The sequence below is a fragment of the Mesoplodon densirostris genome, chromosome 13, assembly GCF_025265405.1.
Source record: "Mesoplodon densirostris isolate mMesDen1 chromosome 13, mMesDen1 primary haplotype, whole genome shotgun sequence".
Lineage (NCBI taxonomy): Eukaryota > Metazoa > Chordata > Mammalia > Artiodactyla > Ziphiidae > Mesoplodon > Mesoplodon densirostris.
This window is the reverse complement of record NC_082673.1, coordinates 49,486,783-49,630,961: the sequence shown is the minus strand read 5'-3', so window position 1 is coordinate 49,630,961 and position 144,179 is coordinate 49,486,783. Positions and strand designations below refer to the sequence as shown.

Here is a 144,179-nt window from a genome sequence, read left to right as displayed (position 1 = left end):
CCTTTGTAGCTACATGCACCAAAGTAAATGGGGCTCAAGTTGTCTAGGAAAGGAATACAAAAACCATGAATTATGCCTCCCTGTTTATTCAGAAAAGCATCTAGAAGGGGACCGAGCTTGACCCCAACCCCTCACAGGTTCAGGAAGCAGTATTTTTCAGGGTTTAGGAGAATGAAGGACTTGGGATAGAGCCAGACAGCTCTGCCCTTTACTAGCTCTGGGGTCTTTGGCAAGTTAATTAATCTCTGTAAACCTCTGTTTCATGATCTCTACAGTGTAATAAGGATAATTCTTACATTAAAGGGTTATTTAGGAATTAAAAGAGATAATGTATATAAAGAGTTTGGGACAAAGGAACTGCTCAATAAATGACAATAACTGACAGCAGAGTTATAGCGTGTCCACCATTCCAGAGGTTGGGGAAGGAGGTAGTCCATGACCACTTCTCACATCTGCCTCTCTAATGGAACAGAGAAGTAAGTTCTGAGTGAGACCTTCATTACTTAACAATGCCTAACTTAAATTGAAGGCTGGCTCTGGGCAAAAGTGTTGCATTCATTATATCCAATTCACAAAAAAATTAATCAAAGAAGAAACATAGGAAACAGACCTGTAAGTCTATTTTATTTAGACTTTAAGAAACTTAAAGAACATGAAAAAGCAACAGTTTTAAATGCTCTTGAAAAGTTAGGCTCTCTCATGATAATCATAATTTAACAGCTTTGCCTAATCAGAGATATTTGGACTGAATGAGTTGAGATTCCTACGTCTCTTTAGTGCCAAACAGTGGAAAATGATGAAGAGTTTATTAAAAGGAGGGCAGTCTGTGGATGAAAGTCCTTCAATACTCACTCTTTTCTTCATGTGTCTTGAATATTCTAGTCTATTGAATTAATAACACAGTATTAGCTGCAAATCCAGGAAAGGAGAAAAAACGAAATTTTATTAATTGCCTTAAAATCCTCTCTTTAATGAAATAAAGTGCACATCAGCTCACAGAGAAACTGATCTCATAAAGGTAATGAGAGCTCTTTGGCCTTTGTGAGCTGTGGCTTCAGAATACTCTCTTGATGTTGATAACACTATGTAACATTCTGCTCACTTGTCAGTCATCCTCATGAGACTGTGAGACATTTAAGTGCAAGAACTAGGACAGAATTTTATTTGAATCTCTAGCTTTAGCACAGAGCCTCCTATGTTGTAGGTGTTTAACAAATATTTAATTGAATGAATTCATAAGCAAAGTGTAATGAGAAATAATAATAACTAGTATTTCAGTGAAAGCAAAGTGAGCATTTTCAAATTAAGACTTCTTATTGAATTCCTGATGTTACAATAGCTGAGTTTTATCAAGTTATGAAGCTCACTAAGGTGAGTGAGATGAGTGCAGTGTGCTCCATGGAGCTACTCACACTCAAGAGCTTCCCTTTCTTCTGCCCCATCAATTCTGCCAACCAATCAAAGTCCATGCATATCATGCCTTCTTCATGAAGTCTTTTCCTTTAACTCCAACAAATGCTGATTTTCTCTCTTGTTTTATGTGTGTGTGCTTATTAACTCATAGTCTCTATAGTCAGCCCAGAAATGTTTTAAACTGAACTTTCTTGTTTCCTAATTGCTTCATAAGTCTTGTCTCATTCATTAAGTAATGATTTTATGAGCTAGGTCGTGGTCTAGGTGCCTGGAATATATTGATGAAGAAATCAACCAAGAAGATTTCAAATGCAGAGTAAAGAACATTAATGTGCCTCTATAATATGCTATGCCTGAACGCCCAAGTATGCTGCAATCAATGTTGTTGGGCTGATTCTCATCATTAATTGAGACAGAATATTCCAAAGAACAGGCACAAGGACTCCCAAGAGTACTATTCTTTCTCACACCATTGCCCATTTTGAGGCCTATAGTTGGCACCACACTCTGAAAGTCAAAGCCTTGGGACTCACTCTTTATCTGAGAATCATTCACATGCATGGTTCAAATAACTGTGAATCGTTCTAGGTCTTTCAAAGGGGTGGGATTTATTCTAACTGGACTTTTGAGGAAGAAGTCCAAACCTAATGATAGTTATACAGCTGATGCTGGGAATGGAAAATCTAGATGTTTGAGGTTTTTCCCCTCCTTTTCTGACCAAAGGCATAGATGGCATTTATTTGTAGAGTGGTTTCAGGAGACTATGCAATTTAAATTTTCACACAACTTCCAGCAAACCAGGAAATCTGGAATTAACATAGTTAAAAACACATGCTTCATCACAGAGTTTAAGTATGCATACTAGATGCATACCGTCGAAATTGGGGTTTTCATCTTTCTTGTACCCAGTAATAAAATATATAACTACTATTGGGGGTGTTCCTAGCAAAAGACAGTATACCATCAGGTCTAGTTTATTGAGTTCATTTTTACATGGGATCTACATGAATATACTGATAAAGATGCTATGGGTAAAAAATGTGTTAATTGATAATTCCAACTAAAGTGAATTTTGTAAATTGAATCACAATTGACAAGTTTTAGGGAAATTTGTTGTACAAAGAAGTCTCTTAATGAATCTAATCATCACCCCCTTCACATTTTTTGTAATATTCTGTGTAGTGAGAAGTACACAAATAAATAAGTATCAGATGGCCATGTGAATGCAAATGTCCCTAATTTTGACTTTGCACTACTTTTTGTGACTGAGTGAGGGCCAATTTTGTTTCTGTATTTGAAAAAAGCCCAATATGGTTATGGTCACTATTAGAATACAACTTTCCCAAATTATTATCACATGATATAATGATTAAAGCCTTATTCCTGGATTCTCTACACTAAAATTAGGTGTATTTGTGACTAGGTTACCTAAAAATTAGTTATATGACTCTGACTAATGTTCATTTGTGTTAATCTGGTCTCATTAAGAACCAAAAATAAAAAAAAACACTTTTAACAGTTTTGTCACTGCAATTAAAAGTTAATCAATTCCTTATCTATCCTTCATAAGATAGAAACAGAATTAAACCTGTCTGATTAATAATTCCACTATGTAACTAATGTTAATAACTGAGAAGATTAACATTCTCAGCAGATGTAATATTCATTTCTCATGATTCTATATCTTACACTTTCAAAGTCATTAATGACCACAGGTGTCTTAATTTTCATATATCTTCCTTTATAAAATAGGGATACAGTCTTAGCTTAAATATTTAGGTAAATGGAACTACAATTAAAACAAATTCTAACTAACTTAAACTAAACTGTGATTATTATTCACTCTGAAATGTCTAACATTTTTCTCTGGTTTTGTTGAGAACAACTTTTGATTATAAGAAAAATGTGATTGCAATAATATAACTCATGAAGTTGATTTGATTTTTAGAAAAACTTCTCAGACTAGCATTCTCAAGAAAACAATGACTGAGAATTTTAGGGAGAATGGATATTCTGTATGAACAGAACATCATAGTAAGATCTTCACACCGACAACAAATAAGTTATTCCTCTGTTGTTAGGAAAACCATCTGGTTAAATGTGCATGGATTTTCCTTTTTAAAGAAAACATGCATGTAATATAATGACAGTACTATCAGAAAAATTATTCAAAACTTAGAAATAGGCAAATGAGATTACTGAGTGTTCTTTCATTGCAGTGCTTGGCTCGACTTTCTATTGGCTGGACAATTTTCAGCATTGAAAGGGCAGATATTAACTTGTATATTTTTTTCAGGAAAGATGGAAATAATATCTGTACAGTGAAATAAACTCAAATGTTTCAGCTTTCTCTCTGTTAGGTATTAATCTGTTTTATGTCTAATGCAACAATCTTATCCAAACATTTTTTCTTAAATTGCCATTATATACTAGTTTCTCAAAATAAAAAGTTTTTGGACTAGCTTTAACATCTTATTGGTTCCCTTATTAATTACTAAATTAACTAATATTTGACTTGTGTTCATTTTATATTTGCCTGAGTGTCATGATTTTGCCTTTTTGGAAATTATTCTTCTATAAGTAGCAAAGAAAATGAACAAGAATAGGGATGGGAAAGCTCTTATATTATTTTCTTTATTTCATTTCTGAGTTATTTCCTTTTATTTTCCAAGGTCCTATTATGTTTCTGAATCTTAACTTTTCTACACTCATTTTTAACTTGCATGCAATTAATAAAATAATTCAGGAAAAAAAATATGACAAGCAGCAAGAGAAAAACAACAAATAACATACAAGGGAATCCCCATAAGGTAAACAGCTGATCTTTCAGCAGAAACTCTGCAAGCCAGAATGGAATGGCAGGACATATTTAAAGTGATGAAAGGGAAAAAAATTACAGCCAAGATTACTCTACCCAGCAAGGATATCATTCAGATTTGACAGAGAAATTAAAACCTTTACAGACAAGCAAAAGCTAAGAGAATTCAGCACCAGCAAAACAGCTTCACAACAAATGCTAAAGGAACTTCTCTAGGCAGGAAACACAAGTGAAGGAAAAGACCTACAATAATAAACCCAAAACAATTAAGAACATGGTAATAGAAACATACATATTGATAACTACCTTAAATGTAAGTGGATTAAATGCTCCAACCAAAAGACATAGACTGGCTTAATGGATACAAAAACAATACCTGTATATATGCTGTCTACAAGACACCCATTTCAGACCTAGGGACACATAAGACTGAGAGTGAAGGAATGGAAAAAGATATTCCATGCAAATGGAAATCAAAAGAAAGCTTGAGGGCCTCCCTGGTGGCGCAAGTGGTTGAGAGTCCGCCTGCTGATGCAGGGGATACGGGTTCGTGCCCCGGTCTGGGAGGATCCCATATGCCGCGGAGCGGCTGGGCCCATGAGCCATGGCCGCTGAGCCTGCGCGTCCGGAGCCTGCGCGTCCGGAGCCTGTGCTCCGCAACGGGGGAGGCCACAACAGTGAGAGGCCCGCATACCGCAAAAAAAAAAAAAAAAAAAAAAGAAAGCTTGAGTAGCAATTCTCATATCAGACAAAATGGACTTTAAAATAAAGACTATTACAAGAGACAAAGAAGGACACTACATAATGATCAAGGGATCAATCCAAGAAGAAGATATAACAATGTAAATAATTATGTACCCAACATAGGAGCACCTCAATATATAAGGCAAATACTAACAGCTATAAAAGGAGAAATTGACAGTAACACAATCATAGTATGGGACTATAACACTCCACTCTCACCAATGGACAGATCATCCAAAATGAAAATAAATAAGGAAACACAAGCTTTAAATGACACACTAAACAAGATGGACTTAATTGATATTTATAGGACATTGTATCCAAAAACAACAGAATACAATTCTCAAGTGCTCATGGAACATTCTCCAGGATAGATCATATCTTGGGTCACAAATCAAGCCTTGGTAAATTTAAAAAATTGAAATCATATCAAGTATCTTTTCCAACCACAACACTATGAGACTAGATATCAATTCCAGGAAAAAAATATATAAAAACCACAATCACATGGAGGCTAAACAATACACTACTAAATAACCAAGAGATCACTGAAGAAATCAAAGAGGAAATCAAAAAATACCTAGAAACAAATGACAATGAAAACACTCTGAACCAAAACCTATGGGATGCAACAAAAGCAGTTCTAAGAGGGTAGTCTATAGCAATACAATCCTACCTCAAGAAACAAGAAAGATCTCAAATCAAACCTTACACCTAAAGCAATTAGAGAAAGAAGAACAAAACGCCCCACAAACTTAGCAGAGGGAAAGAAATCATAAAGATCAGATCAGAAATAAAGGAAAAAGAAATGAAGAAAACAATAGCAAAGATCAATGAAACTAAAAGCTGGTTCTTTGAGAAGATAAACAAAATTGATAAACCATTAGGCAGACCCATCAAGAAAAAAAGGGAGAAGATTCAAATTAATAGAATTAGAAATGAAACAGGAGAATTAACAGCTGACACTGCAGTAATATCAAGGATCATGAGAGATGACTACAAGCAACTCTATACCAATAAAAAGGACAACCTGGAAGAAATGGACAGATTCTTAGGAAAGCACAGCTTTCCAAGACTGAACCAGAAAGAAATAGAAAATATAAACAGAACATCACAAGCACTGAAATTGAGACTGTGATTAAAAATATTCCGACAAACAAAGGCCCGGACCAAATAGCTTCACAGGCGAATTCTATCAAACATTTAGAGAAGAGCTAACACCTATCCTTCTCAAAGTCTTCCAAAATATAGCAGAGGGAGGAAAACTCCCAAACTCATTCTACGAGCCCACCACCACCCTGATACCAAAACCAGACAAAGATGTCAGAAAGAAAGAAAACTACAGGCCAATATCACTGATGAACAGAGATGCAAAATTCCTCAACAAAATACTAGCAAACAGGATTGAACAGCACATTAAAGTGATCATATACGATGATTAGTGAGGTTTATCCTGGCATGCGAGGATTGTTCAATATATGCAAATCAATCAATGTGATAAATCATATTAACAAATTGAAGGAGTAAAAACATATGGTCATCTCAATAGATGGAGAAAAAGCTTGCAACAAAATTCAACATCGATTTATGATAAAAACTCTCCAGAAAGTAGGCATAGAGGGAACTTACCTCAACATAATAAAGGACATATATGACAAACCCACAGCAAACATCATTCTCAATGGTGAAAAACTGAAAGCATTTCCTCTAATATCAGGAAAAAGACAAGGTTGTCCACTCTCACCACAATTATTCCACATAGTTTTGGAAGTTTTAGCCACAGCAATCAGAGAAGAAAAAGAAAGAAAGCGAATCCATATCGAAACGGAAGAAGTAAATCTGTCACTGTTTGCAGATGACATGATATTATACATAGAGTATCCTAAGGATGCTACCAGAAAACTACTAGAGCTAATCAACAAATTTGGAAAAGTAGCAGAATAAAAAAATAATGCACAGAAATCTCCTACATTCCTATACATTAATGATGAAAAATATGAAAGAAAAATTAAGGAAACACTCCTATTTACCATTGCAACAAAAAGAATAAAATACCTAGGAATAAAGCTACCTAAGGAGACAAAAGACCTGTATGCAGAAAACTATAAGACACTGATGAAAGAAATTAAAGTTGATACAAACAGATGGAGAGATATACCATGTTCTTGGATTGGAGGAATCAACATTGTGAAAATCACTATACTACCCAAAGCAGTCTACAGATTCAGTGCAATCCCTATCAAACTACCACTGGCATTTTTCACAGAACTAGAACAAAAAATTTCACAATTTGTATGGAAACAGAAAAGACCCTGTATAGCCAAAGCAATCTTGAGAAAGAAAAACGGAGCTGGAGGAATTAGCCTCCCAGACTTCAGACCATACTACAGTAATCAAGACAGTATGGTACTGGCACAAAAACAGAAATATAGATTAATTGAACAGGACAGAAAGCCAAGAGTTAAACCCACACATATATGGTCACCTTATTTTTGATAAAGGAGACAAGAATATACAATGGAGAAAAGACAGCCTCTTTAATAAGTGGTGCTGGGAAACCTGGACAACTACCTATAAAAGAATGAAATTAGAACACTCCTTAACACCACACACAAAAATAAACTCAAAATGTATTAAAGACCTAAATGTAACACCAGACACTATCAAACTCTTAGAGGAAAACATAGGCAGAACACTCTATGACATAAATAACATCAAGATCCTTTTTGACCCACCTCCTAGGGAAATGGAAATAAAAATGAAAATTAAAAAAATGGGACCTAATGAAACTGAAAAGCTTTTGCACAGCCAAGGAAACCATAAATATGATGAAAAGACAACCCTCAGAATGGAAGAAAATATTTGCAAATGAAGCAACGGACAGAAGAATAATCGCCAAAATTTACAAGCAGCTAATGCAGCTCAATATAAAAAAAATCAAACAACCCAATCCAAAAATGGACAGAAGACCTAAACAGACATTTCTCTAAAGAAGATATACAGCTTGTCAACAAACACATGGAAGGATGTTCAACATTACTAATCATTAGAGAAATGCAAATCAAAACTACAATGAGGTATCACTTCACACCTGTCAGAATGGCCATCATCAAAGTATCTACAAACAATAAATGCTGGAGATGGTGTGGAGAAAAGGGAACCCTCTTGCACTGTTGGTGGGAATGTAAATTGATACAACCACTATGGAGAACAATATGGATGTTCCTTAAAAAACAAAAATAGGGCTTCCCTGGTGGCGCAGTGGTTGAGAGTCTGCCTGCCGATGCAGGGGACATGGGTTCGTGCCCCGGTCTGGGAAGATCCCACATGCTGTGGAGCGGCTGGGCCTGTGAGTCATGGCCGCTAAGCCTGCGTGTCCGGAGCCTGTGCTCCACAATGGGAGAGGCCACAACAGTGAGAGACCCGTGTACTGCAAAAAAAAAAAAAAAAAAGGACTTCCATATGACCCAGCAATCCCACTACTGGGCATATACCCTGAGTAAACCATAATTCGTAAAGAGTCATGTACCACAATGTTCAATGCAACTGTATTTAAAGCAGCCGGGACATGGAAGCAACCTGAGTGTCCATCAACAGATGAATGGATAAAGAAGATGTGGCACATATATGGAATATTATTCAGCCACAAAAAGAAACAAATTGAGTTATTTGTAGAGACGTGGATGGACCTAGAGTCTGTCATACAGACTGAGGTAAGTCAGAAAGAGAAAAACAAATACCATATGCTAACACATATATGTGGAATATAAAAAAAAATAGAAAAGAAAAGAAAAAAGCTTCTGAAGAACCTAGGGGAAGGACAGGAATAAAGACACAGACGTAGAGAATAGACTTGAGGACACAGGGAGGGGGAAGCATAAACTGGGACGAATTGAGAGAGTGGCATGGAGTTATATATACTATCAAGTGTAAAATAGATAGCTAGTGGGAAGAAGCTGCATAGCACAGGGAGATCAGCTCGGTGCTTTGTGTCCAGCTAGAGGGGTGGGATATGGAGGATGAGAAGGAGATGCAAGAGGGAGGAGATATGGGGATATATGTATATGGATAGCTGATTCACTTTGTTATAAAGAAGAAACTAACACACCATTATAAAGCAATTATTCTCCAATAAAGATGTTAAAAGGAAAAAAAGAATTCACTGTGAAAAATAATTTTAAAGATTTTATCTAAAAATATTTTTTTCCACTAAGAATGAAGATCAACCAAATAACATGTCCATTGAGAACTGCATGGTACTTGAGCATTAAGAACCATCAATATTGATGGTACGTCACTCTAAAACAGTCAGTGCATCTGTTTCTTGGAAAATGATGGAATTCTTTTTACTTTTAATTTATTACTAAGACTTTATTTTTTTTAGAGTAGTTTAAAATTCACAGCAATATTAAGGGGAAGGTGCAGAGATTTCCCATATGTCTTCTACCTCTCTCATACATAGTCTTCTCCTGTAGCAACACCCTGCACCAGAGTGGTACATTTGTTACAATCCATGAAGGTATATTGACACATCATAATCACCCAAATACCATAGTCTACATTGGAGTTCTCTCTTGATGTTGTAAATTCTATGAGCTTAGAAAAATATATAAGGACATGAATCTACCATTATGGTGACACACAGAGTATTTTCACTGCCCTAAAAACTTCTGTTCTCTGCCTATTTATACGTCCCACTTTTCCCAACCCTGGCAACCAATGATCTTCTAATTGTCTTAGTATTTCTTTCTCCAGACTTCCATACAGTTGGAGTCGTACAAAATGTAGCCTTCTCAGATTGGCTTCTTTTACTTAGTAACACACATGTCTTTTCATGGCTTGAAAGCTTATTTCCTTTTAGAGCTGGATATTATTCCATTGTCTTGATGTACCACAATTTATTTTTCCATTCACTTTCTGAAGGACATCTTGGTTGCTTCCAAGTTTTGGCAAGTATGAATAAAGCTGCTATAGCAACCGTGTGCAGGTTTTCATGTGGACATAAGTTTTCAAGTCCTTTGGGTAAATACCAAGGAACACAGTTGCTGGATAATATGATAAGTGTATGTTTAGTTTTGTGAGAAAACTCTAAACTGTCTTCCAAGGTGGTTATACCATTTTGCATTAAATGAGAGTTCCTTTTTGCTCTACATATTCACCAGCATTTGGTGTTGTCAGTATTCTGGATTTTGGTCATTCTAATAGGTGTGTAGTGGTATCTCCTTGTTTTAATTTTCATTTCCTTGAAAATGTATGTTATGGATTCCTGACTTATTTTTCATTTTAAACATTATTATAGCTCTAGCTGTAAAAGTAACTGTGTACTGAGTAGTTGCACTGAATCCGGAACATTTACATGAAAAAAAATGTATCTTAAGCTTGAAGAGAGCTATGTCATGGACCAAGAGGTCAAAGTAACAAAGAATGAAGCTAAAGTGAAGCTGCTGGATCATTCATGGAACAGAGACCTCTGCTAGCCCCTTGTTTTTCAGCTTAACAGTCGGAATCATTTAATTATTCATTCATAAAAATCTTTCCTATATAAGACTCCAGAACAAGTCGTACCTCTGGTCTGGAGCACAGACATAGGAGCTTTGGATAGGTAATCCAGTGATTCAAGAGTGAGTAGGGGGACTTCCCTGGTGGTCTAGTGGTTAAGACTCCATGCTTCCACTGAAGTGGGCATGGGTTTGATCCCTGGTCGAGGAACTAAGATCTCACATGCCACATGGTGTGGGCAAAAAAAAAAAAAAAAAAAAAAAGATTGAGCAGGATTGGCTGCTGCTCTTAATATGAACTTTATAACCTGTTCTCTGGAAATTAAGCCCTTGCTTTACCTTCCAATCCCTCTGTGACTGCCTTATGCTTTAAATCCTCCTATCCTATGCTCCAGCTCTGTGGCAGCAGGTTCCTACTCTATTTTCTGGTTCTTCAATGACTTGGTTCTTCCCTTATTCTTCTCTCTCCTTTTACTTGGTAGATAACCTGAAGGGTATCCAATATCTCTTTCTTTTAGTGCCTGAATCTTGTCTCTAAATTTCAGGCTTCATATCATTCTTTGACATCTGACACTGGCCATCTGCCTTCCTGTACTCCTTCTGGTTTGTAGACATCCATTGATTTTTTTGCACCAGCCTAGCCCTTTATATTCTGGGGTGTTTTGTTTTTGTTTTTTTTTGTTTTTGTATAAATTTATTTATTTATATTTTATTTTTGCCTGCCTTGGGTCTTCGTTGCTGCACATGGGCTTTTCTCTAGTTGCAGTGAACGAGGGCTACTCTTTGTGGTGGATTTTCTTGTTGTGGAGCACGGGTTCTAGGCACACGGGCTTCAGTAGTTGTGGCTCATGGGCTCTAGAGTGCAGGTTCAGTAGTTGTGGTGCATGGGCTTTTTTGCTCCACGGCATTTGGGATCTTCCTGGAGCAGGGCTCGAACCTGTGTCCGCAGCATTGGCAGGCAGATTCTTAACCACTCTGCTACCAGGGAAGTGCCTCTCTATTCTTTACCCAGTTGCATTTCCCACTAGGTTTGAGTCATTTTTGATGGTGTTATGCCTTCTTTTTCTCCTTTTACAGCCTACACTTGAACTCATATCCACGTGTAACTGCTCTATCCTAAAAGCTGAACTTTGTGCTTTCAGAGTTCTCATTTTGGAGAATGAGAACTCTGGCCTCTTCTCCATCATTCCTCAGTATCAGTTAAGACACTTGGCCAAGAAATAAGAAAAAAATACAACACTTGCTCCATGAATGGATATTGTTAGAAAAATTTCTCACTGTTATGTCATAATTTGTGGCCCAGAGAAATTCAGAAAACTTATTGGTAAACTCTTGTAGCATTAAGTTTGTAATACAGCAATGTCTATATTTTTAATTTTAACTTGTGCAATCATATTCTACTTGTAACATGCTTTATCAGAGGTTCATTAGATGTATTACTCTTTTCCAAAGTCCCCTTGAGAATCTCTTACAAAACCCAGAAATTTGGGATAGATATTTCATGTGGTCCATTGCTTTAATAAACTTATCCATATACATGCAAACATTGCAAACCATGGATATAAGGATATTTTATTTATATTATCAAATAAACCACTGGGACTACTCTTACATACATTGCAGCTAAATAAGAGTTTGTCAAAGCATTTCTGAATTTTATTCCTAAATCTTGTCCCTGAGCTCTTTGCCTAATCTATTTTTAGTAACTATAATGATAATGAACTAATATCTACCATTTAATGAGCCAGGAATTGAACTAGGAAATTTAGACTTTCCAAAGTGAACTAATCACCTTTTCCAGAAAATACATTTATTACATTGCACTTGAGAAATTCTAAGATTTAAATAACAACAGCAATACATACATAATGCTTACTATATAACAGACCTTCTTTTCAAGGCTTTTACAAATATTGAATCACATAGCCCTCATAACAACCTTGAGAGGTTGGTACTATATATATATTTTTATATGAGAAAACCAAAACAAAGATAGTAAGTAATGTGCTTAAAATCAGACTGCTATAAGAAGTTCAGCTTTCTCTCTTTCCTAAGTTTTATTAAAAATGAGAATGAGGGGCTTCCCTGGTGGTGCAGTGGTTGGGAGTCCACCTGCCGATGAGGGGGACACGGGTTCGTGCCCTGGTCCTGGAGGATCCCACATGCCGTGGAGCGGCTGGGCCCGTGGGCCATGGCCACTGAGCCTGCGCATCCGGAGCCTGTGCTCTGCAGCGGGAGAGGCCACAAGAGTGAGAGGCCCGCGTACTGCAAAAAAAAAAAAAAAAAAAGAGAATGAACAGTATTTCCATTCTGTGCTTTAGGAATATGCTACCTCTGGAGTAATATGGCAGCTCCTTGCCATATTACTGTGAACATAGTGACCATGTGAAATCTTTTTTATTTTGTTAATTTTTATTTTATTTTTATTTAAAAAAATTGGGATATATTTGATTTACAATGTTGTGTTAATTTCAGATGTACAGCAAAGTAAGTCTGTTATACATATACATATACATATACATATACATATACATATACATATATCCACTCTTTCTTAGATTCTTTTCCCATACAGGCCATTACAGAGTATTGAGCAGAGTTCCCAGTGCTATACAGTAAGTCCTTATTAGTTATCCATTTTATATATAGTAGTGTGTATGTGTCAATTGCAATCTTCCAATTTATTCCTCCCCCCACCCATTTTGTTAATTTTTAAAGTCATGTCTTTATGAGACCAAGAATGCTAACTTAGCTAACTGAATAGCTGGAAAGTGGTCTAATGCATGATTCAGTTTGTCTGAAAACAGAAGATACAAAACTAATCACTTCTCTGTCTGCATCTATCTCAGCAGCACTGACCTCCCTCCTCTTTCCTCATCTTGTTCATCATTTATTCCCATTTCCTGACTGTGTCCTCTCCACCCCCACCTTAAAGACCATCCCTGGTGTCTGGAAAGCCTTATGAATTATCTTCAACTGGACATATTTAGTACTTAGGTCCATTAATACTTTGAGTATTGGCTAATATGTTTTTCTGATCTTGCATTTGAATGCATTTCCCTAATATTGAATCCCCAAATTGTTTTAAATTCTCCATTAGGATCATTTGGGGTATTTAAAAATGTATGAAGGTTTGATGCCTCTTGATGTGAGCCTGTCAGTCACTGCCAATGACTGCAGTCAGAGGCTCTGGTGATGAGGATGTGAGTTACTGCTGGACTTAAGTAGAGAACTGTAGAGTCTTCAATGGCCTGAGTGATATCTTAACATGTCTCTAATATAATGCTTTCATCAGCTAATTCAGTTTTCTACCCAGACTGTATTGTTTTCTTTCAGATCAGTGAATTGATGGGATAAAATGGAGAAGCAAGTTAAGAAAAAAAAAATTTCTAAGTATAACCCTACCAGCTTCTGAAATGTACACTAGAAATGAACTTAAACCTTGACAAAAGGTATTTGAAAAAAAATTAAAAATAAATTATTTAGATAAAAATTTTAAAAAACTATTTTTCTTCAAAATAAATCCAGAATACAGTCTGCTTTTAGAAAACATCCAGAATAACTCAACAAGAAGAGAGGTGGCAGTGGTTCAGAAGAGTTCAGAAGTCTATTTTGAAACTCAAGTGATGAGCATTGCTGGGCAGCCAGCTACTTCACTCTTATTTTGACATATAACCATGGAGAACCAGACTGGACCAATTCAACAAATTGTGACATTTGTAAAATTTTCTTTAAATTTAAAGAAGAAAAAAATCTAGGTCTTTCTTTCCACTGCAGTTTGAGATCAAAATCTTTGAAGGCCCTTTACTTGTCCCAAAAGAAAACAATCCTGTTGGTAACAATTTGGTGCTCACGCTTGCTGAAATAAGTTTACCAATGCAAGGTGTTTGGATTATACTAAGGTTTGAGGTATTTGTTTGGGGATAAATGGTTTCAAGTGATGTCCTGAGTCAAAGACTTCAACATGTGTGGACCAACTGAATAACTCTGTTATAATCAAGTACATGTATGTCTAAATTAAATGTATCATATGCTAAAATATATCACTTATTTAGCATTTATATTCCAAGTAGGTATTATTTACACTAGCTTTGGGTGGCTGCAGTAGTTGCTATCTTTATGACACCTTTGGACATATTTCTGTGAGTTAATATCATTTTGAAACTTAGATTTCTCATGTGATCACAGTGATTCTATATTACTTTTAAACAAGATGGTAAGCTGGAATAATTAAGTCAGGGCATTAAAATAATGTGTATGCAGAACTTCTTTTTTGCATTATTAATTTTTTCACCCTCAAGGAATAATTCCTGAGATTGTCTTTTCCTGATGGGAAAACTAAGTTAGACTGTCAGAACTCAGAAGAATGCAGTGAGGTTAGACAAGAGAGGACTTCATGATTCCTCATCTTATGTTGGTGCTGACCAGTAATGGACACCCCCTCCCTATTTCTCTCATTTTGAAGAGAGATACTTCAGTGGGCACAATACAGCCCTCAGCTATAGGTTCAAGGTATTATACTCCACAGCAGGACTCCTTTTCATCCTGCAGGGAAATAGGTTTCCATTATAACCCTCAACTGTCAGCAAGAACACAGTTAAGGACTGAATTAAGCTATTGCTCACAATTGCCAAAAAATTGGATACAACATCTTTTCATTACTTTTGAAGATATAATGACAATACATAGGTTTTCTTGAAGTGGAACAAACGTACTCAGTAGGCTCATGGGAACATAATTCTGTCTGTGACAACTGTAATAGAGTTATGCAGGCTACTGCTTGTTAATCAAGAGTTTAAGTCTTAGGCTGAAAAATTAAATTCTGTCGATTTTTGTTTTTTGAAGATCAAATCAAACTAGTTTTCTCCCACAGATTTGACACTGCTCATTTCCTGTTTCTTTTTTTTATCTCTCTTCATGTTTGCTCATCTTTAATGTAAATGTAACTTATGGATTGTTGAACTTTCTAGAGACTCCTGCTGTGTTGATTAATTGTTAATGAATGCTAATGAAGGAGTGAGGTGAATTTACGCTATGATGTATTTAAGGGATGATTGATTAGATTTAGCACTGGTTGTCAGGAGAGTACTTACCACAACAACAAGTCCATAAATATGCACAGAGTAGTTGGCAGTCTCCCTCTGTGACTCTGACCATTCAAGTCAAGTTCCTGGGGTCATTGAATCAGAGTAAGGGACTAACCTTTTAGCTTCTGTAGCTGAAATTAATTTTCTTTTTAAAAACTATAGTGATTTCATTGATGGGTTTTAATGTAAAATTGATAATCTGTGGATATTTAATTATTAAACTATTTCACAGATTTTTTAAAAGGATAAAATTAATTCCTAGTAGAAATAGGCTCTACCAAATATGTTTGGAATTCACGTAGTTAAATAACAAATTAACTGACTTTGCAAACAGGACAGTGTACAGTTAGTGTTTAATAATTATTTGTATATTGGTTCATTTAGGAAAGGTACTGAAGTGTTAAAATCAGATTCTATGATTCCAATGAATTTGATTTTAAAAGTCAATTCCTATTCTTTTTCCACTCATGACACTTGTACTTGCAAACCTTTCTTAATCCACTTGGTGAAAAAATACCTCCTTGGGCCCCTCTCTCCTGCTGAAGCAGCCCTGAAACAATAATTTGGGGGGGGTGGAGAATGTTTGGATTTGGGAGAGGCAACTAAATTATAATACACTTCTTTCCTACCAGCTTTTTGAATCAGTTGAGAGATAAGACAAAGCATTTCATAAGACAAACCATTATTATTCATAAAGCTAATGTTGGAGAATGTGATTTAGGTTTGTGGCAACAGTAGGTGCAATAGTATAAATGATCAGATACAGTCTCTCAGGCTCAGGTAGCATTGAGAACTCATGGACTCCTCCAAGGGGGCCTATATTGTGTTTCTTACCGGATGGAGAATTAGAGGAGAAAACCTGCTCCCTGTAGTCAGGTATTGCCTAAATAAGTGAGCAGGAAGGGCTAAGACATCATACATGATTCATCTCTTGAACTCATCAAATAAGTCAGCTCTCTCACTCAAGAGAGATTAGAGGGAAGTACCAAAAGAAACAGGAGCGTGAAACCCCCTTCACGTAGAAGGGGATATTAGGGAGATATTTTGGGGAAGAGCATTGCCCCCAGTCAAGATAAAAGTTGATTTGATCCACCTCAAGTCAGTAAAAGCCCATTAATAAATAAAAAGAAAAAATGTTAAATATTACTATGAAAAGAGAACAGCTTATCATGAAGAGTGGTTCCATGGGCCATCAGTTTTTTTTTTTTTTTTTTTTTTTTTTGCGGTATGCGGGCCTCTCACTGTTGTGGCCTCCCCCGTTGCGGAGCACAGGCTCCGGACGCGCAGGCTCCGGACGCGCAGGCTCAGCGGCCATGGCTCACGGGCCCAGCCGCTCCGCGGCATATGGGATCCTCCCAGACCGGGGCACGAACCCGTATCCCCTGCATCGGCAGGCGGACTCTCAACCACTTGCGCCACCAGGGAGGCCCGGGCCATCAGTTTTAAGAAGCACAGTCTCAGGTTCATGCCAGAGTTCAGAAATATATACACTCAAAAATTATTCCTCAAGGAATGTGCCAGGGTAAATATTAAAAAAATGAAAGAGAGATGATGACACTAAAACTTATAGATAAGTGTTATCTACATGAGATCAAGATGCAGTATATACATTGTATTAAATACAATACTGTATGTATTGTAGTATATCTAATTGACTAGATATTAACATATGTATTGTAGTATATCTAATTGACTAGATATTAACATTTGGATTCAAACATATAGTTCATCGATTGCCTTTTTTTCATGTAGCTATTTTGGCCTTGTGTTTTGTTGTCTTATACTATCAAATACTATAAAAGGTGTTAACATTTCTTATTAAAACTTAAATAGAGATTATTCAATTTAGAGCCATATGCTATTTTGATGATCAGATTGAGTCAGATTTACAATCAAATGTTCCTAAACTTTTACCTAGGGAGGTTTTGTAATTTTTTTTTGTCATATAAGAGTAATTACATATTCTGTACTTAGTTGCTTAATCATGTTGCTTCAAAAGATGTAGAATATAAGTTTTAGCTAATTCACTTTACAACATCATTTGCTATAAAGTTTATACAGTTGGATAATAAAACTGAGCTATTATTTGATGTAAGGAAGATTTGTAAAATACTAATCATATTAAATTTAAGTTCACTTTAAAATCCATATTCTACATGCTCTATTTGTTATTTTCTTCTTCGAGAAGGTATTTCATATGGCATGCTTTATTTTTTATCTGTTATCTAACATTTTTATTCACAGATCATAGAATATGGCTATTCCTCTAAGGCACCACGGGGATGTGAAAATGTAATTGCCTTAATATTATCATTATGTGGTAGACAAGCTTTTGGATGATAACTGGATATTTCTTTGTGGATTATTAATTTAATTTTCTTTTTTGATATTTTAAAGATTAGATAGGCTGTGCCTTAAGTTAAGTCTTTATATTCTACATGTTTTCCTATCTTATTTAATTGATTAACTTCTTAAGTTATGCGTGTGTTTGTGTGTATGTGATATCTTTTGCCATCTGAGCATGTGTCTATATTTTAAGGTGATGATATATCACTTCACTCTTTTTCTGTAGCACTTCCAGAGTAGGAAAACACTAATCAATAGCTATTTGAATCTTTATACAACTCATATAGTATAGCCTCCTGATTCTGGATAGTTTCAAATAATATGTTCAAAAAGTTTGCACAAACATAATATATTTGCTTTTTATTCTTCTTTTTTTAGATACACATTTTGAAAAAGATTAGATACTATACAACTCTATAAATTGAGGACAGCCATATCTAAAAGAAAAATAAATAAGTAAAACTATGATTATCTTTTACTAATTTAATTATCTTTTCTTAACTAGATGTACATTAGTACATCATGGTAGTCTTTTTCTGTTATCTTGATGCAGTTTTTTTTTGCCAATATTCTATTGCAACCCAGTGAAAATCTTTTGTGGCCCTAAATTAATTCCTGGACATTGGAAAAGACCTTGTCTACTATAGAAACTATAGAAACTAGTGAAAATTGTTACATCCTTTGCCTCTCAACCTCAAGTAGCTTTAAATATTTTCTTTTGTCTTGACTTTAGAATCCCATTTGTAATTGCATGGTTCCACCTGTGCAATATTCCTAAATCCACCATGAAACATGAGTATGGGCAATACTTTAAAGGGACAAATAAAACTCTTTCGTGTGAGTTAAGCTCTTGTCATGTGTGATGATTTAAATTTAATTATCAGTGTAAGGCCATGCTGTATCTCGAATAACTTTTGAGTTAAATACATCTGCCAAGGTAAATATTAAATAACTGCATAGGGAGAGAGAGAACAATTAACAAGTGTAGGCAATAGAGAGCCTTTCTCTGTTGATAGCTGAAACACAGAGAGTTGGTGACGTGAAGAAACTCTCAATGATAGAAATTACTTAGAAAGTTCTATTAAGAACAGAAAGAGTATAATTAATTTTATATACCAGACCATGACAAGGTGGAATTTAGGGGAGTGTTTTATGAAAGGATTTATTGTAGTTAGAGACAGAGGAGAGAAAGAGGAAAGGAAACTACTAAATAGTAGTCTCTGTCTTTGGTTTTTAAATTTTTGATTGTAATGTGTCTCAGTGTGGATCTCTTTGAGTTCACCTTACGTATAGTTTGTTGAGTTTTTTTGATGTTTCTTTTTCTTATTTTAAAGAACCATATTTTTTAAGAAAATTGTAATTACAATAGCAATACATTTTTTTATTGTCAAAGCTTTAGAAAATACAGAAATCAAAAAAAGGAAAAAAAATTATCCATAATCTACCTTCTTCCAAAAAAAAAAAAAAAAAAAACCCAAATTTTGGAGACCGTCCCTCTACTTTTTTATGCATATGTAAATATATTTATATAAAAATAGGATCATACTTGACATTTCTTTTCAATTTCCTTCTCTTTAAAATTATGAACACATTTCTATATTAATATATCTACATCATCCTTTTTAATGTCATGTATTCAACAGTATGGATCGACTGTAAGTTGTTTACTCTAGTCCCAGTTGCAAACACTATAGTTTCAATATTATTGCTTTTATTAAAATGCTGCACAGAATATCCTTTTACACACATTGGATTCTATCATTAGGATAAACATCCAAAAGTGGAAGCACTGGGTCAAAGGGTGTTTAAAATTTCAAGGCTTTTGATGCATATGGTTACCTCCAAAGAGGTTTATAAGCAAAGTGTAAAATTGGTTGTTCCCCCACAGCCTTAAATACTGGGTAACATTGTTCTTTTTAATCTCCGCTAATCAACAAAGGAAAAACAATAAAACAAAACGATAGGCATTTCCATGGTAATTTATGTTTAATTGCTATGGAGATTGGCTCCTTAAAGATATGTATTCACCGTTGAATTTTTTCTTTATTGTATAGCTTCTTCATATCTTTTGGGCATATTCACCTATTTTTTATTTTTTATTTATTTAATTTATTTAATTATTTTTGGCTGAGTTGGGTCTTTGTTGCTGCATGTGGGTTTTCTCTAGTTGCAGCGAGTGTGGGCGAATCTTCATTATGGTGCACAGGCTTCTCAATGTGGTGGTTTCTCCTGTTGCAGAGCACAGGCCCTAGGGTATGTGAGTTTCAGTAGCTGTGACATGTAGACTCAGTAGTTTTGGCATGAGGGTTCTAGAGTGCAGGTTCAGTAGTCATGGCACATGGGCTTAGTTGCTCCATGGCATGTGGGTTCTTCCCGGACCAGGGCTCAAACCCATGTCCCCTGCACTGGGAGGCAGATTCTTAAACACTGTGCCAACAGGGAAGGCCCTCACCCATTTTTTTTTAAACATTTTTATTGTAGTATAATTGTTTTACAAGGTTGTGTTGGTTTCTGCTGTACAACAAAGTGGATCAGCTATATGTATACATTTATCCTTATATCCCCTCTCTCTTGCGTCTCCCTCCCACCCTCCCTATCCCATGCCTCTAGGTGGTCACAAAGCACTAAGCTGATCTCCCTGTGCTGTGTAACTACTTCCCACTAGCTATCTATTTTACATTTGGTAGTGTATACATATCCATGTCACTCTCTCACTTCGTCCCAGCTTACCTCTCCCTGTGTCCTCAAGTCCATTCTCTACATCTGGCCCCCATTCCTGTCTTGTCCTTGCCCCTAGGTTCTTCAGAAACTTTTTTTTTTTTTAGATTCCATATTTATGTGTTAGCATACAGTATTTGTTTTTCTCTTTTTGGCTTACTTCACTCTGTATGACAGACTCTAGGTCCATCCACCACACTACAAATAACTCAATTTCATTTCTTTTTATGGCTGAGTAACATTCCATTGTATATATGTATAACATTCCATTCATCTGTTGATGGACACTTAGGTTGATTCCATGTCCTGGCTGCTGTAAATAGAGCTGCAATGAACATTGTGGTACATGACTCTTTTTGAATTATGGTTTTCTTAGGGTATATTCCCAGTAGTGGGATTGCTGGGTCATATGGGAGTTCTATTTTTAATTTTTTAAGGAACCTACATACTGTTCTCCATAGTGGCTGTATCAACTTACATTCCCGCCAACAGTGCAAGAGGGTTCCCTTTTCCCCACACTCTCTCCAGCATTTATTGTTTGTAGATTTTTTGTTGATGGCCATTCTGACTGGTGTGATGTGATACCTCATTGTAGTTTTGATTTACATTTCTCTAATGATTAGTGATGTTGAGCATCCTTCCATATGTTTGTTGGCAAACTGTATATCTTCCTTGGAGAAATATCTATTTAGATCTTCTGCCCATTTTTGGATTTTTTTTTTTTGATATTGAGCTACATAAGCTGTCTGTATATTTTGGAGGTTAATCCTGTGTCCGTTGATTTGTTTGCAAATGTTTTCTCCCATTCTGAGGGTTATCTATTCATTTTGTTTATGGTTTCCTTTGCTGTGCAAAACCTTTTAAGTTTCATTAGATCCCATTTTTTTATTTTTGGTTTTATTTTCATTTCTCTACAAGATGGGTCAAAAAGGACCTTGCTGTGATTTCTGTCATAGGAGAATAAATTCATGAATTTATAAATACTACTTTAATTTTGTTTCATTCAAAATAATCCATTTTTTGTGAAATCTTTCTCTGTTTTTGTTTAATAATCTTGAATTAGTGTACTACTTCCACAAGTGAAAGATATTTTTCCAAAAAAGACATATGGATGGCCAACAGGCACAAGAAAAGATGCTCAACATCACAATCATCAGGGAAATGTAAATCAAAACCATAATGTGACACCACCTCACACCTTTCAGAATGGCTATTATCAAAAAGAGAAGATACAACAAGTGTTCATGAGGATGTGGATAAAATGGAACCTCTGTGTGCTGTTGGTGGGGATGTAAATTGGTGCAGTCACTATGGAAAACAGTATGCAGGTTCCTCAAAAAATTAAAAATAGAACTACCATACGACCCAGTAATTTCACTCCTGGGTATTTAACTGAAGAAAATGAAAATACTAATTTGAAAAGATATATGTGCCCCTATGTTCATTGCAGCATTATTCAAACAGCTAAGATATGGAAGCTGCCCATTGACAGATGAATGAATAAAGAAGATGTGGTATACACACACACACACACACACACACACAATGGAATATTACTCAGCCATAAAAAAGAATGAACTCTTGTCTTTTATGACACCATGGATGGACCTAGAAGTTATTGTGCTAAGTGAAATAAGTCAGACAGAGAAAGACAAATACCGTATGGTCTCACTTATATGTAGAATCCAAAAATTAGAACAAACAAATAAAACAAACCAGAAACAGACTCATAGACACAGAGAATGAACTGGTGGTTGCCAGAGCAGAGCAGTGTGAGGGGACAAATAACATAGGAAAGGGGAATTAAGAGGTACAAATTCCAGGTATAAAATAAATAAGGCACAGGGATATGATATATACATAGAGAATATAATCAATAATATAAAACTTTGTATCATGACAGATGGTAAGTGGTCTTATTGTGGTGATCATTTAATAATGTATACAAATATTGAATCACAATGTGGTACACGTAAAATTAATATAACATTGTATGTTGATTATAACTTAATTAAAATTTTTGTTGAATAAAAAACCCTTGCAGAGTATCTTAATTCCTCTATTCAAGTGACTGGGGGAGAGCTTAGACAATTCTTGTTTCAGGGTAATAGAAGATATATTTCCTTTCAATATGGACACAGACCTCCAGATATTTACATACATTTATACCAATGTAATCATGCATTGATTTTTCTGTATATACTTATCCATCATAAATAAGAACACAGGTATGTCTATCACATAAGGCAATTGTATGTATCTGATTTGGAATTCTCTTAAACACCCATGTTTACTATTGATCAGTACTAGTGTGGCACTATAAAATTATTTTTTATTCATCTCTCTAAAAATATACCTTTTTCTGCCCTATACTTATGTGTGTGTATTTCTGGAAATTCTTGGTTAGAACTTTACTTGATTTTAAGAGCAAAGAGCAGAAATGGGTTAGAACTCAGGAAAGTGAGAAACCATACCCCAGAGAAGGCTGGGATCATTGGAGTCAAAGCCAAAATCTGTAAATGGCTTCTATGCTTGAAACTCTTTCTTAAAAAATGGATACTGCCTTTGTCCTCCATGAATTTTCAGAAAGAATGACCATTGTGTTTGTGATAGAAAGCTTTGAATCCTTAGATAATTACATCAGCCACACTTCTTAGTCACGTTATCAAATGCATACTGATTTTAATACAGGCTTTTTCCCCCTTTAAGTATTTATAAAATGAAACATCTTCTCGTCCTCTAACTAGTGCATCTCATGTAAGAATTAGGACTACATCGCCACAGTTACCAGTTTACCTTTTTGAAAAATAAAAATGTTAAGAAAAACTGATGTGGAAAAACAGGGTACTAGGGAAGTTCAGACAGTATTACAATATGATATCAGCTTTTCCTAGTTCTTGAATATTACATTAGCTACTTGAAGCTTATTCCTTTGGTTCTAAAATTTTATTTTTAATAAACTTTAAATATAATTGACATTCAATCAAATGCACCCATTTAAAGTGTAGTTTAATGAGATTTGACAAATGCATGCACTTGAGTATCTGCTAGCACAAAGCATGGAAACATCACTCAACTACATTTTCTCACGCCTTTTTGCAGTTAGCCCCTTCTCTCCACCCTGGGTCTCTGGAAATCACTAATCTGTTTTCTGTCATTATAGATTAGATTTCCCTTTTATAAAATTTCATATAAATGTAATAAAGCAGAGTGCACTTTTTATGCCTGGTTTCTTTTCTTCAGTATAAATTTTTCCCCATTCTTATTACATATATCAATAGCCAATTTCTTCCAATAGCTAAGTAGTAATACATTTTATGAACATACCACAATTTGCCTGCACATTCATCTCTTGATGAACATTTACTTCCAGTTTTTGGCTAATATAAATGAAGCACCTATGAACATATTAATACAGCGTATAAATACACACTTTAGATCTTGTGCTACTTTTTAAAAAAAGATTCTAATCCACTTTAGATCCAGATTTTCAGAAGAAAATCTGAAATCCTTTGTATGGACATGTATTTTCATTTATTTTGGGTAAAGTCCTAGGAGTGAATTAGTTGGGTTGCATATAAATATATGTTTAATTTCATAAGATACTGTCAAATTGTTTCCCCAATTTGTTTTAATATTGTACATTATCATCAGCAATGCTTGAGAGTTCTAATTGCTCAACTTCTTCTACAAATCTTTGTACTGCCAATCTTTTAATTCTCACAATTTCAGTGGGTCAGTAGTGGTATCTCAAGTTTAATTTACTTTCCCTCATGACTGATGATGTTGAGTATCTTTTGATGTTCTTATTGGCCATTAATATATCATTTTTCATGAAATGTTTGTTCAAACACTTTGTTCACTTTATGTTATGCTGTCTTATTATTGAATTGTAAATGTTCCTTATTTTTTAAAAAGGGACATTTCTAAAGTCTTTGCATTTTCATATAAATTTTAAAATAAGTTTGTTAAATTTATACAAAATATCTGATTCAATATAAGTGATTGCAATCTCTATATCTATAGGGGGAGAAATTAAAATCTAAACAATATCTGAGTCATTTAATCCATGAACAAAATTTATCACTCCATTTTACATATTCTCTAATTTTTCACTTCAAAATTTTAGTCTTCAGTGTACACTTTACATATTTGTTAGCTTTTTCCTTAAATATTGCACATTTTTTACATTATTACAAATTTTATTTTAAACAATTTTAATGTCTGACTGTTTATTGTTAATATACAGAAACATAATTGATTTTTGTATGTTGAATATGTATTCCACAACCTTGTTAAATCACTTAACAGTTCTAGTAGAAGTTTTGGATATTCTTCAGGTTTTCTAAAATAGTCATGTCATCTGTGGGAAAAAAGACAGTTTCACTTCCTCCTTTCCAATTTGTAGTGATATCTCCTTCATTCCTAGATATTTGTTTCTCCTTTTGCTCTTTTTTTTCTTTATCATTATAACTAGAGGTTTATAAATTTTGTCAATTTTTTCAAAGAACCAGGTTTTAATTTCATTGATTTTTTTCTCTATTTACTTTTGCCAATTTAATAGATTTCTGCTATATCTTTATTGTTTTATCTTTCTGTTTGCTTTGGATTTAATACGCTCTTAGTTTTCTAGTTTCTTGGGTGGAAGCTCAAGTTATTGTTTTGAGACATTTTTTCTTATCAACTGCTGGAAGAGGTTTGTTAAATCTCTGAGTGTGTTTATGAAATTTTCTATTTCTCTCTTAAATTCTGCCAGCGTTTTCATCGTGTACTTTGAAGCTCCATTATAAAGTACATACAAATTTATAATTGTCATGTCTTCTAGATGTGTTATCCTTTTACCACTATAAATGTCTGCTTTGAATTTTGAAGTATTTTAAAGTAAGAAATTTTGACAAGATAACACATATTCTTCCACTTGTCCCTTTTAAGGGTAAGGATAGATATACTGAAGTGAATACTAGACTTCTAATTAGCAAAACAAAACAAAACAAGCTAGCCTAGACTTTGAAAAAAAATTTGTGGAGCATCAAACTCAGTTCAGGGGTCAACAGTGAGGACATCCTATCAGCTGTGGGTCTTTTAAAAGAAATAATTACATGATACCTACTTATTTATATGCAAACAAATCCTCAGCTTATGAATGGATCCATTAGCTCTTTACACTCTTCGTCTTCTATGTTAGTTCAGGTCTAACTGAAAAGCAGACTCTAAGATGGGATTATACATGAAAAAGAACACCTGAGTATGATAGAAGGAGAAGGAGTAGGAGAATACAGGGAGTCTTTAGACAATACTGCAGAACTGATGCCTACAAAAGAAGAGCTAGTGGAAGGAGGACTGGAGAAGAAAGTGTCTACAACAACAGCAGAGTTTTAGGAAGGAATCAGCCAGCAAAATATGTAATCTTCAAGCCAACATCACCTATTAGGAGAGTCTCCCATCTTGCAGGAAACTTTGTTTCTCTGCCACACGCAATCTTTGGCTGGAAGTAGCTCCTGGGAAGTGTGGTCTTGGTAAAACACAGTGGTAGATTCAATGTGCAGCAGCTGGAGCCATTAGAAAATTATATACTCACAGCCAGAGACCTGAGTGCTACATTCTCTTGACTGACACACCTTTTTTGAATGTATGTGAATTATGGAAATTATTAATTATGGGAATTATTCCTAAAACTAAACTCATTGCTTGAGTCAAGTATTTCTTATAAGGAAACCAATGATAACCTCTTTTACTTGATGTACTTTACTTAGTTATCCATGTCATATGAGTAAACATAATGTCATTGGTAGTTAAAATGTTAATTTTGGCTTAGAATTTTTCATTAGGAGAGGACTTAAGCTGACTGTTATAGGAACCTTGCTTCTAATAGTCCATTGAAAGGCTTGAGAGCTTTACAGTGAAGTAGAATGGATACTAAACTGGCTATCATATGTCTTGACCCTGCCCCTTGCTAATGATATGACTTCTGGCAGGCTACTTGACACCTCTGGTTCTCAATGTTCTGATAGGCAAAAGGGTTTTTTATTTCAACTGTAAAATTCTGTGATTTTCTAAACAAGGAGAAGTGTTAAGTTATCATAGAGATCCATATTAAGAAATAATGGGATAAAATAATAAGATGAACTTTTATGTTGTGTATAAGTGTCTGTGTGTTTGAGTTTAATAATAAACATGTTCATACCCTCTTACTTGTTAAAAGGGTAAGTAGATATAATCTTTCTTGAAACTCATTTGTCAATATGTATCTAGAACACCTAAAAAACAGCCATTTGACACACTCATTCAAGAGCTTCACAGAAATTCTAACAAAGGTTGATGTACAAGGATGCTTCCACAGCACTGTTTAAAATAGTGCAGAATTAAAAACAATTCACATGCTTACCCTGGTGGGATAGTTTTTAAAAAGCCTTGATTATATAGACTATTCCAGACCCACATCAAAGTATGTTTTTGAAGAAACAGTGACATGTAGTAATGTTATATGAGAAAAGAAAGATTAAAAACTATATACATTATTAGCAAATGTTAGAAAAAATATATGCAGACAGATATTGGAAGAAGCTTCAAATGCATGTTAATCATTCTTGCTAGGGATTATAGATGCATGTTTTTGTTTTTGTTTTTGTTTTTGTTTTTTTGTGGTACACGGGCCTCTCACTGTTGTGACCTCTCCCGTTGCGGAGCACAGGCTTTGGACACACAGGCTCAGCGGCCATGGCTCACGGGCCTAGCCGCTCCGCAGCATGTGGGATCTTCCCGGACTGGGGCATGAACCCGTGTCCCCTGCATCAGCAGGCGGACTCTCAACCACTGTGCCACCAGGGAAGCCCCTTATTTTCTTTTTATATCTGCTTTTATTTTCAATTTTTTGCAATATCCAGTGATTATTGCTTGAACAATTATTTTCAATAAGCAGTTTTTGGAATGAATGATTAATATGACCAAAAATATATTTTAAAGATGAAAGAGTTTGTTGAGAAAAGGAGCTGAAACAATCAAAAAGAGAATGAGATTCAACAAAGAGATGACAAATTTGAATTCTATCTTTAAAAATAAACCAAATACATTAGAAAAAAACATAATAAATATTAGGGAATGAATGCTATGAATCTCACATTGTTTTTGCTAGGCACAGTAACTTAAATATGTTTTCTTTGTCTGGAGTTGGCTCTGGAGATCGTTTGGGAACAGTACATCAAAGTCAAGCCTATTTTATTTCTTCATTGTTTTCATGCAGTTTTATTGAGATATAATTGACATACAGCACTGAATAGGTTAGAGGTGTACAGCATAATGATTTCACTTACATCATGGTATGATTATCACAATTAGTTTAGTGAACACCCATCATCTCATATGGATACAAAATTAAGTAGAAAAAATATTTGCCCTGTGATTAGAACTCTTAGGATTTATTCTCTTAACAACTTTCATATATAAAATACAACAGTTTTGGGCTTCCCTGGTGGCGCAGTGGTTGAGAGTCCACCTGCCGATGTAGGGGACACAGGTTCGTGCCCCGGTCCAGGAATATCCCACATGCCGCAGAGCAGCTAGGCCCGTGAGCCATGGTTGCTGAGCCTGTGCGTTCGGAGCCTGTGCTCCACAATGGGAGAGGCCAAAACAGTGAGAGGCCCGCGTACCACAAAAAAAAAGAAAAAAGAAAAAAAAACCAAATAGTTTTAATTATATTTATCATGTTGTACATTACATCCCTAGTACTTATTTGTCTAATGACTGAAAGTTTATACATTTTGACTGCTTTTATCTAATTCCTCTTACCCCCAACTTCCACTTCTGGTAACCACAAATCGTTATCTCTTTTCTATGAGTTTGTTTTTTATTGTTGAAGTATAATTGAACTACAATACTATGTTCTATTCAGATCTATGTTCATTTTTCAGTCAGATTGTTTTCTTGATGTTGAATTCATATGAGCTTTTTGTATATTTTGGATATTAACTCCTTATCGGATATATCATTTACAAGTATCTTCTCCCATTTATTAAGTTTTGTTGATAGTTTCCTTCACTTTTCAAAAGCTTTTTAGTTCAAAGTAGTCCCATTTGTTTATTTTGGCTTTTGTTTCCCTTGCCTGAGAAGACATACCTTATTTCTAATACTGATGTCAAGGAGTATCCTGCCTATGTTTTCATCCAGAAGTTTTGTGGTTTCAGTCTTACATTTAAGTCTTTAATCAATTTTTGAATTTATTTTTGTGCATGATGTGAAAGAATAGTCCAGTTATTTTGCATGTAGCTGTCCAGTTTTCTCAACACCATTTATTGAAGAGGTGGTCTTTTCCCCATTGTATATTCTTGCCTTCTTTGTCATAGATTAATTACCCACATAAGTGTCAGTTTATATCTGAGCTCTCTATTTCATTGGTCTATGTGTCTGTTTTTATGGCAGTACTATACTCTTTTTCTTTTGTGATGTGCTTATTATTATTATTAAAATTTTATAGAAAATGACCAATTTCACTCCTATATGTTACTCACAGCCAAGCCTTAGATACTACGGGGTGAGTAGCAAAAGAGTCAGTGATGCTGGCTGTTTCATTTCTGGTGACTGACTTCTGCTACTTCAGAAGGCTGCATCCTCATTCAGCACACCAGCTGAAATGGTAGGTGGCAGCATCATCTTTAAATTTCAAAAATACCCTTGCTATTCAAAGTAGCAATTTGATATTATTGTCCCCTTTTTCTTTTAGGTGGATTGGATATCTGCTGAAACAATTTAAAAGTAAATATTTTCATGCATATGTTTTCTTATTTTTAAGATTCAAAGAGAGTTCAAGATGGGAGAGAAAAGGTAAAATTCACCAATTTTCTTTCCTTTTACTTGGTTCAGAGAACCTCAGCATGGAGGTGGAAGTTGATTTACTCAGTTATTGTGCAAGAGAGTGGAAAGGAGAGACACCCCATGCCAAGCTGATGAGAAAGATGTGTCTATTTGTACAGCTCATGGAGGATGGAGAATTTTTGTGAAAAATCAGGAAACACATTCTATTCTGCTTTACTAAATCCCAAGACCAACTAATACCAAATGTGATTCAAGGAACAATTGTGGTTCTAATTAAAAACCAAACAACTGCTGGACATTGCCTTTGGGCCTTTCACCTAGAGCTAGTGTCTTTGAGGACTTGAGTAAATTAGGTCTGTAATTCCAGAACACTTGAGCATTGTACCCTTTTCTGCTCTTTCCTGGCCAGGTCTATTAAATATCTGCCCATGCAGTGGAGACTTCTGTCCTTGAAGGGATCAGGCAACTTGACATAAAATACTTGGAGGATTTTTAGAATTTTCCATTAGACCAATCCTGGTAAATATTCCCAGCACTGCTGTCTAAACTTGTCACTAGCAAAAGCCAAAAAGAAAAGAAAAAAAAAAAAAGACAAAAGTACATTTAAAGTGCTCTTTACTATGGCCTTAAAAGTGTATACTAGTGTTTTTCATTGTGCTCAAGTTGTATCCACCATCTCCCCAAAATGACCTTCCCTGGATCTGTATTTCCAGGAACTTATCAGCTAAAAAAGCATGACATGGATTCTATACACACGAAAGTCACTTTAAAATTATATGTGGTCATATTCATAACTTATAATTGTCTTTGTTTCTGTTGCCCACTTCATTTGTGAGTAACACTTTGCTGAAAATGCAGTAAATTCACTTTTTCTTTTTCTTATCCAATGTAATTAAAAACTTTTTCTTTTTGTGCTAATAGGCTCATGAGGAGCTGTTATGGTGGCATTATATTAAATGTGTTAGACAGTAAAGAGAGATAACAGTGATGCACCACAATTAATGCATCAGATCTTCAACCAGGACCTCTCTTTTCCACTCTGGAAAAGAACAAGAAATAGTGAAGGTGTGTTCTCATATCACTGAGTCCAAGCTTGTACTACTCACTATAGGACAGGTCCATAAATGGAGAGACAATGTGTTAGGGCAAGAAAATAACAACTTTATTCAGAAAGCCAGCAGAACAAGAAGATGGTGGACTAGTGTCTCAAAGAACCATCTTACCTGGCTTAGAATTCAGGCTTTTTTTTAATACTAAAAGAGGAGAGGGTGTGGCTTGTTGTTGCAAACTTCTTGGTGCTGTAATCTTTTGTTCTTGCAGCTGTCCACCTATATCTGGTCACAATAGTCCTATAAACCTCCAAAAAGACAATTGTTATTTTCTGTTCTGCAAATTTTTATCTCTGTATGAATGGAAAAGTGTATCTTAAAACGTCAGGCCTGGAGGCAGAGCATTGAGAAAGAGCTATTATGTATATTTCAGGCTATAAGCAACATTCTTTTACAAATGTACAGAGTCAGCATGACTAAGCATGGGAATCAGAGTATAAAGGTTAGCACTAAAGGAATAGGTCCAATATGGAGTCAGGTTTGTTCTTCTCTGTTACACTCACACTGGAAACACGGGAAAAAGTTACATTGATGGTAACTGGAGCACAGATGCTCTGGGTCTTCTTGGGTGGCTTTGTACACAGAATGTCATGAGATTGAAGGAATTTTGAGAGGTCTTTTAGCCAAGTCCTCTGTCTCTCATGTCAGTTTTTAAATAAATCATCTCAGAAAGATAGTCACACTCAATTTTGTTTGTTTTTAATCCAGCATCTGTTCTTGAGAATTGCATCTGTCTTTAATAAGTGAAATGTTCTACTAAAATTCACTTTTTTACTCCATAGTTATTTGACCTTTTAAAAATTATTATTTTTAATTGATGTATAGATGATTTACAATATTATATAAATTTCAGGTATACAACACAGTGATTTGAAATTTTTAAAGATTATAATTGTTATAAAATAGTTCATATAAAATATTGGCTACATTCCCTGCACAGTACAATATATCCTTGTAGCTTATTCCCTTTATACATAGTAGTTTGTATGTAACTACTACCCACTTCCTCCCCCTCTCCTCTTCCCTCTCCCCACTGATAACCACTCATTTGTTTTCTATATCTGTGAATCTGTTTCTTTTCTGTTATATTCATGTTAGTTTTATTTCTTAGATTCCACATATAAGTGATAATATAGAGTTTTTGTCTTTGTCTGAGTTGTTTCACTAAGCATAATACCCTCTAGGTCTATCCATGCTGTCTCAAATGGCAAGATTTCATTTTTTTTTTATGTCCGGGTAGTGTTACACACATACACACCAAATTTTCTTTATCCATTCATCTGTTGATGGACAGTTAAGTTGTTTCCATATCTTGGCTGTTGTAAATAATGCTGCTATGAACATTGGGGTACATGTATTTTTTTGAATTCGTATTTTTGTTTTCTTCAGATATATAACAAGGAGTGGAATTGCTGGGTCATGTGGTAGCTCTAGTTTTAGTTTTTTTAGGAAACTCCATACTGTTTTCCATAATGGCTGCACAAATTTACATTCCCACCAACAGTGTACAAGTGTTTGCTTTTTCCCATATTCTTGCCAACATTTGTTATTTGCTGTTTTTTTTAATAGTATTCATTCTGACAATTGTGAGGTGATCTCTCATTGTAGTTTTGATTTACATTTCCCTGATAATTAGAGATGTTGAACATTTTTTCATGTACCTGTCAGCCATCTGTATGTCTTCTTTGGAAATAATGTCTATTTGGGTTCTCCTGTCCATTATTAAATTGGCTTGTTTGTTTTTCTGATATCAAATTTATGATCTGTTTATATATTTTGGATATTTACCCCTTATTGGTCATATCATTTGCAAATATTTTCTCTCATTACATAGGATTTTGTTTGTTTGTTTTGTCAAAAGTTTCCTTTCCTGTGCAGAAGCTTTTAAGTTTAATTAGGTCCCACTTCTTTATTTTTTGCTTTTGATTCCTTTGCCTGAGGAGACAGAGCCAAATAAATATTGCTATGATTTATGTCAGGGTGTTCTGTCTATGTTTTCCTCTAGGCATTTTATGGTCTTTGGTCTTACGTTTAGGTCTTTAATATATTTTGAGCTTATTTTTGTAAATTGTGTGAGAAAATGTTCTAATTTTATTCTTTCACATGTGGTTGTCCAGTTTTCCCAGCACAATTACTGAAGGGACTTTTTCCCATTTATATTCTTGCCTCCTTTGTTGTAGATTAATCAACCATAAGTGTGTAGATTTATTTCTGGACTCCCTATGCTATTCCATTAATCTTTGGGTCTATTTTTGTGCCAGTAACATACTGTTTTGATTACTGTGTAGCTTTGTAGTATAGTCTAAAGAAAGTGTGAATGATACCTCCACTCTGTTCTTCCTCAATATTGTTTTGGCTATCTGCAGTCTTTTGTGTTACCATACAGATTTTAAAATTATTTGTTCTAGTGTTGTGGAAAATGCCATTGGTGTTTTGATAAGGATTACATTGATCTGGTAGATTTCCTTGGGTAGTGTTGTTATTTTAACAATATCAATTCTTCTGATTATGACCATGGTTTATCTGTCCATCTGTTTGTGTCATCTTCAGTTACTTTCATCACTGTCTGATAGATTTCCAAGTCCAGTTCTTTTACCTTCTTAGTTAGATTTATTCCAGGTATATTATTTTTTTGATGCAATAGAACTAGGATTGTTTTCTAAATTTCTCTTTCTGATCACTTGTTGTTAGTATATAGAAATGCAACGGATTTATGTATATTAACTTTGTATCCTGAAACTTTACCAAATTCATTGATGAGGTCTAGAAGTTTTTTGATGGCATCTTTAGCATTTTCTATGTATAGTAACATAACATCTGCAAACTGTGACAGTTATACTTCTTCCTTTCCAAATGGGATTCATTTTATTCCTTTTTCATCTCTAATTGTCTAGTAATTCCAATACTATGTTGAATAAAAGTAGAGAGAGTAGGGATCCTTATCTTTTTCCTGATCTTAGAGAAAATGCTTTCATCTTTTCACAGTTGCATATGATGTTAGCTGTGGGTTGTCATATACAGCCTTTATTATGTTAAGATATATTCTCTCTATACCTGCTTTGGGGAGAGTTTTTGTCATAAATAGATGTTGAATTTTATCAAAAGCTTTTTCCACATCTATTGAGATGATCATATGATTTGTGTTCTTCAATTTGTTATTGAGTTGTATATGGATTAATTTGTGGATATTAAATCATCCTTGAATCCCTGGGATATATCCACCTTGGTCATGGTGTATGATTCTTTTACTGTATTATTTTCTTCCATTTTTTCATAAAGTATTTATTAATTGCATGCTGATATTTAGTCACCAAAATAATCACTGTTATACTATACCTAAGTCATTCAAGTTTTCCCTTCTCAGTAGTTGCCCTAACAGTGGGAATATCCTGAATTGAATAAAGGTCAGGATTTTTTCTTTTCATCTCATAGGACACAAGAATGACAGATTTACAAGCACATACCACAACCCAGGGAAGTACTGACATTTTCACCTATTCTTTTGCCTTTCAGCTTTGCTTTTCAGATACAAAGAATTATCTGAATATAATCTTACTCTGAGTAAATTTATTGTAGCCACAGACACTTTAGGATAGTATTTGGCTTAAGAAAAAGAACACTGTTTCACAAACAAAAAAATATTGGTACAAACATAGGTTTGCAACTTACTGTTTGTGTGATCTAAACTCCCTGAACCTTATCTGTTGAGACAGGGCATCTATATAATATCAGCTATTTTAATTACAGGGATTGTGGTGAGCCTTATATAAACATATAATTATGAAAACTGGCAAGTTTCACCCATTGAAAGAGCGAGTCCCAAGGACCTGTATCACCATGGCAAGTGAATAAGTTAACCATTTTCTCAACCCTTCCCCAAAGGGACCTGACCTAAGACCATTTAGTCAATGAAGAAAATACCCAAACATTTCAAGGGTTTTGGACACAGGGTTTTGAGTTGACACTGAAACATCCTCATGTTCCCCCTGTTAGAGTACCAGAATATGGGGGTGAAGTAATAAATCCAGTCCTGTCAAAATCCTCTGCTAACAGTGGGTTCACAGAGCGCACCAGTGCCTATTTGTCCCCTCTCCTCTTTCTAAAGGCATAATTATTATGAACATATTTGGTAATTAGCAGAACCTCCATATTGGTTCCTTAGACTGTGGGATAAGACCTATGCAGCTTCAAACCACCTTCATCAAGATTATAGTTTTTTTAGGTATTATTATTCAAACAGAAAGTCACAAAAATTATAATCGTCCTAATCAGTTCACTCAGTCCCATGTAATTAATTTTTTTTTCATCTTGATCTTTTGTTAGCATTTTTATGTATTCATCAGTTTTCCATTAGAGTTCTGAAAATGCTTATTCATTCAGTTCAGCAGTATAGTCAGTTACCAGAAACCTGTACTTGTCAGAGTCTTTTCCATGAATTCCTTGAAGATGAAACACTTTTATAGGAACATATTTGCAAAAGCATCAGAGTACACCCAGAACTGTCTGTAATTGACAAAAGATTTAAAAATGACCACAGTTAAAGATTTGATGGAAGTTCATAATAATGCAATTGACAAGGAAATTTAGTTATTTCTGAGATATACATTTTAAAGTAATAACTAGAATTATGACTTCTAACATTATACTAGAACATATAAGATTTTTAGAAATTTCGTGTAATGTCTGACACATTTATATTAACATATTTCCATACAAATAACCCAAAGAAAGTTTAGTATTATTGGTTTTTTTGTTTGTTTGTTTGTTTTTTTATACAGCAGGTTCTTATTAGTCATCAATTTTATACACATCGGTGTATACATGTCAATCCCAATCACCCAATTCAGCACACCACCATCCCCACCCCACTGCAGTTTTCCCCCCTTGGTGTCCAAATGTTTGTTCTCTACAACTGTGCCTCATCTTCTGCCCTGCAAACCAGTTCATCTGTACCATTTTTCTAGGTTACACATACATGTGTTAGTATATGATATTTGTTTCTCTCTTTCTGACTTACTTCACTCTGTATGACAGTCTCTAGATCAATCCACATCTCAACAAATGACTCAGTTTTGTTCCTTTTTATGGCTGAGTAATATTCCATTGTATATACGTACCACAACTTCTTTATCCATTCGTCTGTTGATGGGCATTTAGGTTGCTTCCATGACCTGGCTATTGAAAATAGTGTTGCAATGAACATTGGAGTGCATGCGTCTTTTTGAGTTATGGTTTTCTCTGGGTATATGCCCGATAGTGGGATTGCTCGATGATATGGTAATTTTATTTTTAGTTTTTAAGAAAGCTCCATACTGTTCTCCATAGCGGCTCTATCAATGTACATTACTAACAACAGTGCAAGAGGGTTCCCTTTTCTCTGCACCCTCTCCAACATTTGTTGTTTGTTGATTTTCTGATGATGCCCATTCTAACTCGTGTGAGGTGATACCTCATTGAAGTTTTGATTTGCATTTCTCTAATAGTTATAGTGATGTTGAGCAGCTTTTCATGTGCTTCTTGGCCATATGTATGTCTTCTTTGGAGAAATGTCTATTTAGGGCTTCTGCCCATTATTGGATTGGGTTGTGTTTGTTTGTTTGTTTGTTTGTTTATTTATTTTTAAAATCTTTATTGGAGTATAACTGCTTTACAACGGTGTGTTAGTTTCTGCTTTATAATAAAGTGAATCAGTTATACATATACATATGTTCCCATATCTCTTCTGTCTTGCATCACCCTCCCTCCCACCCTCCCTATCCCACACCTCTAGGTGGTCACAAAGCACCGAGCTGATCTTCCTGTGCTATGTGGCTGCTTCCCACTAGCTATTTTACATGTGGTAGTGTATAGATGTCCATGCCACTCTCTCACTTTGTCACAGCTTACCCTTCCCCCTCCCCATATCCTCAAGTTCATTCTATAGTAGGTCTTTATCTTTGTTCCCATCTTACCCCTAGGTTCTTCATGACATTTTTTTTTTCTTAGATTCCATATATATGTGTCAGCATATGATATTTGTCTTTCTCTTTCTGATGTATTTCACTCTGTAAGACAGATTCTAGGTCCATCCACCTCACCACAAATAACTCAATTTTGTTTCTTTTTATGGCTGAGTAATATTTCTTTGTATATATGTGCCACATCTTCTTTATCCATTCATCTGATGATGGACACTTAGGTTGTTTCCATCTCCTGGCAATTGTAAATAGAGCTGCAATGAATCTTTTGGTTCATGACTCTTTTTGAATTAAGGTTTTCTCAGGGTATATGCCCAGTAGTGGGATTGCTGGGTCATATGGTAGTTCTATTTGTAGTTTTTAAGGAAACTCAATACTGTTCCCCATAGTGGCTGTACCAATTCACATTCCCACCAGCAGGGCAAGAGTGTTCCCTTTTCTCCACAACCTCTCCAGCGTTTATTGTTTCTAGATGTTTTGATGATGGCCATTCTGTCTGGTGTGAGATGATATCTCATTGTAGTCTTGATCTGCATTTCTCTAATGATTAATGATGCAGAGCATTCTTTCATGTGTTTGTTGGCTATCTGTATATCTTCTTTGGAGAAATGTGTATTTAGGTCTTCTGCCCATTTTTGGATTGGGTTGTTTGTTTTTTTGATATTGAGCTGCATGAGATGTTTGTAAATTTTGGAGATTAATCCTTTGTCAGTTTCTTCATTTTATGGTCTTGTTTATGGTTTCATTTGCTGTGCAAAAGCTTTTAAGTTTCATTAGGTCCCATTTGTTTATTTTTGTTTTTATTTCCATTTCTCTAGGAGGTGGGTCAAAAAGGATCTTGCTGTGATTTATGTCATAGTGTTCTGCCTATGTTTTCCTCTAAGAGTTTCATAGTTTCTGGTCTTACCCTAAGGTCTTTAATCCATTTTGAGCTTATTTTTGTGTATGGTTTCTGGAGTGTTCTAATGTCATACTTTTATATGTACCTGCCCAGTTTTCCCAGCACCACATATTGAAGAGGCTCTCGTTTCTCCACTGTACATTCCTACCTCCTTTATGAAAGATAAGGTGATATATGCATGGGTTTATCTCTGGGCTTTCTATCCTCTTCCACTGATATATATTTCTGTTTTGGTGCCAATACTATACTGTCTTGATTACTGAAGCTTTGTAGTATAATCTGAATTCTGGGAGCATGATTCCTCCAGCTCCGTTTTTCATTCTCAAGATTGATTTGGCTATTTGGGGTCTTTTGTGTTTCCATACAAATTGTGAAATTTTTTGTTCTAGTTCTTTGAAAAATGCCAGTGGTAGTTTGATAGGGATTGCATTGAATCTTAGATTGCTTTGGGTAGTAGAGTCATTTTCACAATATTGATTCTTCCAATCCAAGAACATGGTATATCTCTCCATCTATTTGTATCATATTTAATTTCTTTCATCAGTGTCTTTTAATTTTCTGCATACAGGTCTTTTGTCTCCTTAGGTAGGTTTATTCCTAGATATTTTATTCTATTTGTTACAATGGTAAACGGGAATTTTTTCTTAATTTCACTTTCAGATTTTTCATCCTTAGTATATAGGAATGCCAGAAATTTCTGTGCATTAATTTTGTATCCTTCTACTTTATGAAATTCGTTGATTAGATCTAGAAGTTTTCTGGTAGCATCATTAGGATCCTCTATGTATACTATCATGTCATCTGCGAACAGTGACAGCTTTACTTCTTTTTCTATTTGAATTCCTTTTATTTTCTTTTCTTCTCTGATTGCTGTGGCTATAACTTTCAAAACTCTGTTGAATAAGAGCGGTGAGAGTGGACAACCTTGTCTTGTTTCTGATCTTAGTGGAAATGGTTTCAGTTTTTCACCATTGAGGACGATGTTGGCTGTGAGTTTGTCATATATGGCCTTTATTATGTTGAGGAAAGTTCCCTCTATGCCTACTTTCTGCAGGGTTTTTATCATAAATGGGTGTTGAAGTTTGTCGAAAGCTTTCTCTGCATCTGTTGAGATGATCATATGGTTTTTCTCCTTCAGTTTGTTAATATGGTGTATCACATTGATTGATTTGTGTATATTGAAGAATCCTTGCATTCGTTGCATAAACCCCACTTGATCATGGTGTATGATCCTTTTAATGTGCTGTTGGATTCTGTTTGGTACTATTTTGTTGAGGATTTTTGCATCTATGTTCATCAATGATATTGACCTGTAATTTTCTTTCTTTGTGACATCTTTGTCTGGTTTTGGTATCAGGGTGATGGCAGCCTCGTAGAATGAGTTTGGGAGTGTTCCTCCTTCTGCTACATTTTGGAAGAGTTTTAGAAGGATAGGTGCTAGCTCTTCTCTAAATGTTTGATAGAATTCGCCTGTGATGCCATCTGGACCTGGGCTTTTGTTTGTTGGAAGATTTTTAATCACAGTTTCAATTTCAGTGCTTGTGATTGGTCTGTTCATATTTTTTATTTCTTTCTGATTCAGTCTTGGCAGGCTGTGCATTTGTAAGAATTTGTTCATTTCTTCCAGGTTGTCCATTGTATTGGCATAGAGCTGCTTGTAGTAATCTCTCATGATCTTTTGCATTTCTGCAGTGTCAGTTGTTACTTCTCCATTTTCATTTCTAATTCTATTGATTTGAGTCTTCTCCCTTTTTTACTTGATGAGTCTGGCTAATGGTTTATCAATTTTGTTTATGTTCTCAAAGAACCAGCTTTTAGTTTTATTGATCTTTGCTATCGTTTCCTTCATTTCTTTTTCATTTATTTCTGATCTGATCTTTATGATTTCTTTCCTTATGCTAATGTTGGATTGTTTTTTGTTCTTCTTTCTGTAATTGCTTTAGGTGCAAGGATAGGTTGTTTATTTGAGATGTTTCCTGTTTCTTAAGGTAGGAATATATTGCTATTAACTTTCTTCTTAGAAATGTTTTTGATACATCCTGTAGGTTTTGGTTGGTCGTGTCTCCATTGTCATTTGTTTCTAGATATTTTTTGATTTCCTCTTTGATTTCTTCAGTGATCACTTCATTATTAAGTAGTGTATTGTTTAGCCTCCATGTGTTTGTATTTTTTACAGACCTTTTCCTGCAATTCATATCAAGTCTCACAGCATTGTGGTCAGAAAAGATACTTGATACAATTTCAATTTTCTTAAGTTTACCAAGGCTTTATTTGTGACCCAAGATATGAGCTATCCTGGAGAATGTTCCGTGAGCCCTTGAGAAAAATGTGTATTCTGTTGTTTTTGGATGGAATGTCCTATTAAGATCAATTAAGTCCATCTTGTTTAATGTATCATTTAAAGCTTGTGTTTCCTTATTTATTTTCATTTTGGATGATCTGTCCATTGGTGAAAGTGGGGTGTTAAAGTCCCCTACTATGAATGTGTTAGTATCGATTTCCCCTTTTATGGCTGTTAGTAGTTGCCTTATGTATTGAGGGGCTCCTATGTTGGGTGCATAAATATCTATAATTGTTATATCTTCTTCTTGGATTGATCCCTTGATCATTATTTAGTGTCTTTCTTTGTCCCTTGTAATAGTTTTTATTTTAAAGTCCATTTTGTCTAATATGAGAATTGCTACTCCAGCTTTCTTTTGATTTCCATTTGCATGGAATATCTTTTTCCGTCCCCTTACTTTCAATCTGTATGTGTCTCTAGGTCTGAAGTGGGTCTCTTGTAGACAGCATATATATGGGTCTTGTTTTTGTATCCATTCAGACAATCTGTGTCTTTTGGTGGGAGCATTTAGTCCATTTACATTTAAGGTAATTATTGATATGTATGTTCCTATACCCATTTCCTTAATTGCTTTGGGTTCGTTATTGTAGGTATATTCCTTCTGTTGTGTTTCTTGCCTAGAGAAGTTCCTTTAGCATTTGTTGTAAAGCTGGTTTGGTGGTGCTGAACTCTCTCAGCTTTTGCTTGTCTGTAAACGTTTTAATTTCTCCATCAAATCTGAATGAGATCCTTGCTGGGTAGAGTAATCTTGGTTGCAGGTTTCTCTCCTTCATCACTTTAATTATGTCCTGCCACTCCCTTCTGGCTTGTAGAGTTTCTGCTGAGAGATCAGCTGTTAATCAGATGGGGATTCCCTTGTGTATTATTTGTTTTTTTCCCTTGCTGCTTTTAATATGATTTCTTTGTGTTTAATTTTTACAGTTTGATTAATATGTGTCTTGGCATATTTCTCCTTGGATTTATTCTGTATGGGACTCTCTGTGCCTCCTGGACTTGATTAACTATTTCCTTTCCCATATTAGGGTAGTTTTCAACTATAATCTCTTCAAATATTTTCTCAGTCCCTTTCTTTTTCTCTTCTTCTTCTGGAACCCCTATAATTCGAATGTTGGTGCATTTAATGTTGTCCCAGAGGTCTCTGAGACTGCCCTCTGTTCTTTTCCTTCTTTTTTCTTTTTTTGCTCTGCATCAGTTATTTCCTCTATTTTATCTTCCACCTCACTTATCCGTTCTTCTGCCTCAGTTATTCTGCTATTGATCCAATCTAGAGTATTTTTCATTTCATTTATTGTGTTTTTAATCGATGTTTGATTCATCTTTAGTTCTTCTAGGTCCTTGTTAACTGTTTCTTGCATTTTGTCTATTCTATTTCGAAGATTTTGGATCTTGGAAATAGAATCTCGGATCATCTTTACTATCATTATTCTGATTTCTTTTTCAGGTAGACTGCTTATTACCTCTTCATTTGTTAGGTCTGGTAGGTTTTTATCTTGCTCCTTCACCTGCTGAGTGTTTTTGTGTCTTCTCATTTTGCTTATGTTACTGTGTTTGGGGTCTCCTTTTTTCAGGCTGCAGATTCATAGTTCCTGTTGTTTTTGGTGTCTGTCCCCAGTGGCTAAGGTTGTTTCAGTAGGTTGTGTAGGCTTCCTTGTGGGGGGTACTAGTGCCTGTGTTCTGGTGGTTGAGGCTTGACCTTGTCTTTCTGGTGGACAGGTCTTCATCTGGTGGTGTGTTTTGGGGTTCCTGTGGCCTTATTATGTTTTTAGGCAGCCTCTCTGCTAATGGGTGGGGTTGTGTTCCTGTCTTGCTAGCTGCTTGGCATAGGGTGACCAGCACTGTAGTTTGCTGGTCGTTGACTGAAGCTGGGTGCTGGTGTTGAGATGGAGATCTCTGGGAGATTTTGGCTGCTTGATATTATGTGGAGCTGGGAGGTCTTTTGTGGACCCGTGCCCTGAATTTGGCTCTCCCATTTCAGAGGCACAGCACTGACTCCTGGCTGCAGCACCAAGAGCCTTTCATCTACGTGGGTCAGAATAAAAGGGAGAAAAAGTAGAAAGAAATAATTAGTGGAAGAAAGAAATAGAGAGAGAAAGAAAGGAAGAAGGAAAGAAAAGAAGGAAGGAAGGAAGAAAGAAAGGAGGGAGTGAGGGAGGAATGAAAGAAAAAGGAAGAGTGAATGGAGGAAGGTAGGGAGGATGGAAAGCAAGAAAGAAAGAAAGACAGGAGGGAGGGAGGGAGGAAGGAAAGAAAAAGAAAGATTGAAAGGAACAAGGGTGGGAGGGAGGGAGGAAGGAAAGAAAGAAAGAAAGGAGGGAGTGAGGGAAGAATGAAAGAAAAAGAAAGAGTGAATGGAAGAAGGGAGGGAGGGAGGGAGGGAGGAAGGAAAGAAAGAAAGAAAGAAAGAAACAAAGACAGGAGGGAGGGAGGGAGCAAGGAAAGAAAAAGAAAGAGTGAAAGGAAGAAGGGAGGGAGGGAGGGAGGAAGGAAAGAAAGAGAGAAAGAAGGAAAGGAGAGGCAGAAGGAGGGAGGGAGGAAGGGAAGGTAGGAGAAAAAGAAAGAGCAGGTAAAGTAAAATAGAATAAAGTATAAAATATAGTAGCATTATTAAAATTAAAAAGTAATCATTGAAAAAAAAAACGGACAGAGAGAACCCTGGGACATATGGTGGAAGCAAAGCTATACAGAGAAAATCTTACACAGAAGGATACACATACACATTTACAAAAAGGGAGCAGGGGGAAAAATCAAAAATCTTGCTCTCCACGTCCACCTCCTCAATTTCAGATAATTCGTTGTAAAAAGAGGAAAAGGGCGAGAAGTCTGAAATCTTGCTAAGTCCACCTCCTTAATTTGGGATAATTCGTTGTAAAAAGAGGAAAAGGGGGGAAAGTCTTAAATCTTGTCCTCAAAGTCCACTTCCTCAATTTGGGATGATTCGCTGTCCATTCATGCACTCCACAGATGCAGGGCACATCAAGTGGACCGTGGAGCTTTAATCCGCTGCCTCCGAGGCTGCACAGAGAGATTTCCCTGTCTCTTCTCTGCTCTCACAGCTCCCGGGTCTCAACCTTGGACCTGGCCCCGCCTCTGCGCGTAGGTCGCCGGAGGGCATCCATTCTTCGCTCAGACAGGACGGGTTTAAAGGAGCCGCTGATTCGGGGGCTCTGGCTCACTCAGGCAGAGAGGAGGGAGGGGCGCGCAGTGTGGGGCGGGCCTGCGGCGGCAGAGGCTGGCGTGAAGTTGCACCAGACCGAGGCGCTCTGTGCGCTTTCCCGGGAAAGCCGTCCCTGGGTCCCGGGACCCCAGCAGTGGCGGGGTGCATATGCTCCCCGGAAGGTGGGGTGGATAGTGACCTGCACTCGCACACAGGCCTTGTGGCGGTGGCGGCAGCAGCCCCAGCATCCCACGCCCGTCTCTGTGGTCCGCGCCTTTAGCCGCACCTCACGCCCGTCTCTGGTGCTTCTTTAAGCAGCTCTCTTAATGCCCTCTCCTCGCGCACCAGGAAACAAAAGGGAAGAAAAAGTCTCTTGCGTCTTCGGCAGCTCCAGACTTTTTCCCCGGAGTCCCTCCGGGCTAGCCGTGGTGCACTAACCCCTTCAGGCTCTCTTCCTGCCGCCAGCCCCAGTCCTCTCCCTGCGCTCCGACTGAAACCCGATACCCGAGCCTCAGCTCTCAGCCCCGCCTGCCCTGGCAGCCGAGTAGACAAGCCTCCCGGGCTGGTGTGTGCCTGAGGGCACAGATCCTCTGTGCCGGAATCTCTCTGCTTTGCCCTCCGCACCCCTGTTGCTGTGCTCTCCTCCGCTACTCCGAAGCTTTCCCCCTCTGCCACCTGCAGTCTCTGCCCGCGAAGGGGCTTGTAGTGTGTGGAAACCTTTCCTCCTTCACGGCTCCCTCCCACTGGTGCAGGTCCCGTCCCTATCCTTTTGTCACTGTTTATCCTTTTTTCTTTTGCCCTACCCAGATATGTGGGGAGTTTCTTGCCTTTTGGGGGGTCTGAGGTCTTCTGTCAGCGTTCATAAGGTGTTCTGTAGGAGTTGTTCCACGTGTAGATGAATTTCTGATGTATCTGTGGGGAGGAAGGTGATCTCCGCGTGTTACTCTTCCGCCATCTTCCTCCGGGGTCTTACATCTTCTTGATCTTTGCCTCCGTTCTTTTTCCGAGGTCCTGGATCATTTTCACTATCATTATTCTGAAGTCTTTTTTCTGGAAAGCTGCATATCTCCACTTCCTTTGGTTGTTTTCTAGGTTTTTATCTTGTTACTTCATCTGGGACATAGTCCTTTGCCTTTTCATTTTGTCTCTCTTTCTGTGATTTTGGGTTTCTTTCCATAGGCTGCAGGATTGTAGTTCTTCTTGCTTCTTCTGTCTACTCTCTGGTGGATGAGGCTAAGTGGCTTGTGCAAGCTTCCTGATGGTAGGGCCTAATGGTGGGTAGAGTTGAGTGTTGCTTTGGTGAGCAGAACTCAGTAAAACTTTAATCTGCTTGTCTGCTGATGCCTGGGACTGATGTCCCTCCCTGTTGGTTGTTTGGCCTGTGGAGACCCAGCACTGGAGCCTACAGGCTCTTTGGTGAAGCTAATGGCAGACTCTGGGAGGGCTCACGCCAATGAGTACTTCCCAGAACTTCTGCTGCCAGTGTCCTTGACCCTGCAGTGAGCCACAGCCACCCCTGCTTCTGTAGGCCACCCTCCGACATTAGCAGGTAGGTCTGGTTCAGTCTCCTATGGAGTCACTGCTGCTTCCCCCGGGGCCTGATGCACACTCTACTTTGTATGTGCCCCCAAGATTGGAGTCTCTGTTTCCCTCAGTCCTGTCAAAGTCCTGCAATCAAATTCCACTATGACTCAAAGCCTGATTCTCTGGGAATTCGTCCTCCCTTTGCCAGACTGCCAGGTTGGGAATCCTGACATGTGGCTCAGAACCTTCACTTCAGTGAGTGGACTTCTGTGGTATAATTGTTCTCCAGTTTGTGAGTCTCCCACAGAGCGGTTATGGGATTTGACTTTATTGTGATTGCATCCCTCCTACTGTCTTATTGTGTCTTGTCCTTTGTCTTTGGATATGGGATATCATTTTTGGTGAGTTCCAGTGTCTTCCTGTTGATGACTGTTCAGCAGTTAGTTGTGGTTCTGGTGCTCTTGCACGTGGGAGTGAGCACACGTCCTTCTACTCCACCATCTTGAATCAATCTCCTATGTTGATTTCTTTTAGGTTGTCCATTTTATTGGCATATAATTGTTTGTAATAATCCCTTATGATCCTTTGTATTTCTGTTTTCAGTTGTAACGTTTCCTTTTTCATTTAAGAATTTATTGATTCTGGCCCTCTCACTTTTGTGCTTGATTAGTTTGGCTAAATGTTGACCCATTTTCTTTATCTTTTCAGAGAACCAACTCTTAGTTTCATTAATCTTTTCAATTGCTTTTTTTTCTCTACTTCATTTATTTCTTCTCTCCTCTTTATGATTACCTTCCTTCTACTAACTTTGGTTTTTGTTTGTTCTTTTTTTCTATTTCTTTTAGGTGTAAGGTTAGGTTGTTTATTTGAGATTTTTCTTATTTACAGAGATAGGCTTTTATAGCTATAACCTTCCCTCTTAGAACTGCTTTTGCTGCATCCCATATATTTTGGATATTGTGTTTTCATTTTCATTTACCTCAAGGTATTTTTTTGATTTCCTCTTGGATTTTTTCAGTGACCTATTTGTTTAGTAGCATACTGTTTAGCTTCCACATGTTTATGTTTTCTGCATTTTTTTTTCTTGTAGGTAATTTCTAGTCTCAACACTGTGGTTGAAAAAAATGCTTGGTATGATCTCAGCCTTCTTAAATTACTGAGACTCATATTGTTGCCTAGCATGTGGTCTATCCTGGAGAATGTTCCATGTGCACTTGAAAAGAATGTTAATTCTGCTGTTTTTTGATTGAGTGTTCCATATATATCTATTAACTTCATCATTCTTATTGTGTTGTTTAAGGCCAGAATTTCCTTATTGAATTTTTGGCTGGATGATTTGTCCATTGTTGTGAAGGGGTGTTGAAGTCCCCTACTCTTGTTGTGCTACTGCTAAAATTGCCTGTTATGTCTTTTAATGTTTGCCCACATATTTAGGTTCTTTTATGTTGAGTACATATGTTTTTTACAATTGTTATATCTTCTTCTTGAATTGATCCCTTGATCATTATATAATGTCCTTCTTTGTCTCTTGTTACAGTCTTTGTTTCAAAATCTATTTTATCTGTTTTAAGTACTGTTACTCATGCTTTCTTTTCGTTTTCATTTGCTTTGAATACCTTTGTCCTTCTCCTCACTTTCATTCTGTGTGTGTCTTTAGATATGAAATTATTCTTTTGTAGGGAGCATATATATATATATATATATATGGGTCTTATTTTTGTATTCATTCAGCCACTCAATGTCTTTTACATTTTTTTTTTTTTGTGGTACATGGGGCTTTCACTGTCGTGGCCTCTCCCGTTGGGGAGCACAGGCTCCACAGACGCAGGCTTAGTGGCCATAGCTCACAGGCCCAGCTGCTCCATGACATGTGGGATCTTCCCAGACCGGGGCACGAACCCGTGTCCCCTGCATCAGCAGGCAGACTCTCAATCACTGTGCCAGCAGGGAAGCCCCCCCTCAATGTCTTTTGATTTGAGCATTTAGTCCATTTACATTTAAAGTAAATATTGATAGGTATGTACATATTGCCATTTTCTTAATTGTTTGGGGGTTGTTTTGTAATCCATTTTTTGGTTCCTTTTCTCTTCTTTTGTTCACTTCCCTTGTGATTTGATGGCTATCTTTAATATTACTTTTGGATTCCTTTCTCTTTTTTATGTGTGTATCTAATATAGATTTTTGGTTTGTGGTTATCATGAGGTTTACATATAGCAATCTGTATTTACATGTAATTATTCTGAGTAGCTGATCTCTTAAGTTGAATGCATTTTAACAACCTTGCATTTTTAGTCTCTCTCCCACATGTTTACTGTTTTTGACATCATATTTTACATTTGTGTGTGTGTGTGTGTGTGTTTATCTCTTAACTACTTTTTGTGAATATGGAGGATTTTACTCCTTTTTTTTTTTTTAACCTTCCTACTAACCTTATATGTGTTGATTTACTACTTTTATTCTCTATTTACCTTTACCAGTGAGATTTTTTCTTTTGTAATTTTCATACTTCTAGTCGTGGTCTTTTTTTTTAGCTTAGAGAAGTTCCTTTAACATTTCTTGTGAAGATGATTTGGTGATACTGAACTCTTTTGCATTTTGCTTGTCTGTAAAAATTTGATATTTCCATCAAATCTGAATGAAAGCCTTGCCAGATTGGGTATTCTTGGTTGCTTTTTTTCCCTCTCATTATTTTCAATATTGCATGACACTTATTTCTGATCTGCAGGGTTTCTACTGAAAAGTCAACTTATAACCTTATGCACTTTTCCTTATATATAACTTGTTGCTTTTCCCTTGTTGCTTTTAATATCTTCTCTTTGACTTTAATTTTTGCCATTTTAATTATAATATGTATCAGTGTGGTCCTCTTTGGGTTGATCCTGTTTTGGAGTCTCTGTGCTTCCTGAACCTGGAAGTCTGTTTCCTTCCTCTGGTTAGGAAAGTTTTCATCTATCATTTCTTCAAATACTATCTCTGCCCCTATCTCTCTTCTTCTGGGTCCTATATAATGCAATGTTAGTACACTTATTGTTGTCTCAGAGGTCTCTTAAGTTGTCCTAATTTCTTTATATTCTCTTCTTTTTTTCTGTTCAGCTTCAGTGATTTCCTCTACTCTGCCTTTAAGCTCACTGATCCATTCCTTGGTATTATCTAATCTACTGCTGATTCCTTTTAGTGTATTATTTATTTCAGTCATTGTATTTTTCATCTCCTTTTGGTTCCTCTTTTTAGTTTCTAATTCTTATTTTAAAGCTTCTAACTTGTCACTCTGTTCATCAAACCTTCTCCCAAGTTCTTTGAACATCTTTATTATCATTGAACTTGTACTCTTCATTGGGTAGATTGCTTACCTCCAATTTGCTTGGTTCTTCCTCTCAGATTTTATCTTATTCCTGCATTTGGAACATATTTCTCTGTCATCTCATTTAGCTTAATTTGCTGTTGTTATTTCTATATGTTTAGTACTATTTGTTGTGCTTCCTGACCTTGGAGAAATGGGCTTTTGTAGGAGACATCCTATATGTCCCAGCAGCACACTTCCCTCTGGCAAGTAGAGCTATATGTTCCATGGGTGCCCCCTTTGTGTCCTGCATTGGTCTTTCTGTTTTGCTGCACTGACTACTATGTGTGGTCTGGTGGGTGTGGTTGGCCCCTCATCTAGCTGATTTCCAGGTCCTGCTTTGTTCAGTGGCTGCTGGTCAATGGTGGACAGGGCCCAGGTCACAATGAAGGTGGCTGTAGAGCCCTGAGGGGTCCCAGTGCTAATGCTGGCTCACTGGTGGGCAGAATCAGGCTCCAGGGTGAGTGTTATAGGGTTGGGGGGTCTCAGATCTAGTGTCAACCTGCTGGTGGGTGGGGTAAGTTTATGTCATGGCTTGCTGTGAGACCAGGCTGTCCCAAAGCAGTTATTTTCCTACTGGTGAGTGGCACTGGATGTTGGGACATCTGACTGATGGCCCCAATGTGTCTCAGAGCTGGTGTCACCCTCCTGGTGGGCAAAGTCCTTGTACAAGATCTCGGCCTGCAAAGTCCTGATGGTCCTGGGTCTGGTGTTGGCCTGTTGGTGGGCAGAACCAATTCCTGACACAGCTGGCAATGGAGTCCAAGGTGTCCTGAAACTTGTGTGTGTGGCCTGCTGACAGGTGTCAGCCTGTAGTATGTGGTCTGGCTCCTGACACGACTGATTGTGGTGTTTTGGTGGTCTTGGGCTTGGTGTCCAACCACTCATGGGTGAGACAATTTCCTGGGGCTAATGCCAGACCACTGGTGTGTGAAGCCAGGTCCTGGCATCTGTAGCTGTAGGTCCCTGGAGATACCAGGGTTGGTATGTTGGCCTGCTGGTTGGTGGAGCTGGAGCCCAGGGAATCCTGGGGTGGCTCTGGGATTAGGAGGTCATAATGCAGCAGGTCTGCTGGTGGGTGAGGCTGTGTCCTCACCTGGCTAGCTACTTGACCTGAGCCATCTCAATACTGGTGCTGACAGGCTGGTGGTGGGGTCAGGTTCCAATGCTCATAAGCTAGAGGGAGGATCCAGAATGGTGATCGTCAGCAGCAGTGTACTCATGGTAGATCAAGTACCCCAAAATGGCTGCTGCCAGTGTCTATTTCCCCAGGATGAGATCCTCTTGCCTCTCTGGGAAGCTCTTCAAGGTGAGCAGGTGGGTCTGACCTAGGCTCATTTCAAATTATTGCTTTTTCCCTGGGTCCCAGAGCATGTGAGGGCTCATGCACACACTTTAAGAGTAGGGTCTCTATTTCCCACAGCCCTCTGGCCCCCTTGAAAGTAAAACCTGCTGGCCTTCAAGGCCAAATATTCTTGGGGCTTATCTTCCTGGTTCTGGACCCCTGGCCTGGGGAACTTATGTGGGGCTTGGACCCTTCACTCCTTGTGGAGAGCCTCTGCAGTTGTAATTATCTTCCCTTTTGTGAGTCACCCACCCAGAGTTACGGGTCTTGACTATACAATTTTCTACCCCTCTTGCCAGTTTCATTGTGGTTCATTCTTTATATCTTTAGTTTTAGAAGACATTTTATGCTAGTTTTCCAGTGTTTCTCATCAATAATTGCTCTGTAAATAGTTGTAATTTTGGTGTGCCTGTGGGAGGAGGTGCATTCAGTGTCTTTGTACTCCCCCATGTTGACCAAGAAGTCACCTTGTTCATGTTTTTTAAATTCCATCTACCAGTGCTGATCCTTCCTTTCTGATTAAGCCAATTACTACTGTGCTTAAGGGGTATCATTTCATATACAGAGACCAGACACCAAATCCTTCAAATTTTATTTCTGAATCCTTAATGTCCTAGTCTTCATTAATTTCTCAGCATTCTATCTCATGTATTTCCTTCTCCTGCCATCAAGGATCCTGACTGTGCAAAAAAATATATTCTTAAATATTAAAAGATCAGGGTTTTGTTATGATAAGTGATAGAGTTTTAGAAAATGAGGCACAAAAGCTTTTGGCCTGTGACATCAGGCTCCATTTTGGTTGGGTTCACAGATGATGGTCTGGCTGTGGAAGTAGGTGATAAGAATTTTCCTGACCTTCAGTTTTTCTTAATGCTGTACTCTGTGGCAGCACCATGAAACTATCACTCCCAATGATTTCTCTGCAACACAAGGACCCAGGAATAATCAATGTGATCAAAATCTTGACCTGTAGCCTACCTTCTATGTGTGTTCCGGATTGGACACAGGAAAAAATGTTATGAGCCAAATAACAACTAAATGCTAAATGTCTCTAAATCAAAAAGTGAAAAATTTCTCTAGCTTAACCCCTTCCCATCTAGCTTCTATGGATGTAAAACTAAAGTGCCCAAGATTTTTCTTGTGTCAGTAAAGACTACTAAATAATCAATGGTGACTTGTTTGCATATGAAGGTCAATCATTGTTTTCTAAGTATGCTTTCAGAGATTCAAGCATTTTTTTTTCTTTTTCTTTTTTTTTTTTTTTGGCATTTAACTGATCTAACTCAAGAGGAAGAATGAGGAAGCTAACATCTATTTAATATCCACCAAAACTTTGTTATGAGCTTTACATATGCTGTCTCATTTACATCTCTAAAGATCCCTATGTGATAATTATTGTTTTGACTTTTAACAATAAGGCTTAGGTACGTTACTTAACTTGGTTATAGCCACATACATAATTAGTAACAAATTTGAGGTTTGAACCCATGGTTGTCTGGCTGCAAACCCACACCACTTTCAATGCTGACTTCTTTTGTTAATGGCCTTGAATAAAATTACAGAATTTGAAATTTCTATTTTATGGAGTCATTTGCACCATAGGAGCAAGTGTTCTCTTCTTTTGATTGGGAAACAATAACAAATGTAAAAGGTGGTAAAGGGTAAGGAGCAAAGTTTTCTGCATCTTGTTCCTGCTACTTAACTATTTTTTAATGATGTATCTTAACTCATTCAACTTTTCTCTGTCTTGGTTTCTTATCTGTAAAATAAACATATTACCAAAAATTGCTTCACTTAGCTACTTAAATTGACTATGATAATATGAATACTTTGTAAACTATAAAGCACTACATAAATATTTATGTCCTCATTGTTTTAGCTTATGATAAGTATATTAGTTTCCTATGGCTGCCATAACAAAGTACCAAAAACTGTGAGGCTTAAAACAATGAAAATGTATTCACAGTTCTGGAAGTTGGAAATCTGAAATCAAGGTATCCACAGGGTCATACTCTCTCTGACATCTCTAGAGGAGAATCTTTCCTTGACACCTCTATTCTGGTATTCGTTGGCAATCCTTGACATTCCTTAGCTTGCAAGTACAGTCATTCCTTGGTATCCAAGGGGGATTGGTTCCAGGAACCCCTGTGTATACCAAAATCCAATAAATCCTCAAGTCCCATAGTCGGCCCTATGTATCTGTAGTTCTGCATCTGCAGATTCAACCAACCACTGAATGTGTAGCACTGCATGCACTTATTGAAAAATATCCTCATATAAGTGGGCCTGCCCAGTTCAAAACTGTTGTTCAAGGGTCAGCTGTACATCATTTTTCAATCACATGGCCATCTTCTCCCTGTGTTTCTTCATATTGTCTTCTCTCTCTCTATCTCTCTGTTTATCTCTGTGTCCAAATGTTCCCTTTTTATAAGGACTAATGCCTAACATGATGACCTCACATTAACTTGATTATTTCTGTAAAGATCCTATTTTCAAATATGGTCACATTCTGCCTTGATGGAAGTTAGGTCTTCAACATATCTTTTGGGAAGAGCACAATTCAATCCATAAAAATTGAGTCATTCTAAAAGAAATGGTTAATAAAGAGAATGAAAAAGAAGTAAAAAGGCAGTTAAGACCAGGTGATATCTACCCATATTTTTTATCAGAATAATAAAGGAAAATCCCTGTATGAGAAACCTCATTGATGATCAGGATTCCTTCTTCCAGAATATCTGTTATGTTCCTGGAAGCTGGCAGGATCATCAGGCTGAGTGACCAAATGATAAGAAGTTTGAGGCCTCTGAAGATCCCATAGTTCTTCTAGATGCATCACAAAATTACTTAGATATGTGATTTTACCTTTGGACCCCTAACCAGTATCTCCTTGGTAAATGAGGCAGATTATTCAACTGGAGCTTGGCCTGCAATAACTTATCACCATAATTTAAGTTAGTGGTTCTCAAGGTATTTTTCACAAAGCATTAGCATCAGAATCACCTGGGAAATTAGAAATGCATATTCTCATGTCTCACAACCCAATCCTCTTAATCAGAAAAATCTGAGTCTAGGGTTCATAAATCTAAGTTTAATTATCCAGGTACTTCTGATGAATCACAGAATTAAGTGATTTTTAATCAATTATGAACAACTGGTGAATCTGTAAAGATTTATAAAATATAAATTTGTCCTTGTCTCTGCCCCAGAGTTTCTGCATTAGAAGGTCTGAGATGGGACATGAGAATTGGTTTAAAAAGCTCCACATGTAATAAACACTTCTGGTTTAGAACTATTCAAAGTCTGTAGAAATGTACCAGAGACAAGCCCGACTCAGTAATTTTGAATGGCTTAGAATGAAAAGCCAAAGCAGTTCCTTGGAAGCCAGTGTTCACTGGTTCACTTGGTGCTGTCCTTGGTGCTGATCTAGCTCCATCTGATGCATCCTGCTCAAAAGTCTCCCTATTTATGCATTCTGTTAAGTGCTGGAACTATTTGTTGAGATTTACCATGACAGATCTTCCTGACCATGAGATTTAACTTGAAACATTTTTGTTGGCCCATCCTTGACTGAGTGAAGTCTGTATGATATTTATCACAAAAGAGAATTTAAACTAATTTAAATATACTGTAATGGCAAGACATTAAGGTTAATATGTTGTTAAAAATCTCAGTTGCTGTATACAGAACCTCAGTATAAACAAATGAATAGTGGGGCACATAAGAATCACTGTGAGTAAGTAAGAGACACCTGAGCCACAACCTGGGGGCTGGAACTAAGGGTGATGTAGCTTCAGAAGTCAAATGGATAATTTTGATGTGCACCGCCAGTTAAGAAGTACTGTCTTAATAGTTACTGACTGGTGAGTATAAGTCAAACTTTCCTGGAATATGGTATTTGTCTATTCAGTTGCAGAATCCATTTTCTAGGTTCACCTCAGAGTTTTTCAACAAAGAGATGCATACACACTGTTCCTTTTCTTCTTTTTCTGGTGTTTGTTTTTGATGAACAATTTGACTGATAAATAGATTTGGTTCATGCTGTTGGGTTGTTAGAAATAAGGAGGACTGAAAACAGCTGAAAAATGTCTACTAATTCAGAGAAGGACAATCACCTCTAAACAACTCTCAGCTTCCCTTCACTCTCAGACAAGGATTCACCTGTCATGCTATTTTTGGAAGCAAAATGTCAACAGTGTTCATAAAATTAAATATTATATCATCGTATGTTAAACCACACAACTTTGGCACTAATGAGTATAACAAACATCAGTGCATTGTAAATCCAGTGCTTAAATTTCAAATCCCAATGTTCTTTTTGTTAGTTGCAGAGTGGAACTGGGATGTGTCTCGGCTGCAATGGAGAAAAGAAATGGCGAGAACATTTTAAATCTTATTCACTGGAATCACTGTTAAAGTGATTAAAAATTTGCAGACATAGTAGGAGCTTAACTTCTTTCAAAATAGTTCAGATTATCACCATACAACCTATTTTCAGTTTTATGAAGAGCTACAGCTGCAGCTACATTGAATTTAACAAGGTGTCTCTTTCCACGAACATCAGTCCCAGTAACTTGTGAAAGCAGAAGAGAGGAAGTGCTACTAACAATGTAGCTCTGAATGCCTGAAAAGTCAGGCTTTGAAAGATACCAGAGCTATATACAGTGTCCAGATTCTGAAATTCCATTACTACTCAGTTTCAGGAATACAGGAATATGGTATTACCCCTGCTTTTGAAAAACCACCTAAAAATAATCTTCTTACATTCCAAACACAATGAGCTGTAACTATGGTATTACCTAAAGGCATTTGAAGGTAGAGGAATTGAATCTTGGCAGTTGTTATAAATTCTTCCAAGCTGTTAGAGCAGATGTTTTTGCCTTACCACCTTTTACCTCCTTCACTCTTAACTGAGCTTTTTTTTTTTAAATTTTTAATTTTTGTCTTTCCTTTTATTATTAATTTTTATTGGAGCATGGTTGTTTACAATGTTGTGTTAGCCTCCACTGCACAACAAAATGAATCAGCCATATGCATACAGATATCCCTTCCCTTTTGGAATTGCCTCACATTTAGGTTACTACAGTGCATTAGGTAGAGTTCCCTGTGCTATACAGTATATTCCCAAAAGTTGTCTATTTTATACATAGTATCAATAATGTATTTGTGTCAATCCCAGTCTCCCAATACCTCCCACCCCACCCCTTTAACCTTGGTATCCATACATTTGTTCTTTAGTCTGTGTCTCTATTGCTGCTTTGCAATTAAGATCATTTATACCATTTTTATAGATTCCACATATATCCATTATTGTATGATATTTGCTTTTCTCTTACTTACTACACTCTGTATGACACACTCTAGGTCCATCCACATCTCTACAAATTACCAAATTTCATTCCTTTTTATGGCTAATATCTCATTATATAGATATATACCACTTCTTCTTTATCCATTCATCTGTCGATGGATATTTAGGTTGCTTCCATGCCCTGGCTATTGTAAATAGTGCTGCTATGAACATTGAGGTGCATGTCTTTTTTTGAATTATGGTTTTCTCTGGGTATATGCCCAGTATTGGGATTGTTGGGTCATATGGTAGTTCTATTTCTAGTTTTTTCAATAACTTCCATATTGTTTTCCATAGTGGCTGTATCAATTTATATTCCCAGCAACAGTGTATGAGGGTTCCCTATTCTTGATGTCCTCTCAAGCATTTATTGTTTGTAGATTTTTTTGATGATGGCCATTCTGATTGGTGTGAGGTGATACCTCATTGTAGTTTTGATTTGCATTTCTCTAACAATTAGAGATGTTGAGCATATTTTCATATGTTTGTTGGCCATCTGTATATCTTCTTTGGAGAAATGTCTATTTAGGCCTTCTGCCCATTTCTTGATTGGGTTGTTTATTTGATATTGAGCTGTATGAGCAGCATGTATATTTTGGAGATTAATCTTTTGTCAGTTGCCTCATTTGAAAATATTTTCTCCCATTCTAAGGACTGTCTTTTCATCTTGTTTATGGTTTCCTTTGCTGTGCGAAAGCTTTTATTAGGTCCCATTTGTTTATTGTTGTTTCAATTTCCATTACTTTAGGAGATGGGTTAAAAAAGATCTTGCTGTGGTTTATGTCAAAGAGTGTTCTACCTATGTTTTCCTCTAAGAGTTTTATAGTGTCTAGTCTTACATTTAGGTCTCAAATCCATTTTGAGTTTATTTTTGTGTATGGTGTTAGGGAGTGTTTTAATTTCATTCTTTTACATGTAGCTGTCCAGTTTTCCCAGCACCACTTATTGAAGAGGCTGTCCTTTCTCCATTGTATTTTTGCCTACTTTGTCATAGATTAGGTGACCAGAGGTACGTGGATTTATCTCTGGGCTTTCTATCCTGTTACATTGATCTATACTTGTGTTTTTTGTGCCGGTATCACACTGTCTTGATTACTGTAGCTTTGTAGTATAGTCTGAAGTCAGGGAGCCTGCTTCTTCCAGCTCCATATTTTTTCTCAATATTGCTTTAGTTATTCAGGGTGTTTTGTGTTTCCATACAAATTATAAAGTATTTTGTTCTAGTTCTGTGAAAAATGCCATTGGTAATTTGATAGGGATTGCATTGAACTTGTAGATTGCTTTGGGTAATATTGTCATTTTCACAATATTGATTCTTCCAATCTAAGAACATGGTATATCTCTCCATCTGTTTATTTCATCTTTGATTTCATTCTTCAGTGTTTTATAGTTTTCTGAGTACAGGGGTTTTGCCTCCTTATGTAGGTTTGTTCCTAGGTATTTTATTCTTTTTGTTATAATGGTAAATGGGATTGTTTCCTTAATTTCTCTTTCTGATCTTTTGTTGTTACTGTATAGGAATGAAAGAGAGATTTGTGTATTAATTTTGTATCTTGCAACATTACCAAGTTCATTAATTAGTTCCAGGAGTTTTCTGCTGCCATCTTTAGGATTTTCTATGTATAGGATCATGTCATTTTCAAACAGTGACAGTTTTACTTCTTCTTTTCCAATTTGGATTCCTTTTCTTTTTCTCCTATGATTGCTGTGGCTATAACTTCCAAAACTATGTTGAATAATAGTGGAGAGAGTGGACACCCTTGTCTTGTTCCTAACCATAGAGGAAATGCTTTCATTTTTTCACCATTGAGAATGATGTTGGCTGTGGGTTGGTCATATATGGTCTTTATTATGTTGAGGTAGGTTCTCTCTTTGCCCAATTTCTGGAGAGTTTTTATCGTAAATGGTGTTGAATGTTGCTGAAAAGTTTTTCTCCATCTATTAAGCTGATTATATGATTGTTATTCTTTAATTTGTTAATATGGTGTATCACAGTGATTGACTTGCATATATTGAAGATACTTGCATCCCTGGGGTAAATCCCACTTGATCATGGTTATGATCATTTTAATGTATTGTTGGATTCTGTTTGCTGGTATTTTGTTGAGGATTTTTGCATCTATGTTCATCAGTGATATTGGCCTGTAGTTTTATTTCTTTGTGGTATCTTTGTCTGGTTTTGGTATCAGGGTGATGGTGACCTTGTGGAATGAGTTTGGGAATGTTCCTTCCTCTGCAATTTTTTGGAAGGGTTTGAGAAAGATGGGTGTTAGCTCTTCTCTAAATGTTTGATACAATTCACCTGTGAAGTCTGGTCCTGGACTTTTGTTTATTTAAAGATTTTTAAATAAACACAGTTTCAATTTCATCACTTGTGAATTGTCTGTTCATATTTTCTATTTCTTCCATGGACGAGTGTATTTTTCTAAGAATTTGTCCATTTTATTATTGTATAGTTGCTTGTAGTACTGTCTTATGATCATTTGTATTTCTGTGGTGTCAGTTGTAACTTCTCTTTTTTCATTCCTAATTTTATTGATTTAAGTCTTCTCCCTTTTTTTCTTGATGAGCCTACTTAAGGTTTATCATTTTTTTTAATCTTCTCAAAGAACCAGCTTTTAGATTTATTGATCTTTGCTGTTGATTTCTTCATTTCTGTTTCATTTATTTCTGTTCTGATCATTACGATTTCTTTCCTTCTACTAACTTTCAGTTTTGATTGTTCTTCTTTCTCTAGTTTCTTTAGGTGTAAGGTTAAGTTTTTTATTTGAGATTTTTCTTATTTCTTGAGGTAGGATTGTATTGCTATAAACTTCCTGCTTACAACTGCTTTTGCTGCATTCCATAGGTTTTGGCTGGTTGGGTTTTCATTGTCATTTGTTTCTATGTATTTTTTAATTTCCTCTTTATTTTTTTCAGTGATGTCTTGGTTATTTAGTAGCATGTTGTTTAACATCCATGTGTTTGTATGTTTTTCAGTTTTATTCCTATAATTGGTTTCTACTCTCATAGCACTGTGGTCAGAAAATATGCTTGATATGATTTAAATTTTCTTAAATTTACTGAGGCAAGATGTGATCTATCCTGGAGAATGTTCCATGAGCACTTGAGAAGAAAGTGTATTCTGCCACTTTCGGGTGGAATATCCTCTAAATATCAATTAGGTACATCTTGTCTAATGTGTTATTTAAAGCTTGTGTTTCCTTATTTATTTTCTGTTTGGATGATCTATCCATTGGTGTAAGTGGGGTGTTAAAGTTCCCCACGATTTTTGTATTACTGTTGATTTCGCATTTTATGGCTGTTAGCACTTGCTTTATGTATTGAGGTGTGCCTATGTTGGGTGCATAGATATTTAAAATTGTTATATCTTCTTCTTGGATTGATCCTTTGATCATATGTGTGTCCTTCCTTGTCTCTTGTAATAGTCTTTATTTTAAAGTCTATCTTGTGTGATATGAGTATTGCTACTCCAGTTTCTTTTGATTCCCAATTGCATGGTATATCTTTTTCCATCCCCTCACTTTCAGTCTGTATGTGTCCCTAGGTCTGAAGTGGGTCTCTTATTGACTGCATATATATGCGTCATATTATTTTATCCATTCAGCCAGCCTTTGTCTTTTGGTTGGAGCATTTAATTCATTTACATTTAAGGTAATTATACATATGTATGCTCCTATTATCATTTTCTTGATTCTTTTAGGTTTGTTCTTGTAGGTCTTTTTTAAATTTTTATTTTTGAATATTATTTTATTTAATTTTTTATACAGAAGGTTCTTATTAGTTATCCATTTTATACATATTAGTTTATATATGTCAATCCCAATTCATCACACACACACACACACATGCACACACACACACACATACACACACATTGTAGGTCTTTTTCTTTTCTTGTGTTTCCTACCTAGAGAAGTTCCTTTAGCATTTGTTGTAATGCTGGTTTGGTGGTGCTGAATTCTCTTAGTTTTAGCTTGTCTGTAAAGCTTTTGATTTCTCCATTGGTTCTGAATGAGATTCTCACTGTGTAGAGTAATCTTGGTTTAGGATTTTCCCTTTTTACACTTTAAATATGTCCTGCCATTCCCTTCTGGCTTGCAAAGTTTCTGCTGAAAAATCAGCTGATAACCTTATGGGGATTCCCTTGTAGGTTATATGTTGCTTTTCACTTGCTGCTTTTAGTATTTTTTCTTTGTATTTAATTTTTGTTAGTTTGATTAATATGTATCTTGGTGTGTTCCTCGTGTTTGTCCTGTATGGAACTCTCTGCACTTCCTGGACTTATTTGAATATTTCTTTTTCCATGTTAGGGAAGTTTTCAGCTATAATCTTTCAAATATTTTCTCAGGCTTGATGTTGATATGGATACCTTCAGGAATGCACATGCTGATTAATATTCCCTGGGTCTGGGAATTCTTTATGTTTCAGCCTCCTGAAGTCTATGTTTCCATCCTGGGGGCTCAGACCAAATCCCAGTTGGGGCACCAAGAGCCCTCAAGCTGCACAGTGTGGCCCAATAGAAATATAGAAAATAAAATAGAAAAGAAAAACAAAACAAAACAAAAAACAAGAAAACAAAACCAAAAAACAGACAAACAAAACTCAGGGCAAATAACAAGAATGGAAGCAAACAAATAGCAGCAACAGCAACACAACACACACACACACACACACACATACACACACACACAGAGAAAAGTAACCAAAAACAAGGGAACAGACAACCAAACAAGAGGATTCTCATATGGGAACAGTTGATAAGGATTATACTAATGTAAACAAAGAATGAAAAATAAAACAGAAATGGGAGCAAGCAAACAACATCAACAACAACAACAGGTAAATAAAACAGAATATACACCTAAAAACAATTTTAAAAAAGAAAAAGGGAAAAATATATAAAATGAAGAACAAAGACAAGACTAAAGCCACAGAGCAAAAATAAAGGAAGAATATAAATATAAAAATTTTATGTATATTAAGAAAATAACATAAGATAAAAAATTAAAAAATAAAAGTAAAAAATAAAAAGTAAAAGTAAAAAATAATAAAAGCAGCAACACCAAGAACTGAAACAAAAAAACAAAGTATAGTAGTAATAAGAATATTTTCCTTTGGCCACCTCCCAGGAGGCATTCCAACACCTCTAGGTAGGTCTCTGGACCTGCTGTGACCTCTGTGGGACCAGCTCAGATTCTGATCTGGCTCAATTCCCGTGTGTATTTGCCCACAAAGTCCAATGCTGTGAAGGCTAGACTGGTCTCAGATGTTGAAACACTTACTGTCTATTCAGGTATTCCACAAACGCAGGATTTACCTAGCCAATCTTGGGGATTTAATTCACAGCTTGTGCTGCTGCATAAAAAGATTTGTGTTTCTCTTCCTTAGTTGCACTGCCCCTTGGGCTCAAGTTTGGTTTTAACCCCTCCTCTGAGTGTGTGCCACCCTCAGTTGTCTGATCCTTGCCCAGGTAAGTGGGAGCAAAAGCAGTGGCTGCTTGGAGCACACATGGGTACTCCCAGTACCTGCAGCAGCAGGAGTTACTGTATGGGAGTGCTATGAGCCCCACTCCCCATGCACCTCTCAACAATGGCACCTCACTTCCCAGGCAGACCCCACTTCCACTAGGGGCATTCCTGGCCATGCTTCCCCTCACTCCCATCCCTTCTACTGTATCTGCACAGCCAACTGTGTTTCTCTCCCTGGGTCTGTTTTACCAACCCCACACTTTAGCCCTCTGACCCTTCCAGCTTTGGCAGACTCTTGTCCAAGTTAGGGAAGCCTTGGGCTGATTCCCAAGGAGGTTTGGGATTGAGCAGCACTCAAGTCCCTGGAGCCTACACAGGTGGAGGCAACCCTGGCCGGAGGGGTGGGTGGGCCCCCTCAGGTGGGAACCCCTCTCAATGCCCACAGAGGCTGAAGAAACTGACGGTTGGGGACGGAGCTTATAATGGTGGCTCCTCCCCTTGCACATCACTGGCCAATGACACCTTGCTATTGTGTCTCAGACTTTTTCCACAGACTTTCCCAGTTGTGTCATCCCTTGCTCCTGTCCATTCACGCTGTCTTTTCACAGCCAAGAGCTGTCCTCTCCCTGGGTCTGTACTCCAAACCCCTCTTTTCAGCACCCAGTTCCCCTTCATAACAGGCAACACACGATTCAGTCTGGAAAATGCAGAGCTGTGTTGTAGATCATGCATGCAGTTCTTACTTTGTTCTGCCTTCCACAGACCATCTGCTGTATTCTCCTTTGATCCGCCAAAGTTCCTCTTCTGTCCCAGCTGATTTCCCCTCCATGAAGGAATCTTTCTTAATGTAGGGATCTCTCCTCACCTTCAGCTTCCTGCCAGGTTTGTTGGTCTCTTTTTTGATTCCTCTTTTCTTTTTTTCTTTTTTCTTCTTTTTTTTCATTCTTTTAGGTGTCCAAAGTCTACCTCTACTGTTCAGCAGGAGCTCTGTGGGAATTGTTCCATTTGTAGATGTGTTTTTGATGAACTTGTGAGGAGGTACAAATTCCACATCCTCCTATTCCAACATCTTGACTCCTCCACCTTTACCTGAGTTTTAAACTTGTTCAAACACACTTTAAACTGTTAACACTGTTCACTTGTTGGCATTTCTAACCATTCACTGCATAAAGGGTGACAAATTGAGGCTTTAGGAAAAGCCTGTTACTTGATGCAATACTTTCAGATGGATTCAATATGTAATAAATAAATGAGAACTACTTAGGTGTAAAATTGGTATTTTGGCATAATCTTATCAAATTACTTATTTTGTATGCTTTTTCTATATGGAGCATGATTTCAGAATGATTGGATAAGAGAAGTGTAGCTTTATCATTCAGTAGGGTCTTATAAATCTGTCATATATTATTGGACCAAAAACCTGTAATTCAATAGCTAAAGCAACCTAAGTAATATTTTTCCTATCCCCTTTCCTCCAGAAAAAGAAAAGGAAAAGAAATAAAAGGACATGGTGAAATGCATTCCTTTCTCCTCTCTCTTACCTGAATCTGGTAAGGTGCTCAAAACTTTTCTATTTAGTTATTTTTGAAATCCATTTCTTTTAATCCAAACCATCTGTTTTCTATGAAGAGTAGGCTGGAAAAAAATATTGTTTGAATAATACTTTCCCAAGCCTGTACATTCTTGGGGTTAGGGCTAGCTAAACCCATGAATGATTTACATTCCTGTTTATTCCAAGAGCTTTATAGTTTCCCATTAGTCTCATCCCCAGATCACAAACGGTTTCCCAAGCAGCAGCACATTCACTAAGCACACAGCTAATTTAATCACATTTGGACTAATGGACGTTTGGGAGATAGGAAAGTTTTTGTTAGAATCTTCTCAGTTTTAGATAAAATTGGGCAGAGAAACCTGAAGTAGAGCTTATTTTTCTATTACATATATTTCTTATTTTTCTATTACATTTAAATGTTTTAATTGCTTCTCTAGAGTGAATCTAATCTCATAATTATAAATAACTAATGTTTCCCTAGAATAACATTAAATCAAGCCATCATTTGGGGATACAAATACACAATAGCACCCAATAAAACATACACCTTAATATTATTACTAAAACAAAATGAAAGTGAAATCTCCAGAGGACTCAGGCCTCAGGAAGATATATGATATGAGTAACTAAAAGAAGGAAGGATAGATGGAATTTTTTGCTGTATGGATGTCTACATGAGACTCACTAATGTAAATTTCTCCAATTATGCAGCAAAATCAATATCTATAGGACACTCACAATTTTTATTTAAATAGGCAGCATATCCCATATGACTTCTGTAACTTATGGTAATTTTGCATATAGAAAGTTTCAATATATTTAATATTCAACTTTTAGATAAGTTTCCCAGGGCAAGCTATCTAAAATTAATCCCAAAGCACATATTCTTGCCTGACAGAGGTCCTTCCTCAATATCTAGTGTCTAACCTGCACTTTTCATCCTGAAGTACTGATTCATGTACCGAAAGAACAGCAAAGTCATGACCGTAACTTCTACATCTCGAAAATATGTACGCAGTGAAGAGCAAATTACTGGCATGTTTTCTGGTTAAATAAAACCCTAGACAGCTAGAGTTATAAAAAGGGTAATAAAGTTTTTATAACAAGCAATAAATACAAATCTCTGTTAAGACTGATTGAAGAAGATAGTTCTTCATCACCTAATATGGTTCATTTCTGGTCCTCCTATCTCCTCACTGCAATTTTTATACATGCAGGAGATGCTTTGATTTTTACTCAGAATGGTTGAGGGAAATTATGTCAGAGGCTCACTGCTAGGTGAGAAGTCATTGGCTGCAGCTTTATATTGTACAGTGTGTTGGAGGGAGATTGTAAAGTTTTGTGGGTAGTTTTTAAACCTCTTGTTTATTTAATAAACCACAGTAAGTAGGTAACTACAGATGAAAGATGCTTTTCAAGAACTTAAGTCTTCATTCAGTCATCTATCTATTCAGCCATCTGTTTCATCCATTCATTCATCCATTCCTATTGTGTGTGAAGCATACTAGGCATTAGGAAAATTCTACTAAAAGGTGATAGGAATTGAGTAAAATAGGAAATTTTTTCTGATGACTTCTGAATGTGGGTGCTTTCTAACTTTATTTCTCACTACTGGCAGCAGCAAATGGCCCATCTGCATGTCTGCTTTCCCTCTTTGTTCCTATCTTAAGAGATAGTACCACGGAAAGCCTGGACATAGATCTGCATAGATTGCGACCTAAGGCAAAGCAGGGTATACTAAAGATAGGTGTCTTTCTGTTCTAGAATAACAAGCTCTATTTAGGTCCAGAGATTCAGTGACTTTTCTCACTCAGGGCAGAGCATATTTTTTTTGTTTTGCTTTTCTAATAATGATTCTCACAGTCTTTATTTTTAACTTTTAATTTTATATTGGAGTAGAGCTGATTAACAATGTTGTGATAGTTTCAGGTGCAGAGCAAAGTGACTCAGTCATACATAAACATGTATCCATTCTCCCCCAGACTCCCATCTCATCCAGGCTGCCACATAACATTGAGCAGACTTTGCTGTGTTATACAGTAGGTCCTTGTTGGTTATCCTTTGTAAATATAGCAGTGTGTACATGTCAGTCCCAAACTCCTTAACTATCCCTTCCCTCCACCCCAGTAACCATAAGTTCATTCTCTAAGTCTGTTTCTGTTTTGTAAATACGTTCATTTTTATCATTTATTTTTAGATTCTACATATAACTGATATCATATGATATTTCTCTTTCTCTGTCTGACTTACTTTACTCAGTACGGCAGTCTCTAGGTCGATCCATGTGGCTGCAAATGGCATTATTTCAATATTTTTATGTGGCTGAGTAATATTCCATTCTATATATGTACCACATCTTTACCCATTCCTCTGTCAATGGACATTTAGGTTGTTTCCATGTCTTGGCTATTGTAAACAGTGCTGCAATGAACATTGGGGTTCATGTATCCTTTTGGGCCAGGCTCTTCTCTGGATATATGCCCAGGAGTGGGATTGCAGGGTCATATGGTAGCTCTATTTTTAGTTTTTTTAAGAAACCTCTGAACTGTTCTCCACAGTGGCTGTGCCAATCTACATTCCCACCAACAGTGTAGGAGGGTTTCCTTCTCTCCACATCCTCTCCAGCATTTACTGTTTGTGGATTTTTTGTTGATAGCCATTTTGACTGGTGTGAGGCAATACCTCACTGTAGTTTTGATTTGCATTTCTCTAATCATTAGCTATATTGAGCATCTTTTCTTGTGCCTCTTGGCCATCTATATGTCTTCCTTGGAAAAATGTCTGTTTAGGTCTTCCACCCATTTTTGATTGGGTTGCTTGTTTTGATGATATTAAGCCACATGAGCTGTTTGTAAATTTTGGAGACTAATATCTTGTCAGTCACATCATTTCAAATATTTTCTTCCAATCTCTGGGTTGTCTTCTCATTTTGTTTATGGTTTCCTTTACTCTGCAAAAGCTTTTGAGTTTAATTAAGTCCCATTTGTTTATTTTTGTTTTTATTTCCATTACTTTGGAAGTCGGATTAGAAATGATATTGCTGCGAGTTATTTCAGAGTGTTCTGCCTATGTTTTCCTCTAGGAGTTTTATAGTGTCTGGTCTCACTTTTAGGTCTTTAATCCATTTTAAACTTATTTTTGTTCATACTATTAAAGAATGATCTAATATCATTTTTTTACATGTAGCTGTCCAGTTTTCCCAGCACATTTTTTAAAAAGACTGTCTTTCCACCATTGTATAGTCTTGCCTCCTTTGTTGTAGATTAATTGACCATAGGTGAATGGGTTTATTTCTGGGCTTTCTATCTTGTTCCCTTGATCTATAGCTCTATTTTTGTGCCAGTACCATACTGTTTTGATGACTATAGCTTTGTAGTATAGTCTGAAGTCAGTCAGGGAGCCTGATTCCTCCAGCTCCACTTTTCTTTCTCAAGATTGTTTTGGCTATTCAGGGTCTTTTGTGTCTCCATACAAATTTTAAGATTTTTGTCCTATTTCTGTGAAAAATGCCATTGGTAATTTGATAGAGTTACATTGAATCTGTAGATTGCCTTGGGTAGTATAGCCATTTTGAGAAGATTTATTCTTCCAGCCCAAGAATATGGTATATCTTTCCATCTGTATGTATCTTCTTTGATTTCTTTCCTCAGCATCTTATAGTTTTCGGAATACAGGTTTTTGTCTCATTAGGTAGGTTTATTCCTAGGTATTTTATTCTTTTTGGTGCAATGGTAAATGGGATTGTTTATTGAATTTCTCTTTCTGATCTTTCATTGTTAGTGTATAGAAATACAACAGATTTCTGTGTATTAATTATATAGCTTGCAAATTTACCAAATTCATTGATTAGCTACAGTAGTTTTCTGCTGGCATCTTTAGGATTTTCTATGCATAGTATCATGTCACCTGCAAACAGTGACAGTTTTACTTCTTCTTTTCCAATTTGGATTCCTTTTGTTTCTTTTTCTTCTTTGATTGCCGTAGCTAGGACTTCCAAAACTATGTTGAATAATAGTGGTGAGAGTGGACATCCTTGTCTTGTTCCTGATCTTAGAGGTAATGCTTTCAGGTTTTCACCATTGAGAATGATGTTTGCTGTGGGGTGTCGTATATGGCCTTTATTATATTGAGGTAGGTTCCTCCTATGCCCACTTTCTGGAGAGTTTTTATCATAAATGACTGTTGAATCTTGTCAAAAGCTTTTCTTGCAGCTATTGAGATGATCATATGGTTTTTATTCTTCAATTTGTTGATATGGTGTATCACACTGATTTGCATATATTGAAAAATCCTTGCAACCCTGGGATAAATCCCACTTGATCATGGTGTATGGTCCTTTTAATGTGTTGTTGGATTCAAATTCCTAGTATTCTGTTGAGGATTTTTTTTTTTTTTTTTTTTTTTTTTTTGCGGTATGCAGCCCTCTCATTGTTGTGGCCTCTTCCGTTGCGGAGCACAGGCTCCAGACACGCAGGCTCAGCGGTCATGGCTCATGGGCCTAGCCGCTCCACGGCATGTGGGATCTTCCTGGACTGGGGCATGAACCCATGTCTCCTGTATCGGCAGGCGGACTCTCAACCACTGCGCCACCAGGGAAGCCCTCTGTTGAGGATTTTTGCATCTATGTTCATCAGTGATATTGGCCTATAATTTTCCTTTTTAGCTGTATCTTTGTCTTGTTTTGGTATCAGGGTGATGGCATCAAAGAATGAGTTTGGGAATTTTCCTTCCTCTGCAATTTTTGGAACAGTTTCAGAACTATAGGTGTTAGCTCTTCTCTAAATGTTTGATAGAATTTGCTTGTGAAGACATTTGGTCCTGTAATATTGTTTGTTGGGAGTTTTTTAATATCAGTTTCAATTTCAGTGCTTGTGATTAGTCTGTTCATGTTTTCTAATTCTTCCTGGTTCAGTCTTGGGAGACTACATTTCTAAGAATTTGTCCATTTCTTCCAGGTTGTCCATTTTATTGGCATACAGTTGCATATAGTAGTCTCTTATGATCCTTTGTATTTCTGTGGTGTCAGTTTTAACTTCTCCTTTTTCATTTATTATTTTATTGATTTGAATTGTCTCCCCTCTTTTTTCTTGATGAGTCTGGATAAAAGTTTACCAATATTGTTTATCTTTTCAAAGAACCAGCTTTTAGTTTCATTGATCTTTTTCATTGTCTTATTTGTCTCGGTTTCATTTATTTCTGCTCTGATTTTTATGATCTCTTTCCTTCTACTAACTTTGAGTTTTGTTTCTTTTTCTTTCTCTAGTTGCTTTAGGTGTAAGGTTAGGTTGTTTACTTGAGATTTTTCTTGTTTCCTGTATTGGGACCTGTATTCCTATGAAATTCTTTCCTTTTTTCTTAGAAATGCTTTTGCTGTATCCCATAGGTTTTGGATCATTGTGTTTTCATTTTCATTTGTCTCTAGGTACATTTTTTATTTCCTTTTTGGTTTCTTCAGTGATCCATTGGTTATTTAGTAATATATTGTTTAGCCTTCACGTGTTTGTATTTTTTATTTTTTTATTTTTTGCACTACACGGACCTCTCACTGTCGTGGCCTCTCCCGTTGCAGAGCACAGGCTCCAGATGTGCAGGCTCAGAGGCCATGGCTCACGGGCCCAGCCGCTCAGTGGCATGTGGGATCTTCCCAGACTGGGGCATGAACCCGTGTCCCCCACATCAGCAGGCAGACTCTCAACCACTGTGCCACCAGGGAAGCCTGTGTTTGTATTTTTTATAGTTTTTTTCTTGTAGTTTATTTCTAATCTCAGCATTGTGGTTGAAAAACATACTTTATATGATTTCAATTTTCTTAAATTTATGGAAGCTCACTTTGTGGCCCAGGATGTGGTCAATCCTGGATAATGTTCCATGTGCACTTGAGAAGAATGTATATTCTTCTACTTTGGGATAGAGTGCTGTATAAATATTGATTAAGTCCATCTGGTCTAAAGTTTCATTTAAGGCCTGTGTTTCCTTATTGATTTTCTGTTCAGATGATCTGTCCATTGATGAAAGTGGGATGTTAAAGTTCCCCACTATTATTGTGTTACTGTTGATTTCTCCCTTTATGGCTAATTAATATTTGCCTTATATATTTAGGTGCTACTATATTTGGCGCATATATGTTTACAATTGTTATGTCTTCTTCTTGGATTGATCCCTTGGTTGTTATGTAGTGTCCTTCTTTGTCTCTTATAACAGTCTTTATTTTTAAGTCTATTTTGTCTGATATGAGTATTGCTACTCCAGCTTTGTTTTGATTTCTATTTGCATGGAATACCTTCTTCCATCCCCTCACTTTCAGTCTGTATGTGTCCCTAGATCTGAGGTGGGTCTCTTGTAGACAGCATATATATGGGTCTTATATTTGTATTCATTCAGCCAGTCTATGTCTTTTGGTTGGTGCATTTAATCCATTTACATTTAAGTAATTATCAATATGTGTGTTCCTATTGCCATTTTCTTAATTATTTTGAGTTTGTTTTTGTAGGTCTTTTTTTCTTTCCTTCCTCTTTTGTTCCCTTCTCTTGTGGTTTGATGCCATCTTTAGTGTTGTGTTTGGGTTGCTTTTTCTTTTGTGTGTGTGTATGTATTGTAGTTTGGGGTTTGCTGTTCCCATGAGGTTTTGATGCAACAGTCTATATATGTACAAGGTTGTTTTAAGTTGCTAGTCTCTTTCCCACCTAGAGGATTTCCTTTAGCATTTGTTGCAAAGATGGTCTGGTGGTGCTGAATTCTCTTAGCTTTTGCTTGTCTGTAAAACTTTTGATTTCTCCATCAAATCTGAATGAGAGCCTTGCAGGGTAGAGTATTCTTGGTTGTAGACTTTTCCCTTTCATCACTTTAAATATGTCCTGTCACTCCCTTTTGGCTGGTAGAGTTTCTGCTGAAAATCAGCTGATTACCTTATAAGGATTACCTTGTATATTATTTGTTGCTTTTCCCTTGATACTCTTAATAATATTTTTTGTCTTTAATTTTTGTCATTTTGATTACTATGTATCTTGGCATGTTTCTCCTGGGTTTATCATGCCTGGCATTCTCTGTGCTTCCTGGACTTGGGTGGCTATTTCCTTTCCTGTGTTAGGGAAGTTTTTTACTCTAACCTCTTCAAATATTTTCTCAGGTCCTTTCTCTCTCTCTTCTCCTTCTGGGACCCCTATAATGTGAATGTTGTTGCATTTAATGTTGTCCCAGAGGTCTCTTAGGCTGTCTTCATTTCTGTTCATTCTTTTTTCTTTATTCTGTTCCACAGCAGTGATTTCCACCATTCTGTCTTCCAGGTCACTTATCCGTTCTTCTGTCTAAGTTATTCTGCTATTGATTCCTTCTAATGTATTTTTCATTTCAGTTATTGTATTATTCATCTCTGTTTGTTTGTTCTTTAATTCTTCTACATCTTTGTTAAACATTTTTTGCATCTTCTTGATCCTTGCCTCCATTCTTTTTCCGAGGTCCTGGATCATCTTCACTCTTATTATTTTGAATTATTTTTCTGGAATGTCACCTATCTCCACTTCATTTAGTTGTTTTTCTGGGGTTTTATCTTGTTCTTTTATCTGGGAACTTAATCCTCTGCCTTTTCATTTTATCTATCTTTCTATGATTGTGGGTTTTGTTCCACAGGCTGCAGGATTGTAGTTCTTCTTGCTTCTGCTGTCTGCCCTTTGGTGGATGAGGCTATCTAAGAGGCTTGTACAAGCTTCTTGATGGTGGGTAGAGGAACTTGTGGTGGGTAGATCTGGGTGTTGCTCTGGTGGGCAGAGCTCAGTATAACTTTAATCCACTTGTCTGCTGATGCATGGGACTGTGTTCCCTTGCTGTTGGCTGTTTGGCCTGAGATGACCCAGTACTGGAGCCAACTGGCTCTTTGGTGAGTCTAATGGCAGACTCTTTGATGGCTCACAAAAATGAGTACTTCCCAGAACTTCTGCTGTCAGTGTCCTTGTCCCGTGATGAGCCACAGCTGCCCCCTACCTCCACAGTAGACACTCCAACATTAGCAGGTAGGTCTGGTTCCATCTCCTATGTGGTCACTGATCCTTCCCCCTGGGTCCTGGTGCACAGAAGATTTTGTGTGTACCCTCCAAGAGTGGAGTCTCTGTTTCCCCCAGTCTTGTCAAAGTCCTGCAATCAAATCCTGCTGGCCTTAATAGTCCAGTTCTCTGGGGATTCCTCCTCTCCTTTCTGGACCCCCAGGTTGGGAAGCCTGATGTGTGGCTCAGAACCTTCACTCAAATGAGTGGATTTCTCTGGTATAATTGTTCTCCAGTTTGTGATTCACCCATCCAGTGGTTATGAGATTTGATTTTATCATGATTGTGCCCCTCCTATCATCTAATTGTGGCTTCTCCTTCGCCTTTGAATGTGGGGTATATTTTCTGGTGAGTTCCAGTGTCTTCTTGTCAATGATTGTTCAGCAGTTAATTGTAATTCAGGTGCTCTCACAAGAAGGAGTGAGCAAACATCCTTCTATTCCTCCAATTTGAACAAGTCTTGGGCAACCATGTGTTGATGCTAGGCCAAAACTCTAGAAATTGCTTGCAGAAGACTCTGCCATAGCTCTATAAAATGACATGAAAATATAAAATATCAATTTAAAAAACTTTGAGATACTCTTTCTTGTAGTAAATAAAACTAAGAATTACATTTAAAATTCATAAATGTTAGGCCTAAAGATAGAAGGGCAAGGTTGCATGGTTTTAATATATTGTTATGTTCAGTTTCAGAATAGTTTCTTGCCAAGGGATACCCAATTTTCTTACCCAATTATGTCTTTTTTTTTTTTGATACAGGAAACATGCATGTTTTGGTTAGGAATTACTTGACTTCAAAGATAAATCCACTGAAACAATGTTGAGAAGGAATGAAAGTATGTTGCAAAGATACAAGAGGCAGACACTTGACCCAGCATATAGAAAGTAATCAGCAACTAAGCTAGTTACTCTTTCTGTTATTTTCTCTCCTGGTGTCCCATGATCCCTTGTCTCCTTCTGGATGTCTGCATCCACATTCTCTCTTTAGACTGACTTTCTCTCCTTTGCAATATACTTGGAACACAAAGGACAACCCTGTCTCTTTACTTGTCTTCCCAGCTTTAGCACTTTGGGTCAACTGAAGAGTGTCTTTGTATACCAGTTTCAAATTCCTATTCAAGAGACTATGATTGACTTAGTTTAGCAAATCAATTTGACTCTCTTGAATCAGATACTACCCTTTCTCTAATATTTAGAATCTGGGAAATTTTCCTAGGGCAGTATAATCCACAGAATTATTTCCACAAAAACACTTCAAAGGAAAATAACCATGGAGTTCCATTTCTTTCTTTGAACTTATTTTCTTTATATACAGTAACTTTTAGTTTATGTAAAGTTTTTCCTCCCTGCATTTATGCAAAGTAATATGTTCTAAGTGAAAAAGAAGATTAAGTTTTTAAAATAACTAAAGTCTGCTGAGTCAATGATAACACATTACCGTGAGCAAGTTTTTCTTCCCTGCTAAAATGAAGCATTTTGTTATTATCTACCACCTCATCATTTATCCTGTGAACATCTTTAATGATGAATTATAACTACACATATTTCAATTTAATGTATTTTTTATCTAGAGACTTTCCCTTTCAACAGTTTCCATTAGCTTTATTTAATTGGATTTTATTAATTAATTTTAAACCTTTGATCAAATAATTTTAAGCTCTTATATGATATCTGGCTCATTGAAATCAGTCAAGCGGTCAAGGAGGAATTTGAAAAAAATAATTATTCCATTGCATACAGGTTAGTTTCATAAATTATCTGATATCTATCTTCTTATCTTATTATTGGATTTAGTAATTTTCTCTTTACCTAGTCTTATTCAACTCCAATTTAGCCTCAACGCTTCAGCCAGTGTTATTTTAAAGCAATATATCTGCTTATGACATTCTTTCTCTCTCTCAAAAAAAAAAATATCAGCTCTTTTGCTTATATGATAAAGCTCAATAACCTTCTTAGCCTGGCACCAAGACCCTTTAAAGACTATTCCCAAACTAATGTAACCTTATCTCCTATTGTTACTATTCCTTGAGTTTGTAATTCAGCCAGTCTGTTATTTCCCAAATAGTTCATGTTATTTAATACTGCACATGAAATAGTCCTCCTTCTAACCTAATTAATCTGGTGAACACCCTCCCCACCCACCTCTATGCCTTTGCACCACCTTCCTTACTTTCAGAGCCTAGCTTAAATGTCATTTCTTTGAGCAACGTTTCCTGAATCCCTCAGGAGGAATTATTCACCACCCAATTAAAGCGACAGTATCTTTGTATCATAATTAATTAGTTATATGACTGGGACTCCCACTCCCCCCAAATTGTTCTTTGCCTTGAGGGCTGTGACCTGGCTGGAAGCATTTCATCTCCAGAATCTAGCACATGGTTCACATGTGCTCAGTAAATGTTAACCCAAATGTGCTTATAAATTGATAAATGAATAGAATAAATGAATGAATGAATCTACTACAAATTACTTAGTGTGCTTTGTCAAGTTATCTGTAGTTTTTGGAGGGTTTTGATTTCTAATGAGTAAAGAGGTTATTTTTCTGTTTTTATTGCTATTTCTGCAATATGGCCTTGCTTATCAATATTTTCTAGTATAGTTACTAGGATAAGCTTTTCAAATTCTTTGTTAGTTTCCCAGTTAATTATTTGGTTTGTCATTTTGCCTTCTTTGCCATAGTTGAAAGGACACTGAGTTACTTTAGCCCAAATATTTTCCATAAAATAGTGTTTGTATTCTGATGCTTAAAAATTCAGAAATAGTCTCCTTTTTTTTTTTTTTTTTTGTGGTACATGGGCCTCTCACCACTGTGGCCTCTCCCACCATGGAACACAGGTTCCAGACACGCAGGCTCAGGGGCCATGGCTCACGGGCCCAGCCTCTCCACAGCATGTGGGATCCTCCTGGACCAGGGCATGAACCCGTGTCCCCTGCATCAGCAGGTGGACTCTCAACCACTGCACCACCAAGGAAGCCCCAGAAGTAGTTCACTTTTAAAATTTTGCTTATTTTAAAAATTTATAGTCCTCAGACTTATTTTAATGTTTAACCCTAGGTTGATTTCTTGATTATTTAAATAATAAACAGTACTACTCACCACATTCTCAAAATCATCAAGAAAATGTGTCCATGAAAATTTATCTTATATGTTTTCATTTTAGTCTATTCTCAAACATCTTGGGGGTGTTGTAAGCTCGTGGCTTTTCAATGCTTCAAGTCACATTATAGTTCAGTATTAATGTCAATCACACAGCAAACTGGATAATTTTGCAATGTGTACAGGTCATCATGATAACCCAGTGACCTAATTAGTTCATTCATTCATTCAGTAGGTGACCATTGTTTTGTATGGTGATATTTCAAAATATTATCTCAAAGTCATCCACAATATCTCTGATTAGAATCAAGAATAAATATGGAACATTTCTAATCCAAAATATATTTCGTCAGTTTACAGCTCCTTCTTATTCAGCTTCTAATTTTCATAGGGGTCTGCTAATCTTGACTAATTGAAATTTTAATATTTTAATATTAAATATTCATTCAATATCAAGGAGTTATTCATATCATCTCTTCCTGCACTGACTAAAATTCTGTGCCAGAATTTTAATGACAAAAATTATGCACCATCCCCCATTCTGGAGAGGATAAGCAAAGATTGTTGGTTATATGGGGTTAATCCTGACATCAGACACTTTACAAGTTAGTTGGGAAAATTGAATGCCACCAAATAACCGTGATATCCTTTTAAGGGAGAATAAAACAATGGTACATGAAACCATGGAGAAAGAAAAGAGTTCTTCTAGTTCTGAAAAATAGTCTTCTTGGCATAGGTAGCAAGCAGGAAGTACATTTAATGAACACCTGATCTGTGCCCGCCATGAAAAGAACACTCTACATAAATAAATGTATTCATTCTTCACAATAATTCTGTGAGGTAAGGATTATTCAGAGACGTTAAGCAATTCATTCTAGATCACACAATCTAGAAGTTAGAACTGTATTTGGACACACATCCATAGGATTCCCAACTTCCAAAGCCATGGAGGACAAAGAAGGGACAGGATTTCAACTAGCAGAGATAGCAGTGGTGGAGAAAAGATGCTTACATGTTCACATCTGTTCCTAATTACTTGGAGGCTTTACTCTCCCTTGACTTTCTTGAAAGCAGAATGGCATAGAAATTAAGAGCATAAAGCTTGAAGTCATATCAGCTGAGCTCAAGCCTTGGTCATGCTATAGAATAATATTTGAATTCGAGGAAAGTTACTTAAGTGTTCTGAGCCTCAAGTTCCACATGGGTTAAATGGAAGTAGTGTTGTGATGAAGATCAAATAAAATATTAGCACAGTGCTTGAGTAGTAGTATTTGCTCAGTAAGAGGTTATTATTTGTATTATTATTAATCTCTAGGCACAGGCTTAAAATTTTTAAGTATAGTGATCAGAGTTGCACGACAATGGTTGAACCTTGATTTCTTCTAAACTATTTTTTTTATCAATGAGCTATATACTCAGAGCACACCAACTCACTGAAATCTAGTCACTTATATTTATCATTAACTTACAAGAAACAGTTGCCTCAGTGGGATTTTCTTCTCTCCTGAATGTAGAAAATAGAAAATCAAATGACAGAAGCCTAGAAAATCTGTTTAATACCATTTGTCACTTGAGTTCTCTGGCTACACGTCAGCTGATCACAGGTTAACACAAAACAGAGGAAATGACCATAGAATATTTTTTCCAACTTATTGAGAAATAATTGGCAAGTATAATTGTATATACTTTAAAGTGTATGATAGGGTGATATATTAATATACACATACATTTGTGGAATGATTACCAAGGTCAAAATAAATAACACATCACATAGTTAACTTTGTGCATATATGTGTGTTGAAAACGCTTAAGGTCTACTCTCAGCAACTTTCAAACTTTATTAATTATAGTCACCATGCTGTATATTAGATCCTCAGAACTTATTATTCTTATAACTGACATTTTACAATCTTTGACCTATATCTCTCTATTTTCCTTTTCTCCCAGGCCCTGGAAACCACCATTCTATTCTCTGCTTCTATAATTAGCTTTTTTTTTTCTTTTTTTAATATTACACATATAAATGATATCATATCATACAGCATTTGTCTTTCTCTGTCTGGCTTAGCTTAATGCCCTCCAAGTTCATCCATGCCCTCCAAGCTCATCCATGCCCTCCAAGCTTAATACCCTCCAAGTTCATCCATGTTGTCACAAATGTCAGGACTTCATTTTTTATGGCCGAATAATATTCTATTGTGTGTGTATATATGTATGTATGTGTGTGTGTGTATATATATATATATATATATATATATATATATATATATATATCCATTTTTTGTGTGTGTATGTGTGTGTGTGTGTATCCATTCTTTATACATTCATCTGTTGACAGACCTTTAAGATGTTTCCATATTTTGGCTACTGTGAATAATGCAGTGAACACAGTTCAATACTCTGCTCAATACTCTGTAATAATTTAAATTGGAAAAGAACTTTAAAAATAATAGATACATGTATGTGTATAACTGAATCACTTTTCTGTACACCTGAAACTAATACAACACTGTTAACCAACTATACTCCAATATAAAATAAACATTAAGAAAAAATGTTGCAATGAACACAGTATGTTTTTGAAGAGCATTAAGCACACAGGCTCTTGTGTCATAAAGCAAGAAAAAAAGGCAAAACTCTACACTTGACAGACTGCATCTATATCCCTGTGTTTATATGCAGAGATGCATAAGATTAAAAAGTCAAAATGTGGCCAAAGAGTTTTTCATAGAGGATTCATTTAAAGTGAATCAGTATATATATATCTTTGGTTTTTGCACATTAAGGTCAACTTAATTTTTAGTGCAGTTAAATTGCCAAATTATTTTTACTGTATAATTTGCAATTTTTTCCTTCCCTTTTTTTGCCTGTAAAACTTTGAGAAAGAAGCATGTAACCCAATGTCATAGCTTAAACCCTCATAATATCCTGAGTTAATGCCAGTAGCATAAAGAGGTCAATGCATGCTCAGACATTTAACTCTCTAAATGTGTGTTTGTGTGTGTGTATACATATTCAGGATATTCTCAAATTGACTTTTTGGACAGTGCGAGCTTCTAATCAAGATTGTGAAACAACTTTAAATGAGGCTGCCCTTCCAGGAATTTTGCCTTAACTACTCACTCCCTATATAAAACAAGTCTTCTGCCTGTCATTTTTTCTAGGCCCTGCTATGAATCCAAACCAGGTGACTATGTGGATATGTTGGAGAGCAAAGTGACATAACACACCTGAGCTTCCATTTTGCTCAGGGCAGTGATTATTAATATAAGAAATCCGGAGTGATGTGAAATGGCCAGACTTTCAACAGAATTTATTGTTTACAGCTTTGGGGTCCCCTGGCCTTTACCAGCTGTTCCACACCTGGACATGGGGAACAGAAACATCCCTCTTCAATTTATCTTTCCTGGACTTGTTGCATATGGGATTCAGATGCCAGGTGACAGGGCTGGGAAGCAGCAGTGAGAGTCTCCACCTGCCCAGCTCTGAATTCCCCCAGAGAACCCTTGTACTGACTCTGGTGCAGACACCAGCTTTTAACAGTGTGTAAGCTTTAAGTCTGGGGGGAAAGAAAACTTATACAAAACTCTTTTTTTTCGTTTTAGTGTGTGATCTTTAGTCTAACCTGGGACAGATTGATTAAGTGAGCAGGAGACTGAAGTCTCCTGAAAGGTTCAAGGGCTTTGTCTTCCATGGGACATGAGTGCAACAAGCAGTTCCTTTTTGAAGGTCTTTTGTTGGATTTCTGTAACTCCAGAGAAGTTTCCTATGCCCTGAAATTCTGTTAGCTACATGAAGGTAAAAATCATTATATTCCCCAAATCATATACTGACTGGCACACAGTAGGCACTAAGAAAATGTTGTCTATCAAATGAATGAAAAAAATAAATGAACACAATATCACCCTTCTGAGTTCTAAGAGGCACCCTATGTACTTTGGTGGTTAAGAACACAATCCTTGGAGGGAAAGGGCCCAGCTTCTAATCATAGTTCTGCCAATTTTAAGGATGGGGCCTCAGGTAAATCCCTCAAACTCTCCAAGTTTCAGTCTCTTCTTCTGTAAAATGAGGATCATAATAATAACTGTCTCATATAACTGTTTTGAGGATTAGATGAGACAATGTATGTATAGCAAGGTAGGTTTCATTTCCCTTCCTACCTGATACCTGACATTTACCTATGCTAAAACAAATCAGAGTAGCTAAAGAGACCCCTTATTCATAATAGGATACAGGAGATATGCTATTTGAAAGTTAATCTTGGCAGCATTAAATGTCTCATTTTCTTTTACAAAATAAACTGGTGACCAGCCTATGTTGAGGGTCTGCATCCTCTTTGCTTCCGCTCTCAGGATCTGGAAACTCATGCAGAAGGAAAGTCCACAGAAATGAATGACAAAAGTATTTAGGTCCCCAAGACAATCCCTTTTAGGAGTCCTTCAAGCAATAACTATATGGTTAAGATTCTTCATTTGGTTACAAGACTGTATTCTAATTTTTAAACAAAATACGTTAAAACAACTTTAAAGGACAACCATGTAGTTTATAATGCAGAAATAATGCAATGCCAGAAATAAATAAGACAACTTTTTGAAATGCCATTATAAAGAATTGGAAGACTGCCCTGATGCTTGGCTACTCTTGCAAAAAATGTGGACACTGCTCAGGTAGACTTACAAAGGAAAAAGCCCATGGCAGATGAGGTAACAAAACACACATTTCGGTCTTTGTTCTTGCTCTTATACTTGCTGGTACCTGCTGGAAGAATTTTGTACCTCCTTTTCCTGGAGGAGTTGGATACAGCCCCTCCCAGAGACACACAGGGATGGGATAATGTGCACTTAACTCCTCCAGTATCAATGGTTCTCCTGAAAATCTTCACTCTTCCTTGAGGTATGAATCTTCTCCTTCTCTACTTTCCAAATCTAAGGAAGGTGGTAGATAGCATTCAGGCTAGCATTTGTTTTACTCTTTTTTTATGGGTTGTATTCTCTAAGAAAAAACACATATGCTTAGAATATATCCAGTTCTCAAGCCTACCATCAGAACTAGGAAGTCAATTTTCAACGAGCATATTACAGTGACTGATAACTTGTACAGGAAGCTGAATTTAAGAAGACATGATGCATATATATCTATAAATGAATCACTTTGCTATACACCTGAAACTAACACAACATTGTTAATCAACTATACTCCAATGTAAAATAAAAAGTAAAATAAAAGATGATACGGGAAACTCAGCATATATTAGAAAGTGACCCACTCTCGCTCCTGCCCAACTGACAGGAAACTAGCTTCTTCATGGTTCCCATGTCACTTACTCACTCTGTATGTCACCAACTAACAGGGGTATCCTACTGATAGTTGATCCACGCCCTGTGCTGGCCTCAGTATCTATATCACCTTTGGGACTTCTCTAATGGCACCAATCTCATACATTCCCAACTTCTGAAGCTGTTTGGAATTCAGTTTATATGAGAGGTACCACTTCCTCTCCACTTATTGGCAATGGAAGCTTAATTACATTCGTTTCTCAAACGAAGCAGAAATTTTAAATGACAGCTCTAACTATGAGAGAATCTATGGAAGAGAACTTTAACATGTGAATATCTCCCTTCTTTGGGGACATTAAGATACAAACAGTAGTGAACAAAACTCTCATTCTCCTTCTTGATATCTCATTCTGGATATGATCCAGCATTTCAGAAATATTCACACTAATGAGTTTTTGTGATACAGTGACAAATAGAAAATAACTGGAATGCCGAGATAGCCAAGCCAGGGTGTCCAACAAGTCAGTATATTGTGTTATAATTGTAACGGACACACACAAACACACATTGTTTTTGTTGAATAAATCTCTTACTTTATAGTCAAAAAAAAAAAAGAAGAAGAAGAAGACATGATTCCCATTGGCAGGTGGAGGGAGAAAGGAGAGAAGAATGTAGTAAAGCAGATCAATAGGCCTGAATGAGAAGAAAGAGGTGGTCTAAGGCAAGGGCTCCACACTGACAAAGAGAATGTGTCAGGAGACCGTCCTGGACTTTTTATGCTACTGTGTATTCTATATCATTGTAATATTCTACTCAAACTCCTGAAAAGCTGACATTTTGTATAATATTTCTTCCTTTCTTCTTCCTCTGTGTTCTCTTTTTCTTCTTCTCTGTCTCCCTCTCTCTAAACATATGTACACACACACACACAGACACCAAACACAACCATATACAAAAATAATGACTATTTTCACAGGAAACTTTGAACCCTCAAACAGTGCACTTTGCTAGGACTAACTTGCTTCCTGGCTAAGCAAGGGGATGCTTGATGCAAGCTAAGTTCATTAATGAACAACTTTTCTGGACATCTCAGCCAGCTGGAAAGATTTTGTCCTCATAATTGTTTTTAAACAATATTGCTTCTTATTGGCAACGAAATTACTCCCTGTTGAAACATGTGGGAAAAAAAATCATTACATCAAGTCAGTTGTATTCAGGGCACCGCTTCTCCTTACCTCAACTGTCAATACATAGCCTATAGAGGTATCACAGAGAGAGGTTGTGGGAGGTGACCTGGAGCCTTCTCGATATAGTCAGTTGTCAATTTTTTTTTAATCTAGTGAAAGGATGATTTAGTCAGGTTATCAATAATACATTTTCTTCTGTGGCATTGGAACAGCACATTTTGTGCTGCTTTACTACGGAGATGTACATACTCGACTAAAATTTACCTCCTCTTCTAGATAAAGCATGAAGTTATCTATCTCTCTTCCACTAATGAAATCAATATTTAAAACGCAGTATGTTTTTTTTTTCACTTTTTTGCATTACCACATTTCCATTTTAACAGGAACTCCCTGGTGATACAATGATTTTTTTCTGAAGCAAGATGAAAATCTGTAAGAATACAGACAGGTCATTTGGATATCTCAAATTGTAGAGGAAATGCTGTGAGTTCACCCTCAGTGCTTAGGTTTAACTTTATCATCCTCTTCTTTTCCTTCCCTTTAGGTAACGGTGAGGCTAGTGACAGATAATTAACCAACCACATCTGAAAACATTTTCTAATTCAAATTAAAACAAGGGCAAAATTATCTCTATATTTTATTAATTCATTGAATTAGTAATGAAATAAGCTTGATTTAGACTATGCAAACTGCTTTCCCAAGGAATACCTCTTTCAGAGCTCTGTAAGCTTCTTAGTTATTAAAAGCTTGGTTTAAGAAAAGGTACCTCTTCTGGGGAGAGGGGCTGCAGTCCCTGGACTGAGAATTGGACCCTGAGCATGTCAAAGCTCAATCTCAGTGTGGTTTAGTAAGATCATTCAAAAAGACGAACTGAGTGATAGAACCCATTATCCTAACAAAATGAACCTTGGATTAAAAGATGTTTTCTCCCTTGTCTCCACTTTAAAAATAACTTTCAGATTGAAAATTTGTCCTCACCCAAAGTAAAACCAAATGTGCTATATATTCCTTTATGAAATGAAAAGTTCAAGATGGAGTCATGGTAATGAAAGGCATCACAAATGCTTATAAGCAGAGAGGTTATCATGTTTCCTGAGAAAACATTTGACTAGGAGCAAGAAGACCAGATTCTGCATACCCCCTTTATGATTAGACATTTTTCTGGTACAACAATAGAAATCCCTTCTCTACTAACTACATGGGGTGAGAAGTCCCATGAAGTCTGGGTTCATGTCTATATTTTCTCACCTTGTTATTTCCTCCTTCAGTACTGTGCCTATACAGATTAGATGCTCAATGGATGTTTACTGAATGAATAAATAAATCAAAGTAGATACCTGCCTAAAGATCAAGCTTCCTTTCCCCCATCTTTGCTTCTGAGATGTCAGTCTGGAATAGTCTTTTCCTGCCTAAAGTTATACTCAGTTTCAGTTCTCTATGGCTTTGCTCCAGCTATTTTTCTTGTAAAAATATACTTTCTTCCTCTCTGTGAAGCAAAATACTAGTTATCCCCCATAATCTGAGTCAAGTTTCAATTCTTCCGTGAAGGTTCACCCTTCCAACTCTATTAGTCAACTATGATCTCTTTTCTTATATATTTACTGCAGTTTTAATTAAAGGAACATGTGATTTACATTTATTTTAATTTTTTCTAACCCAAATAGGTTGGAAATTTCTAGTGGCCATATCCTGTTTTTCATTTGTTTATTTTGCTTTTGTTAATTCTCATCACCATATATAATACCTTGAAGATGATAGAACTTTTTATATGAACCAGATGTTTGCTCATTTTTATTTCTGAATAATAGTCCATGTTATAGTTGTACTACAATTTTTTAACTATTCATCAGTTGCCAGATATTTTGATTGTTTCATTTTCAGCAATTATGAATAAAGCAACTATAAACATTTGTATATAGGTTTTTATATGAATATAACTTTTCACTTCATATGGGTAAATAGTGATCTGATAAAAGGCTTGTACCCAGAATAGATAAAGAACTATGAAAACTCAATAACAGGGGGAAAAATGTAACCCAATGTTTTAAAAGGCAAAGTATTCAAACAGACACTTCACCAAACAATGAACACAGATACCAAATAAGCCATGAAAAGAAACCCAACATCATAAGTTGTTAGAGAAATATAAATCAAAACCAAAATTATGTATCACTATGTACCTATTCAAATATTAAAACGCTTAAAAACTGACAATACCAAGTGTTGATGAGCCTGCAGACCCACTATGAAACATTGCTGATGGAAATGCAAAATGGTACAGTCATTTTGGAAAACAGTTTAGCAGTTTCTTATAAAGTTAAACATAAAACCTACCATAAGATCCAGTAATCCTGTGCTCAGGTATTTACCCAAGTGTTATTTTTTTCTTTTTTTTAATTGAAGTATATTTGATTCACAAAATTTCAGGTGTACAGAAAAGTGATTCAGATATATATATATATATATATATATATATATACACACACACACACACACACACACACACACATATATATATGTATATACATATATATACTCTTTCAGATTATTTTCTATTATAGATTATTATGAGATTTAAAAAATAATTTCCTGTGCTATACAGTAGGTCCTTGTTGTTTATTTTATATATACTAGTGTATATCTGTTAATTCAAAATTCCTAATTCATCTCTCACCTCCCTTTCCCTTTTGGTAACCATATTTGTTTTCTATGGCTGTGAGTCTATTTCCGTTTTGAAAATAAGTTCATTAGATTCCACATATAAGTGATATCATATGATATTTATCTTTACCTGTCTGACTTATGTCACTTAGTATGATAATCTCTATGTCCATCCATGTTGCTGCAAATGACATTATTTCATTCTTTTTTATGGTTGAGTAATATTCCATTATGTGGAAACATCTGATATATATATATATATATATATATATATATATATCACCTTTATTTATTCATCTGTCTGATGGACATTGGTTGTTTCTATATCTTGACTATTATAAATAGTGCTGCAATGAACATTGGGGTGCATGTATCTTTTCAAATTATGGTTTTCCCCAGATATATGCCTGGCAGTGGGATTGCAGGATTATATAGTAGCTCTATTTTCAGTTTTTTAAGGAACCTCCATACTGTTTTCCATAGTAGCTGTATCAATCTACATTCCTACCAACAGTATAGGAGGATTCCATTTTCTCCACACACTCTTCAGCATTTATTATTTCTAGACTTTTTGATGATGGTCATTCTGACCGATGTGAAGTAACACCTCATTGTAATTTTGATTTACATTTCTTTAATAATTAGTGATGTTAAGCATCCTTTCATATGCCCATTTGACATCTGTATGACTTCTTTGGGAGAAATGTTTATTCAGGTTTTCTGTCCTTTTTTTGATTGGGATATTTATTTTTTTGATATTGAGCTGTATAAGATGTTTGTATATTTTGGAAATTAAGCCACTGTCAGTTGCATCACTTGCAACTACTTTCTCCTATTCCATAGATTGTCTTTTCATTTTGTTTATGCTTTTCTTTGCTGTGTAAAAGCTTTTCAGTTTAATTAGGTCCCATTTGTTTATTTTTACTTTTGTTTCCATTATTCTAAGAGATGGATCCAAAAATTATTGCTGTGATTTATGTCAAACAATGTTATGCTTATGTTTTCTTCTAGGAGTTTTATAGTATCTGGTCTTACATTTAATCCTTTTTTTTTTTTTTTTGTGGCATGTGGGCCTCTCACTGTGTGGCCTCTCCATTGCGGAGCACAGGCTCCGGACGTGCAGGCTCAGTGGCCATGCCTCACGGGCCCAGCCACTCCACGGCATGTGGGATCTTCCCAGATTGGGGCACGAACCCGTGTCTCCTGCATCGGCAGGCGGACTCTCAACCACTGCGCCACCAGGGAAGCCCTACATTTAATCCATTTTAAGTTTATTTTTGTATATGGTGTTAGAGAATGCTCTATTTCATTATTTTACATGTAGCTGCCCAGTTTTCCCAGCATCACTTATTGAAGAGACTATATTTTCTCCATTGTATATTCTTGTCTTCTTTGTTGTATGTTAATTGGCCATAAGTGTTTGGGTTTATTTCTGGGCTTTCTATCCTGTTCCATTGAGTTATATGTCTGTTTTTGTGACAGAACCATAGTGTTTTGATACTGTAGTTCTGTGGTATAGTCTGAAGTCAAGGAATGTGATTCCTCCAGATATAACACATTTTAAGTGCTTGAATAATAAGCTTTTGTTGATTAGTCCTTGATATGTTTTACATTTAGAAAACTTTGTTTATTCATTAATACATTCATCTGTTTATTCTTCTAAAATACAAACACAATAAAAGTTGTGACTTTGTCTTATTGTATCTTTAGGATCTGGAAAAATATTTGATACATTAGTAGGTGCTCAATTACTGAATACGGACCAAATTAATTATTGAGAATTTCAACATGGTCCCAATTCCTAAGAGTTTACTGTGCAGTGGGAGATACAGACAAGTAAGTATGCACTTAACATATAATATGTTGAGTGCTACCACAAAGGAAGTGGTGGAACTATGGGGGAATATTTTAATGAACCCTAAATAAGGGAAGGCAGGCATCAGGGAAGGCTGAAAGTAGAGACACAATTACTGTCCTGAGATCTGAATAAACACAGAGAATTATACAAAGGGGAAAGGCCATAAAAAAAAATCATCTGAGCAGAAAAGACAGAACATGAAAGGCAAGAGATCATGGTGCATTTGAGGAACTAAAAGTAACTCATCATGACTGAAATATAGACTAAGTTGAAGGAGAGTGATAGAAGCAATGAGAAATGAAGATGGTGGGTACAAAGGGGCCAAATTATGAAGGGGCTTGTGAGATTTATTGGTAAATTCAAACTTCGTCCTGAGGGCAATGGAGAGGCACTGAGTGGTTCTAAACATCTGAAACATAAGGCTGCCATTTCACTTTCCAGAAATACAGATATTGTAATTCTCTTGTTATTCCATGTAAATATATTGTTATTCTGACATTTTGTATAACTGAAATTCCAGATTGAAATTTAAACTCGTTCTGTTTTCTGTGCAGATTTCCTTTATATCACTTTAAATAGGTCCTATTAAATGCTACAACTCACTTATTGAGGACTGTTTTGTTATTGAAGAGTTTCTTGATTTCTTGTAAGTTTTCCTATACAAGATACCCTGCTGTATTTTGGTCTCAAGTTGGACAAATAAGCAGGTTGTGTGAAAAGCATCTAATTTCTTTGTATTTCTCTCACTCCTAGTCTTCCTTTCCATCAGATTCTTCCCACTAAAGTCTAATCTTTCTATGAAGTTTATTTTTTAAATCTTTCCAACCTCTGTCTTCCACTTAGCTCTCAAGTGCTATCTTCTTGTGAATTCTTATGGATTCTCAGCAAGTTCCTCCCTATGAGTAACAACTAAAACAAGAAGGCTGTCCACCATGAATGATTCCTTTATTGTCTTTACTAAATTAAGAAAGAGACGGGTCAACACCTTCTTAAAATAACTCAAGAAGCTGAAAACAGATAAAACATTTATCAAAATTAACCTCACCTTAGGAGGTTTATTTTACCTTTAAAAATATGCCTAGCCAATTTACAATAGAATGTGTGATAATGAGGTTTTCTGATCTTATATGTTAGTCCGTTCTAACATTCTCACCTTCTCGAATCTTCATACCTCTTTTTCAATGCTCTCAGGTGGTTCAGGTTGCTCCATCTTCCTAACAATTAGTCAACATTTAGTCTAAGCTTCAAAGAGCCAACTCAGTGGTGTAACAGGATCATTGCTAGGAATTCTTGGCAGGATGTCAGGACACTGGACTCCAACCAATGGATTAGTGCTCGCATGTCAATAAATTATTCCTTATCTAGCTTTATATTATACACCTCAATCCAACATCCTCCAGCTGCACTCCCATGTGCATTCTCCAGGTTTCCACTAATACATTTTAATAGGGAGTACAATTTCTTCAGTGTGTAAGTTATTTACTCCTGTAATCAGTACATTTTTTTTTCATTTGTGGATTCCCTGATTATCAGCCTGGAGGTAATGATGAGTAGTGAGGGTGGATTGTGAGAAGGATAAGCATCATTATGTGAGGCATCTGCATCTGGTGAGGTCTTTGCAGGTTCTCCTCTAGCAAGGGGAAGAAGACTGTTTCTTTTGGTCTATGGAAATCTAGGGTTTTAAGATTTTAAGGCTCATTGGCCTAAATGTCCTTATCTTAGGTCTCAAGGTCCCACTCTTCCCCTGTCATGACACTGGCTTTACCATAGGAGACCTGTTTTTGTTGTGCACTCAATCCCCTTTAAAGCTCATAATTAGATTCTGGAATGACCTTTCAACAAAATTATTTCTACAGCTGCAAAAGATAAGTGTTTTCTTAAATGCTGTCATAGAATCTCTCTGGCTTTCACAGTGTCTTGAATTTAGAGTTAGTTGACGTGAGAATATCATTTTCTTTTTCAAGTCTTCAAAAGCAGGTAAAAAGGCACCCAAGCCCAAAACCTTTTTAATTACCACAGCTACCATATGTTCAAGTGACCTACCTATTGAATAACCTGACACTGACCTGCAACTCAACTCAATCCACCTCTGTGAGATTCTTAGTACTTGAGGCACTAAGTGTTCCACTTCCACCCTGCCACTTATCACTGGGAAGATGTTCATTACTTCTACCTGATGGTGAGTGATCCAGCCCCTAAATCCCATTCTGAGAGACTGCTTTTTTAGGATTACTTCTGGTACCAATAGTCTTAGCCTAGGTTCCCACTAAAATTACTGAAATAAAGGATTTTTTATGTTATGGACTTTTGAGTACCTTATGAAGAGCTACATATATTTCTGTTGAATTGGAGAAAAGATTTGCCAATAGCAGCTATATATTTGTGCATGATATTTCTGCTAGGAAGGCAACATTCTACACATTGCCACTTAATCTGTATCTGATAAGAAATCATGTGATACTGCTCTACCAAATAGATTTATATAGTAGGAGTCAAATTAGAGAGCCTTCAGTCAGAATATGATCAAGTGACAGATTTTTAAGATGCTATATACCCCATGGTAGAACATAAGTTTACCTGTTAGAATTGACACTGAGGACTGATTCTGGTATATGATCACTTGTGATATGAACATAGAAGTGAAGTAGCAGATTTTTTTTCAGTGTTATAACCTCACAGAAAAATGTTGAATTTTTTAGATAATTTACCATTTTCTGATACAGTATTGGTGATGCTTTCTCATATTACATGACTGATAATAAACTCACAACAACAAAACAATAAAGCATGAGGTGAAGACTCTCTTTTACAGGAGCTATTTAGTGTCTGGTCTTATGCTGTGTGTGTGTGTATATATATATATATATATATATATATATATATATATATGGCTTCCTTTAATTTATTCAGTGGGTATGATACTAGCTGGATGAGCAAAAGCCCATGGCTCATTCCATTAATTTGTCTTTCAAAAAGAGCAATATTCTACATCTCACCAAATATCAGATCCATTTGTTTCATTTCCTGGACATTCCATCTATTGTTATATTCTGCCATGAAAAACAAAATTGGTTTTACAATCCAATATTCTACATGGGAAAACTGGAGATTCCATTGCTATCTTTAAAAAAAGTTATCATTTTATAAAAAAATTCCAGATAAGTAGTATTAAAAGTGTTAACATTTCTAGGCTTCCCTGGTGGAGCAGTGGTTGAGAGTCCGCCTGCCAATGTAGGGGACACGGGTTCGTGCCCTGGTCTGGGAAGATCCCACATGCCATGGAGTGGCTAGGCCCGTGAGCCATAGCCGCTGAGCCTGCACGTCCAGAGCCTGAGCTCTGCAACGGGAGAGGTCACAACAGCGAGAGGCCTGCGTACCGCAAAAAAAAAAAAAAAAAAAAAAAAAAAGTGTTAATATTTCTATTAACAAGGAATGATTTTAAGTTTAGTCATATGAACTTAATATATATGGCTTATTTCTTAATTCTTAGGACTTGCATTACAGATCTTTGCATGAAAGTAGGGTTGATAAAGATGGTCTCTTCACGTATCACCTAATAAAATCAAATAAGTGAAAAGGGAATTATATTTAACTCTATGCTTTTTACTTGCATCTTAATGATTTGAAACTACTTTTGGAAAAACTAAATGCATGTGCCATAATAAGCTTTTTTTTTTTTTTTTTTCTGGGCGGATAACATAGCTTACTTGTCATGAACTAGGAGCAGCCTAAATATGGTCCTACTATTTAATTATTACCAGAATGAATTACATAAGCTAAAGAAGTACAAGACCCAAATCATTATTTTTGGCAGATGCACTCCTACATTTGATTGGCTTATGTCAAACAATTCCAGTTGTGAGCCAAGTTTGTTAGTTAAGGGTTCATTTTACAGCTAATTTATTCCAGAGGATTCACCAGGAAGTTACATTGCTTAAAATAACTTCTTTGGCTGGAATGTGCAGGTGATGATAACTGGTTTACACATTTTCTAAGTAAAATTATCACAGATATACTCCAAAAGATAAAAATGTAGGGCCTCAGTGGCCCATTCTTTTTCAGGTTTTGGAGGAAACCCAGAAATATTCTCTAAAGAAAGCCTTGCCATTTTTTGCAGATAATACTTTGGTGCATCTTGGTCTGGTATTTATTTAGACATGAATACTGATTTGATTCCTGAATCAAATAATTGATTACTGAGACATATGAATCTGTTAGTAGGAAAGTAAACAATCTTTATTTCAGGTGTTTGTCAGGAAATATAATCTCAAACTTTCTGATACTCTTCTTTCATGAAAAAATAAATTCAAAAAATAAGTTAAAGGAATAACTCTGAATGTTATAATGTTGACTGTAGTTATCCTTAGATTCTAGAATTACAAATTGTAGTGTTTATTTGCAAGTTTCTTTTTGGGCTGGGCTTTTTTCCTACTTGAGGTATGTCCCTTACGAAATACCACCCATACTTACTAATAAAGGGGTCTTGATTTTCTCTCTTCTTGCTCCTTGGTAACAATATGCTTAGTATGTGACGTGGAATCTACACAATTGAAGTGGGAACTAAATATAGAACAAGAGAACCAATGTCTATGGAACGGTTGGGATTCATCCTATAACTCACAGTACCGGAGTCTGTACTGTCTGCTGTAATGCATTAGCATCACCTTAAGCTTCTCAGAAGTGCAGGCTCTGGTCTCACACTAGTCCTACTGAATTAGAACCTGGAGTAGAGCAAGATCCCCAGATGATTTGGATGAACATTAAAATTTGAGAATCCCTTCCTCATTAGTGTCCTGCAGTGAGACAGCAGCATCTGGCCAGGCTATTTCAGCTACAGGTATTATTGTGTTTCCTTCTTCCCTGCTCTCTGGATTAGCCCTTGTTCCTGCTCATTTTCAACCTGGTCACGTTGATTCTGTGAGTTCTTTATATTCTTCCAATAATGTTTCTTTTTGCTTGAGATAGAGTCAGTTTCTATTACTTGCAATTCGGAAAAAAAAAAATCCTAACTGATGCACAGGTTATTTTAAGTAGTTTAATTGTCTCCAGCGTTTCTAAATTTTCTGTGATGTCCATATACTACTTTTATAATTAGTTAAACAAACAAAAAATTTAAAATGTATGCTGGTGTGAAACCAGAGAGCTGTGAATTTGGACCACATTGCTTTTGTCCTTAATATTTATATCATATTTTTTTAAAACTACATTGTGTTTTGTTGTTATGCCCTCTGCCTACAATGAGGGGTAAATCAGAAGCATCTGTGTGATATTTACTATTGTTTTTGAAAGGATGTTTTTGAGGATATTATTCATAAATTTTATAGTATCCCTTTTCTGAGTGTCCACTTTCTGAGGATCCACTGGTACTGTGTAATCTTAACTTATGGTCAAAGTTTTACAAGCACTCTTTTGGCTTAAGTTGTAGTCCACCCAATTTTCTTACAATATGCATTCTAAGATTAAGTTTGTCCCTGTGCTTCATTTTACTATCCTGACACTTTTCCTTTTGTTTTAATTATATATATATATATATATATATATATATATATATATATATATATATATATATATATATATATATAGTTCCTGTTTCATCATAGGATGTAGTTAAATAATGTAGTTAAACATTCTATCACATACACTAGATCATCAGGGGATGAAAGCAACCACTTTTCCCAAGAAATTTCTCTCCCTGACAACTCTCTACCATCCAGTATTAATTGTTAAGGACTGAGGCCAACTGGCAAGAGACAGAGGCAGAAGCCTTAACCACAAAGCTGTGATTTAGGTAACCAGGACAGGGTCTGGGGGTTGTGGAATGTGAGAGGGGAAAGCAAGGGGAGAGATGGGGAATGGAGAGCATCCTTTTGCTGAAATGTGCGGCTGTTCCTCCCTGTGGGGAATACTGATGTTTGATACTGCCACCTGATGTCTCCCAGGATGCCCTGTAATATACATATTCAGGCCAAGGGCATATTCAAAAGGCTTAAAGAACTTCTATTTCCATTGCCAACCTATAAATGCTCATTGGATTTTTATGATTGCAAACCCCTGCTGTGACCAGAACTCATTATGGTGATAATGGCTACCCTCCCAAGGTACAATTTATCCCTTGCCTGCATTCTATCAACAAGCCTCTACCCTCCACTGATTAAAGATACTTTCAGAATTCACATTACTCAGCTACAACTTCTCTAAACCTGCCCCTGGGTCATGACCCAATTCTAGAAGGCAGTAGTTAAGCCAATCACCTCTGGTTCTACCTATCTGCTCTTTTGCTTTCAAACCAATAGCCATATGGAATGAATCAATAAAACATAATCATTAACATTTACTGAATACTTTTCCTATGGCAAGCATTTAGCATGTATTAACTCATTTGATCCTCACAAAACTATAAGATAGGTAGGTGCTATGATGTTGCCTCTTCTTTTCAAACAAGGAACTGAGAAAGAGAAGCTAAGCAAATTACCCAAGTTTGCACGATAATGGTTAAATTGCTGGGACTAGAGCCCCAGAGTCTGCATGCTTCATCACTTTCCTGTGATCATGTCACTGCTGCACATTGTACAGATGACAGCATGGGTTTACTCACCATCTGGGCTTTGCTTATTGTTTACTATACTCCTTCCACTGGAATTCATCCTTGTATTAGAACTATGGCTTTTACTCATAGTGCTTGCTCAGACCTCTTCATCTCCCCCAAGCAGAAGGCCAGCAAGGTCCTGCAAGAGCCACTGGCTATTCAAGGAGTTCTTAAAAACTCCCCTTAGCATACCAAAGAGCAATATAAAGCATACAGCAACAGGCACCAGGTCTCAGGAGAGAAAATCTGACAGTGAGATACCATCTGTTTCTACTCCTATCTTATATGGACCATCTGCTCTTGCTCAAAATACTGCACAAATGCAACTTAGGGTCATTTAAGGTCAGAGGAATCATCAACCTTTCAACTGTGTCTATCCACACACCAACCTTGTCTTCTACTGCCCATCATGCCTGGCTTATCAAAGCCCCACAATTCCCTGCCCAGGTCTGCATCCAGCCTTAACAACTAGATGGGAAATCTAATTGGAAAATATGGTACAGGGATTACTGGATTCCCATTAGTGTGAAGGCTGACTCCAGCAGCAGGTACAATTGAAAGCATGGAGCTGAAATTTTAGGCAAGGAAACATTCCTTCCACAGCATGAATATGGGGTCAAAACTTGGAATGCCTGGCTTTATCTTGCATAGGGAAGAGGAGCTAAAAGGAGGGATTATGCCTATTCCACTCTTTGTTATATAAACTTCTCTCCCACTCATCATACTTTCACTGACCCAAAAAAATTAGTCTCAAAATTTAACTAAAATTCAAAGCAATTACCAGGACTTCTTTTTCCCACAAGTCCCCTTCTCTTCACCTGCTTGTTCCCAGCCTCTTTTCACTCACTACTTTCCTGCTGTATGATGGCAGATCTGCACTCCAATACAAGCACTGCTTCTGGCCCTGACAAAATGTGGTACTGTCTCAGGTGGGCTCTTCAGAAGCACATCCTGTGATAGAATTTATTAGGGGTCGACATCTGGGAAAAGAAAGAGAAGAAACAAGATTAGGCTGAAAGAGGCCCAAAAAAAAGCCTTTGCCAGCTCAGAACACTGAAGTGACTATTACCCATCAGAGTTGTCTCTTAATGGACCAAAATGACAGATTTTGGGTCCTGTCCCACCCAGTCTGTAAATATGGGTTGCCCCAGGAAGGCTGTGACTTTGGATGAGGCAGCTCTCCATAACTGAGGTTAAAGGAGCTGATAACTGGAAGAAGTATGCTGACTGCCCTCTGTACATCTGGGCAGTAGATCCTTTCTAGAAAGGGGATCTGGGCAGTGTATCTTTGTGTCTGCCACAGTTATCCTTCCTGACACTCCTCTTCAGAATGGGACCATCAAGTCCCTGGTGGGGGATTCTTACTCAGCTTGTTACTCCAACTCCATATCACACTATGCCTAGAGAAATCTCCACGCTGTTGTTCTGGCCTAGAGAATCCCATATCTGGGTAGGGCAGAGGTTCAAATCTGAGTATGATGAACTCTTGCATAGTAAGTTCTATTCTGCCTTCAGAGATTCATTGCTATGAGCTATTAGAAGGGACTCTAGGGATTGGTTATAGTTTCCTATGCTTTTCATTTCTCTCATCTTCACTTAGGGATTTCTTCATACTTACTTTCTTAAAAAGTTTCTGGGTTTTTCCCTTTTCTAAAGCCTTCCTTTAGTTCTATATCCTTAGATGGATCACTTTTTTAGTTCTGAGATGACTCTTTTATTTAAAACTGATTCAATGTATCTCAAACATTTTCATCAAAGAATTCCTGACTTTAGAAAAGGATACTGTGCACTCCTGGTGGTCCCAAAAGGATAGCTTACAGCTGCTTTCTCTAGGCATAGGCTTTCTTTGAAGTCTCTGTATTTTATCTTAACAATTCATGTGAACTTTGTATTCTACTCTATAAACTATATATGCTAGTTTTAATATTAAAATAATGTTTTAAATTACTAGTGAATAAATTTATTCAGGAAGATGTACCAATTTTTACATTATTCCTTGTACCTTCTGAAAGAATCTTGCATATATCAGCTTTAAATTCATAAAACTAGGAGGTCATACTTCTGTAGCTTGGTATAAATTTCTTATAGAATGTTAAGAATGAGAATTTAGAATATATATTTAAGAGCAGCTTACATGTACTGAATTGAGTTTTCACAATACTCTATATTTTTATGTGCCTTCAAAGTGAAATTATGAATGAAAAATATCAACATATTTCTTCTAAGTGAATGGAGACAATTTGTCATCAAATCAGGAATTAGATGTTCAGTTCAATTAAATATGAATAAATAATCTTGCCAGATTATACTATGTAATCTGGAAACATAATTTAAACACAATTCATTAAAAACATTTCTATGAGAACATAAGCACAGTACACTTTAGGGTTGGAGTCTTTGGTGGCTTAGTTTAAGAATATAATTTGTAGATCCAGAATCTCCAGAAATATCTAAATATCAAGACTTCAGGCTCTGGAGAAACAAAAGGAAATCATTTAGGCTATTTGCATTATATTTTCCCCCAGAATTTTTTTTTTTTTGCAAGAATCAAGCAACATTCATTCAACAGCTATTGAGTACCTGTTATGTTTCAGGCTCTCTGCTAAGTTCTGTGAAAGAGTGATGAATAAGGCAAACATTCATTCTTCTAAGCAGAATATTTTGAAGAAGAGACAGGGAGATATAACTGAGAGTTTAAAGCGGTAATCTTTGTCAATAATTTAGAGTTCAGGTATTCTGAGATATTGATAAAATGCAGACCCATGTACTTTGACAATTACCCAGGTAGGAGAAAGGCTTAAAACCCTCTTGTAAACACTGAGAAGCTTTAATTGAGATATATGCTTAAATGGATGACCCTTCCAGCCCTGCATATAGATGATTCAAGGACATATCTAAAGGCAGGTCCAAAACTGTTTTCCAAAAACTATACTGTGTATTTCATTTAAGTAAATATTTAGTGTAAACTTATTGTGCAAGCACTCGGGAGGATAGAAGGGGTAAAATAATATTATGGATTTGATACCATTATTTGTATACTTCACTACCCATCCCTATTTGTATAGTGAAGTATACTAATAATGATATGAAAAGACTCTTCCTTAATAAGTGGTGAAATCGTGCTCAGATTTTAAAGCCTGAACAATCTCTACCATTTTATGTGGTATTTCATTCATCCAATAATTTATTCAGCAAATGATTTCTGAGGACCTGCTCTGTGTCATGCTCTGTCTTAAGTTCTGTGTATATAGCTAAAAGCAAAATAAAACTCTGTCTCTTCCTTCTTTGAAGTTTACTATTTATAGAAAATTTAAAAAAATAGATGATAGATAGATATAGATAGATGATGATAGATAGATAGATAGATAGATAGATATAGAGAGATAATACATAGATAGAAAATGAAAATAGCTATAAAAAAGTAGTATATTTGTATAGAGAACAATAGGATTGACCTCTTTGGATAGTATGTCCAGGGAAGGTCTTTCCAAGATGGGCATATTTAATCCGAGATCTAAAAGGAAAGGGAACTAGCCCTGTAAAAAACCAGGGAAAAAGCATTTAAGGCACAGGAAACAGCATGTGCATGTTTAAATGTTTAAAATGTTTGAAGAACAGAAGGAAAGGTCAGTGTGGCTGGCCACCATGAGTGAGAGAAGGAGTGCACATGATGGGGTGAAGATGACCAAACAAAATTAAATTATGAATTCATTTTAAGTGTAATAGGATGCTATTTAAGAGTCTAAGGGAAATGATATGATATATGACATATATAAACTATCAATATGGTATCTCTGTAAAGAATAGATTTAGGAGAACAAAATAAGGCACAGGGAGTCCCATTTCAGACGTTATTGAACTAGTTCCAGGAGAGGTTTGATTGTGACTTGGACAGGATAGAAAAAATAAGAATATTTTGGGGATATATTTTAGCATTATTGGCCCAACTTTAGATGAATAGGGGAGAGAAAGACTGGCTCTAACAATACTTTTTACCTGGGAGTTCTTTAGGTGGAACCAAACACTATGATAGGAAAATTTGATTGAAGGGGACACCTCAAATTATTTTCAACCTGTTAAGTTTGCAATACTTGGGAAACTACCAAATAGAAATATCAGATTGAGAATTATACATGCAAAACTAGAGAAAATGTGACTTGAGGTTTAAATTTGGGAGTCAGAAACATAAAGTTGGTATTTAAAGCAGTGGGAATAGATGAGATCACTGAAGGGGTGTCAAAAGAGTGAGAAAGTGTCCTGAGAAATAGCAATGTTTAAGTGTTGAATAGAGCAGGAGAAAACAGTAAATGATGCTTCTAAGTCTGAGCTGCCTCCATAGCACCCACAGTGGTTCCACTTCCATCATTACTGCAATCCTGACTTCAGTGGATCTATGCTGGTGACCTGGTGAAAACAACACCTGAAAGACCTAGGAGCAATTGCCAGCATACACATGGTTATGGTGGGGCCAAGAGCAGTGACAACAACAGTGTAATCTGAGAGCTCATACAATGGGTGAAAGGTGACACAACAGAGCACACCCACAAATGAACATCTCCAGAGGAGGAATACTCAGTGGCTTCTCTCCTAGTAGAAGTGCTCCAATCCAGCCTACCTCAACACAGGTCAGAAACACAGCTAAGAAACAGAAATTGGGGTGTCTACTCCAACAACTGGGAAGCATAACTCACCCCAGACAGGGCAGTGATAACTACAGAGCAAATGGGAGGCCCTGCTAAATGCCCAGTGCAAGCTAAGATCACCACAACATTAGTCACATCTCCTATCAAGGGAATAATGACCAGCATACACTGAGGAAAGAGATGGCAGACATCTACACTAACAACAGCCCTCACACCAAAAAATATTAAACCCATGCAGGCTACACAGGGATGTTCCCACATAATGATAGCCCTCCAAGAGAGTTTGAGGGTCTGGCTTAGGGAGGAAGAACCCCAAGAGACTTTAGCCTTGAAGGTCAGCGGGGCTTGAGTGCAGGAGCTCCACAGGGCTGGGGGAAACAGAGACTCCACTCTTGGAGGGCGCACACAAGTTCTCAGGACTCATGCACTAGGACTCAGCACTAAGCAGTACCTCCATAGGAGCCAGGGTTAGACTTAGCTAGTGTTCTTGGAGGGTATCCAGGGGAGGCGAGGGTCAGCAGTAGCTCACTGTGGTGGCAAGGACACCAGTAGCAGAGGCCCCAGGGAATATTGATTGGCATGAGCTCTCCTGGAGCTCACCATTTTGGCACCAAGACCCAGCTCCACCCAACAACCTGCAGGCTCTGGTGCTGGAAATCCTCAGGCCAAGCAACCAACAAGATAGGAACACAGCCCCACCCATCAGAAGACAGGCTGCCTAAAGTCGTATTGAGCTCACAGCCACCTCAAAACATGTCCCTTGACATGGCCCTACCCACCAGAGGGACAAGACCCAGCTCCACCCACCAGAAGGCAGGCACCTGTCCCTCCCACCAGGAAGACTACACAAACCCCTGATCCAAACTCTCCCACCAGGGGGCATACACAAGAAGCAAGAGTAACTATGATCCTGCAGCCTGCAGAACGGAGACCACAAACACAGAAAATAAGACAAAATGAGACAAGAGAGAAATATGTTGCAAAAGAAGGAACAAGATAAAAAACCACAGCACAACCAAATGAAGAAGAGATAGGCAAACTACCTGAAAAATAATTCAGAGTAATTATCATAAAGATGATTCAAAATCTTGGAAAAAGAATGGAGACACAGACCAAGAAGATACAAGAAATTATTAACAAAGAGATAGAAGATTTAAAGAACAAACAAACAGAGATGAACAAGACAATAACTAAAATGAAAAAATACACTAGAAGGAATCAATAGCAGACTAACTGAGGCAGAAGAATGAATAAGTGAGCTAGAAGACAGAGTGGTGGAAATCACTGCCATAGAGCAGAATAAAGAAAAAAGAATAAAAAGAAATGAAGACAGTCTCAGAGATCTGTGGGACAACATTAAATGCACCAACATTTGCATTATAGGGGTCTCAGAAGAAGAAGAGAAAGGGAAAGAGCTTGAGAAAATATTTGAAGAGATTATAGTTGAAAACTTCCCTAACATGGGAAAGAAAATGGTCACTCAATTCCAGGAAGTGCAGAGTCCCTTATAGGATAAACCCAAAGAGGAACACACTGAGACATATATTAATCAACCTGACAAAAATTAAATGCAAAGAAAAATATTAAAAGCAATGAGGGAAAAGTAACAAATAACATACAAGGGAATCCCCATAAGTTTATCAGCTGATTTTTCAACAGGAACTCTGCAGGCCAGAAGAGAGTGGCATGATATATTTAAAGTGATGAAAGGGAAAAGCCTACAACCAAGAATACTCTACACAGCAAGGTTCTCATTCAGATTCAATGGAGAAATCAAAACCTTTACTGACAGGCAAAAGCTAAGAGAATTCATCACCAGCAAACTAGACTTTCAACAGATGCTCAAGGAAATTCTTGGGGGGGGGGATTGGGAAAAGGCCACAACTGGAAACAAGAAATTCACAAATGCATAAGCTCACCAGTAAAGGCAAACATAAAGTAATAGAAAGAAATCATCCACACACAAATATATCAAAACCAGCAACTATGAGGAGAGTACAAATGAAAGAAATGGGGATTGCATTTGAAATTAAGAAATGAGCAACTGAAAACAACTTGTACATATATAGACTGCTATATCAAAATATCATGGAAACTGCAAACCCAAAAACTACAAAAGATACACACACAAAAAAGAAAAAGCAACCCAAACACAACACTAAAGATAGTCATCAAACCCAAAGAGAAGAGAACAAAAGAAGAAAGCAGACCAAGAAATATAAATAAAAATAATTAAGAAAATGACAATAGAAACATACATACCAATAATTACCTTAAATGTAAATGGACTAACTGCTCCAAATAAAAGACATAGACTGGCTGAATGGGTACAAAACCAGACCCATACTGTCTACAAGAGACCCCCGTCAGACCTAGGGACACATACAGACTGAAAGTGTGGGGATGGAAAAAGATATTCCATGCAGTCAGAAATCAAAAGAAAGCTGGAATAGCAATATTCATATCAGACAAAATAGGCTTTAAAATAAAGACTGTTACAAGAGACCAGGAAGTACACTCCACAATGATCAGGATATCAAATCAAGAAGATATAATAATTGTAAATATATATGCACCCAACATAGCAGCACCTCTATATATAAGGAAAATGCTAACAGTCATAAAAGGGGAAATCAACAGTAACACAATAATAGGTGGGGACTTTAACACTTCCTTACACCAATGGACAGATCATCCAGACAGAAAATCAATAAGGAAACACAAGTTTTAAATGACACATTAGACCAGATGGACTTAATTGATATTTATAGGCCATTCCATATGAACATTCCAGTGCACATGGAACATTCTCCAGGATAGATCACATCTTGGGCCACAAATCAAACCCCAGTAAATTTAAGAAAATTGAAATCATATCAAGTATCTTCTCCATCCACAATGCTATGAGATTAGAAATCGATGTTTTGATTATAAGTCAGAAAAAAATTGTAAAAAAACACAAACACATAGAGGTTAAACAATATATTAATAAACAACCAATGGATCACTGAAGAAATCAAAGAGGAAATAAAAAAGTACCTAGAGAAAAATGATAATGAAAATATGACAATCCAAAACCTATGGGATGTAGAAAAGCAGTTCTAAGAGGGAAGTTTATAGCAATATAATCTTACCTCAAGTAACAAGAAAAATCTCAAATAAACAGCCTAACCTTACACCTAAAGCAACTAGAGAAAGAAGAACAAGCAAAACTCAAAGTTAGTAAGAAGAAAGAAATTGTAAAGATCAGAGAAGAAATACATGAAATAGAGATGAAGAAAACAATAGCAAAGATCAATGAAAGTAAATTGTGGTTCTTTTAGAAGACAAACAAAATTGATAAACCTTTAGCCAGACTCAAAAGGAAAAAGAGGAAGAGGGCTCAAATCAATAAAATTAGAAATGAAAAATAAGAAGTTACAATGGACACCACAGATATACAAAGGATCATGAGACTGCTAAAAGGAAATATACATCAATAAAATGGACAACCTGGAAGAGATGGACAAACTCGTAGAAAGGTACAACTTTGAAGACTGAACCAGGAAGAAATAGAAAATATGAACCAACCAATCACAAGTACTGAAATTGAAACTGTGATTTAAAAACTTCCAACAAACAAAAGTCCAGGACCAGATGGCTTTGCAGGTGAATTCTATCAAACATTTAGAGAAGAGTTAACACCTATCCTCTGAAACTCTTCCAAAAAATTGTAGAGGAAGGAATACTCCCATACTCATTCTATGAGGCCACCGTAACCCTGTTACCAAAACCAGACCACACTGTTACCACAAAAAAAGAAAATTGCAGGCCAATATCACTGATGAACATAGACATAAAAATCCTCAACAAAATACTAGCAAACTGAATCCAACTACACATAAAAAAGATCATACACCAAGATCAAGTGGGATTTATCCCAGGGATGCAAGGATTCTTCAATATATGTAAATCAATCAATGTGATACACCACATTAACAAACTGTAGAATAAAAACCATATGATCATCTCAATAGATGCAGAAAAAGCTTTTGACAAAATTCAGCACACATTTATGATGAAAACTCTCTAAAAAGTGGTCATAGATGGAACATACCTCAGCATAATAAAGGCCATATGTGACAAACACACAGCCAAGATCATTCACAATGGTGAAAAACTGAAAGCATTTCCTCTAAGATCAGGTACTAGAGAAGGATCCCCTCTGGCCACTTTTATTCAACACAGTTCTGGAAGTCTGCTACAGCAATCAGAGAAGAAAAAAAATTAAAAGATTCCAGATTGGAAAGAAAAAATAAAACTATCACTGTTTGCAGAATGACATGATACTGTACAGAGAAAACTTTAAAGATGTTAACAAAACACAACTAGAGTTCATCAGTGAATTTAGTAAAGTTGCAGAATACAAAATTAATACACAGAAATCTCTTGCATTCCTATACACTAACAATGAAAAGGCAGAAAGAGAAATTAAGGAAACAATCCAATTTACCATTATAACAAAAATTAAAAAAAAATACCTAGAATAAACCTACCTAAGGAGGCAAAAGACCTGTACTCAGAAAACTATAAGATACTGATAAAAGAAATCAAAGATGACACAAACAGATGGAGAGATATACCATGTTCTTGGATTGGAAGAATCAACATTGTGAAAATGACTATACTAACAAAATCATTCTACAGATTCAATGTAATCCCTATCAAACTACCAATGATATTTTTCACAGAATTAGAACAAAACTTTTACAATTTATATAGAAACACAAAACACCCCAAATAACAAAAGCAACCTAGAGAAAGAAAACTGAAGCTGGAGGAATCAGCCTCCTGACATCAGACTATACTACAAAGCTACAGTAATGAAGACAGTATGGTACTGATACAAAATCACAAACATAGATCAATGGAGCAGGATAGAAAGCCCAGAAATAAACACATGCACCTATAGTCACCTAATCTATGACAAGGAGACAAAAATATACAATGGAGAAAAGACAGTCTCTTCAATAAGTGGTACTGGGAAAACTGGACAACTAAATTTAGAAGAATGAAGCTAGAACACTCCTTACACCATACACAAAAATAAACAGCAAATGGATTAAAGACCTAAATGTAAGGCTGGATAGTATAAAAATCTTAGAGGAAAATATAAGAAGCACACTCTCTGACATAAATTGCAGCAAGATCTTTTTTGATACACCTCCTAGAGTAAAGAAAATAAAAAGAAAAATAAACGAGTGGGACCTAATTAAATGTTAAAGCTTTTTGCACAGCAAAGGAAACCATAAAGGAAATGAAAAAACAACTCATAGGATGGGAGACAATATTTTCAAAAGATGCAACCAACAAGGAATTAATCTCCAAAATTTACAAACAGTTCATGCAATTCAATATCAAAAAACCAAACAACCCAAATCAAAAAAAAAATGGGTGGAATATTTAAATAGACATTTCTCCAAAGAAGGTATACATATGGCCCAAAAACACATGAGAAGATGCTCAACATCACTAATTATTAGAGAAATGCAAATCAAGACCACATTGAGATATCATCTCCTACTGATCAGAATGGTCATCATCAAAAAAATCTACAAATAGTAAATGCTGGAGAGGTATGGAGAAGGGAATCCTCCTACACTGTTGGTGGGAATGTAAATTGATACAGCTATTATGGAGAACAGTATGGAGGTTCCTATAAAAACTAAATAAAGAACTACTGTATGATCCAGCAATCCCACTCCTGAGCATATATCCAGAGAAACCCATAATTCTAACAGATATTACATGCACCACTATGTTCATTGCAACACTGCTTACAGTAGCCAAGACATGGAAACCACCTAAATGTCCATCGACAGAAGAGTGGATAAAGAAGATGTGGCACATATACACAATGGAATATTACTCAGCCTTAAAAAAGAAGAAAATAATGCCATTTGCAGCAACATGCCTGGACCTAGAGATTGTCATACTGAGTGAATTAAGTCATACAGAGAAAGACAAATATCATATGATAGTGCTTATATGTGGAATCTAAAAAAGAATTTTACAAATGAACATATTTCCAAACAGAAATAGACTCACAGATGTAGAAAACAAATTTATGGTTGTCAGAGGGGAAACAGGGGATAAATTGGAAGATTGGGATTGACATATACACACTACTATATATAAAATAGGTAACTAATATGGACCTACTGTATACCACAGGGAACTCTACTGATTACTCTATAATGACTTTTATGGGAAAGAAATCTAAAAAAGAGTGGATATATTTATATGTATAACTGATTCACTTTGCTCTACACCTGAAAGTAACACAACTTTGTAAATGAACTATACTCCAGTAAAAGTTTAAAAAAATTAAAGCAATAAATAAATAAATAAATAAATAAATAAATAAAACATTTTTGAAAAGATGGAATAAAGTGGGAGAAAATCTGTCCACCAAAACCAAAAAAGATCTTAGTTTTAACCTTGCTTCTCACAAGGCCAAGTGACCTTAAGGAAGTCATTTCAACACTCTTTGGAATCATTTTACTCATCTATAAACTGAAGTTATACTGATTTATTTCTTAGTTTTATTCAGCTTCTAAATTCTGTAAGTAAAACATTCATGAAATTTATAAAAATATGACTAAAATAATATTGCAGAAAAGCCTAGATTTCCCAGAAACATACTGTATTGTGAGTAAAAATCTAACCATCTAATGATATTTCATATAAAATCTAAATGTACATATTTATATATTTGACTTATTAATCTCACAAATAAAATTATGGTTTATAGGATTGGAGCTTATTACATAGAGCTGGAAATATGGTAGCCACTAGTCACATGCTGCTTTTTCTATTTCAATTAATTAAAATTAAATAAAAGTTCAGTTATTCAGTTATACTCATTATATTTCAAATACTCAGTAGCCACATGTGGCTAGTGGCCGATATAGAATATTTATGTCATTTCAGAAAGTTTATTGGACAGTGCTGATTTAGAGTATTCCCCATTCCTTATATATTCTGGACATTTTCCATGGGATAGTTCTTTTTCTAGCTTCATCTTCCAAACAGCATTAGCAAATGTCCAAACCTGGAACAGATGCTGGAGTGTCCTCTGAGAAAACATGCCACCATTAATCTGTCATCTCCTCCTGATATTTGTTTAATTTTTCTTAGAATATACATACATGAACAGTATTTTTTAAGCTGAAATATTCAATGACAATTTTTCCAAAAGTGCTATACTTTAATTTGAAGCAGTTTTTAAAATGACTTCCACTATTTACTTTCATTTAGTTGCATCTATAAAGCATAACATAAAATCCTGAAGTTCAACAAGAAGAAATCAGAAGTTGAAGAAGAACAATTGCTATCATCCCAAATGCATTTGGAAAATATCTTGTAAACCAGGGATGAGATATAATCTCATTTGTTTTGAAATATGACAGAAACCAGTCATGACTTAATTAATTCAGAGTTGTTTTCATTTTGATTGCATGGGACAGATCTGTTAATAGAAACAATGTATAAATAAAGAAGATCCAGAAAAGGGTATTGAATATTGGTAGTGTTAAGGGGGAAGGTTGTCAAGAACTAAGGTCTGCAAAAAATTATCTTTCAATAAGAGACAAAAACTGGCTACAGACAAATGCTTATAAGATCCCAGCTTTGTTGAAGAGGACAGCTTTATAAAAATAGATGCACAATAACAGAAGCCAGCTGTTCACAATAATTGCCAGGAGATATTTGGTGATGACAACCTGAAGAAAGTCATCAATGCAATTATTTCACAGCAGATCAGTCCAGCAGATCTATTGAACCCTCTTGCCTGTTGTGAGTGAGTATAATACTTGTTATTCTTGAGATGCCAATGTTGCTTGCTCATTTTTTTTCTATAATAAACAATGACTTCAACAGCAATTATATTGTTCCATCATTATTAATAATTTAATTAAGGACAATTAACTCAGTGGGTTAAAGTTTCAAACATGGAAGGCTAAGGTTCAATATACATATGTCTATAGAGAGATACTCTGTCCCAGCATAAAAGACTAGGTTCTTAACACTAGTTAGTCATTTCAGAAAAGCATACCAGCTGGCTGTAAATCAGGACGCTGTCCTATTGTGAATGTCTTGATCACTTTATCATGACATACATAGAAGAATTTCCCAGTAGTTCTATAAACTCAATCAGTGGTTACCTAAATGCATTTATTTTATAACTACTAATGTTCATCATTCATTTATTTCCTTCCATTACCTCTCGAATGCCCTGAACTTTTCTTTTCTCCCTTTCCCAATGCTTCCTCTTCAAAAAGCCAGTTTAGTTATATAACTGTCCATTTCTATGGCTCAACCATAGTGTCATGAACTTTTCCTGAGACATCTGCAATATGGTGTTTCATGTGAGGTTTACAGAAGTATTTGTGGCAGATCTGCTTCCTTTTTGAAAAAAAATCAGATTTTCATGACACAGCATCATGGAACAGATATTCAAGGGTAAAATATAAAGGTTATTCATTCAACAAATGTTAGCTTAATGGTAATTATGTGTATATTGGAGATAAAGTTATGGAATCCCAGTGGGGAGTTTTACTAATTAAGTAAAATAAAATGGTCTTTCAAACTTTGTGCAAAAGCAATGAGGCTTTAAAATTTAAGTTGATGCTGGGACAGTTTATTTACCTGTAGCTTTGGCATATTTTGTTCTTACCCCCATATCTGTCTCTAGATACTGTTCCCTGAATAAATGTTTTAGTTTAGGGGATACTGATTACATAAATACATATTTCTTGAGCACCTATCATGTGCAAGAAACTACTGATGGGAGGTAGAGTAAAAGAAGTAAAAATGACTCTTCTTATAGTAAATAAGGCCTAAACAACTGGAGAGATATGGCATGCTGATGGCTCACAAGATAATATAGTTAACATGTCAATTCTTAATTTACCTATGGATTTAAAGCAATCCTAATCAAGCCTCAGCAAGCAATTTTTGTAGAAATTGGCAAGTTGATTCTAAACTTTATATGGAAATGCAAATGATCTAGGACATACCTATTGTAGATACTTTGTATGCATGTATATTCATGTGTTTCACACATACATAATACAGTTGATAAGAGATATCTCTAGAGTTAAAAAAATTAGAAGAGATAATTATTTTAATTATATTTTCACCTGTCAACATTTACTTCTTCCTGCCATAGTTGATGAAATAATTAGATACTTTTTTTCCTATCATCTCTCCTCCCCAAACTGCAAATTTTGTTGATAATATTATCTTTACATAAGATATAATATTTTCATTCTGATCTATTACCATAAGTCCATAGTTTCTTAGTTTTATATTTAATATGATTTAATGTTCATCAGTAACGTTTTCATATTGGAATCCCCTTATCTCACCTTTTTATTTTGATACATCACTTGGTTGGCTAGATTTCATCCTAGTGTAGTTTTTTCAGTAAGCTTCATAGATGCAGTACTCCCTGAGATTCTGCATACGTGAGCATATTAGTCTGTTGACTTTATGTCTGTAAGGGAATGTTGTCGGTTCTAATTCTTTGGTCACAATTTTGCTCAGATCTTTGTAGACATTGTTCTACTGTCTTCTGGAAATGAACTTGTAAGATTTTATTATTTCTTTTCCTTCTTGAAGTGATTTGCTTTTAAAAAAATGGCTATTAACAAACATATTAACTTAATCCTTGAAATTTGAAAATTTCCACTTAATGCATAACCTCTGTCTTTCAAGTTGTTCAGGTCGTTTTTCAGAAAAGTTTTCTTCTATTGTATCAATTACATTTACAACATCCATTTTTTTAATTTTTATTTCTTCTGAAATGTTATCAATTTTGTCATCCATATGTGTCATATTCATTGTAATTATTTTTATAGCTTTTTATTTTCTATTTCATATTTTTATTTCTTTTTGCATCTTCTTTGTGTCTTTTTAAAAAATCAATGTTGCTGTTCTCCTTTAATGATTATTATTATTTCCATGTCTTTCCTGAGATCCACTAGCTCCTTTTGCTTCCTACTACTGATAATCTTTTTCTCTCTCTCTTTCTTTGTTTTTCTTTCTTTCTTTCTTTCTTTCTTTCTTTCTTTCTTTCTTTCTTTCTTTCTTTCTTTTTCTCTCTTTCTTAGTTCTTTCTTTCTTTCTTTCTTTCTTTTTCTTTCTTTCATTCTTTTTTTCTCCCCTTACTTTTGGATTCTTCTGTTAGAAAGATTATAAGTGAAATTTCAGAGAACTCTTTTTATTCATATTGTTCATTATCATCATTGTTTCCTTTCTACTTACTATTTATCATTGAATGAGTGTTCAACTGTGAACAGTTATTTGCCAAGGAAAGACAGAAGAGAATTAAACTGATTCAGTTTGGTTAGTACTCAGATTTAAATCAAATTTGTGTTCTTTGATATCCTCTTCCTGCATTTGTTACTATTATCTTGGGTGCCCATCTCCTTCAGTTTATGCCACTCAGGAATTCAGGTTGGCCTATAGTGAAGCCTCTTAAGTAATATGATCTCTGAGTTTATAATTTGGGTTTTACCACTTTCAATTTCTCTGTCATTATACCTCCAGCAGATATTTTTAACTAGGATGTTATAAAATCCATCACAAAAAAGATATATTGGTATGATTTGTGGAATTGTCCTTTAGCCTCATCTCTCTTAATAATCTTTTCTATAAAATTGTTCATTATAGGGACATTTTCCTCTTTTTCTATGACCTTTCTAAAACTTTTTATTTCATTGCTTTAATCAAAGGTTTAATACATGAACTTTAAAGAACATGGTTACTTAATTTTAAGAAATCTCTTCCTGTCTGAAGTTTGGGGGAGTATAAATAAACTTTCAATAATTTATTTTCTTTTCCAAGTATTATATTATTTGTTAAATGTTCTTCAGATTTTGTAATGTAAAATTATGAATATGTTTTTTTCATTGATAATAAAGTTTTCTTCTCTTTCTCCCTTTCTTTCCTCCTTTCCTCCTTTCTGTCATTTTAAATGAATATTAAAGGAGAGAAATGGAGAAAAATATCATTCTTTTATAAACAGAAACCCATATTTGAAATATTATTCAGTTGATAATCTCCTTTAAACTTACTCTTCCTTGAGATTGTTACACTAATAAGAAAAAAAAGTATCTATAAGAATGCTATCTCATATCTCATCCTTCTATTAGTTTGTAAATATTTTAAAATATTTACCTTCCTCAATTTTAGCTTCTGTTTCCTATCTCACTTTACAGGCTAGAGAAGTTATCCTGTAGCAGACAGTTAACAACTGATAACCTCTCCCTTTCTTGACTTCTCCATTCATGTCCTATTTACTGATTTCTTCTCATTCTGTTGACCTTTAGTGGGTCTTACTTAACCCCAGTAAAAAATCAAGCTGAGTGGAAAGAATGCTTTTCAAAATTTGGTTGAAACATCATCACTTCTATGAAGATTTTCCTAGCTTCCCTCTCTCACTACTCAGGAAGAACTAACCATCCCCTCTATTGTACCCCCTACAAACTTCTGCCATACCACCCATAACTCTTTGGTACACAGAAACCTTGGCACATCTTTCTCTCTCAATTGAAAGGATTCCTCAAAGACAAGAAAGTGTTTTACTCTAGAGCCTGCCTATTCTTACAAATATGATATACATTTTCATTAAGCATTTTTTCATAAAGCATTCATTCACATAAGAAACTAAGTGTTACAAACATTCAAAGAAATAACCAACATATTACATTTGTATAAGCATCTCCCTAGGGTTCTTCTAAAAAATTAAAACAGTTGCCTTCAAATAGCTTTTAATAAATATTAACTTTATCACTTCAACAACCACCTCTGTAATCACTTGTAGCTAAATTTTTAACATCTTACTCTATACTAGGCACCACTCTAAGTGTTATGTGTATTATCTCATTTAATGCTCACATAAACAACATAAGGCCTGTTTGATTATTACTCCGTAAGGCACAGAGTGCTTTAGTAACTTTGCTAGATCAACTTTTAAGTGTCTGACTATAGAGTCTGAACTCCTAACACCATATCCTGCTGCCTTCTGAAAATTAAAATAATAATAACAGGATACTCCACATTTTCCAGAGAACTCTCACATTTATGTCCATTATGTATTCAGTTCTTAAAGTATGAATTTTACTTTGAAGAAGTGAAAGGCATTTTAAAATACTTTGGAGTGATTGATTGATTGATTTCAATAACTATTTGTCAAACACCAGCTATATGTCAGGCCTGTGTATAGGAGAAAACATAGGTGTGGCCTTTGTTCACATTGCACACACAGTTACATAAAGGAGTTGGGGTGAGGTAGACATCTCTGGAACAATAGATGTGGAGTGGCAGGAAGGGAGAGCTAACATTTGAAAACACCTACATTGTGTTAGGGCTGTTGCATATATTATCTCTTTAACTTTCATTGCAAGCCTATGAAATAAATGTGATGATCTCCATTTAACAGGTATAAATACTGATGCTCAAAAAAGTGAATTCCCATTATTATATAACTATTTAGCAATAAACAGTATTAAAATCTATATTTGATTGAGTCTAAAAGCTGTGCTCTATTTATTGCATATTCCAGTCTCCTATGGACTAGAAATATTTTCAAGATATGCAGCACTTAATTGTCCTTCCTTCTTTCCTTCCTCCCTTCCAAAGAAGAGCTATGCCAATTAATAACAGAAAAGACTGTGTTTGCCTGGAGAAGTGGGAGAAGGCTTCAAAATGGAGAGATAAGCTGAGCTGGGCTTTGAATAATAAGTAGCTCTTCATTAGGTAGATGAGCTAGAAATGGCGTCCTAGGCAACTAGCACAGCATGGTAAAGGCATGGATATAAGGCACTGCAGGAAATGGTAAAATGCCTGAAATGGGTTATCAAAAGCAATAAGATTGGTAATGATTTAGGTCTGATTGCAAAGGCTTTGAAAATCATGGCAAAGAGCATAATGAAGGACTCTGTAAATATTCTTTATTGACTCCTCATAAGTTTCCAGGCACAAAACAAACAAATCATCAAAATCAACTGGGTTTACTTTGTCTGACTTACATCACTTAGTATGAAAATCTCTAGGTCCATTCATGTTGCTGCAAATGGCATTATTTTGTTCATTTTTTTAAAAACATCTTTATTGGAGTATAATTACTTGACAATGGTGTGTTAGTTTCTGCTTTATAACAAAGTGAATCAGTTATACATATACATATGTCACCATATCTCTTCCCTCTTGCGTCTTCCTTCCTTCTCACCCTCCCTATCCCACCCCTCTAGGTGGTCACAAAGCGCCGAACTGATCTCCCTGTGCTATGCAGCTGCTTCCCACTAGCTACCTATTTTACATTTGGTAGTGTATATATGTCCATGCCACTCTCTCATGTTGTCCAGCTTACTCTTCCCCCTCTCCGTATCCTCAAGTCCATTCTCTAGTACGTCTGTGTCTTTATTCCCATCTTGCCCCTAGGTTCTTCATGACTATTTTTTTTTCTTTTTTTTTTTTTTAGATTCTATATATATATATATATATGCATACATTTGTTCATTTTTATGGCTGAGTAATATTCCGTTGTATATATGTACCACATCTTCTTTAACCATTCCTCTGTCGATGGACATTTAGGTTGCTTCCATGTCATGGCTATTGTGAATAGTGCTTCAATGAAACTTGGAGTGCATGTGTCTTTTTGAATTATGGTTTTCTCTGGGTATGTGCCCAGTAGTGGTATTGGTGGATCATATGATAGTTCTATTTTTAGTTTTTAAGGAACCTCCATACTGTTTTCCATAGTGGCTGTATCAATTTACATATCTGCCAACAGTGTAAGAGGGTTCCCTTTTCTGCAAACCCTCTCCAGCATTTATTTTTTGTACATTTTTTAAAATTTATTTATTTATTTATTTTATTATTATTATTTTTTGCAGTACGCGGGCCTCTCACTGTTGCAGCCTCTCCTGTTGCAGAGCACAGGCTCCGGACGTGCAGGCTCAGCAGCCATGGCTCACAGGCCCAGCTGCTCTGCGGCATGTGGGATCTTCCCGGACCGGGGCATGAACCCGTGTCCCCTGCATTGGCAGGTGGACTCTCAACCACTGCGCCACCAGGAAAGCCCTGTTTGTAGATTTTTGATGATGGCCATTCTGACCGGTTTGAGATGATACCTCTTATATGTGGAATCTGAAAAAAGACTACAAATAAATTTATCTACGAAACCAAAATAGAGTTACAGAAGTAGAAAATAAACTTATGGCCCCCAGGGGGTAAGGAAGGGAGGAGGGATAAACTAGAAGATTGGGATTGAAACATATGCACTACCATATATAAAATAGATAACTAATAAGGACCTATTGTATAGCACAGGGAACTCTACTCAATAATCTCTAATGGCCTATATGGGAAAAGAATCTAAAAAAGAGTGGATATATGTATTTGTATAACAGATTCACTTTGCTGTACAGTTGAAACTAACACAACATTGTAAATTAATTATACCCCAATAAATTTTTTTTAAAATCAACTGGGTTTAAAAACAAAAGAGCCCCCAAACCAGAAACCAAACAAATATCAATTATTTCAACTTTACAGGAGAGATTACTTTTAAGTGTGGATAATAATCATGGAATTTCATAAATGCCCAATGAAATTTTGCTAATTTGAAAACAAATACTGTTAGCAGTTGCACAGAATAATATTTTTGTGGATTGCCAGGAAAATAAACAACTCCTAGCAAAGCAACCAAATCGTATACTAGCATGAATAGCCACTTCCAACATAGTACTAATTAGAATGGTGTGGGAAATGTGGTGGCCTTTAAGAAATCTGGTTTATGTCACTGTCTCTTCCAGGCTGAAATTTCTTATCATCAGTTTTTTTTCTAACTTGATCATAATCATACTACTTTGGAAGCTGTGTGGAACTGTCTAGAATTGCCACGATTTTCATCATTGACTTATTCTTGGCTCTTCATGTAAATTTTCAAAGAGCTGAGATAAGAATGTTATTGGTCACATATGACAGTCACACATCAGTATGTCTCTCTTGTTGAAATGTTGAGTGAAGTGCAGTGCTCAGAAACTTTTTTATTCATAGCCTTGATTATGTGGGTGCTTGCTTTATTATTCAGGTTCATGGAGTACATATCTATCCAAAGATGGGCTTCAGGGGATCAGTAAATGCCCCCAAATTGCAAACAAAGTATTGTGCATTTTTCCAAAGATAAAGTCTATAGTTTTCATCAGATATTCAAAGGGATCTTGACCACCCCTCCCCCAAGCATTTAAGAACCATTAGCATAGAGGAAAGAGTACCTGTGATTTGCTCTTTCCTATCTCAAACATAGTGGAAAGCAGGACAGTAGCTAGCCATTCATCTTGAATGCTTTTTGTGAAAAATGATCCTTAACTTAATTCCAAAAAGCTAGATGTTGTGAAAGGAACATGTGCTCAGCTCAATAGCTGTAAGCTTCTTTCCCTTTAGGTGTGAGATGGATGCTCTTAAAACTCCCAAGGACTACCTCTGGCAGAAGTGGTTGCAGTTTCAGAGAAGATAACAAGTGACAAATGTGTTTTCCTGATATTCATTTAAAAATTGGTGTGGGACAATATGTATATGCATAAGAGAATAAATATGTATGGAAATGTGGTAGATACTGTGGTGGCACAGTTTGTTAATCTATTAATGTATTTCACAACACAGCCATGGTGTTAGCTGGCCAAAATATCACTGCATTTGTCCCTGAAAAACAAGCTGACACACTTCCTCTTTTGCATTGTTCCTACCAACATCTGTTTAGAATTGTCTGAGCTCTGCTTCTCTGAATTCCAGCTACATGAGTGATCCATTAACTTTATTTTGTTCCGGGAATGTCTAAATGTTTTTGTTATAAATTCCTGACGTTCACTTAACCTTTGTAGGATGCTGGTGCTCTTTTGAAGGCTTTTTTATATGAAAGCTCCAGTATGATAAACAGACATTAAATGTTATCAGGATTCTCCTTGATCTTATTATATTTTTTGAATGGCTGTGCCTGCATAAGCTCTAGACTTACTAAATTGCCTGAGAATTATTCTAGTTTCTGACATTTATTACAAATTCTGGAAATCTAACTATTGGTGTTTAGTTGCAGACTACTTATTTTCAGTGCACTGGTATGATATAATATATAATATTAGGTATTTTAGAATTCCCTCTCACCTTGATGCAGAATGTTATATTTTTATTTTATTATTTCCTTATGATTTTGGCTAATCATAAACTAATATGAAGCTAGCACTACTACCATTTCCCTTGAATATTAAATTATAGCATTTTGATAAATTTAAAAGTTCTTCAATTTTAAAAATTTTCTAGTTCATTTTATAAATGCATCAGCATGACACTTAATATACTTTTGTAATGAGCTTTTTCATTTGTAGTGTTGCTAATGTTTCTCTACTCTTGTTCCAATCTGTTGTACCTATCAGTAGGTCATGGGTATGGTCTGGGAGTCATGTTAATTTTCTCATTCTGTTTCCTTTGTGTGCTTATTTCTCACCTGTGGAGTAAAACACAAAGTTAAGCCATGGGTCTGAACATCTTTCTTCTGGTGGTTACACCTAATTTATGGAATTAATATTTTTGCATTACATTAAGCATATTTTTGAATGACCTACTGCAAATTATAGGCACAGTGTTCTTTTCATCTGAACATAAAAATTTTGTAAATTTCCTTGCTAACATTGCCCTGGGAAGAAAAGTACAAGAGAATATGAGTGTGCTAGAAAACAAGGAAATATTTAATTTCAATGCTGATGAAAGAAAATACAAGCTAGCTCCTAGGGACTCCCACTGACCAAATTTGGGGTAATTTGAGCATGAATAAGAACCACAACTTTGATAATTATAAATAATAGAACAACTAAAAATCAATGAGTCTAAAAGAAGTAAAAGGAGGAAAACTCACTTGCCTTCATTAGTGATGATGATTATAACAATCACTTATTTTAAAACTTGGTAATTAAAGGGAAAGAATAAGTATTTAATCTGCCTTTTTCAGAGGAAGTAGAATTTATCTTAGCTGATGAGAGGAAGTTTTCCTTTATAGATGAATGCCAGGTAATAATTCTATCTAGAAAGAATGATAGAATTAGAAAAATTAAAATTTTGTAACTCCTAATACAATAATTAATTCAGTCACTAGATTCATTGTAGGAAAGACAGTCAAGGGAATAGGTAACTCACACTGCCAAAGTGTCAGTTCACAGACTACTTGCTAATTGCAATTAGAAAAATGTACCTCTACAATGGGGGCATCTGACTTTCTCCATCCTAACCAAGTGATCAAATGTGGGACAATATGTGCTCCCTGATGTGAAGAGATTTGACTTACACATCACTATCTATGAAATATTCTCTCAAACATGTTTAAACAGAATGTAATCTACTTTAAACATCATCTAATATTTACAGAAAATAAAGAAAGAAATTAAATGATAACACAAAAGACTATACAGACAAATCCAGAATTTGACCCATGGTACAAGAGAACGAGCCTGGTTTGGTCATGCATGGGCATAAGAAATAGGCAGCAGGACTACTGTTGTAAATTAAAAGAGAGAAAATATCCAAGTGGACTGTATGAAATTTCATTGGTCCTGGATTTTTAGTAAAGCTATAAAATATATTTTAGGAACAACTGGCAGAAATTTGAATATGGGCAACAATTTAGATGATACTATGGAATCTTTAATTTCTTAAGTATAATAATGACATATTATGGCTATAAATGAAAACATCTTCATTCTTAGGAAATACATGCTGTAACATCTTGATGTCTTTCACTACTTTCACATAATTCATTTTTTAAAAAGAAATATACACACATTTATAGCTATGTTAAGCAAATGTGGCAGAAGTTAACAATTATTGAATTTAGATGTTGAGCATATGGGTGTTCATTGTTCATTTAAACATTTCAGCATTGTAAAATGTATAATACAAATTTGGAAACAAAAGAATAATGGCATATGTGTTTTGTATGTGCAATCTTATTTGTGTATACACATGTAATTTAATCTCTAGAAATACAATAAAAATATTTAGTCTTTGAATTCTTTGTATATTCATGTGATGTCACTTTGTTGGGGGTTGATGGGCCCCCAAATCAACCTGTGAAGCAATGTCAGCTCATTTTGGATGGAAGCGTCCTCCCTTTCTCTAAAATCTGTAATGTATGCACAAAATTTATGTGGTGTCAGCAGTGTGATGGATGTTCCCAATACTATGAAGGAATTATAGACATATGTTGCAGTCATGACTGTATAGCATGCCATGAAATGAGAAAGAACAGGGCACCACAGTGAAAGCTGGGATGAAAGTAGAGATCAGAAATCTAAGAGCAGGGAAAAATTGTCAAAGTGTATATAAAGGGGATTAAGAGGATGGTGAACATAAGGAAGCGGGATGTATGGAAGCCATGTGACATAAAAATGTACCATATGGTCTTGGAAGGTGGCAAAGAAAGGGCAAGTGCCCTGAAGAGATGATGAGGGTAAAATCACATTGATGAGGACCAGATGGAGGTCAGTACAGCATAAGTGGGTGGCATTCCTATCACAAGGTCATTGGAAGCCTAGAAACAATTCAGAGCTAGCAGGATGGTGGAAATAAAGGAATCAACTTGAGCTGGTCAGTGGAGGATTTTGAGGTCAGAAAAATTGAAGTGATTTGAAGCTAAGTCAGCTTGGAAGAGTGAAAATAGTATGAGCTTTGTAATAGGGTAAATTTAATTTTAAATTCTAGCTCTGCTATTTTCTGTGACATTTGACAAGTCACTAGGGGTCTCAATTTCATATTTAAAACTCGTCAGAATTCTGAATAAAGATAATAGGTGAACAAAGAACTTTTAATTTTATCCACAGAATTAATCAATCAGATATGATAATCTGATACATGTTAATTATGATCACATAAACTTAAGAGTAATATAGAGATGATGTAATCTATTCGGAGTTTTTATATTGTTAGCTCTCTCTGACCAAGGGAGAAGGTATGATTCAGTGGAACACAGGACAATTGTAAAACAAAGGACTCACACTGGATGAAGTCCCTTGAATTGAGCTCATTCATCATTCATCAATTTATTTATTAAGGACATGCTGTGTACAATAGACATTATGTTAGGCAGTGGCTTATATTGAATAGATAGGATGCCTGTCCTCCATGGATTTATAACATGTTAGTTTTTGTTTTATTTATTCATATATTCCTTCAACAAACATTTATTGAACATTTTCTCTATACGTTATTGTGCAACTTCTATGTACCATGTTACTAAAACTATTCACACATATGCTTTTTTTTAAACCAGTTTTCATTTTTGATGGACCCTATGCTAAGGAAGTGCTAGAAACTGTGCTGTATAAAATATGAGATGAATAAATTATGTTAACATCATTCAAAAAGCTTGCAATCTAGTTGAATAGGGAAGGGCACACAAAAATGTCAGATGTAGGGTAAAATGTGAAATTCCAGAAGAGTCACAAATGAAGCTCAAAGAAGAAAGAAATCACATCTAATCTGTTAGTGGGGAAGAAGCAGTAGGAAAAATCTTGATAGAAAAAGTGGCATTTGAGAAGATCTTGATGACTGGATAGAATTTCAAGGAATTGAAATGGTACATTAATTTCTCCAGGCTGCCAAAGCAAATTATCATAGAATGGGTGGCTTAAAACAACAGAAATTTATTCTCTCACAGTTCAGGTGAACAGAAGTATGAAATCAAGGTGCCAGCAGATTTGTTTCCTTCTGGAGGCTTTCAGGAAGAATCTGTTCATGCCTTCCAGCTTCTGGTGACTGTTAGCAATCCTTGGTTTTCCTTGGCTCATAGTGGTATCACTCTACTCTAATTCCATCTTCATGTGACATTCTCCTCAGTGTATCTCTGGATGCCCTATCCTTCTTTTAATAAGGATATTAATCATTGGATTTAGGACCCACTCTAAATTCAGGATGACTTCATCTCAAGATCCTCAACAAATGTTATCTGATCCCCTATTAGGTCACATTCTCAGGTTTTGAATGAACACGAATACTGGGGAGACACTAATCAACCTGGTACAGATTGGAAAGGAGAAAAAACATAATCAAATGTACATTAAGGATGTGTTAACAGAGAAAAGTCATCTAGTCTAACTGGAAAGTACACAAAATGTGGGAAAAGAGTGAGAGATATGGCCTAAAGGAGCTCTTTTTTATCCTTTAATACTCAAAGCCAGCATCACATTTTACATATACTCTTATCTGAAGAGTCCTTTTCTGTCCCCCAGAACAGTTAGTTGCTTCTTCCTTTGTGTTCTTATCATGTTTTGTCCTTAGCTCCTTATTAGCACTCACTGTATTGTATTGTAATTTTATGTATTTATTTAAAATGTATTGTATTTTTTACATATATCTATTTTATTAGACTGATTCAGTATGTACCTGTGTTATTTGGCTTAGTATTCCCAAAGCCTAGCACAAGGCTGAACACATAATAATCACTCAGTAAGTACTTGTGGAAGAGTGAAAGGATAATCAAGGATGGAAGGAAGCAAAGAGGGAGAGTGAGATAGATGGATAAGATTGTTAGCCTTGTGATGCTTTGCAGAGGATCTTGAATGCCAGCTTGAGAGTTCTGTGCTTTATTCCATAGATAATAGGCAATCTCTGTAGGTTTCTGAATAGGGGAACAATAAATTATAATTATGCTTTAAAATTAAATATCTGGTAAAGGCATTTAATATGAACTGAAAGGAAAAATCTCAAAAGATCAATTTCAGAGGTAACTGAGATAGAACAAATATAGGAATTCAGGACCTAAAACAGCCCCTGTACATTGGGGATATAAAGAAGAAAACATTGGAGACAAAATGAACAAGCTTAGTGACTGGACTGCTGCAGTCCCATTAACATAAAAACTTAGGAAGGAAAAAAATAACTTTCATTTGTAAATGATTACTTTACCTTGGGATGTTTTAAAAGTTTAGGTAGAACATTCCAGAATCCAGATTTTACTATTCAACTAAATAATCAGGTGTAATTTTGAAGGTTTGGGATTGGAAGTCATTTAAAGAGAGGAAAGACTTTCACCATGGGGTGGGATTGCCTATGGAAAGAATAAAAAAAGGAGAAGAGAAATGGCTTAAGGAGAGAGCTTTACATGTTACTAATATTTAGAGAAATTGGGAAGGAAGAGGAACCTGTAAAAGAAACTGCTTAGAAAATTTTTGTGCAGTTGTCTGTGTACTTAAGTACAACATACTCATTCTGGGTTTCAATTTTTTTTCTTTATTTTACAGTATGGCCCCCTCTAATTGTGAACAAAAAATTACTTGTATACTGGTGCCCTACATAATTTTTTTCTTGTGACTGATATGCTCCTGGAAGTAAGTATTGCTATGTCTATTTTGGCACTTTTTAATTTTGCTTTTGGAAAGAGAAGATTGCGTTTGAATAAATGTTTTGAGATAGGTATTCAGGGTTAGATCTGAGCACAGAAAGCAAAATAATGGCACTTTAACACTTTGTATTTAGAATCCCTTCTATTTAGGGTTTCCTTTTTCATAAACTTCACCTTATGTAATTAAGGATCTCTCCTGACACTCAGCAAGTAAAAGAGACTGACCAATACATTCATACAGAGGAGCCAGCCGATGTAGCTGGAAAAGGCACAGCAAGTTTACAAGTTTTTATATTGTGAACTTTCCTATGGCAGACATCATTAATTGATTATAGCCAATATTCTTGCTGAACTTCCCTTGGAATTCTTCAAAATGTAGCATTCCAGGTCATCAAAACCAATCAGTGGGGATTAATTGGGGTGATAATAGGCATCTGTGATCTTATTAAACCATCAAGGTTTATGTACAAAATTAAGAGAAAACGTGAGCAGAGACATTCATCCGAAAGAAGAATATGTTAATATCAGAATTTCAGGAATTGTGGAAGCATTTGATTAGCTGCTGTCCTTCAAATCAGATGATGTGGGTGAATAATTACCTTGTAGGGTAAGGCTTAAGCTGAGAGTGGAAGGAGAAATTGTTAAACATCAGTTTGGCCAGCAGTCATGTTTAAACACAATCTATGAAAAGAGGTTTGGGTGTAAAAAGTTAAGGAATACTGAGGTCAGAAAGAGAAAGAATTTAAGGGAAAAATGGAAAAATCAGTGTGTATGTAAGTGATGGAAGTGAGGCAGGTAGAAAAGAAGAAGAAAGCATATTTTTTGGCTCTAAATGAAGCAGACATCAACATTTCTGAGTTTCATAAAATGTTTATGGCCATGTACTGATCCTTCGGATACTCAGCCCACTGAAAATGCTTAGGTGACCTTGACTTAAAGAAACATTAATTTTGAAGGTCACAAAAATATATTTATCCATCTGGACATACCTAAGACTGGAAATTGATTTTCATTTATTTTAAAACAAAACTGTTCCTTAATTGGTTTTACTAAAGTTTACTTTTAAGTAAATTGTTCACAGTTGATTTGTTTTTATATCATTGGAGGGGAGATTCTGAAAATTGTGGTATTCTCATACCACATAGATGTTCAACTATGTGTTTTAACAAATGTTTGTTCTTCTTAAATATTTATTAGGCCCCCATAACTTGTCAGGCGTGCATATTTACCCTCACACCTTACTCAGCTAAAGCAAAAAAAGGGCCATTTGGCTTTTGGTTTGGGATCCATTTATATTAAGGAAGGGGAGGAAGAAATGTTGAAAATTCAGTAGCATCCCTAATATTTCTCAGAATCTTTTTCATTTATTGTTGTAAAAAGATCTCAAGTCCAATTACTACTATTTATCACCTCCTCACTGCATGAAAAAATATTGAAAAACTGTATCCTGTTGGTAGTTAGAGAGCAAGTATGGCAAAAATTCTTTCCCTCTTCTGACCATGATGTAAACCTAACACTATTGCATTCAAGTAAAACTCCAAAGGCGCTCTCTGCTCCTAGACTTAATGGACAAATTTAACAATTCAGTCTGCTGTCCTGGTGTTTTCTAGTTGCTCAGGGCTGGTTGTCAGCAGCTCATTTGGCAACCCTGTAGGAGAGGTTAATTAGCAGGGAGAGTTGAAGAGTGCTACCCAGAGGGAGCAGGAGTTCTGTGCCCACTGGGAGCCTGGAAGACAAACAAAGAAGTTAGGAAGTATTTATTTTCTCTGTTGGGGAATCTTTTTCTCCATGGGACTTGAGTTCAAACAGGGGCCAGCAACTTGTTGCCTCCACATGAGAAGCACAGAATCAAAGTGCCCTGAAAATGAATGATGGTTAGAATGGGGATCAGAGACTTGACTTGTAGTCAGGAAGCCAAAAGGTTTTGTTGCTCTCCATAGTAAAAGGCTATTGATTGCTGCAAGTAAGTGCTCACTATTCCTTGAAGTTTAAGTTTATTCAATCTTTTGCCCTTTGAGAGTCCCTTGTTGTTAAGAACTACTATGGAATTTAGCACTTAATATAAAATGAATTATTTGTGATCAGCCATGACTGCTCTCACAGGCTACAAGTCTACTGTCAAGGGGAAAGTGAAGGACACTTTACCTAATATAGGTTTTACTGAGAGGTCATTTTTGAAGGGACCTTAACACAACACACCCTGGAATGCTCATCACTGTGTCTTACCTTCAAAACTGATGGATTGGGTGCTGGAATAGGAGAATCTTTTCAAAAATTTCCTACTACTGTGCAAGAAGGCACTGTAGTTGTTTTAAGCTGGAAAAATGGAAACAGCAGTACCAGGAAACTTATGCCTCCTAAACAGACAGAATCAATTAGGTTTGCAATCATTGATACATTTACTAGTGTGATGTCAGAGAAGAACGTTAACCATGCCAGTGTCTATCCAGTTGTATCTACAATCTCTTCAGCAAGAGTCTGGGCATTCGCAAATAATCTAAGGGCCACAGAGGCTGTTTGGGGCTTACCCATCTCTGTTTCTAGTATACAGGATAGTAGTTTTTCTGAAATGATGTTTTTTTTTCAGATTACAAATGTAATACCTAGTGATAAATATCATTAATATTTTTAAAGAGTTTATTTTTTAGAGTAGTATTAGGTTTACAACAAAATTGAGAGGGAAGTATAGAGATTTCCCATATACCCCCTAGCTACCTTCATTATCCATATCACTCACCAGAATGGTCCATTTTTTAAATCAGGTATAACCCTACATTGACACATTATTATCACCCAAAGTCCATAGTTCACCTATGGATTCATACTTGATGTTGTACATTCTATACATTTGTACAAATGTATAATAACATAAGCCTGTCATTATATTTTTATGACCCTAAAGGTCCTCTCTGCTCTGCCTATTCATCCCACCCTGCACAACCCCTAGCAATCACTAATCTTTTTATTGTCTCCATAGATTTACCTTTTTCAGAATGTCACATGGTTGGAATCATATAGTATATAGCCTTCTCAGATTGGCTTCTTTCACTTAATAATATGCATTTAAGTTTCTTCAATGTCTTTTCATGGCTTGATAGCTCATTTATTTTTACCATGAAATAATTTTCCATTGTCTGTAAATACTACAGTTTATGTGTTCACTTATCAACTGAAGGAAATCTCGATTTCTTTCAAGTTTTGGCAATTACGAATAAAGCTGCTATAAACATCCTTGAACATGGTTTCAACTCCTTTAGGTACTATGAAATATATACATAAACATACATAATCAAGTACATTTTGCTATTATTATTTTGAACAAACTGTTATCTGTTAGGTTAAAATTCTTTATTTTTACTTATTCCTTCACTGATGCTTTACTTTTCTAATGCAGACCAGAGATTCTGACCTGTATTATTTTCCTTCTTTCTAAAGAATGTCTGTTAACATTTCTTGCAAGACAGGTCTACTGGTAACAAATTCCCTAACTTTTGGTTTGTCTGGGAAAGCCTTTATATCTACTTCACTTTTGAAGAAAAATTTCACAGGGTAGAGAATTCTAGGTTGGTGGGTTTTTTTTCTCTGTCAACACATTATATATTTCACTATTCTTAGAAGTCAGATGTAATTCTTATCTTTGTTTCTCTATAGGTAAAGTGTTTTTCCCCCCCTGGATTCTTCTAGACTTTTTTCTTTATCTTGATTTTCATATTTTGTAAATGATATGCTGATGTGTAGGTTTTTGGGTCTGTGGTTTGGTGTCTGACATTAATTTGGAGGACATTCTCAGTCGTTATGGTTTAAAATATTTCTTCTGTTCATTTCTCTTTTTCTTCTCCTTCTAGTATTCCCATCATGTATATGTTAATCTTTTATAGTTGTCCCACATTCCTCAGATATTTGGTTCTGTTCTTCACTCTTTGTTCTGTTTGCTTTTCTGTTTTCAGGGATTCTATTGATATAAGCTCTAGGTCGGAGTTTCTTTACTCAGACATGTCCAGTCTGCTAATAAACCCATCAAAGGCATTCTTTATTTGTATTACAGTTTTATCTCTAGCACTTATTTCCAGTTCCTAATTAGGATTTCTATCACTCTGCTTTCTTTGTTCATCTGTCTTGCATATTGTATAGTTTATCTATTAGACCCCTTAGTGTATTAATCATAGTTATTTTAAATGAATGGTCTGATAATTCCAACATCCCTGCCAAGTCTGATTCTGATGCTTGCTTTGTATCTTCAACTTATGATATTTTGTCTCTTGGTATGCCTTGTAATTTTCTATTTTCCTTCCAGTTTTGTTGAAATATAATTGACACACAGCATTGTATAAGTTAAAGGTATACTGCATAATGATTTGATTTACACACATCATGAAATGATTACCACAATAAGTTTAGTGAACATCCATCATCTCATACAGATACAAAATAAAGGAAAAAGAAAAAAATATTTTTTCCTTAGGACTTACTCTCTTAACAACTTTCATATATAACATACACAAGTGTTAATTATATTAATTATATTGTACATTATATTCCTAGTACTTACTTGTCTTATAGCTGGAAGTTTGTAGCTTTTGATGACTTTCATTCAATTCTCCCTACCCCCATTCCCTGCCTCTGGTAACCACAAAGCTGATCTCTTTTTCTATAAGTTTGTTTGTTTGTTGAAGTATAATTGACCTACAACATTATGTTAGTCCCTAGTTCACAACATAGAATTTGTTATTTCTATACATTACAAAATGAACACCATGACTAGTCTAGTTACCATCTGTCACCTTACAAAGATATTATATTACTATTGACTATATTATTCATGCTGCACATTTCATCCCTGAGACTCATTTACTTTGTAACTGGAAGTTTTTACCTTTTAATTTCCCTCACCTATTTCATTCAACCCTCCAGCCCCCTTCTTTCAGATAACCACCCAGATATTCTCTGTATCTATGATTCTGTTTCTTTTTTGTCATGTGTGTTCATTTGCTTTTTTTTTTTTAGATTCTACGTACAAGAGAAATCATATGATATTTGTCTTTCTTTGTCTGACTTATTTCACTTAGCACAATACCCTGTAGGCTCATTCATGTCACAAATGGCAAGATTTCATTCCTTTTTATGATTGAGTTACATATATACCACATATTCTTTATCCATTCATTTATTGAAAGCACTTAGGTTGCTTCCATATCTTGGCTATTGTAAATAATGCTTCAGTGAATGTAGAGGTGTGTATATCTTTTCAGATTAAAGTTTTTCTTTTCTTCAGATAAATACCTAGGAGTGGATTTGCTGCATCATATGGTAGTTCTATTTTAAATTTCTTCAGGACTCTCCATACTGTTTTCCATAGTGGCTGTACAGATTTATGTACCTGCCAATAATGCACTAGGGTCTCTTTCCTACACATCTTTACCAACACTTGATATTTGTTGTCTTTTTGAGAATAGCCATCCTGACATTTGTGAGGTGATATCTCACGGTAGTTTTGATTGACATTTCCCTGAAGATTAATGATGTTGAGCACCTTTTCACTTGCTTGAACGTCTGCATGTCGTCTTTGGGAAACCATTTATTCAGATCCTCTGCCCATTTTTTAATCATGTTGCTTGTTTTTTTTTGATGTTGAGTGGTATGATTTCATTATATATTTTTGGATATTAACCCATTATCAGATATATTGCTTGCAAATATCTTCTCCCTTTCAGTAGGCAACCTTTTTGTTTTGATGATAGTTTCTTTTTCTGTACAAAAGCTTTTTAGTTTGATGTAGTCCCATTTGCTGATTTTTGCATTTGTTTCCATTGCCTGAAGATATATATCCCTCCAGAAATACTGAAACCAATGTCAAAGAGAATGTTTTCTACTATAATTTTTATGGTTTCAGGTTGAGTGTGGATATTGAACCATCCTTGCATCCCTGGGACAAATCCCACTTGATCATGGTGTGATTCTTTTAATGAATGTTGAATTTGGTCTGCTAATGTTTTGTTGAGGATTTTTGCATCTTTGTACATCAGTGATATTGGCCTGTAGTTTCTTTTATTCTGGTGTCTTTGTCTGGTTTTGGTATCAGGGTGATGGTGGCCTCATTGAATTAGTTTGGAAGCAGTCCTTCCTCTGCAATTTTTTAGAATAGTTAGAGAAGGATAGGTGTTAACTCTTCTGTAAATCTTTGGTAGAATTCACCTGTAAAGCCATCTGGCCCTGGACTTTTTTTATTATTATTATTACCAATTCAATTTCATTACTGTTAATTGATTTGTTCATATTTTTTCTTTCTTTCTGGTTCAGTCTTAGGAGATTGCACATTTCTAGGAATTTGTTCCTTTCTTGTAAGTTGTCCATTTTATTGGTAAATAATTTTTTGTAGTAATATTTTATGATCTTTTGTATTTATGTGGTGTCAGTTACAACTTCTCTTTCATTTCTGAGTTTATCGATTTAGGCCCTCCCTCTTTTTTCCTGATAAGTCTGGCTAAAATTTTTATCAATTTTATTTACATTTTTAAGCAAACAGCTCTTGGTTTATTGATCTTTTCCATTGTTCTTTTCAGTCTCTACTTTTTTTTTTTTTTCAGTAAGCGGGCCTCTCACTCTTGTGGCCTCTCCCATTGTGCAGCACAGGCTCCAGATTCGCAGGCTCAGTGGCCATGGCTCATGGGCCCAGCTGCTCCAGGGCATGTGGGATCTTCCCAGACTGGGGCATGAACCCACGTCCCCTGCATCGGCAGGCGAACTCTCAACCACTGTGTCACCAGGGAAGCCCTACTTCATTTTTTTTGCTTTGATATTTATGATTTTTTTTCCTGCTACTAATTTTGTGCTTTGTTCTTTTTCTAGTTGTTTTAGTTGTAAGGTTAGGTTGTTTTTTTTTTTTTTTTTGAGATTTCTGGTTTACTGAGGTAGGCTTGTATCACTATAAACTGCCCTCTTAGAACAGTATTTGTTGTGTCCCATAGATTCTGGATGATTGTGTTTTCATATTCATTTGTCTCCATGTATTTTTAAATGTCTTCTTTGATTTCTTCATTGACACATTAGTTGCTTAATAGCATAATGTTTAACCTCCATGTGTTTTCTGTTTCCTGCAGTTTTTTTTCCTTGTTGTTGATTTCTAGTATTATACTGTTGTGGTCAGAAAGGTGCTTGATATGACTTCAATCTTCCTTTATGTAATAGGAATGAAGAAGTCAGAATTATTTTAGTCTCAGTTAAACTTTAGGTGCCTTGCTTAAAAGATCAAGTGGGAGAAGAATTCATTAGTTCCAGTTTTCTGATTGCTGCTTAGGGCAATAATGCTAGGGAAAAGAACTTATTATAAAAAGTCTACCCACACACACATAAACACACATGTACATAAAACATAGTTAAGATTTCCAAAGTAGATCAAAATGTCTCATAACATAATTCATTTACTAGCAACACTGAAAAGTTTTCTTTCAATGCACAACCCATTCATATACAATTATCATAAAATATATTGCATGTATCCTTTATAATCTCCTATCCACATTTTCACCAGAATTAACTTTCCCAGGGAATAAATTGGATCATAGTTCTATTTCACTTAGTTTTACATTAACTCCCAATCAACTACAGGAAAAATCTAAGCCCTTTAAATACATATAAGTCACCTCACAATCAGTCCATGCTGCCCTCTGCATCCAAATTATTTATAGATCCCAAAACACACTATGCTGGTTCATGCCCAAATGCTTTGTGAAAGTTATTTCAGTGGCCTGAAATATTATTTTCTCCTCTGTCTACCTAGTCAACCCAGTTCTGCCTTCCCTTAGCATATCCTGCCAATGTGAGCCCCTTCTTCCTACCTGTACCTCTGCAACGTTTTACACCTACACTTTATTGGGACCTGTTCTAGTATTTGTCTTTTTCACTAACTAGTCTGGGAGCTCCTGGGGAACAGGAATTGTGTCATTTTGTCTTTGTATTCTCATCAGCTAGCTCAGCACTTGGTACATAGAAGGTGCCCAATGAATGCCTGTTGAATGTGTGAATGAGTGGGTGAACATGTTAACACATGAACAGAGCCCCTAATCATGAAATGGAATCTAAGTTCTGGTTGGCTCTCTTTCATATACCATCACTCATATTGTGAATAGGACAATTCACTATTATTGAGCTCAGTTGCATAAACACTGGGTTGCTATGGAAGCTGTTGAAACTCTTTGCTACTTCACATGAAGAGAGATGTTCCTGGGTCCAGCTGTGCTGGCTGCCTTTTTTCAATCAGCTCCTCTTAAAGAGAAGGATTTTTTCTCCTTATTAATCCTGAAATGGTGGCTAGACAGTAGGATTGCCATGAAATGCATGTAAAGCATTTCACCCTAGGCAAGGCCCATCATAAGTGCTTAATAAATATTAGCTATTATTATTTGAGTATTTAAAGACTTCTTTATGTGAAAGATACCATTAAGTTTTATTATTGACTGATACTACTTTCAATTTAAATCACAAATATTTCATGTTTTTTGGTTTAAGATCTCATTCTATGTACAACTTTTATCTCTTGGAAAGAGCCTGATTCTAAGAAGTAAAAATGAACAAAGAAAAACATGAAATGTGAATTAGAGAATAAAACTGATGAGTTTATGCACTTGTCTCACCTTAGTTTATAGTTTAATCATTACTCCTAAAATTGCATTTGTTTTGCTTTTAATGTCTCCTCAAATATATATTTGTATGTAACATTTCTATTACATCAAATTTGAGGTTTGGCTAACTGCTATCAAACTCCCACTGAAGTCAAGGAGTCTAATTTTTGAGATGTTTCATTTGAGTTTTAGTAATGGACACCTGCTCATCTCAGCCTCTTGTGGTCTCCCTTGTTTACAGAAAATAAGATAAATATTGGATTTCTTCTTTGGGCCACAGGGGAAATAATTCTGGCTACAGATATAGAACAGAAAAATAATCTGAGCTTTTCCTCTCTCCTTTATTTACACTCTTCTTTGTCTCTTCATTTGTGTGTGGTTGATTGTTGATATAAACCTAAATCAGATCTCTATAACTGATAATCAAAATTTGGGTTTAAGTAACTCAGCATTTATAAAAAAGGAGTGAAACAAATTGTACTTGTTAGATATCTTTCTGTTTGATTTTTGTTTGACTATGCAAGCAGTAAATTGCAGAATGTGGTTCTTTGCATAAATGCATCCATGTCAGACTCTGCTAATCCAATAAATATTTTAAATTAAAACTTAAAGTGATTAAAATGAATGCAAGAATGGCAGTTTACTTTAGAAGAGAGAAGTCTTATAAATAATGAAATGGAGGCTGTTTGTGGTTCAAGTGGAAAAACTTAGAACTTTAGAGGCAGATTAACTTTGAGTTAGATAATGTTGTGATGTGCTATGTTACATTTAGGACATAATGTACCTTCTCTGCTCTTCCATCCTTGGATTTGGAAAAAAAGAGAGCAACAGAACATGATTCATAGGGTTGTTTGGGTATTATGGAATTTGGACACACTAGGCACTCAGTTAGTAATTGTTTATTTCTCATTCTTGAACCCTCTCCTCTGAAATTTTGTCTTCTTCATGAAACAATTACATTATGTGTCTATATCTGTCCATACAAGGTTGCAGTTATGCAGTGGCTTGATGGGAAGTGTCAAAAGTGAAATGAGGGCTTCCCTGGTGGTGCAGTGGTTGAGAGTCCGCCTGCCAATGCAGGGGATGTGGGTTCGTGCCCCGGTCCAGGAGGATCCTGCGTGCCACGGAGCAGCTGGGCATGTGGGCCATGGCTGCCGAGCCTGAACATTCAGAGCCTGTGCTCCGCAGCGGGAGAGGCCACAGCAGTGAGAGACCCGCTTACCGCAAAAAAAAAAAAAAAAAAAAAAAAAAAGTGAAATGATTTGGTGAAATTATATGAGAATGTTTATGTGGCATTTATTGGGTCTAGGTGGTACTACTCGTGACCTCTATTTTAATAATGAGCAGAATATACAGTCAGAAATTTTCATGATGGGCAGGATGCACTGGAAATGCACTATGGTGGCATGAGTTAAGGACTCGGTCTCATCACAAGCTAATGTGGCAGTAATATCACATACTGCACACAGTTACTGCATTGGAAATTTTTTACTTTCAGTGGAAATAACTGAAGACATGTGGGCCATTGATACACCTTTATTGGAAATTGCAGGGGATTTCCTGAAATTAACATGAGCCACCAGTGCACAAAGTTATTCCAGCCTTTAGCAGGTACTAGGGATTTTCCTCTGAGCCACTTTGCTTTGGGAACTGGCTCCTTGCCATGCTTTATCTCTGAATTCCCTTCTGAATTCTATATTTTAGTACTTTTTTTAGGCCATAAAGTTATCATTTGATGCTACATGAGTTGGTGAATGGATAAAAGAACTTCTGCAGGTGGTAATGCTTTAACAACTACAGGAAGGAGAAAGTTGTATTTTACGGCTATCTGCACCTGGTTGTAGATATGGCTAATGGAAATCAGCAGCATATACTAATCCCTAAGCCCAGAGTTGTCTCTCTGAGAAATTGAAGTAGAAAAGAATTGATGAGCTGGCCAAAACAAAATTCCAACTGTCTCTAAAAGGGGCAATTGAAAATAAATATCTCTGGAGTGATATAGTAGAGTAGAAAAAGTGTACTCAAACCTCACTGTGTGGCCTATGACAAGTCTGTTATTCTCTCTGGTTATGTGTTTTCTCACCAGGAAAAAGAGGGTTAATACAGTGTAGAGAAGACTAAGTGAGGTAGTGTATCTAAAACACTTAGGCTGGCATATATTAAATATTCAATAAAAGTTGGTATGATTGCTTTCTCTTGATAAGCAGTTTCACATAGAGCTTTTATCTTCTTTTGGTTTATTAACTTCCCAGAGGGGTAGATAATCTTAAGTGGTAAAGTAGTAAACAGAGAAGAGAATGAGGGGAGGGGAAAATAAATCTCTAGGAGGATAGTTTGGGAAAAGCCATTCGTCTCAGTCTAAATCAGATAGAGCCTAAGATGGCATAGTTTAACCAACCACATAACTCATTCTGTCCAATTTGATTTGACAAAAATTTTTTAATGTGGTGTTATATAGTGAGGTATGAGAGCTCTAGAAAATTGAATTAGACATGACAAAAAGTTTTAGTACAATGAAAATGTAAGCACAGGCATTTAACTTTCCTTTTATCAGTCATCTTCTCCTCACCTCAGGTACACACACACACACACACACACACACACACACCTCCAGAATCTTGATTACCATTGAAATATAAAAGTAGTGGGAAAGCTGTATTAGTTCAGTTCTGGAACCTATAATATGTCACATCTGAAATTGACATGAAATATCAAGGGATTTCCACCAGGTAGAATGCAGATAGGGCCTGAATGAAGGAAGAACTGAAGGGGAGTATCATGCAACCCTATGAAAGAACAGCATCCTTAGGATTAGATGGAATCCTTGAAGAGCTCTGTTCTAACACCTCCTTACCTCAGAAAGGGCAAAAGCAGACAGTGTCTCATGGGTATGGTTGCCAGACAAAATATAGGATGTCACATTAAATTTGACTTTCAGGTAAACAAAAGATTTTTTTTTCTTTGTATAATTATGTCTCATGCAATATCTGTGACATATGCAAAGAAAGTAATTGTTTATCTGAAAGTCAAATTTATCTGAGCTGCTGTATTTTTATTTGCTAAATCCGGCAGCCCTACTCATGGGGCAACCACAAACAAAGCTTGGGGCAGCACTCTGGCCCAGACACCTAAGATAGACAGAGGATAGACATTAATTCAGCTTGTTACTGAGCAAATGGCCATGTCAGAACAGAAAAGAACAAAGAAGCAATGTTTCTACATAGAGGAGGGGCTCCCTGCTGAAGCTGCCTGTTACCTTGGCTCCATCTCCTTTCTCCAAAGACTGAAGGTTCTCCGAAGAGTTCTTGTAATTTTACAGTAAATATAATCTCCCTTCATCTTGATATAAAGGTTTCAGGCTGAACCAATTTCAGACAGAATCTCTCAATGTTTACTTTACCATGAGTCAATACTGTGTAACCATGGAACTCCTCCTATAAGAATTAGCAAAAAAAAAAAAAGACTAAAACACAAAATCCATTTTGAATAATTACTGAATTCCATAATGGGATCAATTAATAGCAGAAATAATACTAAAAATAATCAAATTAGTGAAGCAGAATATAAACTTAAGAAATATTTTCAGGACTTCCCTGGTGGAACAGTGGTTAAGAACCTGCCTATGAATACAGAGGACACTGCTTTGATCCCTGGTCTGGGAAGATCCCACATGCCACAGAGCAACTAAGCCTGTGCACTACAACTACTGAGCCTGCACTCTAGAGCCCATGAGCCACAACTACTGAGTCTGCAGGCTGCAACTACTGAAGCCTGCACGCCTAAAGCCCACGCTACACAACAAGAGAAGGCACCATTGCCATGGAACGCAATGAAGAGTAGCCCCTGGTTGCCACAAATAAAGAAAGCCCACACACAGCAACAAAGACCCAACACAGCCAAAAATAAAAATAGTGAATAAATAAAATTAAAAATAAAAGAAATATTTTCAAAACTTACAGGCAAAGAGAAGAAAACTACAAGACTTGAAGTATAGATTTAAGACATCCAAGTTTTGCAAAATAATAACCTCATAAAGAAACACCAGATCATATGGTGCAAAGTAACAGACAAGGGAAAAGTAGAAAACTTTCCTGAGATGAAAAAAAGTATTCAGTCACAGATCTAATGAAGGGAAGGCTTCAAGGAACTAAAAAGAGCCTTGGCATTGCTGGTTTCTTTTTCAAGAATTAAACATAAAATGTTATATGTATTCACACACACACAAAAATTAGTTGTTAATTAAACACCAAAAACTAAGCTGTTCTTACTTTCCTCTAAAGCACAGTTTGAGGTAGTAATCATCCATAGAGCTTTGAGCAGAAAGGGTTTTTAATGCAAGAATTCTGTCCCCAGTTTTTCCTGTAATAAGGAAGCAGAAAGACATTCTCAGACATGCAAGGACTCAGAAAGTATACTCCTCACATACTCCTCCTGGAATAATTAACTAAAGATATTTTGCAGCTAACAGAAGAAAAAATAAAATAATTAAAAAAATAAAAAAGTTATTATATGAGATTAAAAGTGAGCAGTGAAATGGATAATCATAGTTAAGCCTAAATGATTATTTCTAATATGGTATTAAAGTTTAATGCAAATATCAGACATTATCCTAGAAAAGAAAATAATAGATTGCATCAAATCATTAATTTTATAATTATGATCTATGTCTAAATCCTATATTCTATAAATTAAAAAAATAAAAATATAAAAAAAAAGTTTTTAAAAAGTGGGGATAAAATTTCTCATCTCACACCAGATGGAAACCTAAGTTATTATGCTTATAAAAATGGCTTAATTTTTTTAAATTATAAATATATTCACTAATAATCTGAAAATAGAAAATATATTCCAATCAGGTAAAATTAGCATCAGAATCTGAGAAAAAAATATGTAAAGAAAATACATTGTCAAATATAAATGATGTCAAAGTTTATGGGTTAAAATAATAATTCAGTCCAATTCTGTCTGTAAAGAGCATGGAAATCGCCACATTGTCCTAACAAGTAAAAAGCTGAACAGATTTTTTTTTTTTTTTTTTTTACTTTTTCAATCCATAAGAAAGGGGAAGACACAGGGACACAGGACAAAATGTCATCCCAGGACTGGAGATACTGAAAGGCAAATGCACAGAGTTGTAGCTTCCCAGAGCAGAGATTCATGAGTGGAAACTGCCACGGGAACTACTGTGGGATAGAAAAGCTGGACTGTGATTGATGAATTGCTGGAGGTTCAGTGTGGATATTGAGTTAAAAACTCTAGGGGACACAGTCATAGGGGAGTCCCACAATATTGTGAAGTTTACCTCCAGGAGCTTGACCAGGATCCCAAAGTAAATATCAGAAAATCCCCATAGGCTTCTGATTGGGGAAGGATAAATGAACTTTTTGGAATATACAAGAGCACTGTGTTCATCTTTTTTTTTAATTTTAATTTTAATTTTTTGTGTGTGTGGTATGCGGGCCTCTCACTGTTGTGGCCTCTCCCGTTGCGGAGCACAGGCTCCGGGCACGCAGGCTCAGCAGCCATGGCTCACGGGCCCAGCCACTCCGCAGCATGTGGGATCTTCCCGGACCAGGGCACGAACCCGTGTCCCCTGCATCAGCAGGCAGACTCTCAACCACTGCGCCACCAGGGAAGCCCGTCACTCACTTTTTAACTTGAGTTTTAATTTCTAAATGTCTTTCCAAACACAAAACAGAGGTGGGAAAATGGTATATGGGAAGCTGCAGAGATGAAATAAGCATATTCCATTCAGCATAAAGATGAATATCCAAACAACTTCTTCATAGCTGAAAGTGTCCAAATCCACTGTCTTCATTTTGTAGTCAAGGCTTCCAGAAAAATATGCTAATGGATTCCTAATTACCCAAATGCCCCATATCAGTTTCAGTAAGTATCATTATATATTATGGCCCAGCCACTCCGCGACATGTGAGATCTTCCCAGACCGGGGCACGAACCCGTGTCTCCTGCATCAGGAGACAGACTCTCAACCACTGCGCCACCAGGGAAGCCCCACTTGTTCATCTTAACAACTTAACAACATCTTAACAACTTGTTCATCTTAACAAGTTCTGCCCTCAGGGGAAATCAATTAATGAGAGTGTAACATGCCTGAGGTACAGCTGACCCTTGAACAACACAGGTTTGAACTGTGTGGGCCCACTTATATGTAGATTGTTTCAATAAATACATTTAATTTTTTTTGTAGATTTGTGGCAATTTGAAGAAACCTCCCCAAAACAGACATAGCCTAGAAATATCAAAAAAGAAAAGAAAAGAAAAAAGGTATGTCATGAATGCATAAACTACATGTAGATATACATATAACATATAAAATAAGTATTGTTTATATTATTGCTAAGGTTTCTGGTCAATGGTAGGCTATTAGTAATGTTTTAGGGAGTCAAAAGTTTAATGTGGATTTTTGACTCTGCAGGGGTTCAGCACCCCTAACCCCTCATGTTGTTCAAAGGTCAATTGTAAAATCAAAGCCTAATTGACCAAGGCAAAAGAAATACCCAACTCCAACCCATTCTAACCATCATGTCCCGCCTAAGGGTAGAGAAGAAAAAACTGAGAAACACTTTTCTAGAGTCATAGGCTCACTCAAAGACTGAGACCAAATTATAGAGCTAGAGAATACTCCCCCGAATCTCACCACCATGTTACTAAAGGCCTATTTATAGAAATTCCTTTTAACAGTACATCATATCCAGCTAACAAAAAATAATTATAAAGATTACTGGTCAAAATGGCAGAGTAGGAAGACCCTGAGCTCACCTTTTCCCATGGGCACACCATAATTACAACTATTTACAGAGTGACTATCAATGAGAATGACCTGAATTCTAGGAGAAAAGATTTTCTACAACAAAATATATAAAGAAGGAACAACAATGAGACAAGTAAGAGAGGAGGAAGCACTGTATAGTCAAGACCTACAACCCTGGTAGGCAACCCACAAAGAAGAGGATAATCACAATTGCAGAAGTTCTCCCCAAGGAATGAGGGATCAGAGCCCCACATCAGGGTCCCTAGACCGGGGGTCTTGCCTCGGGAAGATAAAGGCCAGATATCTGGCTTGGAAGGCCACCTGTGATTGCCTATGGGAGAGCTGAATGGCTGTAGGAAACAGAAACTCTGTTCTTAAATGGCACATGCAAAATCGCACATGATCTGAGTCCCAGCACAGAGGCAGTAATTTGAAAGAAGCCTGGGTCAGACCCACTTTCTAATCTTGCAGAAGCCTCCCAGGAAGGCAGGAAGCCACTGAGACTCTCCCTGGAGACATAAACACTGGTAGCATCCACTTCTGGGAGCTTGTTCTACCACAAGGACACTGGTGCTGGCAAGTCCCATTTTGTACTAGTCCTCCCTCTAGCCTTTTAATGCTGGGACCTAACCCCACCCACCAACCAGTTAGTACCCAGACCAGGTACCCCAAAGTCCAAGCATCCAGTCTCATGGGGACACAACCCCACTCACAAGTGGGCTGGCACCAACCCCAGCCTCCCACAAGGCTCCCAACAAGCTATCCCAGCACCCAGCACCACCTACCAGCCAGCCAGAACCTGGAACCCAGAAGGCCCTGGGACTAGCAGGCTACACAGCCAGCTATGCTGGAACCTGTGCCTCCCAGCAACAAGACAGCCCCAGCCCTCAGATCCCCTGGGTCCAGCAACCAGTTGCCCCAGGACCCCCTGGGCCCACAGCCAATCATACCTGGACATGGCCTCACCCACCAGCAGGCCAGCAACAGCTCTGCAACCCCTGGGCCCTACAGCCAGCCATGACAGGAACTGGCCCCAACCACCAACAGCCTGACACCAGCCCCAGGACTCCCCATACCTTGTAGTCAGGTGTACCAGGATCCATCCCTGCTTAACAGCAACTGACAGCCTTCACACAAGGCAGGGCCTGACATCTAACTGGGCCAGCACCCAGCTCCTTCTACCAGCTCACCTGCAGTAGTTTGCCCCACCACAACAGATGGGCTGACTCAGCTCACGTAGGGGGCACTCCTAGATCATATAACTCTAGAGACCAGAGGTAGTGTGCTGTTGGGCCCTATAAGACATCTCTAACATAAGGCCATTTCTCCGAGATAGGAAACATAACAGACCTACTTACTACATACAACTAAACACAGAGAAGTAGGCAAAATGAGGTGACAAAGGAATATGTTCCATACAAAGGAAAAAGATAAAACCTCAAAGGACTAAGTGAGTGGAGGCAATTAAGCTACCCAATAAAGAGTTCAAGACAATGATGGTAAAATGCTCAATGAACTCTGGAGAAGAAAGGATAAACATAGCTAAAAGTTTAACAAAGAGTTAGAAAATATAAAGAAGAACCAAACAGGGCTGAAGAATATAATAACTGAAATAAAAAGTACACTAGAAGGAATCAACAATAGATTAGATGATACAGAGGAATGAATCAGTGAACTGGAAGACAGAGTAGTGAAAATCTACCAAGCTGAACAGAAAAAAAGAAAACAAAAAAGGATTAAAAAAATGAGGACAGGGAGTGGCCTAGATAGTTTAGTTGGAAGAACCTGAGCTCACTCTTCTGACAGGTACACCAAAATTACTAATATTTACAGAGAAATTATTTTTTTAAGTTTATTTATTTACTTTTTTATTATTTTTGGCTGCATTGGATCTTTGTTGATGCTGGCGGACTCTTCTCTATTTGTGGTGAGTGGGGACTACTCTTTGTTGCAGTGTGGACACTTCTCACTGCAGTGGCTTCTCTTGTTTGGAGCACTGGCTCTAGAGTGCAGGCTTAGTAGTTGTGGCACACAGGCTTATTTGCTCCACAGCATGTGGAATCTTCCCGGACCAGGGCTTGGACCCATGTCCTCTGCATTGGCAGGCAGTTTCTTAACCACTGTGCAACCAGGGAAGTCCCACAGAGAAATTTTTGATGAGAAAGACCTGAAAACTAGTAGAAAACATCTTCTACAACTAAAGATATAAAGAAGGAACCACAACAAGATGTGTAGGAGTTGTGGAGACACAGTATAGTCAAGGCCCATACTCCAGGGTGGATGACCTACAAATAGGAGGATAATTACAATTGTAGAGGTTCTCCTCAAGGAGTGAGGGATCTGAGTCCCACACAGGGCTCTCCAGACTGAGGGCCCTGCACCAGAAAGATGAGCACCCAGAAGATTTGGTTTTGAAGGCTATTGGGGCTTATGTTTTGGAGAGCCAGAAGGCTGTAGGAAATAAAAACTCCACTCTTAAAGGGTGCAAACAAAACCTCACATGCTCCAACACTTCAGGCCAAACAGCTAGCTGGGCAGGGACACAGCTTCACCCACCAGCAGGCTGGCTGCCTAAGACCCCTAAACTCCCAGCTTCTCCAGGACCTGAGATTATCCACCAGATTGGACCTGGCTCTGGTCACCAAGTGCACCTGCACTAGCCCCAGGATACGCAGGGCCCTGCAGTCAGAGAATGTGGGACACAACCCTGCCCACTAATGAGCTGGCACTAGCCCTGGGACCAGCCTTACCCACCAGTGGGAAGGCACCAAACCCAGGACAACCTGGATCCCACTGTGTCTACCAGCTGGCTAATACAAGCTCTAAGACCACCAGGATTCTGGCACCAGAGACCCTGGACCTGGCTTTTTCCACCAGTGAGCCAACACTAGACACTGGATGCCCTGGACACTGGTCCCACATATCAACATGCCAAAACCAACTCTGTGATCCTCAAGGTCATGCAGGCAGGAACTCCAAGATCTGGCTCCACCCAGTAGTGGCTGACACTAACCCCAGGACACCTGGAACCTAACACTGCCCACCAGTGGACTGATGCCAGATCTGGGACCCCAGGTCCTGCAGCCAGAGACCCTCATATCCAGCTCTGCACATCAGTGGGTAGACACCAGCTCCAGGATCCCCTGGTTCTGGTCCCACAACCAGTGGGTTGACACCAGCGCCAGGACTACCTCAGCTTTGTAGCCTGCCATGTCAAGACTCAGCTCTCCCACCACCAGGCTGACACCAGCTTCAAGATACCTTGGGCCCCTCAGCCAGCTACCCTGGGATCTGGCCACACTCACTGTCAGAATGACACCAGCTTTGGGACACCCTAGACCAGTGGGTAATAATTAGAACAGGGACCTCCTCCCCAGAGCTCCACAACCATCCACCTCATGATCCAGCCCCACCTACCAGCACCTGGCAGTCTTCTCACAGGACAGGGCCTTGCAACCAATCAGAACAGGGATGAACCACGTCTATAAGACAGCCCCCAGTAGTCAGCCCATAACAGAAGGACCCATGCAACATATGTAGGGGGCACCCCTAGAGCATATAGCTCTGGTCACTGGAGGAAAGTGTGCTGTTCAAATGCATAAGACATCTCCTACAAATGATCACTTTTCCAAGGTCATGAAAGGTAACCAACCTACAAAATACATAGAAGTACAAACAGCAAACTTAGGCAAAATGAGGTGACAGAGGAATGTGTTCCAAATGAAGGAACATGATAAAACTCCAGAAGAAGATTTAACTGAAATGGAGATAAGCAATCTACCTGCCAAACAGTCCAAGATAATGATTATAATGATGTTCAAAGACTCAGGAGAAAATGGAATGAACAGAGTAAAAAGTTAGAAGTTTTTAACAAAGATTTAGATCATATAAAGAAGAACCAAACAGAGGTGAAGAATACAATAACTGAAATTTAAAAAAATACACTAGAAGGGATCAACAGTAGATTAGATAATATAGAGAAACAGATCAACAAGCTGGAAGACAGAGTAGTAGAAATCACTGAAGCTGAACAGAAAAAAGAATAAAGAATAAAAATAAGTGAGAACTGTTTAAGAGACCTCTAGGGCAACATCAAGTGTACTAACATTTCCATTATAGGGGTCCAGAAGAAGAGAGAGAGAAAGGGGAAGAGAGCATATTAAAAGACTGAAAACAAAGAAGAAGTAAAAAAATACCTGGAGACAAATGAAAATAAAAACACAATAATCCAAAATCTATGGGACACAGCAAAAGCATTTCTAAGAGGGAAGTATATAGTGATACAAGCCTACCTCAGGAAACAAGAAAAAATCTCAAATAACCTAACCTTACACCTAAAGAAGCTAGAAAAAGAGAACAAAACCCAAAGTTAGTGGAAAGAAAGAAATGAAAATGACCAGAGCAGAAATAAATGAAATAGAGACTAAAATATAGAAAAGATCAATTAAACTAAGCTGAAAAGACAAAATTGGTAAACCTTTAGCCAGACTCATTAAGAAAAAAAGAAGAGAGAGGGAACAAATCAATAAAATCAGAAACGAAAAAGAAGTTGCAACTGACACCACATGAATGCAAAGTATCATAAAAGATTACTACAATTACTTGCCAATAAAATGGGAAACATAGAAGAAATAGACAAATTCCTAGAAATGTACAATTTCCCAACTAAACCAAGAAAAAGAAAATATGAACAGACCAATTAACAGTAATGAAATTGAATCAGTAATAAAAGTATGCCCACCAAACAAAAGCCCAGGGCCAGATGTCTTCAAAACTGAATTCTACCAAACATTTAGAGAAGAGTTAAAACCTATTTTTCTGAAACTATTCCCAAAAATTGCAGAGGAAGGACCACTTCCAAACTCTTTCTATGAGGCCACCATCACCCTGATACCAAAGCCAGACAAAGATACCACAGAAAGGAAAATTCAGGCCAACATCACTGATGAAAGTAGATGCAAAAGTTTTCAACAAAACATTAGTAAACCAAACTCAACATACATTAAAAGGAGCATACACCATGATCAAGTGGGATTTATCTCAGGGATGCAAGTATGAATCAACATCTTGCAACAAGTTGCAAGATAGAAAAGTAAGATACAAAAATCTGTTGTGTTTCTTTACACTAAGAATGGACAACTGGCAAGAGAAATTAAGAAAACAATCGTATTTACAAGAGCATCAAAAAGAATAAAATACCTAGGAATAAATCTAAAAAGGAGGTAAAAGACCTGTACTCAGAAAACTGTAAAATGTGATGAAAGAAGCTGAATATGACACAAAGAGATGGAAAGATATACCATGTTCATGGATTGGAAGAATTAATATTGTTAAAATGACCATACTCCCCAGGACAATCTAGATTTATGCAATCCTTATCAAAATACCAGTGGCATTTTTCACAAAACTGAAGGGAGGAGGATGAGGGGATGGACAAAACAGGTGAAGGGGATTAACACATACAAACCTCCAGTTACATAATGAGTTATGCAGATGAAGTATACAGCATATAGCGTATGGTCAATATTATAATAACTTTGTATGGAGACAGGTGTTTATTAGACCTATCATATTGTTAATTTCATAATGAACAGTATGCAACCATCAAATCACTATGTAGTGCATGTAAAATTAACTTAATATTGTACATCAACTATATATATATTTTTTTAATTTTTATTTATTTATTTATTTATTTTTGACTGTGTTGGGTCTTCATTGCTGTGCACAGGCTTTCTCTAGCTGTGGCAAGTGGGGGCTACTCTTTGTTGCAGTGAGAAGGCTTCTCACTGTAGTGGCTTCTCTTGTTGAGGAGCACGGGCTCTAGCAGCATGAGCTTTAGTAATTGTGGCACGCAGGCTCAGTAGTTGTGGTGCATGGGCTTATTTGCTCCATGGCATGTGGGATCTTCCTGGACCTGGGATTGAACCCTTGTCCCCTGCACTGGCAGGTGGACTCTTAACCACTGCACCACCAGGGAAGTCCCCACATCAACTATATTTTGATAAACATTACATAGAGTAGAGGACTCCCTACAGTATTACTAGATCAGTTCTCCTTTACATTTGAGGGTAAGGTAAAATGAGAAGCTGTTTCTCAATACCACCCTCTTATACTGAAAGTACACTTGTTTGGAGAAAAAGAACACATGACCTTGTGCTATACAGCTTTATGATCACAGAAAAGACACCTGAGTCCAAGGGCAGGATGAGATATGGGAAGGCATGAGCATCCTACCTGTTTAACCGAGTCCCAATCTCTCTATAAGAAAAGGTTGAACCAGTTACTTCCTAAGTGCATGCATTAGAATCATGGGAGTGTTTTTATTAAACATGCAGAGTTCCTGGCCCAACTACTACATATTTAAAATAGTTGTATGGTCTTGAGCAGTTACTGAAATTTTCTATGTTTCAGTAACCTCAACAACGAAAAATGAAGATAACAATAGTATCTGTTATTGGTTTGTTTGAGGATTATAAGGATTTTGTCTTGTTTTTCTTCTTCAAATGACTATTTTTGTCTAAAATTCCTTATGAGCTATTAAGTTTTAAAAATAGACTTAAATTTTTTATCATCATTTATTTCATTTAAACTTTGAAAAGTGGAGACTTTCGTATTTCATCATTTGCTTACATATGACATTGAGACTGTTGGTTTTCTTCCTCTGTCTAGCATTCTAAATGTTAAATACAAATCACAGGGCTATCTTTAAAAGCTGTTTTAAGAAAATTCATAGTCAAGTGGCAGTTCCCTCAGGACAAGCCTCCCTTCTCACTGACACAACTCAGATCTGTGCTGTATTTCTAGCAAAGGCAGCCTCTGGGTAATCAGGGGTCAGACAGTACAATTTGACCTGTGCATGACTGAAATGTATTCCTAAGAAGTAATAGGTAATTCGACCTAATTTGGCTTGAGCCTCTCATCAGCTGAGATGAGATTACCAGAGAACAATTATAGAGGGTGATTTGATGCCTCTGACCTACAGTCAGCTGGAGACTGTAGTTGGATCATCTCACCTATGAAATTTCCCTGAGGGCTTCCAGATGATGATTTTAAATGCTAATTACTACATGTAGTCAATGCTCTGATAAAATTGAGAGCATTTTGATTTATGATGTGTATTAAGTAAAAGCAAGAACTAAACCCAGTAGATTTAAAAGATTTAAACATACTCAGAAGGTTTTGGCACAAAAAGAGAACTGCAAAGACCCTTTTATCAATAGTCATATTCATTTCAGCTCAGAAATATTTTCTACTTATTACTGTCAATGATACCACTGTAGAAGTTGACCCAATTCTTTCCAAATCTGCAGTTTTTCTTTTTTGTAATATGTATATGTATATATATATATATATATATATATATATATATATATATATATATATATATATATATATATATATCTTCTCCAGCTTGCCAACAATTCTGGCACAGTCAGAAGTAGGACTGGCTCCTATATAGGAGATTTGGGCATTTAAGGGGGTCCAATTCTGAGCTAAATAGAATTTGAAAGGCAGGGCCAGTCCATGGATCTTCTTCCTGAATCTACCTAACTGAAAGCATGTCAAAGAGGGTTCACAGATGGAGACCAGGAACTTCTAGCCACAGATTCACCCTACCCTAAATCTGGCCCTTTAGATTGTATATTCAAATATCAGAGATGTGACATAAGCCTAGGCATGTGTGTCAAGACAAATAGGATTCAATGAAACTCTGACCATTTTTGCTCTGTTAAAGTGCTCAATTACTTAGCATCTATAAATTTCAGCTTCTGTAAAAATGGAGATTATAGCACTAATTCTTCATACAGTTGTTACAAACACTAAATAAGTTAAGTGCCTAACACAAGGTGAGTACTCAATGTATACAAACGAAAACATTCTACCTTTAATAAGAGTCAGCGTACCTGGGTTTGAGTTTTGGTTTTGCCATTATGTACTCTCGAACAATAGCAGTTCAGCCTCTAGGTTTCATTTTCGTCATCTTCAAAATGAGATGGAAAAACTACATTAGAATTTTTCAAACTGTTTTAAGGAACTGTTATATTCCACAAAAATGCCTCATAGGATATGACTCAGGTTTATCTTTCAAAAACAATGTTTAAACTGAAATAGATACACATGCATATGTATGTGGGATATATATCCATATTTTATCATGTTGATGGAACCTAATATTATGTAAATGTTCTTTTTTGAACTTGTAAAATTGATTTACCTGGTGTTCATTTCAATTAGTGGGGGTTTCCATTAAGTGGTATCTGAAATAAAGGATTCATTACACTACTAAAGCATTTTGAATGCCACAGAGCTAATGATCTCAGAGGATCCTTTGAGTTTATGTTTATGAGTTTATGTTTCCAAATAACTGTTTTTCTTAAGTTCAACAGAATAAAAACAAATACAAATGTTCCTTACCATTCCCTTGATGTGCTAGATGTCTCGGTGTACTGTGCATTTGAAAGTCAGCATCATTAGCATCTCTCCCAGATGTAAAAGAAATGCTCCCTTGGATCACTTTGGATGGTTGTTTAGCTATTTAGTCACAAAGAATATATGTAACATGACAATTAATGCAGCAACACATTCCCAATTAGAAATCTGAGGTAACTAAGGATTGCATATGTTCCTTCCTGCATTATTCAAAAATAATAATAACCTGGTGATGACAATCATCACTGCTCTATGGAAACCCCAGTCTGAGTTTCAGAGTAGGATTTATTTTAAAGAATGCTCTGGCCCAGGTTTTCTGGGTGATATGGATTACTGTCATTTCCATGTACACATGAAAAACAAAGACTACAGAACTGTAACTATAAACTGTTTTAGAACGATTTACATGTACCCAGCCAGTTGCTTAACTAGTCCAAAAGAAAACAGAATTGTCATTGTTTTTTAGTGGAAATTCTTTAAGAATGAAGTTATTCTTTCTCTTAGGGACTATTTTCATATATCAATCTCTGTTTGAGTCCCTATGGAAAACATATTGCATTTATGATTTTTTTCTATGTCTTTTTGTTTGAAGACAAATGTGATTGATTTTATAAGACCAATTGTTTGATCAGATTAGTTTATTGAATTAGCCTTTTTTTTTTTTTTTTTTTTAATTTATTTATTTATTTTTTTTTTTATTTTACAAATTTAATCAGTTATACGTATACATATGTTCCCATATCCCCTCCCTTTTGCGTCTCCCTCCCACCCTCCCTATCCCACCCCTCCAGGCGGTCACAAAGCACCGAGCTGATCTCCCTGTGCTATGCGGCTGCTTCCCACTAGATATCTACCTTACGTTTGGTAGTGTATATATGTCCATGCCGCTCTTTCACTTTGTCACAGCTTACCCTTCCCCCTCCCCATATCCTCAAGTCCATGCTCTAGTAGGTCTGTGTCTTTATTCCTGTCTTACCCCTATGTTCTTGATGACATTTTTTTCTTAAATTCCATATATATGTGTCAGCATACAGTATTTGTCTTTCTCTTTCTGACTTACTTCACTCTGTATGACAGACTCTACGTCCATCCACCTCATTACAAATAGCTCAATTTCATTTCTTTTTATGGCTGAGTAATATTCCATTGTATATATGTGCCACATCTTCTTTATCCATTCATCTGATGATGGACACTTAGGTTTATTAGATTAGTTTATTGAATTAGCCTTTTAAGATCACTATGATTTATTTGTTTTCTATGAAGTATTTATTCAAGTATTGTATTGTTGCTTATCCTTGTAAAATTTTGGAAGATTGAAGAAGGTATGTTAGTATACAAGTTAACATTTAATTATGATCTTGGATAAAGGCTATATAAATTATATGAGAAAAACACAATTAATTTTTACACTTAATAGGGCACATCATGGCCCTTTAAAAGTAGTTGATACAGAATGAAACAAGATGAATTGTATTATGTACTGGCCTATGCTCAATAAAGTGAAATGTGTGAGGGGGTATCGAGTTCCCCAATTTAAAAGCAATATGCATTTTTTCCATTGCTTAGGTTTACATTTAAGCCACCAAAATCCTCCACTGACCTAAAAGGTAATAATTCTGGTTCAAAGGCTAAGGAAATCAAATTTAGTTTCAATCAGATACTCATTAAGATTAAGCTAGTTACAGTATATATTATTATAAAGAACTTCTCCATATTGTGTTTAGAAGGTAAAGATTAAGAATGTTAATTTGTATTTCTCTGGAAGGAAAGCTCTCTTCCAAGATTTAAGTTTGGCTTTTTAAAATATTTTGAGGATGCATTATGTACAAATGTAGGGACTATTTGCATTAAGTATTTGTTTCAAAGAGACAGAAATGAAGTCTCTCATGATCCCTGCTAAATTTCCTCTTTTGCACAGGCCTAATTCTTAGGACACATTCATTCATGCTTGCTGAATGAATAGGGAGAACTGACTGAGCAGAGTGGCATGGCAGCAGAGTGGCAATTCTCACTGTACCAGTATCAGCTCTGTGACTTTAACTAAATGGATTAACTTTTCTGAGTTCAGGTTACTCATTTGTAAAATGAGGATGATAATGCCTATTCAGATAATCATTGTGAGAATTAAAGAAATAACCACAGCAAAAATGTTAGCAAGTGCCTGGCAAATAACAAATATTTCATAAATGGTAGTTCTCACCATTCCCAGAAGGCTTTCCAAGTAATGATGTTTCCAAGAATTTTTATGTGTTCTTATTTCCTAATACATTTTGTATGATAAAATTTCAAAAATGAACTAGTCTCACTCTCCCAGATATATCAATAGAAATTTTCTCCTTTCATTTTTGAATGGATATAATTCTCTCTTTTCATTTTCAAAACCCTGCTGTCGATGCATATCTAATAATATAGTGATGTTAGTTAAATACTAGATACTCCTAATTCCACAAGCTTTCAAGTTTTCCTAAGATATGAGGATCATTTGCAACACTTAACTCATTCAAGCCAATAAATATTTCCAAAGATATATCGAACACACTATGTATCAAAATATGTAAACAAACTAACAAATCTAGAATGCACTATGCAATCATGTGACAAGTCTGCTCAGCTGTTGATCCAATACTAGCTGTTCTCTGCCTCTGAGTATATGGTAAATTCTGGAGTGGAACAGGGGAAGGATTGTAGGACAGTAATATTCTAGGGAAAAATGAGGTAGAAGAATTGGTTCTGCAAAAGATGCTGAAGATACTGCCATTCGCTCCCCAGTTTCTCCCACATTAGACCTTGCCAGGAATTTCCTCTGTGAGACATATGAGGTTGCAATAGCCACAGTTTTTGTTTTTGTTTTTGTTTTTGCATGACTTGCAGGATCTTGGCTCCGTGACCAGGGATTGAACCCAGGCCAACACAGTGAAAGCACTGAGCCCTAACTACTGGACCACCAGGGAATTCCACACAATAGGCCCAGTTGTTGAGAAGACTTCCAAGGATGATGAACAAAGCACAGTATCAGAATCTCCAACAATAGCTGCATAAGACAGGCATGGCCACATTGTGAAAACAACATTATTTTAAAGAGAAGTAACCTACTTGGAGTGACCATCCATCTCAGTTTACCCAGAACCATCTTGGTTTTAGTATTGAAAGTTCTACATCCGTGGAACCCCTCATTTCCAAAGCAAACCAGAACAGTCGCTGCCCTGCACGTGTTTCTGCCTAGACCTGCCTTTCAACACGACCACAGAATATTGGGTCTACCTCTTTCTAATCATGTTTGCTCTTGACTGAAACTTTCACATGCAACATAGATTATGGCAGATGTATATTGGGTTGGCCAAAAAGTTACTTCAGTTTTTAAGTAAAAATAAAAGACACATTTTTCATTTTCACCAAGATCTTTATTGAACAACGTATTCACTGTTTTGTTCCACAACCTTCTGCCATTTTTCAGATAACTCCATAATTCCATCTTCCCCAAAAGTTTTACATTTTTGAGCAAAGAACTGTTCCAGGTGCCTTTTACAATCTTCCAGGGAATTGATATTTTTTTCAATTTTGTAAAGACTAAAATAAATGGAAATCCAAAGGTGCAATGTCTGGTGAATATGGACGATGAATCAGAACTTCCCAGCCAAGCTGTAACAGTTTTTTCCTGGTCATCAAAGAAACATGCAGTCTTGCATTATCCTGATGGAAGATATGCGTTTTCTTTTGACTAATTCCAGATGCTTTTCATCGACTGCTTCTTTCAGTTGGTCTAATTGGGAGCAGTACGTGGTGGAATTAATCATTTGGTTTTCTGGAAGGAGCTCATAATACAGGTCTCCCTTCCAATCTCACCATATACACAACATGACCTTCTTTGGATGAAGACTGGCCTTTGGCGTGGTTGGGAGTGGTTCATTTCACTTGCACCACAATCTCTTCCATTCCACATTATTGTACAGTCCATTTTTCATCACCTGTCACAATTTGTTTTTAAAAAATGGAACGTTTTTGTTACATTTAAGTAGAGAATCACATACAGTCAAGAAGGGTTTTTTTACTTAACTTATGTGGAAACCAAACATCAAAGCAATTAACATAACCAA

The 144,179-nt window shown here is 36.3% G+C and overlaps 1 long non-coding RNA gene across 1 annotated transcript; it reads right to left on the bottom strand.

The window, feature by feature from the left end:
* Window positions 1-63,338: 63,338 nt before the first annotated feature.
* Window positions 63,339-139,629, bottom strand: LOC132500974 (uncharacterized). The gene is made up of 2 exons (XR_009534103.1): window positions 139,557-139,629; window positions 63,339-70,037 (listed from the first exon to the last, which is right to left on the bottom strand). It is a non-coding gene; the product is annotated as an uncharacterized LOC132500974 (long non-coding RNA).
* Between the last annotated feature and the right edge of the window lie 4,550 nt (window positions 139,630-144,179).